Genomic DNA, 138,642 nt, shown 5'->3' on the forward strand with positions numbered 1-138,642 from the left:
AGTAATCTTTGAAGGTTTTGATATTAAATTTTAAAACATTCCTTGTCTGGATTTTATAGATGAACAGACTTCTAAAATGAATTCACCCTAAGTAAACTGTCTTCTTTCAGTAGTTTTTAAAACCTAATAAAGCCAGTCAATGTGATACCCTCATAAATTATCTTACAGGAAGTCATTTTATGCCCCAAATTAAATTATATATTACACATATAATTGCATATGAATAAAAACCTGCTTCATATTTTCCTTCTCAAAATGCACCTTTAGTTTATATGTGAATCTGAGGAATGTAGTGCAGAGTCAGATAAATAAAAGATATGTAACTGGCATTATAGAAAACTAGATTCTTTATTAAAGTAAAATAAATAGGTTATTTTGCATTTTCTATAAAACAAAATTATATTGAATATAAAACATAGTTATTGAATATAATAGCTGAATCACTGCTTAGAGGAAAACATTTTTTTCTTCTTTTGCAATCCTGGGAATGAACTCAGAGCCTTGTGCATGCTAGGCAAGCACTCCACCACTGAGCTATATCCCAGCCCTTTAGATTTTATTTTGAAACAATATCTAGCTAAGTTACCTAGGCTGATCCTGAGCTTATGATCCTCCTGCTTCAGTTTCCCAAGTAGCCCATGTTATAGGCATGTGCCCAACCATGCTCAGCTTTAGAGGAAAATTTGGATTGTGAAATGCTTATGTAAAAAAGAGGGGAAAAGTTTTCAAATTGATCAAGTTTCTATTTTAAGGAACTAGGAAAATATAGCCAAATTAATCTGAAATAAGTAGAGAGAAGCAAGGAATTATAAAAAGAAGAGGAGAAATCAATGAGAAAAATAATAAACAATAGGAAAAAATAATTAAACCAGAAGTTTATTCTTTGAGAATTTTTTAAAAAAGGAATTTATCTGGGAAGATAAATTCCTTGATCAACAACAAAAAAAAAAGAGAAAACAATTATTGATATTAGAAAAAAAAGAGTTATATCACTACAAATCCTATCTATAGAGAGAGGATTAAAATGAAGTATTATGAACAACTTTGTGCCAATAAATTTAACTGAAGTGAAATGGAAATTTCATAAAACACAATCACTAAAACTGACACAAGAAGAATAGAAAATCTGAATAGCTCAATGTTTATAAAATAACCCTAATTTGTTTCTTTCCTAATTTGTAGAAAACTACCAAAAGCAGCTGACAGAATTTTCTCTCTGTGCGTGTGTGTGTGTGTGTGTGTGTGTGTGTGCAGCGCGCACATGTGCATGCTGGGATTTGACGCAGGGCCTCAAGCTTAGCGTCCACTCTACCACTAAGCTACATGCCCAGCCCCTGTCTGATGAAATTTTAAAAGACCTAATTAAGTACACCAAATTCTGGGAGCGAAAGACCTAGTCAGTACTCTAAATTAACCTACAAAGTCAAGGAACTCCCGTCCCAAATCTCAGCAGGGTATTTTTTACAGTAATTGATGAGTCAATTCTAAAAGTGACTTGGAAGTGCAAAGGACCAAGAATAGCCAGTATAATCTTGGAAAAGAATATGAAGTCAGAGCTTATACTATCTGATTTTAAAACTTAATACAAAGCTCCACTAACCAAGGCAACTAGATTAATGGAACAGAAGAGAGTATATGAAACTAATCACCATATATATGGTTAGTTGAATTTTAATAAAGTCACCAAGATAACAAATTGTCAAAAATTCTTTTCGACAAATTATGCTAGAACAACTGAATATCCACAAATCAGAAAAGAAACTTTAATCTCTACAAAGCAAGGAGAAGGAAACATTTTTTTCAACCTTGGAGAAGGCAACATTTTCTCAGAGGTCACAAAAAACATTGACTACGAAAGAAATAATTGATCATTCGGAACTGAGTAAGTAAAAACTGCTACTTATGAAAATAGCCATTAATAATGTTAAGCAGAATGCCATAGACTGGGAAAATGTGTCAATAATAATGTATCTGAATAAGGATCTATATTAAGAATATCTGAAGATCAATTACACCTCAAGAAAATAAGGATCTATATTAAGAATATCTGTAGATCAATTACACCTCAAGAATAAAGACTTAAAAATAAAAATTCCAACAAAAGGCATAAGATGGTTAACATGAACATAAAGAGTTGCTCTACATCATTAATCATGAAACTAAAAGTACACGGAGATGCTACTTCACATTCACTAAAATGGCTAAAGTTAAAAGCACCTACACCCCACCTGCTGGTGAGGATGAAGAACAAATAAAATTACCATAGATTGTTGGTGTAAAATAATCCAACTGTTTGGAAAACTTTAATACTTTCTTGTAAAGTTAAAGATACACTTATCTTATGATCAGCAAATCCACTTCTTGGTATTAATAGAAAATAAAGTACAGTACATGATTGGAAAAGTAAATTCATAGAAGCTTATTTATAATCCAAATTGGGGGGGATCATTCAATAGTAACTATCTACTAATACATGTAACAACATCAGAGAATTTTGAAAATATTATATTAAACAAAAGAATCCAGGCATCAAAGAGTCCTCTGCAAAAATCAAAAACTGGCAATGATAATCTTTGATGATGGAAATCAGAATGGTGATTGTCTCTGGTGTGTGGGAATTTGTGGTAAGCAGTCTTAAAAGAACTTTCTAAAACAATATCAAGGTTTTGTTTCTTGATCACCATATTGGTTATACTCATAATAAATACATATGTATGTATAATCCATTGAATAATACATGTAGGATCTAAGTAGTTCCTGGTAAACAAATTTTATCTGAACAATAAAATGATATAATAAGACGTACAATTCCTTTATGTATACCTCAACCACTGCAAATAAAAATCACAACAGTAGGCATTAGTTAGAGAATTTAGGATCCTTTATATGAGTGTCTTATCATTTTCAAATTTGTGTCTTGGAAAATATTACTCTTATTAAAAGAATAATACTTTACTATTTTCCTATTTCTTATTCAAATTATCTTTACCAGTGTATTAATGTTTTAAAATCCAAATATTATTATGATTTGTCAAATACTTGAGGCTGTTTTCCTTCTCCACACTTCATGGAAAGAGCCTAACCAATATATGATATTTTAGCTACATAATAAAGTTTTCCACAAAGAGCTATTCAAAAAGAGTGTGTAAAAATGGTTGAAAAGGCATGTCCACAGGAATTAGGTAAAATAATAATGTAATTTAAGAGCTGGAAAAAATAGCAGATATTAAATTTGTTTTAAAAATAGTTAGTATCTCTGGAATTTTCTCCAAAGAAAACTAATTACAAAAATATATTGTTAATATCAAGCAATCAGGGTTTTGTTTAGCAAGTAAGAATTCCTTATCTTTATTCTAAGCAACTTAAAAAGTGTTTGTTTTTTTTTTTTTCCCCAACTCATGAACTCTTTCCTCACTACTTACTCTGTTCAATAGAGATCAAATAGTTTCTTACAAAGAGAAAATTCCAGTTGGTTTGATTCATGTCAAATTTAGGACAGGTACAGAAAATAGAGCTATCATAATATATAATGTTTATTGATTCTAATAATTGATATGTTTAAACTTCCACATTGTTATAGAATATTTCTAAAATAATAAAGCCTTAAAAGCTTAAGACCACATTACAGTTCTTTGTTTTGTGGCCAAATAAGTCTCCTGAAGTTTGAGAGAATTACTGGCTTTGCAAATTAGAAAAGAGAGAATTAGCAAGTTGTTGTCTTCCTAAAAGTGCCCAGCTGCCTCTAATTTGGGAAAGATAAATACAGGTTACAAAGACCACTGGAAGCTACCAACAGAGGCATTAGCAGGAAGCCAAGCAGAATGGGAGGAGACAGACTGAATAATCCATTTGCAGATAAAGCTCTTGTGAAGCAGAGAGTTTTTTTCTGAGGAAGTGTCATAGAAAGGTCTCAATATCCTCTTGGATACTTGTAAATTGCATAACTGTGAAGTATTGGCAGAAGCTGTTCACATTTGATATACCTGGAAACTTCATCTCTATAAAGCAGAGGTTTTTCTTTTTCAATAATTTTCATACACAATAAAGGATACAGTAAGGTAAGAGGTGATACTTGAGTGAAATTAGGATAGGAGGGCTACAAATCCCCACAAGGCTATGTCATTATTCTGAAGTTAATAACCACATATGCCACTAAGAAAATGACCAGTCATTGATGGGTAAATCCACATGAGTCTCCCACCAATATACTCCATATAAAATAATAAAAGAAATAAAATTACACTTTCTTAAAAAGCAATTTAAATAGGCAAACATTACTTATGCAAGAGACATCAGGCACTTCCAATGTCCCATGTAGTTTTCATGTATACTCTAATTCCTCACAATCCTGCTGCTGAAATATGACCAATGTGACATTATAGAAGAACAGGCATAGAAAGATTGCAATTATTTGTCATCCAGTCTACCTGGATTTCTGGAGGATATGGGTAGTAATTTGCTTGTAATTGCAGCTCCAAGGCATCATGCTGAGTTCATATTACACTCATGAAATATATTTTGAGTAAATGAGTAAATGAATGCATGAGGCATAATTGAGCTAACTTTGAAAAATGCACAGGATTAGAATAGGTAGAAGCAAGAGAGTGAAGTTAGAAAAGAATACTAGGGAGAAAGTCCAGTATATGAAAATTCATATAACAAAGAGAAATGGGTTTATAAGTACAGATGATAGCAATCATTTGAAGTTTATTAGGAAAGAATAATCCAATCTCCTTCTTTCATTACTTGTGCTTATACCTAATTCAATTCACAAATCCAATACTGACATGAAATATCAAACTCCAGTAAGTTACTTTGTTGGAGAGCCAGAAAAATAGAGAACTTGTAACTTGTGCAAAACTTTTATACTCTATTCAAGACTGATTTGCTTCTGCATCCCGCATCTTTATATTCACACATGTCACTTGAGTCATCAATAATCAAACCTTTCTAAATTCAGTTTTGATATGCTATGCATTTGTTTTGACATGATATAAAATGCAAATTCTCTAGAATATGAGAACAATCACTCTGAGCGTGTATATGTTGGGGCTGTATTTTAATTTGGCTTTGTGTGTGGGAGTGAAGAAATTCAAATTCATTTTTTGTTTCACAAACATCTTGGAACAGCTGTCCACAAGATGCTATGAAAAGATGACATGGATTCTGTCATTATGACAAACTGTTCATATTCGAAAGTTTCATGGTGTAGTATGTATATCCTTTTCTGATAAATGTACAACATTTATGTAATTGTTTCCTTCTGAACAATCAAGATTGAAAAATTGAGTGTCTACTTTTTGAATCAATATTCACTGATAACATTTTAATATTTTATTTGTATTATATAGGTGTAGTACTACAATGTTTTAAATCTGTAGTGAATTATATTTAAGTTGTTAAAAGGAGTATCAGTATTGTTTTCAAGCCAAGATCATCCAATATATTATTTTCCTGACTAATCTCTCTCTTTTTCATGTCTTCTTCTCAAAGTCACATTTAAATATATATGATGTATGATAGTGTAGGTCCCAACTCATGCTTTGTTTATTATGGAATGATGTACTGTCCTATCTATAGGCATCTCTGGGATCCAGTAAAGCATCAAGGTATATTGCATATAATAGGACATCATAGCACACTACCTGGGTGGGATACCATTTGGATTTGCTAGGAATTCTGACTTATGAAATATGATTACTACAAAATAATCTGAAAACAAAAAATGTGAAAATGTTCTATTTTGATCAGATATCGGTAGATGTCAACCTTTGGAACATAGAAATTATAACCTGTTTTAGGAAATCACAGTAATTTAACAATTTAAGTCTCTAAAGAATACTTGGTAAGTCTCAAGGCGCAATTCAGTGGAAACATTACTGTGCTCCTTGGAGGACTTTCTCCTTTGGACATTAAGACTTCCAAGTCGATTGAGCCCATGGTTGAAGGGATGGGAAGTGGTAACTCTGTATATAGGATTTGTGTGCAATAGTGAAAGAGGCCACTCTCAGCTTTACCCTTTTGTTCCCAGCCCTGTTCTGTGAAGACAGGATAGACAATGATGTCCATCAGCCAGCTTTACCCATTATTCTGTGTGTGAGTGACACAGCACCACATATCAGCCAAGGATTTCACGCATGTAGTGCATCTGGTAGGACAGCACTCCAACTGTTGTTATTCCGGTGGTGCCACAACAGATCCTTGAGTAGGCCATTTCATTTCATTTTATCAAGTCAGATATTGATGAGTGAGAGGGGACATTGTAAGATCAGTATGTTTTGTGAAGATGAACTCACTCCCCCACTTCCTTTTCTATGAAGGAAAGTACCACATACTATATCTCATACTATAAGTACCACATACTATATTCTCTGGGAAGGTAATATAGTGTGTGATACCATAGTGATGAGTTAGGTTTTCTGAAGGTTCATGAGTGACTATGTGGACAGAAACACTAAAAGCAGATAAGACAAATCCATATGCTGTTAAGTATCCATCTTCATGAGAACAAATTTCTGTTCACTCTATAATGAAAAGGATTAAATATAATGAAACAGCCACTGGATGAACTGCTGGTTTCTCTGTGGAATGTTATCATCTTGTGGTCTATTATTTCCTTATGCTATTGGTAGATCAGGCATGCAATGGTGATGATAGGCAAGTGAGCCTTGGTGAGGAAAAATCTGAGTTGTTAAGTCTATAGATATGCTCCATCCATATCAGGACTGTCCCTTAGTAAATGGGTCCACTGAGCATGCACCAGCAAAGTCAGCAAAAGAAGCTGACATCCATCACAGGAAGAATCATTTTGTTCACTTAATTAGTGATCATCTCCTCAGTAGTGAGTACTCCTGGAACACACTGGACAGGGTGTGTCTACCCACATGTCTCCCCAGTACTGCTTGTCCCCAATTTTCTAATAGTCTTTCTATATCTCTTGTCAGTTGATCAACTTTTCAGCCACTATCATGGAACTATGTAGATCTATACTACCAACCATCTTCTATTCCCCCCAAAAAAGGTAACCAGCCAGGCATGGTGGTGCATGCCTATAATCCCAGCAGCTCAGGAGGCTGAAGGAGGATGATCATAAGTCCGAAGCCAGCCTCAGCCTCAGTAACTTAGCAAGGCCCTAAGCAACTTGGCAAGACCCTAACTCAAAATAGATTTTAAAAAAAAGGGGCTGGGGCTGGGGCTCAGTGGTTGAGCACCCCTGAATTTAAAAATAAAAAAAGGAAGAAGAAGGTAACCAGATACCAGATATATCACCTGAGATTTATTTACTGAAGGGCATCTAGGTTGCTTCCACAGTTTAGCTATTGTGAATTGTGCTGCTATAAACACTGATGTGGCTGTGATAAATGATGTTCTTACCTTTTCTCCCAAATTTCAAGATTCGTGGTTCCAACAGCTATTGAATCTATCATTAGTTATGTTATTTACTTCTCAAATTCAGTCACAGCCTGCCTGAATTCTATTATCTAAAGAATGAATTTTAAAGTTAATCTGCATGAACTTATATATTAAGTAGTAATGAGAAGAGAAACATAAAATGATTAGTATATACATATAACAAGCAAAGAGAAAACAAACAAAGCTACCAAAGTCCTCATTTCTATAATTGGTTCCAAAGTTTTAGTTGGATTAGTCAACCAAAGCTGGTCAGAATTCTTTACCTCCTGTCAGAACCCAAATCTTCACTTCTGAAAGGTCAAGTCCTCATTCACCTTGCCTTATTTGATTGCTGTAGCTCTCGATTAACCTTTACTTTGGGACAAAGAAGTTTTCAAAGGCCCCCAAAGAATACTGAGTTCCATATATAATTCTCTATATCCACACTGCGTAGTATCCACTTGATTTCTTCCTAGAAATTGAAATTCATCACTCTAGCCAGTGTGGCGGGTTTCTCAATTCTCTCAAAGGACTTGTCTCCCACCCTCTTGCATACACTAAGACTTGAAGACTGCTTGCTACTTCAAGCTTGCTAGGCTCAGTATATAAATAGCACCCAACTGTGCACCAGCATGACAGCAAGACAACCAGGGTTCCTCTGGATTACGACGGAGAACAGGAGAGTCGAGAAACCTGAGGTAAGGCAATGAAGCCTCGCTGCTGACTCTGATTTGTGAAGCTAAATGAATGTGATTTTGTTAATGGAAACAGTATATTGGTAGGTATATGTAAAGAGCTGGGAAGGTATAGCCTTGCTCCAATAAAGATGCCACACCTGTGACCACAACTGCAATTGGTATCATCATCTGATTAACTTTACGCTATGCCATAGCCTTCCTTTAAGACCTGATTAGGATTGACACCAGCCTAAGGCACAGCTAAATGGGAATATGGTGGGAATCATTACCTCTCCAGTATTTGGTGGCATCTGTTCCCTCATGCATGCTGTATTATTTTGGTTTATTCTTTCTGTGAGAGGAAGAGATTGAAGTAGTTTCAAGGGCTTTTTTTTCCCCCCTACTATTATAATAGGAACCCTCACACATGAGTCACAAAATGTATGGCAATATTGTCAGTAAAAAAAAAAAAAAGTATACATTTCCCACTTTATTTTCTTGGATTGGGGAAATAAACATAGAATAAGTCGATGATCATCATGCACCCATTACTGAATGTATTTAGACCAATAACTGATCTATCGACTAGATATCACATACCCCTTTTCTGTCCAGCAGGCCATAGGATGTTTTGAATCTCTGGAGATCAGAGTCATTTCAAAGCCAGTATCTAAGAACACTTATAAGGTCTGGGTATTTACCTTTCCCCAGGGCATTGTCCCCTGGTAAAAAATACTGAAAATGGCCTGTAGGAACATTCACCGTAAACATCTATAAGTGTGCAGAAGCCAACCTTTCCGTCCATTCAGAAGCTCTGGGTCTGTGAAGTGGTTTAAGTCTGAGAATTCTGCAAAGATTATGATTCCCCACTTCAACACCCAGAGGCAGAGACTGGGACAATGAAGCCAAAAAAGCAGGCAACAGTGAGAGCCATCAGAAGCTGTTAGACACAAGGGAAGGTTCTACCCAGGAGGGGGAACGTAACTCTGCAAATTGATTTCAGACTGCTGGCCCCTAAAAACTGTGAGAAAATATATTTCTGTTATTTTAAGCTAAGTTCATCACAACTTGTTATAATGACCCTAGGAAACGAATACATTTCCTTCCTATAAATTTGATCATCAATATTATAAATTATCATTGTGATAAATTCCTAGAGGATCAAGCCACTCTGTCTCTTGGGCCTTTGTTTTTGGTTTTAGGGTGGTAAGAGCACTCAAAATCTACCTTCTTAACATTTTTTTAGTACACAATAAATATAGCATCGTTGTCTGCAGACATGTATCTGCACAGCATATCTCTGGAACTTACTCATATTTCATAAATGAAATTTTATACCCATTGATTAGCACCTTCAGTTTCCCCCTTCCCCACCAGCTGGCAGCACCCACACTTCTGTTTTTTGCCTCTTTAATTATTTCAGATACCTCATATAAATGGACCCTTCAGTCTTTGTCCTGTCTGGTTGACTTATTTCACTTAGCATAATGTCCTCAAGGTTCATCCATACTATCAATTATTGCAAGATTTCTTTTTCTAAGACTGAATAGTATTTCACTGTATATATGTACAACTTTTTAAAATGTGTTCATTCAATGATAAACATTCACATTGTTTCCTTATTTTGGCATGTGAATAATGTTACAGTGAACGTGAGAGTGAGTGCCAAAATTTCTTTAAAATCTGAATTTCAATTTTTTTTATAAATACCCAGAAATTGGACTGTTGGATCATATGGTAGTTCTACTTTCAATTTTTGAAGAAACTTCCCAATGTTTTCCATTGCAACTGTATCATTTTGCATTCCCACAAGGGGGGTGCAAGGGTTCCAATTTCTGTAAAACCGTCACTGATATTTGTTGTATTTTAAATTTTTTGTCCCTAGGACACTTCTTATAACTCAACTTACTTCTTCTCTTACATTTAAGCTTCACCCCCAAACCCCCAACTTCCCTATCACATTATTCCCACTAAATCAGATTATCAAATTCAAATTTCAGCATACCTATTGTCATCTTAAGACTACAGGGACCGGCCATCACAGAGATTTTCAATGATGCTGGTAATCCACTCACCAAGGCATTTCTTGAACTTCATGCCTCAATAAGATATTTCTAGAAAGTGTCTGGGAAGGTTTCACATGAAAGATCCACACTTCAACCATGCATCATCTTCCTGAACTTTTATGTTTTCCAGGGAATTTCTGGCATCTCAAGCTCATTAGATTAGGCCACTTTTGACACTCTAGGCTACTTACTGTAGCCTCAGCTCAGACTGCTCACATATCTGAGGAATATATGGACAACATCCTTGTTGGGGTGTGGTATAATAAAATATGTAGCATGTGGTAGTGCCATGGTTACCTAAATTACCACCAGCAGTAGCACAGTATGGGGTGCAGATGGAGAATAAAGCACAAGGAGATCAAATACTTCAAGCACATAGTCACTTTGATGACAAAGATTATGGCAAGGAGTGAGTCTTTCTTACCTTAAAGGAGACTCAAAAAGAAAAGGATAAGTTGAAAGTTTTGAATGGTCATTTTAAGGCCCTGATTTAAAAAAAAAAATCAGAATGTCTTTGCAACAACTACAAAGAAATTCCTTATTTTCTGTATATGTAGGGCAGATGTGACTGACGATTAAGTCGAGAGACTGACTGTAAGGTTTACAGAGCTGTTCTGTCAATTAAATCTGCACTCCTAACAGATCTCATTCTACATTAAGGATACTGATTCAAAGTGTGGCCTCATATGAATTAGCTGTACACTGAAGAGCTCTAACATCTTGGCATTTCTTATCAAGAGTCCCGAGAGTAAGTGTAAGAGTATATCCCTAAGGATATTAGACTAAAAATAATAAAGTAAGAGATTATGTCAAGCCAAATATATGTTCTTACCTAGAATTCAGAACTTAACATATAGGCTTGAGGCCCAGAAAATTGCTGGATATGTAGACTAGCCCTCAAACACTGGATCTCCTTCTGCACCCCATGCTGTGCCACCACCGATGATAATTTGAGTAACCATGTTGCTGACACATGCTGCGTTATTATCATTATCCCCCACCAGCAAGGAGGATGCCCATATGTTCCTCAAATGTGGAGCAATCCAAGCCGAGGATTCCATTTTAAGGTTGGTCTCCTGGGATCAATTTCTGCTTTAGTCAGGATCTACCAGGAACCAGTTGGTATACTCAGGCTATTTAGTTTGAGAAGCATGTTAATAACAAGACTGTTTACAAAGGAGAAGACATTATTTAAGGAAACCAGCAAGAAAAAGTAAACTAGCTACAAAAAGAAAGACACTCACTTGTGAACTAAAGGAGAAAAGGGAAAGAACGATTTCCAGAATCCAAAGTTGAAGTGAGGGAGGGATGATCACCCAACTGGAGCCATGGGCTTGGGCAGAGAAAAGCAGCCACCAGTGACAGATCAAGAAACAGATGGGAAATAAATACCCACCCTCTGACTTTCTCTCAGGCCTCAAATCACCTTTCCAGCCCTGTCAATTTTACTCCAGACTTCTGTTCCTACATTGCTGTCAGCAGCTTCACCCATGAGTCAATAGGGGAATCCCTAAATTCTTTATTTACCCCTATCTATCTCCCCCTTGCTTCCCAGCCCTTATTTCTCAGAGCTGTCAAATTCTCACTGTCTTGCGGGAAAATCTGGTTACTTGTGTTCCAGTGTAAACTTGCATATGTCTGTGTTAAATTGTTGTCATTTTATCAGTGACCAAAATGTCCCCAATCTATTATGGCATTTGCTGGTAAAGGGACGGAGCAGGAGAATATCATGCTAAGCAAAATAAGCCAATCCCAAAGAACCAAAAGCTGAATGTTTTCTCTGATATGCAGCTGCTAATTCACAATGGGGGCGGGGGTAGGGAAAATAGAGGTATTTGGATTAGACAGAGGGAAATGGAGGGAGGGGAGAGGGATTAGAGTAGGAAGGATAACAGAATGAATCGTACATTATTACCCTATGTGTGCATATGATTATAGGACCAGTGTGATTCTACCTCATATACAACTAGAAGATGAGAAGTTATACTCCATTTATGTATGATGTGTCAAAAATGCATCCATGTATAATTAATTAGAACAATTTTTTTTAAATGTCCCTAATCTAGTCCCCTCTGTAATATGTTGTTTAGAAAGTTCCCAAAATGTCTGGATTGTGTACAAAAATGACAAGTGTTATATCACTTTCCTCTCTGATGTTCAGTTCCTTAACAATGGCAATGCAAGGTGCTTTTGCTAAGAAAAAGTGTAGACATTCTAGAAAATGTTATCAAATATGCATACAGAATGAAATTCTTGATCACTTAACTTAAAAGAACAGCTTCATTAATTGCTGATTAGAATTGGGAGGAAATTTTACATTTTTCTATAATTGTGAGTGAAATGCTGCTGTTTGAATTATAGACCTTCATGTTTAGTTCCCTCTCTGTGTTGATAGTTTCTCTCCATCCTCCAGATCTACTCCAACCCTTTATCCTCCTTGCTCTTTGTCCTGAAGCATATGACTTCTGACCACTCCTCTTCCAGCTTTCCCCTTGGGTTCTGCTTATGGGAAACCCAAGCACACTGGAGGAAGGGAAATTTGAAATGGGGTGGTTTTTTTTTCTTTCTCCATGAGATCACCCAAAGCTGGCAGTGCCATGGATAGTCTGTCACTGATCCTCTCCAAAGCCTTCTGTGCACTCTTTCTTTTCTGAGTTCCCAGGTTTCCCCCGCTGGGGTTCCTTTGAGAGAAGAGGTAGATTCTGCACACCTCAAACTGGACCTGGGTTCTGACACTATTTCCCTATACTCCACCCACATTTTATAATAGGTCCTCTTCTGAAGTGATGGTATTTTAAATGTGCCATCTCTTTCTTGTTAAGACTGATATACAACTGTGCATATACCACTGAGCCCTGACAAACATGTGGTCCAGGTCATTCTTCTGGGCTGTTGTGTCGGACTTGATCATATCTATTCTTGCCAAAGAGTTTCACCATTGCCCCATGGGGAGTTATTTTTCTCATAGAATAGTAGCTCCACTATTTGCCTTGTTTACAAAATTAAATGCAGGTTATTATGTCTGTGTTTACAAATAGTTTTAGTTATTTTACTGGGATTTTAAGAAAGAAGATAAAAGTAGATATTAAAAGACAAAGATAGAATTCCTATATTGAAATAGTCTTTCATCCTACTTATAGAGTTTCAAGAAAGAGAATTCTCTGACTACTCTCCTACAATTATATTTTATCTTAAATAAATTATTTGCATTAAATGTTAGGCCTTGTTTTTGTTTGGATGTTGTATTTTAACTCTAAAGCATTTACTTTTTTTTTAATTTAGCGTGAAAAAATTTAAAACTAAAGGTTCTCTTTAAATTATTCATTTCAGTAACAGTTTAAAACTAATGCCTAACAAAGAAACATTTATAGAGATGTTTTCTCTTCACACAATTTATCATACTATGAAAAACAAAATATAATTAAAATTAATAAAAAGATAAAATTCCATTTCCATATCATGCAACTACTGTATTACTCTCTTAGCAGTGGATGAAAAGGTTTGTCATCAAACAAGTATTTCTGGATCCTCTAAGAATGAGGCCCATTGACTTTTATAATTTTAGGTGATGTATCAGTATAATATTTTTTTCTGATCTCATTAAATTCTCCATGATCAAGTATATAGGAAGCCAATGCTGGAATCTGAGAAAAGTAGTTCTTAGCCAGGATATGTTTGTGTTTGATCTTGTGGATAAATACTTGTCCATATTCCTGAAAAGAAAAGAAAATTAAATTATATTAAAAGTCACCACAGATATATGTCATTAGGTAAAAATGTTGCTGTGTCTCAGTGTCTTTGTTTAAAAGTTCATTATCCACAGAATACAGGTTTGTTGCCTGTTTTCTCTTACTTTGTGTTATTTTTCAGGGCTCACTGTATGATGTTTCAAACTAGAAGCCTTCCCCGAGTCTTCTTCTGGCCTCTCAAGTCCAAACCACTGCAAGTTACCTATCTAATATTCATTCTCTTTTCCATTTTTAGGTACAGGCTTAGTTTTATATAGGGTTAGATGTTCCCAACTTTCTGGTCTTTATTCAAGCTAGGAATTGCCATGTAACAAGTAACAAATTTATATTTACACACACACACACACACACACACACACACAGTTTGGCTACAGAAAAGTTTTTTGAAGAGATTTTTAAGAATGGGAAGACTCACGTATTAAGCATATTTAGTCCTTGACCATACTTGGGGTCAGATATAATGTAATTTATGCCAATTTATGACTTAAGAATCCACAAGCATGAGAATGAAAAACAAAGGTTGAAGCTGGCTGAGGAAAATCAGAAGGCCTGAGTTTCCAAGAGCCTGAGTTTCCTACCACACTGGCCTGGGACTGCCAACCTCTGACCTTGCTACATAAAGGAAACTAGACTCACATTTGACAAGTCATGATAAATGGCTCATTCTCATGTTGGGGTTAAGCCTGAAAGCATCCAAAACAATGATGAATCACATTCATTATAATTCTGCATTTTTCTCTAAGCACCTTGCATAATATTTAATACATTCAAAAGTAAATCCTGGTGGGCTGGCATTGTAGCTCAGTGGTGGAGCTCTTGCCTAGCACGTGTAAGGCATTGGGTTCGATCCTCAGCGCCACATATAAATATAATAAAGATACTGTGTCCATCTACAACTAAAAATGTTTTTTAAAGGTAAATTCTGATTAAATTAATAAACTTCATCTATTCTCTTTATTACTCTTATTTTCTTTTCAACCAATCACCTGTACATTACTTTCTGAGAGTAAGAAATTCTCCCACTAAAAATCTCTTTATACGGTCAAATCTAAGGTAAAGTCAGCCCTGGGGAAAAAGGGCCAATGGATTTGGTATTCATTTTTCTTAATTGGTTCTTTTTAGTTATACATGACAATAGAATATACAATGGCTAGTATTTTTACAGAAAGTTTTATATAGAAATATCCTAGATTTTTTTAAAGTTTCCTCTTTACAGAAAAATTTAGTAGATAAATACTTGTCCTTGGCACTAATCTAATTTTGTTCCAACGTTTGTCCGTATTTCATCCAAGGAAAACTAAAACATTTCTGTGTTGCTAGGTTAATGTATACATGTATAAAATCTTGTAGATTCCAAAGTATCCTTACAAATCTAAAAATTAAAAAAGATGAGCCAAGTATATTAGGGTATATGCATTCAAGGAAATATTAAGTTACTCTTTAAAAATAATATAATATGGAAAGTAACCCACTATCTATTGTTAAGCCAACCCAAAAAATCAAGTTACACAGCAATTTTTACATGAAATGAATGAAATTATATATACATACTTTAAGTTAAAAGTATGTGTAAATATATGTGTATATATACATATATGTAGGCATATATATGTGCACACAAATATACTTGCACATAGACACTTTTAGAAAGATTTCATTAAATTGTATATAAGAAATATAAGTTTTCTATGGAATGTGCATATAGGGATGGGTGGATATCAGGAGACTTTTATTCTTTATATTATTTTAACCTGTTCATATACTTAAACCAATAATGCATTGCTCTTCTTACAATTAAAAATAAAATGCACCAAAAAAATTTTAAAATACTGTCATTTTATATACATAGTTACTACCCAAGTTGATTCATGCACAACACTAAGCTGAGAGCTTAGAGTTTTTTCCTGTGATGAGATAACATTATCTCCTTTTTATAGATGAGAAAACTGGGTCATCAAGACATTAGCAACCTTCCCCAAATCTAACTCATAAAGGAGAATGCCAGAATTCAAAGACAGGGCTGCTTTCGTTCTTTTTACAGATTCCACATTTTTAGATAATCTAAAAATTCATGAAGCAAAGAGGGCAGGTTGTTAGTGAAAAAGCTAGGGAAGAACTGGGTCAGGACTGCTGATTTTTAGTCCACAATTGTTCCTACTCTGGCCAATGTACACACTTTGAGAGATCCATCTGCCTTCCTTAGATTCACAGAACAGAAGTCTTTCTCCATGCCTTTCCTATAACTTGTGAGATTGCAGGGAGTCAAGATTATTTTAAATTTTAAGTTTTTGACTTCCTGAGAAAGCATTTATCTCTGTGCACCAAGGAAATTCTGGAAATTCTTTAACTTGTTATAAAACATACAATATTCTTTAACTAGACCAAATATTACTACTTAAAAGATTATATCAGCCCAAATCATAAAAAAGGCAAACATTTTTAAGTTTGGTTGAAAACCTTCGCTTCGCTTCCAGAAATTCAGAAAGATTGGCACCCTGAAATTAAAAATGCTTGTGAATAGGACATTTAATTTGATACTGCAATAATTTCATTAAATACACAAAGGGAGTTGTGTGGATTAATTGAAGAAGCACTGGAATATCAGCGCTGGGAATGAACTTAAATCTTATTTTGGGTCCTAGATGAAATGATATTGCTAGTATTGGCTATGCTTCCAGTGATTAAATATTTATAAGGCAGCTTAGTTTACTAAATATAACATTTAACACAGCCTCAATTTCTTGCTGCCCTTTCTTTCAATCCCTAGAGTAAAATTTATCTTAGCCTGAATACTTAAGACTCTGAAAATTATTGAAAAAAAAAAAAAGCTAAAACATTTAAGTAGTTTCTCCTTTTATACTAGACAAGTAAACCTACCCCGCTCTAAAAACAAACAGGCAGGGAATAGCACTATTCTAAATGATTATTTGACATCATTTCTTTATTTTCCTTTAGCTGACATCATGCCTGGAATTGAAGGTGCAGCAGTGTAACCAACTGAAGGCAAAGAATCAGTATCAGCCTTGGGATGCTGGGCATGGGTAGTGTAAATGGAGCTCTCTAGGAACTCTTCAGGGGGCCCTCAATTTTGTTCATCAAAATGTTTTACAGATTGCATCTTGTAAGTTATTGAAACTAAATGGTTTTTAATTTTGGCAGTGCTTTCTCCAATCCAAGTTAGAAGCAAAAAAAAAAAAAAAAAAAAAAAAGCCCCATCAGTACTAAAGTACAAAATTATGAACAAAATACATTTGTCAATTGAGTGTACTTTTAGGCAACCTTGTGATAATTATTAATCAACCAAAGGACAGATGCTGAGTTTCATAATACCTTTGTGGTAGTAATATTTACTTAGTTTTTCAATAAGTACTTATTAAAACTCCTAGCCAGTGACAGGCACAATTATGGGTATTAGAGTATAGATGCAAATAAATGAAACAAAATCTTTACCCTCATGGAAATAATTGTGGAATTAATGGGCTTGAACTTGCTGTTAGAAGGTAGTGGCATGATGTTTAGGTATTTTTTCATTCAAATCACTTATCTTTACCTGTTATATGTTATAGCTTCCCTTTGTAATCTAAAAAAATATATTTTTACTGGTACATAATAATTACACAAAATAGTGGAATTCTTTTCTACATATTTGTACATGCACACAATTAAATATAATCTAGTTATTTTAACCTCTGCCTTCCATATCATCCACATGTTTTGTTACTGTTAATCTATAAATTCTGTTTCTTTTTTTTTTAATATTTATTTTTTAGTTTTCGGCGGACACATCTTTGTTTGTATGTGGTGCTGAGGATCGACCCTGGGCCGCACGCACGCCAGGCAAGCGCGCTACCGCTTGAGCCACATCCCCAGCCCCTAGATTCTGTTTCTTAATCCAATGGGGAAGTATTTAAATCAATCATGGAATGCATATAAAGGCAATGAAGTTACCCATGATAATTCCAATGAGTAAATTAACTTCCCAAATAAAGCACAAATTCTTACCTCTTCAATACTTGTTAGCTTAAGATGAGCAACTGCTTCATCTTTGGTGAGAAGAATGCAGTTCCAGGGAGACCACTCCAGGTTTTTATCCCATCTAACCAGGACCAGATCATTGATATCGTCCCAGGCACTGAGAACCGATTGTGAGGCCCAGATGTTTTCCATCAAGTACTGAATATCCTGTAGCTGCAGGTCAAAATAAGTTTGAAAGGCAATTTTGTTTTCTTCTAAATAAAGAATTTTGAAGATCTAATTAAATTATGTTCAGTTTATTTTTTAATGCAAATATCATTCATAAGGTGTCACAGGAATACAGCTCCTTATATTTTGCCTAAACTATATTACTAGTCTTAATTCATGACCCTAACCTAGAGTAAGCTGTATATTTCTTCCAGTATGCTAATTTTGCCTTAATATAATCACTGTAATGCCTTAATATTGCCTTAGTAAGCATATGATGTTCAATTCTTTCAAAAACTTGTTAGAAACTATCATCCTCAGGGCCATGGTAGGACTCTCGTAAGAATTTTTACTGCCATTTTATAAATAAGAAAGCTGATATTTAATAAAGATGAAATAATTTCTTAGTGTTAGTTTAAAATATTTTGTTGTTTTACTGAAAAAAAAAGGGAAAGGTGGTGAAACAAAATAGTGTTTAAAAGTTTTTTAAAATTTTAAATCATATTAGCTAAAATTCTTGGAATAACTTTTTATCATGAGGCTGCATCTAATTGTCAGGGAGATACAAGCTTTACAAAGTACAAGCACTGCAAAAAGAACCATTATTTTTAAATTTATGTGTAAAAGCAGGAATCTTTTCTGTAAGATCAGCGATAAAACCTAAACAAATTTATCAAAGTTAAAAAAAAAAGATTTTTTTCACCATAAACACCTACAGTATTTCTTAAATGGATCATTCAATATATTAAGCTCAACTAATACAATCTCGCTTTTACTTAATTTTAAAAAAGACAATATTATCACAGCTGCTATGAAAAAGAAATCTATGGGGCTTTAAAATTAACACTTTGTACAGTTTTACTTATATTCAAAATTTGTGCCTTGCTCATATTTTTGTTTTTATTTTCCTCAATTGTATTAATAATTTCAAAATTGAACCCAAAAGAATGAAGTATTTACTTGTATGTAAATGTGAACTGTGCACATGATCAATGTGATTGGCAACTTCTAAGAACTGCCTTATATGCAACACTACGGCTGGGGCTATAACTCAGTGCTAGCGCACTTGCCTGGCAAATATGAGGCACTGGGTTCGATTCTCAGCACCACATATAAATAAATAATAAATAAATAAATAAAGGTCTATCAACAACTTAAATATTTAAAATAAAAAAAGAGCAACACTATTGTTTACTATATTAGATGGTCTCTGCATGGATTACAGATGAACTACGTGACCACTAACACACTCAGTTTCTTTCTCTAAATAGAACCTGGACTTTCTACATATCTTAGCTTTCATCTTTTTACATTACTTGGCATTGTGTCCAAATTCAGTCTATGCTGATCTTTACCAATGCCCCTGACTTTCCTATTTACTTGATCAGAAAGTTCAAGCAGTCATATGCCTGCTAATAATATTACTGAACTAAATACTAATCAAAATTATTTCCCTTGCAAGAGGGAAAAGAGCAATTGGGCACCCATATTTGTGTAGTAATCCTGGACATTAGAAAAGTAAGGTAAGATGACCCAAACCCTACAGATGTACAGTATTCAAATTAAATTACAACTCATGGACACTATTCTGAACAGAAAGGCAATAATCTCTTAGGATGTTTTCTGAGATGTCCACTTTTGTGATATTAATTTTACATCAACTTGATGGGACCTCAAGATTTCTAGATATTTGGTTGATCAGCATTCTGAGTGCTTCTATAAGGGATTTGATTAACATTTAAATCAGTAGACTGAGTAAAGCAGATTGCCCTCTGTAATATGGATGGGTCTCATCAAGTCAGCTGAAGTCCTGAAGAAAACGAAAGGTTGACCCTCCCCCCAAGTAAGAACTCTCCCACCTGACAGCCTGTGAACTAGACTCCAGCTCTTCCTAGTTATGCAGCCTGCTGTTCTTCAGATTTGATCTAGGACACTGGCTTGCATATTGTGGAGTGGCCAGCCTCCATAGTCATGTGAACAAATTCTTTATAATAAATCTATCTAATATATAATATGAAATGTTGAGATGGCACTTACAGGTGAGTTATAGTAAAGCCCTAATCTAAGATTTCCAAAATAGTAACATCAACAATTCTTTAAGAAAAGCACATAAAAATTTGAGCCCTGAAGTAAACATCATCTTTATTTTTTAAAAATGTTAACTCTGTTGGAATACACACACACACACACACACACACACACACATTGGAATATGGATATCATATATATAGCATTTATGTATATATAGAGTGTGTATGTGTATATATACATGTGTGTATACACACACACACACACACACACACTCATTTTTCAATTTGTTTTTCAAACTCTGGATTGCTACCTCTGGGTGACACGAAATTCTCTAAACAGAAATCAGAATAAGCAGTTTGAATTAAATAGAAAATATCAGAGGACATCCACAGTGGTAAAGTAAACACTATTTCAGAAAACTGTTATTTCTGAGGCAGTACAGTATACATTTAAATGGAGGGACTCTGGGAACCAGTCTGCCTAGGTTTCTGTTCTCGTGCTGGTACTTACTAGTATAAAATTGGGGCAAGTCAGCTAAACTCTCAGTGCTTCAGTTTCTTCATCTGCAGAATGGAAATAATTCCTATTTTGATAGTATTATTTGTGTTGAGTGAATGAATATATAAAGTGTACAGAGTATGTAAGCACTATTTGAATGATGGTTATTATTACTGTCATTATTATCATGGGTGTCTGTACTAGGTTGTGACAGATTGTGAGCAAGTGCTTGAAAGTTAATGATTTAGCAGTTTTGAACAAAGCACACTACATTTGGAAGATATTTTTTAACTCTAACTTTGCATAGAATATATTGCCTCATTTCCTATTTGGCATTAAATATAATTTAGTTAATTTTAATTAAAGATTTTATAGAAAATTTTACTTGACAGTTTATAAAACAAATATCCTATTGAGATCACCAGTGCTTTTTATGACTCACTTTTATTAATATATTGCTAATGTTGGGTGCTATAGTTTAGATCTGAAATGTCTCCAAAAGGCCCATGTGTTAAAAGATTTGGACCCAACTTAGCACTCTTGGGAGGTGCTAGAAACTTTAGAAGGTGGACCCCATTGGGAGGTGTTAGGTCACTGGGATTATGTCCGCAAAGGGAATTGTGAGTCCTCAGTCTCTTCTTCAAATCTCTCCCCTCTCTCTGCTTCTTAGACACTATTGAAGCCAGATTTAAAGTTAGGTAGTCAGTGTAGTTAGGTAAATCGGGTCTAATATCGAGTGAAATCTAAAATGGAGACCATGCGGAGAATGACTCAGGGAAAACACAGGACAACTCATGGAATGTTAATGAAGTCCCTAAAAGGCCCTAGGCCAAAGTCCACCTCAAAGAAATGTTAATGAACAGCCCCCAGCAAAAAGGTGCTGACTCAGAAGTCCTTCCTGACCAGATTACTTCTTTGGCCCACCTGTGTCCCACCCCTGGGGCCTTCCCACCTACATTCCATCACTGAAAGAACTATAAAAAGGGGAGACAACATCCCTTCCACGGATTCCACCTCTTGGGTCCCCTTCTTCCTCCGGGAGAAGTCTTTTCTGCTGTCCTTTAATAAACTTCTAATTTCTACTCTGACCTTGCCTCGGTGTTATTCTTCAACATCGGGGAAGCAAGGACTCGTCACCGGTCAACAGCGGTAACACTATGAAGTGAGTAATTTCCTCTCATGTGCTCTTGCTATGATGTGCTGCTTTGCCATAGGCCCAAAACCAACAGCACAAACTAACTATGGATTGAAACCTCTAAAGCATTCAATCCAAATAAACCTTTCCTTTTTATAAGCTGACTGTCTCAAGTATCTTGTTACAGTAATGAAAAACTGACTAATACATTGGGCAAAGTCATTTCATCAATAAATCCTTCTCTTTTTTCATTTTACATATCAAATTCAAATAGTGTCAGGAATTTGATTTTGTAGAACTGAAGACTCCTGTGACCTAGACAACACAATGAAAATCATGGGAAACCCAAAGAGACCGCAGTAGTGGTTAAGTTAGGAATTCAGGTCAAAGTCTCTGATTTCACAGGCCTACTCTATTGCAAAGCTGAGAGTTATTCTTATGAGACAAACTACCAATGGGGTCAATGATCCAATGCAATGGTTTATCCAAAAGAAACTTTTTATTTAGGAAGATAAGTATCCACTCAAAGCTCTTCCCTAAGGTTTGTTTTTGTTGTTTGTTTGTTTGTTCATTTGCTTGTTTGTTCATTTGTTTTATTGCCTATAAGGCTTAGCTTTCACTTTCATATTATTACCATCATAATCACTTTCAGTATATACTAATAATTGCCATCATCTGCCAATACCAGTATGTTTATAAGCAACATCAATTTCTGGAAAAGTGAATCATTCATTCATTCAACAATTATTAAGTGATATACAGTCTTGGCAATGTATCAGGTTACAGAGATATATCATAAGAAGGAGAAAAAAAAAGGAACAACCCTGCCCTCTCAGGATTGATTTACAGTTTAGTCATTAAATGATCTCTCTCTCCCTCTCTCACACACATACATGACTGTAACAATGACATACATACAAAGAAAAGTATACATCTTTAATCATAACTATACATTTCAAGAATTATTTTATGTGAGGGCTAGCTCTGTCTCTTCATAGTTATTTCTGTCATTTTATCTGCTCACACAATCTTTAAAAAAGTCCTCCTCCCCCAGTAACTCTCTTTCATTAGATCATTCAAAAAAATTAACTATAGCTGAAAAAAATTTGTTTTATCTATTCTATTTTTTTAAATTTGTTATTTCTAGATATACATGACAGTAGAGTGTGATTTGACATATTAGACATACATAGAATAAGTATAACTTGTTCCAATTAGGATGCCATTATTGTGGTTGTGTATGATGTGGCATTACATTGGTCACATATTCATATATAAAGATAGGAAAGATATGTCGGATTCATTCTACTGTCTTTTTCTATTCCTAGCCCCTCTTCCCTCTCTTCATTCACCTTTGTCTAGTCCAATGAACTTCTAATCTTTCCTTCCCTTGCTGTGGGTTAGCATCCACATACCAGAGAGAACATTCTGCCTTTGGTTTGGGGGGATTGGCTTATTTCATTTAGCATGATATTCTCTATCTCCATCCATTTACCAGCAAATGCCACAATTCCATTTTTCTTTATGGCTGAAAATATTCAATTGTGTACATATACCACATTTTCTTTATCCATTCATCTGTTGAAGGGCATCTGGGTTGGTTCCATAGCTTGGCTATTGTGCATTGAGTGGCTAAAAACATTCAACTGGTTGTGTCACTGTAGTTTGCTGATTTTAAGTCCTGTGGGTGTAAACTGAGGAGTGGGATAACTGGGTCAAAGGTATTCCATTCCAAGTTTTCTAAGGAATCTCCATATTGCTTTCCAGAGTGTGGCACCAGTTTGCATTCCCATCAGCAATGTATTAAGTGAAACTTTGTCCCCACATCCTACTAACATTTATTGTTATTTGTATTCTTGGCAATTGCCATTCTAACTGGGGTGAGATGGAATCTCTTTACTTATTTATTAACTGTTTTCTCATCTTTTCCTTTCCACCTCTGTAGAACATCAGCTCTGGACATATCATTATGTCTTAAAAAGCTACCTGTGTACACAGCAGGAATTAATAATTCTGTTAAGTGGATAAATTAACAAAAATCTATCCTTATAGAAAACAAAGTATAGTACAAAGTCAAAAATAAAAATTGTAAATGTTTATGAAAAGATTTTAATTACATATAATTATTACAGAAGTCATTTTACACTCATACTTTCCTTTGTGTCCTTGGAAGTTAGTTACTTTGCTGTTTAAAATTTAATAAAAATTTTTAAAAATCTAGCAAGAAACTTTTGGATTTTCACGAAAAAATTCTTTTCATGAATCATCTCTCCTCCCTTTCTAGTTAAGGATCACTGTCATATCAACAGAATTAACCTATTTTGACCTGGCATGATATTCCCATATGAATCGAAAATGAAAATAGGAAAGTAAGATTTTTGGAAAGTCCATGTCTACAATGAAAACAGCATTTTTTTTCTTTTTACAATTTTAATTTTCAAGATGTATTTGTTTTAAAACCTCTCTAACACTGACAGTTTTATGAACTAGTCAAGATCTTTGGCTTCAGAAATACCCTGCTTATTTATTTTCCATCAACAATATCCTTTTCTCAATTGATTCACATAATGACCACACCTTTTAACATGAGTAACAGCCCCAAAAGTGTGTTTCTGCCCCTGTGTAAGCAGCCCCCACCCCAGGACTTCCACAGAAGTGCTTTCCAGGTCTCCACTGCCCTACCCATCACACACCACAGTGGTGTGCCCAGCTCCCAGTAGTCTTGCAACCTACTACCAGAATGGGGGGCTCTTGCAATTCTGCCCCAGTCCCCAGCAATGCCTGAAAAGAAGCTACACAAGCCCACTTTTCCGGAACAGCCTCTATTATAGTGTCTGTCAAGGGCTTCTGCATATTGCATAAATGATAATTTTCCCCCTTTGGAACAAAATAGAATAAACTGGGAGACCACAAACACCCATCCCAAGTGCTAACGTATACAATAGCACAATAGAAGAGTGCCTAAAGAGTCTCATAAGGAATATTTATGTGCCTTTTGCTATCTTAATGTTTCTATTAACGAATATTTTAAAAATTAAACTTGCTTTAAATATAGGAATATTTGTAATTGGATATTATAATTGCCCATAGTTTCTGCTCCAGGGAAGGCAGAGAAAAGCATAAGAGCTGGCCTCACAGCTCCCTTCTCCTCTTCATTGCCCATTCCTTACTCTTGGAAAAGTCCAAAGTTATTATATGTTTTAAAACTGAAGAGATATCTTCTCATTTTGGGGTAGACTAAACAGTGAAAATAATACCCAATTATTACTTAGTATCATCTAGAATGCATTTCAAAAGGAACTGTGAAGAGAATCTTGACAGATCCATTGAAATGCATTGCTTAAAGCGTTGTTTTTTAGAGCCAAGAAAGGCCTAGCAAAAGGACACCACCTCTGAGCGAAGCAAGGGCTTCACACCATTTTTGGAAAATGAGGCTTCTTAACCTATGCCTGTCTCAAGTAGGAACAAGTAGGAACAGGACAAGTAGGAACAGGACTCTGATTGGAACAGCTGCCTCACACAGGACTCACCTTGACAGCACTATAAACCACCTGTGTTTGCCACACCTCTATTTCCTGGGACTTCTGAGAGAGCCAGAGGGATCTTCTATTGTTTCCTAATTATTTCACTCTACTACACCAGGTTCCCACTTACCTAGTCACACCCCACCTTCCTTCCTCTTGTGCTCTTTCACTGTCCCTTCTAGAGATATCTTTCATTGGCCAGAATCAGAATACGTTACAGATATTTCCTCCCTTAAATTCAAGAGAGGAGATGATCCTCGTCCTAACAGAGGGAAATCTACAAGCCATGTTGGACATCATAATCATTTTTTTTCCACTCATTCATCTTATTTAAACAATTCACTGCCTTATCCTCTACTAATTCTTTTAATCATTGCAATAGCTCTAGGAGTAGGTACTACGAATATCCCCATTTTGCAGGCAAGTAGGTTGAGGAGCATACAAGTTAAGTAGCATGTCAAGACACAGCTGTTGAAGCAGAGTTCAAATTTGTTTTGCTGCCTCCAACATCCGGCCCTGTGTCTTTCATATCTCTCTCTCTCCATATCTCTCTCTCTCCATATCTCTCTCTCTCCATATCTCTCTCTCTCTCTCTCTCTCTCTCTCTCTCCATATCTCTCTCTCTCTCTCTCTCTCTCTCTCTCTCTCTCTCTCTCTCTCTCTCTCTCTCCTGCATTTCCCCCAACAGCACTAAGTGTATTATATTTCCCTCATCTAAAAATCAGATGCCCATAATGCCTGCCATCTCTGCTGCCACAGCACAGTGCCACCTCTGGCCCTGGGTCTTCCTGAACAATGCTCTTGAGCCTGTGACACTTTGTTTGTCATGGTCACCAGACTCATTCCCACTCATTCTTCTGTCTCATCCTGTAGGTCATATCTTCAAGGAAGCCTTTTCTGGCCCACAAATCAGCTTAAGTTCCCTTTCTAAATCCTGCATGGTCTCCACACTTCTCCTCATCACACTGTCATCTGCTGTTACAAGGACTTGTCCTACTTTTTAATGTCTATCTTTTCTAGGATGGAGGGTCTGGTCACTAGTGCATCTCCAGGGCAAAGCACAGTACTTACATACCAAGAACATGTCTACGCCTACAACTCAGGGCTGGAATCACTGTCCACATTAGGAAAACAGGGGGGTGGTATTTCACACCCAAGCACACGTTCAACTGCAACCACTTCCTGTCAAGACATCATCCTTGACGGACTCATTTCAGCCAGGTATGGTACCCCATATGGACCATACCTGCATCAAGAAAGCAATTTGAGAGTCATCTTCATAATCCGCCTCTGAAGAGTACAGCCGCTGAAGTAAACACTTGTACTTCAAAAATGCTTCTCGTTGTTTAGCCTCATTCTGGAGGTTAGTGCAGTGGCGACATCTGTATATGTGCTTCGAAGTGGATGAGATGGCAAATTCCGTAGAAGGCAAATAGAGCTGGCAATTGCGGCAAAAGTAAATCTTCTTGTAAAATTTCAGTGGGTCTTGAGGGACCTAAAGAGCAGGAAAAGAAAAAGAAAAGGGAAGGTGCGAAAATCAGGCCAAACACTCATCAGAAGCACTGCGCACTAATGTTTAGAGTGAGTTACAAATTGGCTAATTTAAAAAGTCATTTCTCCTGAACTTGCTATCTATACAAAATTTAAATTCCATAATCTATACAAAATTTATTTACCCTGCCAAAATATGAATGATACCCTGTATCATTCATTAACCCCTAGAAACATGTGGCAAATCACTAGAAAATTAATTGACAGGAAAAAAAAATAGTGGGCAGAGTCTTTCAGCACTTATTTGAAAAGAGTTTATATTTTTATTCTATTTTACTTAATTATTTCTATAGGCAAAATAGCCAGTCTCGCATATAAATGAAAGCTCACTATGCCAATTATTCTTCTCATTTCATGAATTTAAAAAATGAATTCAAATTAGTTAATGATTAATTTTCAATATTTGAAACTCCATATCTAAAGCTGTGGGCAGGAAGTAATTCCATCTTAGAAGATTCAACCCAATTGTTCTTTATGGGCCAAAGTACCATGAAGGAAGGAAGGAAGAGGGAGGAAGAAAGGGAATTAGAACACTTTCAACCCAGACTGAACAAAGACTTACTTATGTAAGCCAGTCTTTCCTAATCTATGGTACATCCATATTTTTGGCCTCCGTGAGAAGAAAGATTAAGCAGCAACATAGTTGGCATTTAATATATGAAACTTTCAAAAATATATTTTTGTTGTTTTGTGTTGTCAGTGCTGGGGATAGAACCCAGTGCCTCACACATGCTAGGCAAGTACTCTACCACTGAGTTACATCACCAGCCCTTAAAAATATGTTAATAAAGAAGGAAACAGGCATCAATGTTCACTTGTGTCTTTTTTCTCTTACTCAAGGTAAATTTATAGTATTGACCACATAATCCATTCTTATGATTTACTTTGTTCTGATCATCTGTTTCTGTACCTTCCCTTCTAGTCTGCTTTACTTTTCCCAAATGGTCCATCTTCCTGAAGAGTAATATTCTTTGAGAATGTCATTGTCCGCTGCCTAATAATTTTTTGGAGATAACAATATGTACATTAAAAAGATAGTTAATTGCTCTGGAGGAAAGAAAAGTGATCTCGACATATAATCAAATAACTCAAAGACAATATTTCTGGGTTCTTATTCTGAGATCTACTTACTTAATATTATTTTCCTTCCTCTTAGGAATTAAACTAGACATTATATTAGTCAGCTCATGAAAGCCAGTTAGGAATGATAGACCATTGTGAAACCATGAGAAAATTTTCTCTACCACCCTGAAACTGTATAAGACGACAACTTAACCCTATTAGGCTTATGATGGCAGAAAACTTTTAATTAAACTAAGCTACATAATTTGGGGATGGGGGCAGAGGATTAGTGGTATTTCTACAAATTCTTGTTCCACTAAGCAAACTAAAAATGTACAAGGAGCCACTCTTCTTTAAAGTCAGTAACATTTTTTTAATCCTAGCATGTAGTTTGAGATATAAAAGGATGTATCCCCAAAAAATAGAAGCAGCAAAGATTATCTGAAGATTTTCCCTAGATAGTAGAAAAAAATCTTAAATCCTTTGTTTTAATGAATATTTTCACAAAGGCATGAGCCAAACAGTAATTTTAAATTGGATTAAAAATTAAATGGGTTATAGGTTGAATTTACTTGACAGAAGTTATTTAGAATGATCATTTTGACTTTTTAAAATTTTTTTAATTTATTCTAATTTGTTATACATGATGGCAGAATCCAATTTATTTCATATTACACATATAGAGCACAATTTTTCAAGACACTGATTGTACACAAAGTATTTCTTTTGAAGGTATGAGAACTTCATTTTTGGCATAATTTCTAAGTTTACCTCACTTGGGGAAGAAGTTTGTCTTAATTTTGTTTGATAGAATTCTTTCTAAAATGTTTTAATTTCCTTTGTTTAAAATTAAAGCATACAGAACATAATGTAGTCAGTCAGGTATGTCATTTTTAGGATAAATTAGAATATTTTTATGAGCATATTCTATAGTATTGTGGTAACAGACCATAGAATTATTTGATTATTGCACAGTGTATCTGCTTCCCTTTTCACTCTAAAACAGTTGTCCTTTCCCGCTATTTTAACTGTTCCTACCTATGAGGCACACATATCTTTCCAAATTTTATTTTTACGCTGTTTGAGGATAAAAAACAAATCCCCAATTTTGCTATACTTTCTACTCCAGTGGATTTAAATGTTATCCAAATGATCAATCAGTACTTGCAACTCTAACTCCTTCTCAGAACTTTCCACAGGAACAGAAAACAACAAAAGCAATACTGACTTCCCAAAAACTCAGCTTCTCTTTTCCAAGACATGATCTTTGGAGAATCTCTCCTCAGATTCTATAGCATGTGGTTATAACTTTGCTTCCTGCTCTACAATTGTACCCTCAGATCCCGGTGAACCATCATTATATCTTCTGTGCTTTACATATTACCAGGCATACAGAAAATGTAAAAAAAAAAAAAGTTTGTACTTGAATAAGGTTAAATATAAATAGATAAAACTAGCATGAGTTACTCTTGTGGAATTAAATATATTGGTTTAAATTCAAGATTGAAGCAGCTATTTCAGGTGCTCAAAGATGATCTAAGGTGCTCCTATGTTACTGAATTCAATCACAGCTTCAACTGCTGTTTGCATGAGCATTGAGTAAGGCAGGAAAGATTGCACTCCAGGTTATTAATGCTGATTGTCTCAAGGGATTCAAGAGTAGGAAATCAAACTGAGGAAGGGTCGATGAGGAACAAAATAGTATAATATGAGGAAGAAATCTCCATTAATGCAAGAAAAATATATTTGGTAAATTCAGTATTGATCCCTTACTCAAACAACCAGAGATCAAAAGCAAGACCATTATCAAGAAATCAGGAATTGAAGAGGCACTCTTTAACTAGATAAAAGGCATCTCCAGGGTTCATTATCTGTGCCGTTCTGTCACTTATAGCCCTGTGTCCTACAAATTTCAGTGGTGTTGATCTCAGGGACTAATAAGACTCTTGATCTCTCTCTTCAACCCAGGGAATCCTCTCTCTTTGTATTGTAGCATGGACAGTTTTTCAGGGCAGTAAAATAAGACAACTGTAAGGCTGCTTCATTTGTTTCCTGTCTCCTAAGAACCACACTCTTCCATTGCCTGGTGTCTTAAAAAACATGGATTCTCCTTTTTCCATTTTAGTCATATAACTCCAACTTACTTCATCTTGGCCAGAAGTGAAAGAAAGTGATCAATTATATTTGACAAAGGTGCCAAGACAATTCATTATAGAACTGTCTTTAAAGGGCGGGGAGGGGGGGGGCAATTCACAAAACAAAAGAAGAAAATAGCCTTAAGTAATCCTTCATACCTTATAAATAATATTTGAGAATGGATGAGAGCCCTAATTGTAAAAACTTAAAATGACAAAATTATAAAATAAAAAAGAGAAGAAAATTCCTGTGGACTTTGACATTAGGCAAAGATTTCTTAAATACTAAACCAAAAGCAAGATCCATTTTTTAAATGAATAAATTGAGCCTTATTGTAAAAACTTCTCTATTAAAGACACTACTAGAAGAATGAAGACACACAGAAAGAGATATTTTCAATTCATATTTCTGACAAAGAACTTACATACAGAATAATTTGTAAATTCTCAAAATTTAATAATGAGAAAATAACCATAAAAAAGAAGAAAGATGGCAAAAGATACGTGCGGACATATCACCAAAAAGGTCTATGTATGGCAAAATGGATATGAAAAGATGTTCAATATTATTATCATTACTTTTATACTTATCATTAGCTATTAAGGGAATAAAAATTAAAATATATAAGACACCACTACAAAATCTGTTAGAATTCTCAAAATTAAAAACTGATATACATGTATTGATAAGGATGTGAAGTAACTGGAACTCCCACACATACAGCATTTGAGAATTCAACCTTGAACTACTAGTTTGGAAAAAAAGTTTAGCAGTCTATTATAAATGTAAATGTGCATTTACCAGGTGGCTCAACAATGCTACTCCCAGTAGCATTTAAAAATGAGAAAATGTAATCCCAACCCACTTACCTCAAAACTTTTTTTATGTATATGACAGTGGAATGCATTACAATTCTTATTACACATATAGAGCATAATTTTTCATATCTCCGGCTGTACACAAAGTATATTCACACCAATTCATGTCTTCATGCACGTACTTTGGATAATAATGATCATCACATTCCACTATCATTAATAACCCCATGCCCTTTCCCTTCCCCTCCAACCCTTCTGCCCTATCTACAGTTCATCTATTCCTCCCATGCTCCCCCTTACTATCCCACTATGAATCGGCCTCCTTATATCAAAGAAAACATTCAGCATTTGGTTTGGGGGATTGGCTAACTTCACTTAGCATTATCTTCTCTAACTCCATCCATTTACCTGCAAATGCTATGATTTTATTCTCTTTGGGGTATTACCCTCAAACTTATAATCACATGTTTATAGGTTTTTATTCATAAAAGCCCCAACTCTAAACTCAAAATTTCCTGTAGAGATAAAAGGATAAAAGTGAAGCTTATGTGTATCCAGACAATAAGATAATTGCTCAGTCATAGCAAGGGACTACTATACACTCAATAGCATGGGTGAATCTCAAAAGCAATATGCTAATCCAAAGAGTTAGTCTCAAAAGACTGCATACAATTCCATGATAGCATGATTTCACTTAGATGACATTATGGAATAGATCAAATTATGGAAATAAAGTGCAGGTCAGTCAGTGTTTGCCAAGGGTTGGGGGGTCAGGAAAGACTACAAAGAGCAGCATAAAAGAAATTCTCTCTGGTGACAGAAATATTACCTAGACTGTACTGTTAGTTACATGACTTAACACATTTGTCAGAATTCACCAAAAAGAGTAAACTTTGCCAAAGGTAAATTTAAAACATGAATAAAATAATATGGGAAGTGCAGAATACAAAATTCCCACTAAGGTTTTTATGAATATGTATGAACTGTATTAGTCTATAGAGAAAGACTAGAAGTTAACTTGAACAAATGAACCACTGATTGAAATAATACAATGAGCAACTTTTCTCTTGGACTTCCATTATAATTTAATATGCTTTTAACAATATAATTAAGGTTCTAGAATAAATTATATTCTTCTAAAGGTTTTGTCTAAATATTGGGATTCTGTTTTGTCAAAAAGCTAAAATATTTAGTCTGCTCCTTAAATTATAACTTTAAAAATAATCATTGAAATAAAACACAATGTATAATTCTTTGGCAATCCCCTCCCCTTAATCCCAATTTACTGAAAGTGTTTTAAATGATTTTGCACAGTATGAAAGCAATAAGGCACTTATCTTGGCGTAGGACCACAAAATCCCCCAGAAACCAAAGAATGCCAGAGTTGGAGAACACAATTTAATTCAAACACAATTTACATTTGGATTTTCCTCAGAATATCTATAGGGGTCTGTTCACTAATCAGTATAGCTATGTGTTAAGTATTTTAGGGAAGTTAAATAAGGTGCAACATGCAATCTAAGAAATGAAAAGTTTAACTCTTCCATGAAGGAGAGGACACGAATGAGAGTTGAGTCTCTAAACATAAGTAGGATTTGGTTGATGAAATAAAATAGCAGAGCATTTTGGGTGGAAACAGCAGTGTGTGTAAAGCATGGAGGTGTGAGATATTAGATGAATTCAACATAATGCAATACTCAACTGGAACATTAGTTTAGTCATTTTGAGAAAAATTCAAGGCTATAATCACAGGCATAGAAGTTAAATGAGTAAGTATAGTTTATCAACATACTAATCATTCAAAGGAAATTTCACCAATAAAAAGATCTTCCACTAGATTCCAAATAAAGAGTTAAAGCAGGATTCCACCTCTTGGGTCCCCTTCTTCCTCCGGGAGAAGTCTTTTCTGCTGTCCTTTAATAAACTTCTAATTTCTACTCTGACCTTGCCTCGGCGTGCTTCTTTGGTGTTATTCTTCAACATTGGGGAAGCAAGGACTCGTCACCGGTCAACAGCGGTAACATATTGGAGGTCCCAGACCGAGATTCTACACCGAGGTAAGTGCACGCACCCCATGTCTCTTTGAGGTGCATCTTTCTCTCTCTTTCTTTCTGGAGGGTAAGGTGGGCACCCGACGGCTACTTAAATGCAATTAGTGCAGCCGCCACTCTTCAAGACTCGGGTGAGAGGTTTCCCAGCCTAGGCAGCTCTCAATCACCTGTTCAATACAGAGCAAGCATGTTGGGTTCTGCCAAAGCCGCTTCCAACTTTTCTGTCTGGGCCTGGAGAGCAATTGGCGTGAGTACACAGTGTCCCGAATCCCGATCTGCCTCGGATGCGTGGAGGTGGAGGAAGGAGTTTGGAACAACTGCGGAATTCCGGTCTGGGCTACACTCAGATGTATTCTTAAGGTTCCTTTCTCTTGAGCCCCCTTCCGACAGCCCTCAGGGGTATCTAGGGTGATAGGTAGATGAATGGCACTGGGGGAAAGCCCCAATCACATTTGCCTCCGTATGGGCTATGCAACACTCCCAACCTCGCATCCATTCCTCCTGGATGCTCCCCTTCCTTCGCAGGTCAGAAATGTTAGCAATTCAGGTTGTAGGACTGAGAGAAAGGCATGGGATAATTAGCAAAATCTGCCCAGGTTCCCTAAGATGCATAGGTAACTTTAACTAGTCTGTTTTACCGCCCCAATGTTTAAAATGTGTTGTGTTCCCTAAGCTGCTAGAGAGGCATTTTTAGAATCAACTCCTCTGGTAATCTGCTACCTTACAACCTTAACACTTAGGCGGCTCCTTTTGTCTACAGAGCAAAGGCAACAAAGAGCGCATGTTTCTCTTTTGCAATGGGTTTTTAGTGGCCGGGAGGATAAGCAGTAATGCCCTTAAGTCTGAATCCTCCCAGGGTCTCTGGCACAGGGCAAACTGAGACCCTAGCACTTTGCTAAAGGGGACCAGAAACCCCTTGGCAAAGCAAGGTGAGAGACGGGTTTTCTGGACCATTTAGGAAGCTCAAACTTAAGGAGACATCCCTAATGAGAACAGTTTTCTCTGGCGCGGCGTGGGCGCCTGAGTCCTGTTTTCTTCTCACTCAGACAGGAGCTTCTCTCTCTCCAATATGCCAGGTGCACCACTAGCCTGCGTATTGAAAAATTGGGATAAATTTGAACCTCAGACGCTCAAGAAAAAGCGCCTCATTTTCTTGGCCTGGCCTCAATACAAACTCTCTGATGGAGAAACCTGGCCACCAGAGGAAAATATCAATTTTAATACAATTTTACAGTTTGATAAAATTTACAAAAAAGGAAATGGTGTGAGGTGCTGTATGTTCAGATTTTCTTTGCTCTAAAGGAAAATCCTAAATTATGCCAACAGTGTAAAGTAGACTTAGCTATGATATCTGCCATGAAGAGAAAAAATCTTGGACTCACTGAGGGAAAAGAATCAAGAGAAAAATTTGGGCCGATCAAAGTACATACCCCCTTCCCCCTTCAAGACCTAAGGCAGATAAAAACTGACTCTACTGGAAAGTTAGGAGATATGCCAGATTGCCTGGGATTGGATCTATCCAAAGGAGCTAATCCTGTAAGTAAAAGGGAAACTGAGGATTCCCAGCAGCTGCCAGAGCCATTTTCGCTTTGGGGAATTTCCTCATCCTTCCCTGCACTGTAAGGATTGCTCCATCTCTGTCCACTTAAAAAGAAGGGACACTGAATGCAGTAAAGTCAGTCACACTGAGACCCTTGATTTTACACCTATAGTTGCCCCTCTGTGAAAACATCTGGTCCACTCATGGGGAAATCTATGGTGCCACTGATAGGAGTCATAATTAAATGGAAGTTAAAAACCTGGAGAGATTTTTCTCTTATCTGGTCTCTCTATTTTAAAGGTTATTATAGATTGTTTCTTGGGGATGATCTTGGCTGAATGTGTATCTAAAAGATGATTTTTTTATTGTAACAATCTGGTACCTAAATGAGTTTGAAGCATTGCATAATCTTGCAGTTAAAAGTTGGGGTTAGGTAATTGTTTAGTTTGTGATTTCAGATAATTCATGCCAGAGAACTTAAATACTTAGGATAAAAAAAATTAAAAGAATTCTACTTCCAAGTTGGCAAGTAACTCCCAATCATTTGGTTTTATTTTGAACTGGGTAGCCTGAGAAGATTTCACTAGGTGTACCAGTGCATTAACTTGGGCAAGGATAGTAAATTATGATATGGTATCTGTTCCCCTCAGTGTGTAAGATTTAGGAAAAAAATGTTGAATTGGAACGTTGGTCTGGCTTATTGAAATAACATTGAATAGCAACAGTCTTAAAATTTTAAAGCTTAATTTTGGATATACATGGTAGTGTGTGGTTCTCTTTTAAAATTTTTTTCAAATGACTTAATGTAACTTAATACTACTTTAGGAACTTCAGAACAAAGGAAGTAGCTTAATGATCCTAAAGAAATTTCTTCTGATGGTAGAGATCCTATTTTCAGTTTTGTGTGAGCAAGTTTTTCTAGTGTAGGAAAATGTATCTTAAACTTTTATCATAATTTCCAACATCCAAACCTGAAAATTGTGACTTATGGTTAAAATGCCTTAGGCATGAGGTTTCTGCTCAGAATTCCAGTTTTCCCAGTTCCTTCCAGACCTCAGCCAGGACTTAAGTTGATATGCAAATAGAAGTCTGGAGCACTCAGTAGGAGACAGATCTGAGGCCCAAGAAAAAAAAAGAGTAAAAGTGTCTTTTTATGGGAACTCAAACTAGATTAAACCAAAGAGTAAATTATATGGCATTTACTAATTACTGGCCGGTCAATTTTTTCTAGGACTTTTACCTTTTCTTAGATTCTGTATTTTTTTTTTTTGAGCTCATGATTTTGATCCTACAGACAAGTTAATGTTTTTCTGATAAGTTCTATTTTTGATCAACTGGAGATTTTTTTTAACATTGCAATGAGATTTCACATGAGAAAGCTACAAGGCCTTTACTATTGTGTTATGTGTTACACTTGTGTTACGTGTTGTATGTCGGTATGTCTGAATGTGTGAATGTCCATATATCATGCAATGATATGACAATTGATAGATATATGAGGAGCGCTCATGAAAAATTTAAAAAAATGGATCCAAATATCTTTGATTCATGTGATTCAAATGGCTCAACTTAAATTTGATAAATAGATAAAAAAATATGTCTTTAAAATTAAGCTTATAAGTTTTTCTAGGTGTTCAAAAATAAAACCTAATAAAATGTTGATGTCTATGAAATAATCTGCTTAAATTAAAAAATTCACAAGTATTGTTTCAAAATGTGAACAGAAGGAGGTTAACAGATGAAAAAGAAAAACTAGAAGGTTCTAGGTATGGTTTTAATAGAGGGAAAATGTGTTTCTGAATAAGAGTCTATATGATTAAGTAATTAAGAGGGTTTAAGTAAATGATATAAAGAAGGTGTATGTAAGTTGCTTATAAGTGTAAGTTTTTGAGCAAGTAATCTTAAAGAAATTAAACAGCTGGTTAAACAAGTGCTGTTGTTTTAGACAATTGTGCTATGTTATTTCTTTAAAAGCTAAACTTGGTTAATATAAAAACATCAATGTAATTGGTGCTATTAAAAAGCAAACATCACTTGGAGAATGAACAATAGGTTACTGAATGATCAATGGGTTATAGAAGACATCAAGGAGGAAATTAAAAAATTCTTAGAGATTAATGAAAACACAGACACAACATATCGGAATCTATGGGACACATTGAAAGCAGTTCTAAGAGGAAAATTCATTGCTTGGAGTTCATTCCTTAAAAAAAGAAAAAACCAACAAATAAATGATCTCATACTTCATCTCAAAATCCTAGAAAAAGAAGAGCAAAACAACAGCAAAAGAAGTAGAAGGCAAGAAATAATTAAAATCACAGCTGAAATTAATGAAATCAAAACAAAAGAAACAATTGAAAAAATTGACAAAACTAAAAGTTGGTTCTTTGAAAAAATAAACAAAATTGACAGACCCTTAGCCATGCTAGCGAAGAGAAGAAGAGAGAGAACTCAAATTACTAGCATACGGGATGAAAAAGGCAATATCACAACAGACACTTCAGAAATACAGAAGATAATCAAAAATTATTTTGACTCCTTATACTCCAATAAATTAGAAGATAGTGAAGGCATCGATAAATTTCTTAAGTCATATGATCTGCCCAGATTGAGTCAGGAGGATATAGACAACCTAAACAGACCAATATCAATTGAGGAAATAGAAGAAACCATCAAAAGACTACCAACTAAGAAAAGCCCAGGACCGGATGGGTATACAGCAGAGTTTTACAAAACCTTTAAAGAGGAACTAATACCAATACTTTTCAAGCTACTTCAGGAAATAGAAAAAGAGGGAGAACTTCCAAATTCATTCTACGAGGCCAACATCACCCTGATACCTAAACCAGACAAAGACACCTCAAAGAAAGAAAACTACAGACCAATATCTCTAATGAACCTAGATGCAAAAATCCTCAATAAAATTCTGGCGAATCGGATACAAAAACATATCAAAAAAATTGTGCCCTGCAAGGTAGGCGGGCCTGCGACCCACCAGCAGAAGAGGAGCAGCGGCCTGCTGAGAGGCAGAGCCGCCCCCTCCCCCCGCGCCTGCAAGGTAGACGGAACTGTGACCACCATCAGAACAGGCCAGACCTGCAACCGACAGACAGAACAGGCCCAGTGGCCTGAGGAAGGGTAGAGCCGCCCCCCCCGCGCCTGCAAGGTAGGCGGACCTGCGACCCACAGGCAGATCAGCCCCAGAGGCCTGCAGAGGGGCAGTGCCGCTGCCTGCGCCTGCAAAGTAGGCAGAACTGCGGCCACCGACAGAACAAGCCTAGTGGCCCGCAGAGGGACAGAGCCGCCGCCCGCACCTGCAAGGTAGGCGGACCTGCTACCGACCGGCAGAGCAGGCCCAGCGGCCTGCCGGCGTGGTAGGAACATTGCCCCAATTGGAGGAGGGGCAGAGCTGCCGCCCGCGCCTGTGAGGGAGACTTTGCAACTATACAAGACCAATATAAATATATAGGGGGAAAATTCAATAGCACAACAGTTTCACCAAGTAGAAAGGAACGCGAACAGTATGAAGAGACAAGGAAAGAAAGGACCACAAGCAATGCAGGTCAACTCAACGTTAGAAGAGGTAATAGCTGCAGCAGATGGAATGTCAGATAAAGAATTCAGGATATACATGCTTCAGATGATCTGGAGTCTCAAGGAAGACATCAGACAGCAAAATCAGACAATGAAAGATCACTTCAATAATGAATTACATAAACAAATCCAAGAAGCAAAAGATCAACTATACAGGGAGATAGAGGTTATAAAAAACAAACAGAAATCCTAGAAATGCAGGAAGCAATAAACCAACTTAAAAACTCAATTGAGAATACTACCAGCAGAGCAGAACACTTAGAAGATAGAACATCAGACAATGAAGATAAAGTATTTCAACTTGAAAAGAACATAGACAGCTCAGCAAGACTGTTAAGAAAAGACTGTTAAGAAACCATGAGCAGAACATCCAAGAAATATGGGATAACATCAAGAGACAAAATTTAAGAGTCATTGGGATACGGGAAGGGACAGAGTTTCAAACCAAAGGAATGAGCAATCTATTCAATGAAATAATACGAGAAAACTTCCCAGACTTGAAGAATGAGACAGAATCCCAATTCCTAGAAGCCTACAGGACGCCGAATGTGCAAAATCATAAGAGACCCACACCTAGACACATTATAATGAAGATGCCCAACATACAGAATAAGGAGAGAATTTTAAAAGCTACAAGAGAAAGGAAGCAGATCACATTTAGGGGTAAGCCAATCAGGATAACAGCTGATCTTTCAACACAGACTCTGAAAGCTAGAAGATCCTGGAATAACATATTTCAAACACTGAAAGAAAATGGGTTCCAACCAAGAATTGTGTTTCCAGCGAAATTAAGCTTCAGGATGGAAGATGAAATTAAAACCTTCCACGATAAACAAAAGTTAAAAGAATTTGCAGCTAGAAAACCATCTCTTCAAAACATCCTTGGCAAAACATTACAGGAAGAGGAAATCGAAAATAACAATGAAAACCAACAGTGGGAGGTAGGATAGTAAAGGGGGGAAAAATAATCAAAGAGGAAAACAAACCATGTTTAGTCACATAAATAAACAAATATGGCTGGAAGAACAACCCATATCTCAATAATAACCCTAAATGTTAATGGCTTAAACTCACCAATCAAGAGACACAGGCTGGTAGAATGGATCACAAAACAAGACCCAACAATATGCTGCCTACAGGAGACGCATTTGATAGGAAAAGACATACATAGGCTGAAAGTGAAAGGTTGGGAAAAATCATATCACTCATATGGACTTCGGAAACAAGCAGGAGTGTCCATACTCATATCAAATAAAATAGATTTCAAGCCAAAGTTAATCAAAAGGGATAAAGAGGGACACTACATACTGCTTAAGGGAACCATACACCAACAAGACATAACAATCATAAATATATATGCCCCAAACAATGGTGCAGCTTTGTTCATCAAACAAACTCTTCTCAAGTTCAAGAGTCTAATAGACCACCATACAATAATCATGGGAGACTTCAACACACCTCTCTCGCCACTGGACAGATCTTCCAAACAAAAGTTGAATAAGGAAACTATAGAACTCAATAACACAATTAATAACCTAGACTTAATTGACATATATAGAATATACCACCCAACATCAAGCAGTTACACTTTTTTCTCAGCAGCACATGGATCCTTCTCAAAAATAGATCATATATTATGTCACAGGGCAACTCTTAGACAATATAAAGGAGTAGAGATAATACCATGCATCCTATCTGATCATAATGGAATGGAACTGAAAATCAACGATAAAAGAAGGAAGGAAAAAGAATACATCACTTGGAGAATGAACAATAGGTTACTGAATGATCAATGGGTTATAGAAGACATCAAGGAGGAAATTAAAAAATTCTTAGAGATTAATGAAAACACAGACACAACATATCGGAATCTATGGGACACATTGAAAGCAGTTCTAAGAGGAAAATTCATTGCTTGGAGTTCATTCCTTAAAAAAAGAAAAAACCAACAAATAAATGATCTCATACTTCATCTCAAAATCCTAGAAAAAGAAGAGCAAAACAACAGCAAAAGAAGTAGAAGGCAAGAAATAATTAAAATCACAGCTGAAATTAATGAAATCGAAACAAAAGAAACAATTGAAAAAATTGACAAAACTAAAAGTTGGTTCTTTGAAAAAATAAACAAAATCGACAGACCCTTAGCCATGCTAGCGAAGAGAAGAAGAGAGAGAACTCAAATTACTAGCATATGGGATGAAAAAGGCAATATCACAACAGACACTTCAGATATACAGAAGATAATCAAAAATTATTTTGACTCCTTATACTCCAATAAATTAGAAGATAGTGAAGGCATCGATAAATTTCTTAAGTCATATGATCTGCCCAGATTGAGTCAGGAGGATATAGACAACCTAAACAGACCAATATCAATTGAGGAAATAGAAGAAACCATGAAAAGACTACCAACTAAGAAAAGCCCAGGACCGGATGGGTATACAGCAGAGTTTTACAAAACCTTTAAAGAGGAACTAATACCAATACTTTTCAAGCTACTTCAGGAAATAGAAAAAGAGGGAGAACTTCCAAATTCATTCTACGAGGCCAACATCACTTTGATACCTAAACCAGACAAAGACACTTCAAAGAAAGAAAACTACAGACCAATATCTCTGATGAACCTAGATGCAAAGATCCTCAATAAAATTCTGGCGAATCGGATACAAAAACATATCAAAAAAATTGTGCACCATGATCAAGTAGGATTCATCCCTGGGATGCAAGGCTGGTTCAATATACGGAAATCAATAAATGTTATTCACCACATCAATAGACTTAAAAATAAGAACCATATGATCATCTCGATAGATGCGGCAAAAGCATTCGACAAATTACAGCATCCCTTTATGTTCAAAACTCTAGAAAAACTAGGGATAACAGGAACATACCTCAATATTGTAAAAGCAATTTATGCTAAGCCTCAGGCTAGCATCATTCTGAATGGAGAAAATTTGAAGGCATTCCCTCTAAAATATGGAACAAGACAAAGATGCCCTCTCTCTCCACTTCTGTTCAACATAGTTCTCGAAACACTGGCCAGAGAAATTAGACAGACGAAAGAAATTAAAGGCATCAAAATAGGAAAAGAAGAAATTAAATTATCACTATTTGCAGGTGACATGATTCTATACCTAGCAGACCCAAAAGGGTCTACAAAGAAACTATTAGAGCTAATAAATTAATTCAGCAAAGTGGCAGGATATAAAATCAACACGCATAAATCAAAGGCATTCCTGTATATCAGTGACAAATCCTCTGAAATGGAAATGAGGACAACCACTCCATTCACAATATCTTCAAAAAAAATAAAATACTTGGGAATCAACCTAACAAAAGAGGTGAAAGACTTATACAATGAAAACTACAGAACCCTAAAGAGAGAAATAGAAGAAGATCTTAGAAGATGGAAAAATATACCCTGTTCATGGATAGGCAGAACTAACATCATCAAAATGGCGATATTACCAAAAGTTCTCTATAGGTTTAATGCAATGCCAATCAAAATCCCAACAGCATTTCTTGTAGAAATAGAGAAAGCAATCATGAAATTCATATGGAAAAATAAAAGACCCAGAATAGCAAAAATAATGCTAAGCAGGAAGTGTGAATCAGGCGGTATAGCGATACCAGACTTCAAACTATACTACAGAGGAATAGTAACAAAAACAGCACGGTACTGGTACCAAAACAGGCGGGTGGACCAATGGTACAGAAGAGAGGACACAGAAACCAATCCACAAAACTACAACTACCTTATATTTGATAAAGGGGCTAAAAGCATGCAATGGAGGAAGGATAGCATCTTCAACAAATGGTGCTGGGAAAACTGGAAATCCATATGCAACAAAATGAAACTGAATCCCTTTCTCTCACCATGCACAAAAGTTAATTCAAAATGGATCAAGGAGCTTGATATCAAATCAGAGACACGCGGTCTGATAGAAGAAAAAGTTGGCTACGATCTACATACTGTGGGGTCGGGCTCCAAATTCCTCAATAGGACACCCATAGCACAAAAGTTAATAACTAGAATCAACAAATGGGACTTACTCAAACTAAAAAGTTTTTTCTCAGCAAAAGAAACAATAAGAGAGGTAAATAGGGAGCCTACACCCTGGGAACAAATCTTTACTCCTCACACTTCAGATAGAGCCCTAATATCCAGAGTATACAAAGAACTCAAAAAATTAGACAATAAGAAAACAAACAACCCAATCAACAAATGGGCCAAGGACCTGAACAGACACTTCTCAGAGGAGGACATACATGTAGTCAATCAACAAGTACATGAAAAAATGCTCACCATCTCTAGCTGTCAGAGAAATGCAAATCAAAACCACCCTAAGATACCATCTCACTCCAGTAAGATTGGCAGCCATTATGAAGTCAAACAACAACAAGTGCTGCCAAGGATGTGGGGAAAAGGGTACACTTGTACATTGCTGGTGGGACTGCAAATTGGTGCAGCCAATTTGGAAAGCAGTATGGAGATATCTTGGAAAGCTGGGAATGGAGCCACCATTTGACCCAGCTATTCCCCTTCTCGGTCTATTCCCTAAAGACCTAAAAAGAGCATGCTACAGGGACACTGCTACATCGATGTTCATAGCAGCACAATTCACAATAGCAAGACTGTGGAACCAACCTAGATGCCCTTCAATAGACGAATGTATAAGAAAAATGTGGCATTTATACACAATGGAGTATTACTCTGCATTAAAAAATGACAAAATCATAGAATTTGCAGGGAAATGGATGGCATTAAAGCAGATTATGCTAAGTGAAGCTAGCCAATCCCTAAAAAGCAAATGCCAAATGTCTTCTTTGATATAAGGAGAGTAACTAAGAACAGAGTAGGGACGAAGAGCAGGAGAAGAAGATTAACATTAAACAGGGATGAGAGGTGGGAGGGAAAGGGAGAGAGAAGGGGAAATTGCATGGAAATGGAAGGAGACCCTCAGGGTTATACAAAAGTACATACAAGAGGAAGTAAGGGGAAAGGGAAAAATAATACAAGGGGGAGAAATGAATGACAGTAGAGGGGGTAAGAGAGAGAAGAGGGGAGGGGAGGGGAGGGGAGGGGAGGGGAGGGGAGGGGGGATAGTAGAGGATAGGAAAGGCAGCATAACACAACAGACACTAGTATGGCAATATTTAAATCAATGGATGTGTAACTGATGTGATTCTGCAATCTGTATATGGGGCAAAAATGGGAGTTCATAACCCACTTGAATCAAAGTGTGAAGTATGATATATCAAGAAATTTGTAATGTTTTGAACAACCAACAATAAAAAATTAAAAAAAAAATAAAATAAAATATGTTTAAAAAAAGAGTTAAAGCAAAATTTGAGCATCTTCCAATTTAACATATTGCATGTAGGATTCTGAAAAAGGAATACAGGGGAAAAAATATAGTACCTTCAAGTATCTTGCCACTTCAGGATTAAACAGAGGTGTTTTAATATATTGAAAAAAGAGTGTTGCAATTCTTTTTCTGAGTCCTTCAAGGTTATAAGGTTTGACTCCTCTCATCATAAGGTCAACTTCTCTATCAATCAGTTCTAGGATTTCCTGGGTCAGTTTACATTCATGTTCCTATACAAAACACAAAATATTCAATATAAAATTATAAAAATCACTGTTTGTTTTCAAATTTATTACCCAACCAACCAGAGGCTACATTTTAAGAGAAATGATACAATACTGCTAGAAGTAGAAATTATTATAACCAATTGGGGAAAAAATTAGCATTGTCTAGTAGTAGAGTTGATATGCATAGTCATTGGCCCAGTCATTATGCTCTTGGGCTCTTGTTCACAGGAGTCAAAAAACTAGAAATAAGCAACATCCGTAAACAAAATGATTGCCTAAACAAATTACAGTTTATTTGTATAATGGAATATTATCTAACTTATGGAAATGAATGAACTCTAGCTTTATAAAATAATATGCTTAAATCTTACAAAGTGATTTTTAAGCAAAATAAGCAAGATGAAACAATACAGTATAATTTAAGAAAATTCAAAAATAAGCAACACTAAACCATATTATTTATACAGAGGTGGTAAAACTAAAGAAAAAACAAGGAAATGTCTACCATGCAAGTCAGCATGATAGTAAGTGCTAGCAGTCAAGAGGACTGCAATCAGGTGGGAAAGGGGTTTGTGATTAGAAATTATAAAGTAATAATAATGAATGTAGATAAATAAGAAAGCCCAGGTAAGAGTTCCAGGATAAAAGCAGTACTTATAAGTAGTAAAACAGAAATACTTTCCTCCAACTGCCCAGAGGAGAACAAGATAATACAGTTAGAAGGCAATGAGCAGGAGTAAAATAACGTTCTTTCATGCTTCTTAACGCTTACTTGGTAAAGCTAATTTGAAAGTCTGCATCAGCTGTCCTTTACCCTGCAGGCATTCTAGAAGGAACTGGGGGAGGTTTTGATATTGTCTTCACATTTGAGGGTCTAATTTAACTGCCCTAAGATGAGACCTAGACATCACTCTTATTTATTCTCATACTCCTTCATGATCTCTTTCTCTCTCAAGCTCCCTAGAAGGTTATAAGGTATACTCAGGTTTAAGATTCTGTGTTAGTAATTGTCATCAAAATAAAACCTGTTGTTCACAGAGGGCTCCCCATTAGGAGAGACAATATGTATATATCTATATATATGTGGATAGATATGTACACATATACATATTCTTGAAGTGACTAATTTTACTAATGATGAAACTAATTTTCAGAAATATTAAGGAACTTATTCAAGGTTGTATAATCATAAGTGAATAGAGTCAGAATTTAAGGTATGCTCACCTACCTTAATCCTCCATCAAAATACTGTTAAATATATATATATATATATATATATATATATATATATATATATATATATTTACATATTATCAAATACTGTTCCATACTCCATCAAAATACTGTTAAATATATATATATATATATATATATATATATATATATATATATATATATATATTTACATGTTAAATATATATATAATACATATATATGTGTATATCTGAATATTTTAAGTTGAAACATTAATATGCATGAGTTATCTTTTGAATTCATCATTGGAATTTTTAATTAACTGAGTACTGCTCCTTATTTGGTCAGGTAGGGATTCCTACTGAATTCCCTATCTTTCTTTTGCCCTCTACAAATGTCACGTTTATTTCTTGCCTTTACACCTATTGATTCCCCTCTCTACCTAACTAGCATTACCTATCAAGGCTGATCACTACACTACGTACGATCTTTGAAAAGGCAGTCCAGAACAAAAGCAGTGAAAGCCTGTTCTCTCAACATAGGCAGAAATGCAAGATACTATAGGAACCTGTCTCCCAATAAGAACCATTTACTCAGCTATTTGATGTATTTTAAGAGTGCCATGTGTCTTGGTGCAGTTTCTTCTCAAAAGAATTAGAGTGCTTAGCAGTAAGAATCCATCTGAGGATACCTCAGAGAAACAATGATTGGATTGTGAGAATCTTAACACAATCAGTGAATTGATCCCTGATGGTATTGACTGAGTGGTAACTGGAGGTAGGTGGGGTGTGGCTGGAGGAAGTGGTTCTTGGGGGCATGGCTATATGGTATATTTTCTGTCTAGAGAGTGGACTCACTCTCTCTCTCTCTCTCTCTCTCTACCTCTCCCTCTCCCTCTCCATCTCCCTCTCCCTCTCCCTCTCCCTCTCTCCCCCCCTCTCCTTCCTAATGTGAGCTGCTTCCCTCTGCCACACTCTCCCACCATGATGTTCTGACTCACCTTGACATCTTGAGCCCTGAGGAATGGAGCCAGCCTTCTATGGACTAAGACATCTGAAATTGTGAGCCTTCAAATAAACTTTTCCTCCTCTATTGTTTTGGTCAATCGGTTAGTCACAGCAGCAAAAAAGTTAACTAAAACAGTCATGCTTTCTTCTTGGTGATATCCTGACTCAAATGACCAATTACTAAGGATTCGGGACATAAAGGCCCAGGACCCCCTGAGAATCAGGGGTAAGTGGAAACAAAAGAGAAAAGGGAACTTGGCCCAGGTCCAGCTCTCAATGGATACTAATTGGTCATAGAGACTTTAAGCATTCATTCCCCAGTCCTTGAATTCATATCTGGAATGGAATACTTGGTAGTTGGCACAACCACTCTACTCTTGATCTTTTGACCTGTAGATTAAGAAATATACTGATGGAAAAGATCATATGGAAGCCTCTGAAACTGCTCTATCCTAGAAACAAAGAGAATGGAAATAGAATTGGCCCCACTTACTCCCTAATGGGGACAGTGAAGAATATGTTTGACACTCGGACAGTAGGCATGTCTTGGTATACCCTTGCCTGATTTTGACAACAAATGGAAGTCTAGACTCCTTAGCCTGAGAAAAGCATAGTGACCTATAGTCTAGAGCTCTGAAGGTGTGGTCACCCCAAGTTATTGGCCACCCAGATCAGTCAGGGTGCTAGTCTAGAGTGATGGAAATCTAAAATGGGTAGCAGAGGAAAGAGAAGAAAGAGTATCTGTGTGGCCTTAAAGCCAATGGCTACAACAGGGGCTGCAGTTGTTCTCATTAACCACACTCCTGTAATTTTTTCCAGGAAGAAAGGGCTTATCCAGATCTGAGGAACTATTCCCCAAACTTACACGAAACAAGTGTATCAACAGCAATTTGTGCAGGGTATGCTATAGTCAGAACTGCAGCTCTCACACTCCCCCTCCTGGCCAGTCATGGACCAACAACTCTCAACTGAGTTCCTTTGTGAAAATTCTGTTTTTATTATTATAATTTTTAGTACATATTAATTGTACAGAATACCAGTTTCATTGAGACAATTTGATAAATGCATATAATGTACTTTGATCATATTTATTCTATTTCTTCACTCCCCATGTCCCCTTCCTCTTCGCTGACAGCCTCCTTCCACTTTCATATCTACGCTTTTTCCCCCCTAGATTCCACATATGAGAGAAAACATGGGCTACTTGTCTTTCTGAGTCTTACTGCACACTGAGAAAGAGGTGCCTCATACAAAATCACACTTCTTTTCCAGTGTCAGCTTACATCCAATAGAAGGTCCATGTGGGAGTGAAAAGTCCTGCCCCTTGCTTCAATTCAGCAGGACTCTGGAGGGCCGACCCAGCTTCAGAGTTCGCAGAGAAACTGGCTAAAGTCATTGTGGAGACTTCACTGCAGGTGAACTCCATTTGCCCTATCCTGCTTTCTATACTGCCTCACACCAGTGATCTTGAGTGCACTCTGGTGAACCTCTAAACACAAACCCCATACTAGAGCCGGTTTCTTGAGGAAACTTGACCTGTGCCATCCCTTAACTTTGTTTTCATTAAAAGCAGAATTTAAAACACAGAAGTCAATAATGGATGAGAAAAAGAGATTTGAAAAATACTATATGATACTGCTTTAAAACTGTGAAAAACAGCTTTTCATTGAAAAATGTCCAAAAGTGTAGATAATAATTGCTGTTTTGTGGAAATGAGTTAATTATTAATCTTATGCAATTTATTTGCTTACATTTGCATGCACTGCATAGATACATTTACATTTCAAATATTCATTAAGTTCTGCTTACATTTTATTATGTAGTATAATATATATTTAAGAGCTTTTAGGTAAATATTAATTAACAAGCCATATCCTTCCCAAATGATATCAAAATAACATAATTGTTGATACAATAAAATACATATAAACATTTATTAAAAATATTTATAATTACTTAACAAAAAATACTTTACTTATATTGCTAATGGCTAATTTTATTATTTATATTGAACTCTACACCAAAACTAAGAGAAAGTAAACCTACCTTCACAGTATGTTTAAGTGTTAAGAGTATATCCACTCTCTCATCTTGAGAGAGATTCCTCAGTGTAATGCACTTATAGATGTTCTGCAGTTCTCTGGCTCTGATGGTGAACTGGGTATCCATCTCAACCGTTTTGCCATCAGATCTTCTCCATATCTTTGGAGCTGAACACTTTAAAATAATATTGTGTTTAGAATTCTAGTTAATTAGAGGTTAAAAATAACAATTTTGTTCCTTCCTCTAAAAGTTTACCCTAACGTCATTCATAACTAAAAGTAGCACTAAAACTTAGGAAAATTAATTGAAGAATTTATAGATCAGGCTAACATAAAACATTTTAGGAAAAAAATGAGCTGTTCTGTCAATAGAAAAGTCTTCTACAGATTTCAAAATCTGCAATCAACCTGCACTAATTGGTATGCTGAATGGCTTTATGGGCATGTAGAATTACTCATTAGCCCCAGGTAGGGACAGGGGGCATGCATTAAGAATGTTAAGAATATTTTATCTGCTTGGTTCAACTATGTTGACTGTATATAATAAATGTATCTTGATTATGCCCTGCCAATTGCAGACAACTTTTATGTAGCAGTTGTGACAATCTTCAATGTTTTCAGACCTAAAGATACACCAGAAAGGGATTTTTATGGTTTGGGGCCCTACACAAAAATAAATCTATAACAAGTTCAAAATTCTTCACAAAACAGATGTCCATAGTGAAACAACTATATAGTAAGTCTTCTCTATCTGTGGGTTCCATATACTCAGATTCAACCAACCACAGATCAAAAAATAATTTTAAAAAATTTTGTCTGTACTGAATATATAGGCCTTTTCTTTTTCTTGTCATTATTCCCTAAACAACAAGTGTAATAACTATTTGCATAGTACTTACATTGTATTAGGTATTATAAATAATCCAGAGGCTTAAAGTACACGAGAAGGCATACATAGGTTACATACCAATAGTATGCTATTTTATATAAGGGACTTAAGCAACTGTGGATGTTGGTATCCACTGGGGGTCCTGGAACCAATCTGCCATGGGTTTGAGGGGACATCTGCACTTCACTATCTTAGCAGTGCTATGATCCCTGCTACCTTGATGTTAGTTAAAATTCTCACTTTCTATTTCCAAATCTGGCTTAGTAATTCCCAACCTAGTCTCCCCCTGAGCCAAGGGCCAAAGATGGAGTTCACTTGCCTTGAAATTCATTTAAAGACTCCTAGGAGAGGAGGTCAAAGACCAGAGATAGGACACAGAATTAGTTCTTCCAGACTAGAGGACACCAGGATAATCTGTAATGATGGGGCCTCTCTGTTTGCCACTGCTTCTGTTCTCTCCTACCAAGTTTTTGTAGGTTAACTGATAATTGCTATGGGGTTCATAAGGACCTCAATTTATGCCCAATTATGCCATACCTGCAGCCCTTTAAATCCTAGATTTAATTTGAAACTTAAAGAGAAGATGTATGCATTGGAACAAATCATTAGGAATGTAGAATAACCAAATGGAAACATAATATAAGGCAGTTATTCAAAAGGTCGGTGTTATCAAGAAATTTTAGGTATAACACCAATATACCTTTAATTTTTTACATTTTATATTAGCTAAATTACATTGATCACTACAAAATTACCTCTTGCAAACAACTGCCCTTAATATAGTTTCAAAATAATGGCATCATATTCTGTTCAAAGTGAAAATAAATGTAGTTCACAGGTAGAGAACTTCATTAGAAACTTTAAATTCTCAATTCTAGTTGTAATACAAAAATTGAGAAGCTGTAGCCCTGTAATTAATTTATATTAGGTCATAAAAATAATATTAAATAATGTATTGTTAATTAGCAGACTAATAAAATTATATAAAATTGATTGAAGAATTATAAAAATGAAATAGAGCAATAAAATATTTTATTATTTAATTATTTTCACTTAGAAATAAAATAATTTAAAATGGATACAGCCTCATTTTTGAGTAAGCCTCAGCATGTTACTGAAGTACAACACTGGTTTCAAAATTCCTTTTAAAAATTTGAAGGAATAAGCAAGCTTAGGCTGAGTTTAATACTGCAATATTCTAAAGTCCAGCTAATATATTAATCATTGCATGAAATTTTTCTCAGGGTGTTTATATTAAATGTAATTTCCTTTCTACCAGTGATGTGGACAATACTTTTTTCTCTGCAGGTTGGTTACTTTTTTCATTTGTAATAGTCTTTAAAATGTTTTTATGAAATGCCTACTTTATCTACTTCACTATATTTTTTTTTCAGTTGATGCTTTGATTTAATTCTACATTCTCTCCCTCCAAGTTTCTGGCCCTGTGGAATCTGGTACAACATAATAATATTTTGGGTCTTTCCAAATATGTTCTTTATACAAATACTTCTTACCCTTCAATTTTGAACTCAAACCCTACATTTTTTTATAAAGAGCCATCTAATACTATGGTTTGAGCCAACAATGTATCTAAAATTCTTTTACACCTGTAGAAACACTCACACAAACATGGAGGGCCTCTATCTCACTCAGGCCAATGAGAGCTGGATCCATATTGTTCTATAATTGTTTTATGATTATTACTTCTATTTCTCCCAAAAGATTATAAGAAATAAATTCTTCATAAAATTCTATATATTTCTCAGGCCTAAATTATTTATTCATTCATTCATTCAACAAATATTTACTGTGTTTACTAAATAGTACTATGTGAGTACTGTGAGTACAGTGAGTAAATAAAATACTGTCCTGATGTCAAGAACTCTCAAATCTTATGGGATGGAAAGTTAAGAAAATAAGTAATTAAAAGAAAGAGTGAGGGCCGGGGTTGTGGCTCAGAGGTAGAGCGCTCGCCTAGCATGCACGAGGCACTGGGTTTGATCCTCAGCACCACATAAAAATAAAATAGATGTTAAAAAAATAAAAGAAAGGGTGAATGGAGTAAATGACTACAGGTTAGTAGATAACTATGGGTTGCTATAAAGCACTAGGCTGGTGAAAAGAAAACAGTATCTAAGAGGAAAACTGAAGAATAACTAGGAGTTAATAAAATAAAGAGAACTGAGTGATAAAACCAGAGAGTCCCAGATCTGAAGTTCCAGTTCCCTAGAGCTAATGGAGATAATATTAAAAAATCCATTTGGCAAAGATGTTTTTATTCTTGGGCGTATTTCTGCCAACACTGATAGACTGTCTTTAAGAGTAAGTTTCTTTGATTTTAGGTCTTAAGGTGTTTTTCACTCTGTCGCAGAAAAATGTCAACTTTGCTTATTTCTCTTTCCTACTTCCTTTTTTCTTTGAATGCTTTGGCTATAATAAGAACTGTACAACAATCATGTTCTTAAATTGCTTCAGAAAATGAAGCGTAATAAATTCCATTTAGCTGCCAACAAATGAGACAGCACAGACTCTGGGACAGAGGAACAGAAGAACAGCAGGAAGACGCATTTCAGGGAAGGGAAGGTGGAAAGATAACAAAAACCTTGAGAGCAGCAGGCCTCCACAAAAGAGAAGAAATGGCCACACTGTGAGAGTGGGCTTTTTCTTCCTCCTAAATTAATTCTCAAGTCCCTAAGGGCACAAAGCAAGCACAAGCTTAACCCCTCAAAAGCCACTGGGTGGTGATCAACCTTTCTTTTATACAGCAAAGGGGTTTTATTCATCCACAGAGACACTCCTGTTTCTTGCCATGTTCACAAAGAGCTGGATGCATTTTCCTGTCCCATTAGCTGCTGGGGACCTGAGTATGGAGAAAAAGCAATTAAATGACACAGCTGACGTGAATTGCAGTTTCTTAAGCTTGTGGCTATAAGAAGTGGTGTGAGAATCAAAGAAATAAATGGCCCATACTCTAGGGGAAACCTCTTACAAAATTCAAATGATCTCTTGATGCAGAGTGGGTAAAGAGCATCCAAGATACATTAGAAACCAGCTGATGATTTTTCTTTCAAATTTCTTGACCTGAATTTCTTCACCTCTGTCAACCTATAGGCTTTTAATATCTGACAACCTGTGGAAGTCAATGTTTGATGTGTTAAAATTACAAATTATTTAATGCTTTGAAAAATATTTAGAGTAAGTCACTTAGCAAGAATAAAAACTTATGGGGCTGGTGTTGTGGCTCAGTGGTAGAGCACTTGCCTAGCATGTGTGAGGCACTGGGTTCCATTCTCCGCTCCACATATAAATAAATAAAATAAAGGTCTATTGACAACTAAAAAAAAAAAAAACCTAAAAAAAATTGAAAACCCAGCATAGAAACTCATTATAACTTACTTGGTTGGATCAATTTAAAATCATATCATTCATTATTCAGAGAAATTCTATGTTCAGGATAAAAAGATAAAACATAAAATATTATTTCAATGGACCACAAAGTATTTGGACTCAGTGAACTTAAACTAAAACCAATACATAAAGTTTTATTTTCTGAAGTTATTTCCAAACTATAAGAAAGCAAATATTTCTGTTTCTGTTTAAGTATCTGTATGTTATGATGCTAAAAAATGTAGATCTGAATATTTGTAATATGTCTCTGGTTGTTTGTTAGTTTTGACATCTTGTCTAGCTTCAAGTACTAATTTTAAACTATTTTTTCTTAGCAATAAAAAAAAAAATCCCATAGAATAAGAAGTTACTTCAATGAACATTTTTTAAATCAACACCAACTCCACCTGAATATCAGAGACAACACCAGGCATAGCATGGGGGAGGTGGACAGGAATCTTGTATAAGTATTTACAACAAAGACTTTATAAAATTTATCTTGCTTTTTAGATGTTCAGTATGGCAGCATATACAAAAAGATAAAACTTATTTTGCATTATAGTAGCAACAGATTTTTAATTTACTGCAACAGGCTAAAAGTCACAGTTACTCTGTATTTCCAAAGATTATGAGATTACACTGGGGATTGTTCTCAAGTGTAAGTGTTCCATTATATGGTTTGTTTTTCTTGGCCAAAATAACATTTTGGTCAAAACTAGCTAAAATGTACACTGCCTCTGAACTTAACCTGGGAATTGAGATCAACTGGTTTCTCATCTTGGGTGTCTATAGGATTAGAACTCCAATTCTGAAATCTGTCACCCACAAGAAACCTTCCTTTGATTTCTTGTGGCTAACATTTAAATCTTTCCCTCAATTTTCTGGTCTTTCTTCTCTGTGGTACCCTGCATCAGCCTTACATCAGCCTTACAGCCTTACAAATCCAGCTCACTTATCTGGTTCTTTCTCCTCTTCCAAAACAACAACAAAATAAATCAAAAACTTCCTATTTTCCTAACACACAGCAATTCTTTATAACACACAGGATTCTTTAGGACCTAAAATTCTATGTCAAAAACTTATCAAGTATTAAAAAAAAAAAAAGGTCTTCCTTCCTCACAGGAATCCTTGTAAACAAAATTTCTCCATTTTATCTGCTTTTTAAATGAAATTTACATAAAGAGCTCTTAACATGCTATACTTCGTGAGAAAGGGTCAGGGTAATCAACTGGCTCTGAAGTCACTTTTACATGTTGGGCTTTGACCCACTGATGAGTTCTATATAATTTCAAAAAATGTTTAGAGATGATGCTTTGGACATGGGGACTGGAACGTGAGACAGTCATCACATAAAGAGGAACAGGCATTGTACAAGTATTTAGAACAGCAGAATTTCCAGCAGTTCATAGGAAATTGAAAGCAGCAATGATAGCACATATGGAACATCTTGGAGATGGACCAGCCTCAAGTAAGAAAGGATAGGTGCCACCCATCTTCCTGTCCCCTAGCACTTAGAAGCCTCCAGCTCATGGAAACACCCATGTTTCCTGGAGTCATGCTATTCTCTCTGGTGAGATTAATGATCAGACACATCAGAATAGTTTCCAGAGCTGAAACTTGAATGCAAGTAAAAGCAACCTGCTACAGGAAGAAGCTTTGTTTGAAATATGACAATAAATATGAGTATTACAGCTTTCCCTACGGTAGAGTCTTCTTTCTCAGAATAAAGATATTCAAGAATTTTAAATGACAGAATCTACATAATTTCTTGATGATGTTTGAAATGTAAAATTGCACACCATTATATCTGTTCCTTGGTTCTCCTCCCTGCCATTCTCCACAAACATTTCTTGATACTGTGATAAGGAATATACTAAGACATAAGGATACAGAGATGAAAGACATCTCCTGCCTTAAGAAGTGCAGAATCTAGGAAGAATTCAGACATTCAATACAGACAGCAAAACATGGCCACTGCATACAAAGACAAAGGTGAGACAGAGTCCCAGGACAGCTAGTCCCAGTGCAGGCTAGTAGGAGAATCAGCAGGTCCTCTTTGGAAGAAGGGACATCTGAGCCTGTTTTACAGGGTGAGTAGCTGGCTACTACAGAAGAAGGGAAAGGATGTTTCATGTAGAGGCAGCCTCAGATGCAAAAGCATAATGAGGATATGAGGTCCTTCTGGGGACATGCAAGTAATTGAGCATGGCTGGGGCAGTGTTTGTGGTGACAGGGAAACAGTGGATGAGGGAGATATCACAGATCATGAGAAGAAGCACTGCTCTCTCAGGGCAATGGGGAAGGACAGGATCAGAGGTGTGTTTAGTGAGGTCACTATGGCCCTGGTGTAGATGTTGGAGGAGGGAACTGAGAAGTTTAGACTAGAGGCAATAGTCCAACTTGGAAACATAAAATAATCCAGGTGAGAATAAAATCCAGAGTCCATCAAATAAGTGTCAATTTTATGGACAAGAAAAGGCAAGGCCTATCTTGTGACATTCTCTCAGGGAAAATGGGGAGGCAGGAAACTGGAGCTGCTACCCTTCTCCTTTCCTGTTCCAGGAGGATCCGAAGGCATTCTGACAAGTCTCACAATAGCTGTGCTCCAAGTCTTTGCCTGTGTGGCCTACTTGTTACAGGCGAGGTTATCAGGATGCCACAAAAGAGTCATTTCTCTGTACTCAATGATAGTGAGTCAGAAAGGAAAAAATGCAGAATTAAGGAGATATTAAAGTAATAGAAATAAAAGAGGTTTGTAGCCAGATGGGGAAGAAAGAACACCAACCAGGCAACTGTCTAGAGCAAATGAGTAGATGATGAAACATTCCTAAGAAAGGTTATACCAGTGCTATAGAATAGGATCTATATGGAGGTGAGGAGGGTAAAAAATGGTGAAATGATATGACTTAGGGTTGCTACTTCATTTTGAGGTGCACTCTTGAGGTATCCAAGGGACAATGCTAGTAGGAAGCTGCATAGATGATTTGAAAGCTCTTATAGGTTTGGCCTGGACCTGGAACTGTAGCAAAAGCCAAAATAAACTGGGATGAAATAGTGTATAAGTAAAATAATAGGAGGTCATTTAAAGTATATATATACATACATACATATATACACACACACACGTGTATATATATGTATACATATATATACACACACACATATATATGTACATATATACTCATAAACTATATAGATAAACTATATATAGATAATATATATATATATATATATATATATATATATATATATATAATATATATATATATAGTTTTTAAGAGCAAATGTTCTCAAAATATAAGAACCACAAAACTAGAATCACTACAGGCTAATCTATTGGAGAAATTCATCCTTTTCTTCTGGCTGGATTGGCTTTTAATTGTTTGGAAAGATCAGGTTTATAAAAGGAACTGTGTTACTATGGAAACAAGCTATTCAATATCAAACAGGCAGTTTGACCACAAAAGGGTAATTACTTTAGTTTTCCCCTTAACTGAATTTTTTCATGGTTTTCAATAATCATAAACCCTTTGGGTCAGTTGATGGTATAGTGAGCCCCAAGTAAGACACCAGACTTGAGTTATTTTCCCCAGGCTGCTTACTATCAGAGTACCCCAGACCCTGATGTTCTGTGATTTTCATACCATGCATTTCACCAGAGTGTGCAACTTATCTACTTCACACAGCCAGCCTAAATTTAAATGAACAGAGACACAAGGAAGGTGTCGCCATCTTTTCCTTCATGATCAAATCCCTTTAGTTAAGAACACGTTCCTTTTGTGTTACTTATCATTCTTAATTCTTGGCTGTGACTAACATATACAGCTACACAAGAATTAAATATATGGAACTTAAAGAAATAAGCCATCAAAATGCTAAACAAAATTCATGCAAATTCTTACAATTCTATCCTTTTAGATCATGATTACACATTTTTAAACTCCAGATACATTCATATTGAAATAACAGTTTCTTCACTAACCTTATTCAAAAAAACTTGTTTTTCTGATTCCTCTCTTTCCAAATAAGCAATGGATCTGTGTCTCCCAATGGAAGCAATTATCTGGGTCTCTTTTTCCAAAAGTTCACACAAAGCAGCCTTCCTTTCAGCTCCAGTGAGACACTGGTTAATCCGAGAAAGTTCTTCTTGGTGCCAGACTAGAGGAAGAACATGAAAGACTCTTGAGTTGTTAAAATCCCATATCTTTACAGAGCAGTTTTTAACCATCACATCCTAACAAAGGGTATTTATTTTTGAATCGATATAAACAAAATCATGCATGAATAGAATCATTCACATCATACACCTGATGGGTGGAGGAGGAAAAATGTGTGGGACTAAATGGAATCGGAGAGACTTAAAACAATAAAAGTAGAAGCAAAAAAACAGAAGCCAAAGGAAATCAGCATAGATGATGTCCAATTATGCCTCCAAGTATGCATTCGCACTCGGTCAGCATCAAAAAATATGTGGCAGCCAGGAATGTGCACTGCTCTGCTTCCCTTCAGGAGGTGCCTGTCAGGAGGAGTGGGGGAGCTGGGAGTTCCAGCACTTAGGATGTGCCACAGTGCTGGAGCAGAGGCCACATTCTGTCCACAAAGATGTCCATGACTGTGAACTCTGAGGGAGCCAGGGTCTGGCTGTGTCTGGTCAACAATGGACTTTTTTGTTGTCACATCAGAGTTGACCATTGGACAGGCTTAGATTTGCTCAGGCCTGTATCACGGAACCCCATCCATTTTCCTTCACTCAACTTCTACAAAGTGTCAGATTTCACAGTAATCTAAATATTCCTTATGCCTTCCCCTCCTCCCCTTTATCTCTCACTTCTTACCCCATATCTTGGTATCTGCTTCCCTGAGGATCTAAAATAACAAATTCATGTAGAATTGCTGACTTCAGTTATTGCCCTCATTCATTTACGTACCACTTTCCCTTTCTTCACAACACCCTAAATTACAGCAGCAAATTTTTATAAAGTAATTGCATTTACTCTACTCACATTATAAAAATATTTATAATATTTAAAGCATTGTTTACTGTTAATAAAGATTGTCTATATGACATATATTCCAAGACCAAACCATAAAATGCAAAAGAATGATATTTTAATAAACTTACTTTATCTAAAGAATAACACGGAATCCTCAATCTAAAACATAAAATGTAGACTGCTAGGTCCTACTTCAAAATTAAATCAGAATTTCTGATCTCAGATATATACAGTTTAACAAATGTTCCATTCAATTTTTTTCTTTTTTTTTTTTTTTGGGGGGGGGGGCGGGCAGTGGTAACCAAGGATTGAACCCAGAACAGCCTAACCACCCAAGTCATATCCCCAGACCTTTTTCTTTTTTTATTTATTTTGAGATGGGAACTCATCCAGTTGCTTAGAGTCTTGCTAAATTGCTGAGGTGGCTTTGAACTTGCAATCCTCCTGCCTCAGCCTCCCAAGTCACTGGGATTACAGGTGTGTGCCAACAAACCCAGCTCCATTCAATTCTCATACATACTAGATTTGGGAAAGAAAACTTTTTCATCCCACGTTTCAAAAATATCAACCTTATTTGCATTAACAGAGAATAGGGTTGGAGATAACCTTAGAAATTAAAATGTTCTGTCCTACATTTAAGAAACTAAACCCTGGTTCCATAAGAACAGAATTTCTGCTTTTCTTTCCACTTATCACCACCCAAAATCCCCAAATTTTTACCATTATGTTTAACAACTTCCTTTGTGAAGACCTCTTCTTGACATAAGATTATGTTCCCTTGTCTTGTATTAGATAGGATTCAGTGAAATTTATGTTCCTTCCCACTGTAACTGCATTTACTCTACTCACATTATAAACATATTTATAATATTTTAAAACATTGTTTACTGTCAACAAATATTGTCATATGACATATATTCCAAAACCAAACCATAAAATACAAAATAATGATACTTACTCATCAAGCTTCAGGGATACTTCGGAATATAGAATGTTCATGTAAATTTATATAACTAGAAAACGTATTTGCCTTCTATTAAAATTTCAGATTTACTTTAACACCAGCATCTCTGTGAAGTAGAAGATAAATACCAGAAGCCATAGTGCTGTTCTGGGTCCTTCTTTATAACCACTGCCTTTCATGATACCTAGTTCACTAGTTTTATCAGTATTTCTTTCTCCTCTCAAATTTCAACTTGAAATTATCCTGATCAGGTCAAGGTGTTGTCAGTCATGTTCTTTATAAAAACCCACTCTATCCTTTATCAAGAATACATTATTCAAACATTGAACAGCTTGATCTGTCCAGAAAGAAGATCTATAAATTTAAAAGCTAAATTATACTCAGCAAAAGAACTGTAAATTTAAGAGTCAAGTTATATTATGGAAGTCCAGGAAATATATGATTGATGAGTTTGACATTTTAAAGTAACTTTATAACCAAATGAACTTAAGAAATATGACAAAATCTGTATGGCAAAAGGCAGTATATAAATGAAAAGAAAAACTGCTTGCCGGTGGAAATAATAACCAAGAATATTTACCTTGTAGGATTACATAGATGTTCCCACAAAGCAAATGAAAATTAAATGTTAGTAAGCCTCTTTTATTTCCCAGTGTAACATTAGAAACTTTTAGAACCTATAAAAAATATAGGCCACTAGGTCATTATTTAAGCTATCCTGGAAACCTCAAATAGCAGCATACTACTCTCCCGCATATAGACTTACATCCTGGATAAATATGCAAGTAGACAGACACACTATAACTGTTATTTTCAAATACACCTAAATTATTGCCATTATATTTAATAGTAAACAATCCAACCAAGTTAATAATGGACCTTAATTCCAATAAAATTCTTCATTAGACGAATATAATAAATCTATAGGAAGAAATAGAACATCCCAATAGAAAAATAGCATGTCTCAAGTACCTATAAGGAATAGAAAAACACAGGACAGAAGCAGCTGAACAAAACAGATTTTGTATCTGATCTAACAGTTTCCAAAATTATACAGAGAAGACATATGAACACAAGAAAGTCTTCGCCTTTCATAAAATATATGTTCCCTAGGGATAATAATAAAAAAATTAAGATGTTGTATTAGTTTGCTAGAGCTGCTATAACAAAGTACCACAAACTGCATGGTTTAAAGAATAGAAATTTATTTCCTTATAGTTCTGCAGGCTGTAAATCCAAGATTAAGTTGTTGGCAGAGTTGATTTCTTCAGAAGCCTCTCTTATAAGGGTCATTGTCTTCTAGTTTACCAGATTGATATCTAGTTTACTAGTTTTATCAGGGTATTTCTCTATATACATGTCTGTGCCTAATCTCCTCTTCTTATAAGAACACCAGTCATACTGGATTAAGGCCCACGCTAATGACCTCATATTTGTTTCTTAATTACCTCTTTAAAAGAACTATCTCCAAATATAGCCACACTCTGAGGTAAAAAGGGCTAGGACTTAAATTTATGAATTAAAGTGGGGGGATGCAGTCTCACATTATAGCACATGTCAATACCCATAAATATTTTGAAGCAAAAGATATTAAAGGATTTAGTTCATTTGAAAAACAAACTTATTTTGTCCTAAATATACATTCTTAGACAAATTACCTAATCTCCAGTCTGAAGTTCAACTATAAAATTAACTGCTAATATTAGCATCTAATATATCTATACTCATTCTAAATTTTCTAAAATTTAAATGTATAATTTCTAAGCAAGAAATAACAGAACATACAATATTTTATCCACCACTGGCATTCTATATGCATATGCATTTTAAAATTCTCCTCACTAATTATAAGCCTAAATTATCTGAAAAAAGTCAACATGTGCCTAACAAGATTTTTAAAACTAGAGAATATGGGCAGAAAGTTATGATTAGAGAAAATGGAGTAAAGGTGATATTTATATGACACATTAGCTAAGAATTATCAAGAATTCACAATGATCACAGATTCTTAGATTCATGATGTAAAGAAATTCCAAGCAGGATGCAAATAAATAAGTGTAGGCAAATTAAGTACATAATATAAACAGATGACTATCTAGAAAAAATAAACCTTTAAAAATAATGAGGGAGAAGCATAAAGCAAATAGCAAGATAACATATTTACACCTAATGATATCAATCATCACATTTAATGAAAACTGTCTAAATATCTCAATTAAAAGGCAGAGATCATCAGGTTGGGCTTAAAAAATAAGAACTAAGCATATGTTGCCTACAATAAACACATCTTAAATATAAAGAAGAGGCTAAAATAGCAAAATGTAAAAAGATATACCATGCTAACAGTAATCTAAAGAAAGCTCTAAAATGCATATTAATACTAGGCAAAGTATATTTCATAGCAAAAAAATATGAAAAGCAATAAGGAAAGTTATTTCATAATGTTAAAAGTCTCAATTATTATCAATAGGAGATAGCATTCTAAATGTTTATGCATCTAATAAGAGAGATTAAAAGTAAATGAAGCAAAATCTGATGGAACTACAAAAAAAAATAGAAAAAATCCAATATTGTACCTTGCTATTATAGCCTGAGATGTTAGTATTCCTCTCTCAATAACTTATAAACAAATAAAGGGGAAATTAGTGAATATGTAGAAGAAGATTGTAACACAGCTATCATCCAACCTGACCGACATTTATCAATCACTTTACCCAACTATAGCCAAATGCAAACTCTTCTCAAACACATACAGAACATTTTCTAATATAATCTATATTCTGAATGTGTGATTCTCAATAAATTTAGAAGAACTCTAACCATACAAAATTATATTGTCTCTTCACACAATGAAGTTAGAAATCAATGACAGAAAGATATCTAAAATTAAAATACTCAGTTCTAAATAATTCATGAATCAAAGAAGAATCAAAAGGGTAATCAGAAAGTATTTTGAAATGAGAGAAAATTAAAACTCAACATATTGAAATTTGTGAATGAAACTGGCACAATAGTAGGGGAAATTTCATAATGCCAAATACCTATATTGAAAAAGAAAGGTCTCAGACCCTCAGCTTTCACTAGATGACTAGAAAAATAGGATAAATTTAAACAAAAGAAAATAGAATAAAAGAAATAATAACAAGGTAAATAATAAACAATGATGAAAGGTAACATAAAAGAGAAAATGAGTATAATAGTAGTAAAAAATTATAAATCATTTGATTGATCAGAAAAACAGAGAAAAGACGAAATTACCAATAGTGGGATTTAGATGACATTACTACAGATCCCACAGGTTACAGGTATTAAAAGGATAATACTGAATAATGTTAACATTTTTATGGTAATAAATTCAACAACTTAGATAAAAATTTTAAAATTCCTTGAAAGACAAACTATCAAAGCTCACCAAAGGATATATAGAACACAAATAGCACTGTATCTTCCAAGAAATTAAATGTTCAATTTAAATTGTTTCCACAAAGGAAACTCCAAGCCAACATGACTTCACTGAATATGCACTGTGAGAAAATTGAAGGGTACAGCATTATCCTGATGGGAAAAAAAAAAAAAGCAGGCAATAACATAAAATGAAGGGTGGGGGGGACTACAGACCAATATCCCTTGTAAATCTATAAGCAAAAATTCCAAACAAAACCCTAAGCAAATCAAACTTGACAATATATAAATATAATACTTCATAAGTAAGGGGAGTTTATCCTAGGAATGCAATGTTGTTTTAACATTTGAAAATCAATCACTATGATTCACCATAACCATAGCTGAAAGAGAAAAAGACTATATGAATGTCTCAATAGATAAAGAATAAACACTTGACAAAATCCATCACCCATTCCTCAAAAGCACTCTCAGAAGGGAACTTTCTCAACTTTATCAATCACTGATAAAGGACACCAGTGAATATCTGTTTTAAGTACACTTAGTGGTGAAGGACTGAATGTTTTCACCCTAAAATCAGCTTGGATGATTTAATATTGATAGGAAGCGAATATTTCCTAAATTGAACTCTGGATTCATCTCAATCCCATACAAACTCCCAGAAAGCTTTCTAGTAAAAATTTACAAACTGATTCTAAAATTTACTTGGAATGCAGTAGATGTAGAATACTCAAAACTTCTTTGACAAGAAAAACTCAAGGGATTGAAATTCCTGAATTTTAAGTTTCATAAAGCTATAGTAATCCAGACAGTATGGTGTTGGTGTTTAGACTAATGGAGCAGGATTGAGAAGTTAGAAATAGACTCATAAATAGGTAGACAACCAACTTCCCACAAAGACGAAAAAAGCAATTCAGTGGGGAAATTATGTCTAAAATCAAATGTTATTAAAACAGTTTAATTTCCACATGCAAAAAATAGGTAAACTTGGAAATTCCAGGATTTAAAGTAAAGCAAAGATATGCTCTTGACCATTGCTATTCAACATCATATTGAAAGTCCTTGTTAGCTGAATAAGGGAAGCTAAAAAAAGAAAGTATACATATTTGTCTTTATTCACAGATAACATAATTCCTAAGTGCCTATATGGAAAATATCAAAGATCCAAAAATTAAGTCCTGGAATTAAAAAGTGAATTTATCCAAGTCTGAGGATACAAGATCAACATACAGAGGTCAGTTGTGTTCCTTATACTAGAAATAGACAATTGGAATTTGAAATGTAAAAAAGACCACCATTTAAGACAACACCAAAAAATGAAGCCATTGTGTGTAAATTTAACAAAATATGTGCAAGATCTGTATGCTGAAAATATAAAGTCCTGGTGAAGAAGTCAATGAAGAATGAAGCAATGAAAAGATGTACCATGTTCACAGGGTGGAGACTCAATATTTTTAAGATGTCAGTTCTTCCTAGTTTTATCTATACAGTCAACACAATTCCATTCAAAGTCCCAGCAAGGTTTTTTGAAAATATCAAAAGGTGACTCCAAAATGGAATTGGAAATGGAAAGTCAAAAAACTAGAATAGCCTAAAGAAAACCAAAACATGAAGACTCACATTGTTCAATTTCAAGATAAACTATAAGATACAGAGTTAAGGTACATGTATGTGTGTGAGTGTGCACATGTATACCATGTGCACACGCACACACACAGAGAGAACAAAATAGAGTCAAGAAATAGATCCATACAAATGCAGTCAACTGATTTTTGACTGCTATGGTTTGAATGTTTGTGTCCCTCTGGGGGGGTGGGGAGTCACATTTTGAACTCCTTACCCCCAAGACAATGATATGAGGAGGTGGTGTAGGAAGCCGTTCTTGCAGGTGATTTGAGCTACCTCCCTGGCTGGGTGTGAGGCCCTTAGACAAGCTGTGTCTGAGCCTTCCCCACCCTTCCCCAGGTGTGAGGGCTTGTCCGTGTGGGGGTGTGACTGACCACTGACCTGAAAACCAATCACTGACCCTGACCTTGGAATGCTGCCCCCCCTCGACCTTCATTGGATAGAATTTTCCCCTGAATTTTTTGTTCCCCAATAAAAGCTCATTCCCTGGCGTTTTTCTCTCTCTCTTGCTGGCCTCTTGTGTAAACCTCGCTACCACATCAGATGGCTAGAGGCAGGAGCTGGGAGGAGCCGTCTCTGAGCTGGGCAAGAAAAAGGTAAATTGAGAGTCATGTCTCTTTAATTTGAACTCACTAGTTAATTTCTATGTTTTGAACCTCTATTATGAAGCTGGCGTGCTGGTCGCGTGGCTAAAGGTGGGTCTTTTGAGAGGTGATCAGATCCTAATGCTGACACCCTCATGATTAGGATAGTACCCTTATATATAGAACAGGCCCAAGCACTTTACCCTCTACCACAGTGAGAACACAGCAAGAAGGCACCATATATGAACCAAGAACAGGGCCCTCGCCAGACAGCAAACTCTAAAAAATAGCTTTCTGTTGTTTATAAGCTACCCAACAGATAGTATTTTGTTACCACAGACTGAATGGACTAAGATTTTGATGAAGATACAAAGGTGACTCAAGGGAGAAAAGACACTGTTTTCAACAAATAATATGGGAACCATTGGATATTCAAAAACAAAACATTCAAAAAATTAAGCTCAATATCTCATGTCTCACATAAATTTAGTTTGAACTGGATTGTAAACTTAAAACATTAACCTATACAATTCCAGAATAAAACAAAGGAGAAAAGCTCTGCAGCCTTAGGTTTAGAAAGTTTTTAGACACAAATACTAAATGCATGATCCACACAAGAAGAAATTAACAAATGGAACTGCAAGAAAGACTTTTGCTCTGAGACAGATAACTATTAAAAGAATGAAAAGACAAGCCAAATGAAAGAAATGCAAACCTGCCCTGGAGGTTGTGGAAAGGATATCTCCTTCTGTATGACTCGGCTTGATGCCTGTCCTCATCCCTAGCTGCTATTTCTCCTCTGTACTTGGCTTGGGAGATGGGTAATTGGGAAGGTGCAGGTCTTACTTGGATGGGTAGATTCCCACTCTGAAGACCTGAAAGATGGCTCAAGTTCATTCTTCTGAGGCTCTTCAGCTGAACCCCTCCTCCTGTGACTCCCCTGGACTCAGACATATGCATCCACCCTCCAGGTAGCCACTTATGGAGGATCCTGCTGTTCACTTCAAGCTTCTTCCTGACAAACTGCAAGAAATAGCTTTTCTCCAGTTGATTCTATTGAATGGTGGGCCCAAGAGGACCTCAGATCACCTTGTTACTTACTCACTGTCTCTACTGTGTAGTGCCTTCTGACAAACACATGTCTCTGTTAAAAAAAAAATCTTGAGAGTGCTGTACATATCAATGCAGCAACACTCTCCAGTATCCAATGCAGAGGTGGGCTCTCTCATAGACCTCTAGTTTCCTACTTTAGAGAAAGACTCCAATCTACCCTCCTAGGCATGGTGTAGGCAGCAGTCTTTTGTATTCCTCAAACAAAGGGAATATTCCAAAGCTCCCCTAGAGGACTCTCTTGAAGCTCTTCTCACTTGACATGCAGTGAGAATAGCACAACCCTCTGCCCTCACCCCAAAGCACAGCCCACAGCCTTGGCTCCCTCCAAAGAACCACTTTATTAACCTCTTCAAATCCTCCCCCCTTTCCTTTTCAGGTCTTTGATCCTGCTGAATAATCCCTAGGACAAAGAATAGTTCCCATCTCACTTCTTTTGTAAATTATTCCTGAGGAAGAGGGTTTGTCTCACATGACAAATATCCTGATCTCACCTACTGGATCCTCTGTGAAAAATGAGGCAGAGTAGTAGTACTGCACACCCTCCAGGAAGACACAATGAGAAAGACAGAGTGGTGAATGCTAGAGAGGACAATGGACCAATTAAAATTTTCATAATCTCCTGTAAGGAGTATAAACTAGTACAATCTCTGTAAAATCATCTAGCAGGATCCACTAAAGCTGAATATATGCCTATCCCACGAATGAGAAATTCTACTCCTAGAAATCCACATCCAAGAGAAATGTACACATATCTTTACCTAAGACATTTGTGCACCACTACTTGTATTGGACAAAACTGGGGTGGAGACACAAATCCACAGTACAATTAATATATCAGTTGTGGTGCATTCATGGAATGGCATACTCTATAGAAATGAGAATGAACAAATTCACAAATAACAAGGAAAAATCTCATGATAGAGTACTGAATTTTAAAAGCCAGATAGAAAATATTCCTTATAAATAATTCCACTTATATAAAACTTTAAAAATTTTTAATCAACTCAATTATTTCAGACTTTTGTTGAAATATAGGATACCTAGGTACTTTTGTAGCACCTGTTTTCTTCCTCTATTGTCCCTCATGACAATTCAGAGTAGTGAAGGAAGTCACCCTCAACATATTACTATAAGAAAAAAAGACATAAAAATAAAATGTTGGCTAGAAATGGTTTTGTTTCACTATATCTCAGTCACATTTATTTCCTTAACTTGACTTCATTTTGTTTTTATTATAGGAAGACAGCTTGTCTTGAGGAAAAGTGGTTTCCTATTATGAATTTAAACTGTATAACTGTCTCTATGAGCCACAAGAGGGCAGCAGTTTCAAGGACCAGAGTTAGGAATATGGAATGAAGAAAACTATATTTAATAGAAGAGCTTGTGAAACAAATTTTAACTTATTACTCCAAGTTTTTAATTTATATTTTTAGAATTGGAGGAAAGTAAGATATGTCTTTCATGTTAAAAAATCTTGTTTAATTTTTGTTTTTCTCAATACAAATCGTGTAGATTTATGTGACATATGTGTTCTATTTTGATATACAAGTTTTGAATAAAATTATTTACCATAAAATAACAATTCACATATACATATAGACCCTGGTACTTTTTAAGTACTTTCATACATATAATGTTTTATATTTTTTACTTTATTAAGCCTTCTGAAATAGATGTGCCAGAAACTATGGAGTCCTTTTTATAGATAAAGGAACTAAGGCTTAGAAGTGAGTAACTTGTTCTAGTTAACACTAATAATAATTAGAAGAGGCAGAACTTCATTCAACATGTTTTTCAGTATTTTTCAGAGTTTTTTGTTAGACAAACAAAAATAATCAAGGCAACCTTTAGTTAATTCATGTATGAATTTAGAGTATTATCATTTTCATGGATCTCTGCTCTAACATAAGGTTAGTTTTATAATTATCCTCCAATACTGACACTTATATTAACCATTGTTATCATCTCACAGAGAAAATTAAATAGAAATGAAGTTTAAAATAAAATAAACAGTATTCCTAGAGATTAATGATTAGAAGAAAGAGGGTAGCAGATACACAAGTCTATGAAGGCTTGAAGTTACCTTAAACACTATTACACCAAGTTGTAAACATTCCCACATCACTTGGTTTTTTCTGTTACTGAAGAGATAAGTGTTTGTTAGGCCATGTGTTTATTTATTTCATCTCCAGTAAGTAGGGTATTATCTCATAGCTATTTAAATACACTCAAAATCCAACACTTAAACTTATATACAATTTGAGAGCATGACGTGAGTGATTGAACTCACAACATAAACCAAAACGTCATACAAGGGGGCCAGGTGCAGTGGCACATTCCTGTAATCCCAGTGGTCCCAGGAGACTGATGCAGGAGGATTTCTAGTTCAATGCCAGCCTCAGCAACTTAGTGAAGCCCTGAGCAACTAGTGAGATCCTGTCTAAAAATAAAAATAACTGGGGATGTGAGTCAGTGGCTAAGTGGCCCTGGGTTCAGTTCCTGGTTAAAAAAAAAGTTATGTAAGGAAGTAAAGACAGAAAAAAAATCTCTTAAAATTAATATTATGAATGATCATAGAAAAGTAAAAGACTAATTTCCTTGAATAAAAAGACCTTGTTCAACTGTAAAACAAATGACAGGCTATTTTCCATTGTTGCTCTGGGGTTTTTTGTTGTTGTTTTTTTGTGTGTGCAGGTGTGTGTGTGTGTGTGTGTGTGTGTGTGTGTGTTACTGAGAATCAAGCCCAGAGTGCTTTACCCTTGAGGTAAATAAACCCTCAGCCCCTTTTATTTTTATTTTGAGACATGATCTTGCTCACTTGCCCAGGTTGGCCTGGAACCTGTGATCTCCTGCCTCAGTGTCCTGAGTAGCAGGCATTTGTCATTGCACCCAACCAAGCCTACTTTAAATGTTTAAAACTCTAAACAGAGGTATAGACACACACACACACACACACACACACACACACACACAATGGAATATTACTCAGCTGTAAAGAACAATGAAATTATGGCATTTGCCAATAAATGGATGAAACTGGAGAGTATCATGTGAAATAAGCCAATCCCAAAAACTAAGGTCAAATGTTCTCTCTAATATGCGGAAGCTAATCCAACATAAGGGCAATGGGAGAGAGAAAAGGGAACAAAGGAGAGGGAATTTCATCAAAACAGAGGAAAGATTAGTAGATTAGACCAAGGGGACTGAAGGGATGAAGGAGGGATGGGTAAAGGAAGAAGAGTGCAATGAAATCTGACTGCACTTTCATATGTACATACATGAATACAGCACAGTGCATCCCAACATCAAGTTCAGACGTAAGACACTGACTTAAAAAAAACAACACATAAATTGCAGAAATATCAGTAGAGTAAAGGGAGGAGAATGAATAGAGGGAGGAGGGGGGAAGTGCTGGGGACTGAATAGAAGCAAATTATATTCCCTGCTTTTGTGATTATGTCAAAATGTATCCTCTAGTGTTATAAATAACTAAAAAGAATCAGTCAATAAATAAATGTTAAAAGATGTATTGTTATGAATTGTTATGATATAAATGAAAAGGGTAGGGTGAGGATTACGAGATGACAAATAGTATATCCAAGTTATATTGTCAGTCACAAAACCCTTGAGTAGTTGACATTTGTCCTGAGATTGGAAGATAGGTCATTGGGAAAAGGTTTCAAGAAAGGCAGAGGTGTGTCTGTCACCCTTTTTCAAGTAACTGAAGCTTTTCATTTATCAGTGACTAACACACATACTGTAGAAGAAATAGGATATAAATCATTCACTATTATTATTATTGGGGGGTTTAAAAGGTATCGTTGACACCTTCTCTAAAGAGCACAGTCACAGGATGCTGGATTGAGGGATTTAAACAGCTCACCTCTGAGTTCACAAACTGCCCAAAGCATCAGAAAACCAGGTGAGACAGTGCTTTCTCTCTCTCTCACGTGAATAAGGATCAAATGACCCAATATACCTAAACTATATAGTTCACACAACAATATGCACATTTGTTAGCATGAAAGCATTTTTAATGTTGTTTCAGCCTTAATTTCTGTCCCAAATGTAAGATAGTATTCATCTAACTTCAGATCAGATTCCCAAGACTTCTGCCTAACATGCCTTTCTTTTGTCTTCAGTAAAACTGTTTACCTATTAATGAAAAATTTCTAAGTTAATATTTTATTCAAAACCTATGACAAACTTACAGTTTAGTGCATTATAAAGAAGTTCAAAGTCTTCATTTGTTTTAGGATTATGCCTCCGGTGATAGTCCAATTGCGTCCATTCTTCTTTTTCTTTTATTTTCCGTAGTTCTTCCTGGGCTTCCCACTCCAACCTCAACTTTTTCTGTTCTTTTAGTTCCCTTACAAAGACTTTAGCATGCCATTGCCTGTAGCAAGTCTGTATTACTATCGCCTGTATTTAAATTAAAAGAAAATAAAGTGCCTGCCATCAACTTTTTGATCAGACAATAAAGAAAGGCAACAATGATTATTTCAATACCAATTCAGCAATAAAACAGTGCTGAGTCTGATTTTAGTTCCGTGTTAGATATTCTTACATATACGAACATAGAAGCCACAGATAATACATGTCACTGCTATTTGTCTTGTAATCTAGCAAATACACCTTCATAGAGGCTGTTAGTATAATGCTTAAGAGCACAGACTCTGGAGTTAGACTTAATTGGAAATCCCTCTCTGCTACTTAGTAAGTAGATTTATTTGGGGCAAGTTGCTTGCCATCTCTTTACTTTAGGACTCTCATTTATAAAACAGTGATAACAGTATGCTTAGAAAGTGCTTAGCCTCCCAGGCATGGTAGTGCATGCTTGTAATCCCAGATGCTTGGGAGGCTGAGGCAGGAGGATTGTAAATTCAAAGCCAGGCTCAGCAACTTAGGCCCTGTCTAAAAAAAAAAAAAAAAAAAAAAAAAAAAAATTAAAAGGGCTTGGGATGTAGCAAAAAAATTAAAAGAGCTAGGGATGTAGCTTGGTGGTTAAGAGTGCCCCTGAGTTCAATCCCTGGTGCAAAAAAGAAAGAAACAGCTGGTACATCACATTACAAATCCTCAATTTATACTATAATGTTTATGAATTTTTGTTATTTCTAGCTCATCTTAATTGCCATAAGCTAAGGCACATATTTAAAACAAAACTATATTTCCTAAACACATACAGGTATGTGTGAAAACCAGCAAGGATTAGATAAAAGAGAGACATAAAGAAGAATTAAATTATATGAAATGGAAACATATTTGGCAGTATTCCATATTATTAACCCCTCAAAACTTCATGATATAACAAAGTTTTATAACTTTATTTATAAATTCAAATAAAATGTGGGGAGTTTGCAACAAGATTGAGGACAAAACATATGCTGGCACATTTCTTTCCCGCTTCCTAATGTCTGATAATTACAGCAAAATGTGTAAAACAGAAATCAATAAAGTCTATGGATCATACTGAATGGGTCACCCAAGGGAATAGAAATTTTAAAGAATCCCCTCAAGCAAAGAGACAGATGGAACATACTAAAGAAGGAATCTATAGCCTAGTCGTGCACTGGAGAGGCAAGCTAGAAGACAGACAAGTGGCCCTGGAACTGCTTCATGCCCCAAACTGGCGGATTCTCTGAGCAGAAGGGCAGCCAACCCAGTACCTGCCTGAAAAATGCAAATGGGACATGCTCCTATTAAACAATTTAGGTAAACAGCAACAGAAATATGTATCCCTAGGCAAGAGTGGTTAGTGTGCCCAAAGGCTGGTGAGACTGAGGATGTATAGAAACGCCCTATCCAGAAAAATAGCTCCGTCCCAGAATCAAGCCTTATACTGTAAAACCACTGGGATTAGAAAGTGCTGTTAGCACATTGCATATTAGCAAATTAAGTTCCAAGTTTCCAATTCTGTGAATATTTAAGTGAAATTAACAAAGGTGAATTAAAATAGGTTGGAAATCATAACCTAGAACATTTATTTTATTATATTAATTAATATTATTACATATGAGTACTATAATTATATTATTATCTAGTTATGTATTATATACTATATTTAAGTTTTTATAGGTATTACACATCTGGGATGATAGAACAAAATGAGTTAAAAATTTCAAATCTTCTGAGAGTAGATACCCCAGACTAACCAAGCATTTGAGAAGAGCCAACAAAATAAAAAGCCCCTCATCCAAAAGAACAATTTATTCTTGCTTGAAACAGAATTAGTAGAAGAGTAATTCTCAAAGAGTAGTGGGAAGACCAGCAGTATAGGCATTATCTAGAAAAGTATCAGCAAGCAACCAGCTTCCAGCACCCTCCCCCAGCCCCTTGCCCAGCAGATCACAACAACTCTCCAGGGGACCTGGAAGCTGAAGTTTCAGAACCACTTTATTAAAGTAAAATGAAACAGAAAACAAGACTAAAGGTAGTTAATGTTTTTGGTGTAAAATTCCATCAGTATAAAACAAGATTAAAAACAAAAACCAAAAAAGGACTGTGGAAAAATCTTTACTTTTGAAAATTAAAAAAAAAGAAACAATAAAATATGTGTCAGTTTGGGTGGTTATTAAACTTTTAAAATTTATTAAAGACACCAAAACAAGATTTGTTTAAATAACAGGAATTTTCCCCTCTCGTATGTCCATCTGGTCACTGGCGAGCAGTTTAGGGCCTCGCAGTTTAGGGCTGGTAGGAAAGCTCTGCCGCAGCAGTTAACAAATTGCTTCCTACTTGTATGTCTCACTTGGCTGATCCACTTATCATCATCTTCCAGCCAGTAAATAGTGGGAAAGGAACAAAGAACACTTTAAGAGCAACTCCTGGAAGTGCCTCATATCACTGCCCCACAGACCCTGTTGTCTAGACTTTAGTTACATGCCCCCGCCCCTGATTTACAAAGGAGCTAAGAAATGTCATCTTCTCTGGACAGCCATGTGCCCAGTTAAAGCTTCAGTACATGGGAGAAGGGAAGAAAGAATATTGGCAGAGATTTGTTATAATCTGATCTGCAGAATGTAGAGACTGAGAAGGAATTAATAAGCAGAAACTTAGGTGAGAAAATCTTTTAGAATGCAGAAGGAAAGGTCACAAAAGTTAGAAAGCAATGAAGAGAAAATCAGAAACATGAAAGATAAATCCAGTCATTCCAAAACATGTCGGATACAAGTTACAGACAGAATGAAGAAATTTGATTACAGAAATTACTCAAAATAAAATAGAAGAACATTTCCCAAAGCAAGACATGAGTTCTCAGAAAGGGTCCACTACCAAGTTTCAAAGGCAGCATGATAACATTACAAAATACTAAGGATAAAGTGAAAATCCTAAAAGCTCATAGAAAGAGGAAACAAAGAAATTAGAATCAGATCAATATCTGACTGTCAAATATAGCTTCAAAAGTTACAAAGGAAAATAATTCTGAAAATAAACTTAAATCTAACCTTTCATACCCACTCAAATTAAAACCCATATATGAGGTTCATTCAGTAAGGACTTACATGGTTCATTCCCTATGCATAGTCTCTGAAGGAATTACTCAAGAATGTGTTCCAGCAAGAATAATAAATTCAAGCAGGAAAATTAAAGCAGGGAAAAAAGGCTTCAAAAAGACTTATGAAACTAAATATATTTTATTCAGAAAAACAAATATATGTATCAAAGCAAATATTTAAAATAACAATGTAGAATTATAATTATATTGTAAATTATATTTACTTATAATTCTAAATCCTCACTGTATAGGAGGAATAGGGGAGGAAGGAAAAAGAAAGGAAGAAAATAAATGCATATTAAGATTCTTGTTCACAGAAAGGAAATACAGCAAGATTACCCATGCATTTGGCATAAAAATAAAACAGACATGTTTAACAATTTTTTATTAACTAGTAGAAAATGCATATTAACATATAAATTACCAACTCTAAATTATGAAAAAACAAAAACATGAAAAAGCTGATCAAGCCAACAAAAAGAATAAACAAACAAAAATGATTAGTAAATTAACAAGATGAGATGGCAGACATGAATACAAATATATCAGCCACACATAATATAATCTTGCTTAAAACAAGAACTATTAAGCATTGAACTCTAAAACCTTTTAAAAAAAATAAAATGAACATGACCCAAGTGGAAAGGAAATCAATGAGGATAAAAGGACTTATTAAATGGAAATTGACTCCTCATATAGCCTTTTAACAGTTCACGGCCCACTCCTCACTTTGACCTCCCACAAAATCTCCAACCCACCTTCCAAGACCCTCTGGGGCCAATGTATGTGGGTCTTGATGCCAACCCTCTTGGCAGGCATTTAGATTTTAACTGCTCTAGTAAGCCAAGTTACACACTCCATTTGCTTTACAACTTCAACAAAGTCAACTGATATTTACTCTTCTCTTTTATATTCTTTGCCATATATATATATGAATTTTTTCCCTTTAATATCATTTTATTGGCATTTGGAAAGTAGTACAGAGAGGGCTACTTCTCTACCTGATATCCTATGTCCTCTATTTCCTCCTACTAAGAAGATCTCAGCTTTCTGGAGGAACAATATACTAATTAACAAATGCATTTAGCATTTACTCCTTTGGGAGGGACATCACAGGACATGGCTCAGGCCAATGAATTGAAAGCACATGTCACTGGGTAAAGTTTTCAGGAGGAGGGCACATGGGTCATGCTCCCTTGACTTCCCTCTTGTTCCTTCACAGAATGCAGATGTGATGAGAAGAGTCAACCATTTTGTCACCATACAATAATACTCTATGCATGGTGAGATTGTAAAAGAGTGGGAAGATAATTGGAGTGCAGGTTCCTGAGGATACAGTAAATTACCATCCAAAACCAGAACAATAAGAAAGTAAAAATTAGTTTGGACCGAGAAACGAAAAAACACATCACTGTAATAAGTGACACTAATCAAGACAGCCACAAAGCTAACAGGAAACAATATTTCTCCCAAGGATGCTCTGCAGCTATAAAATGTCATAGCAATCCCTCTTTCTTTGAGTAACTATTTTCTTACTCACTGACAGACTTTCTCCTCTCAAATCATAAACTCAAAGAAACTTTATTGCTTGAAATTAGATCAGTAAGAACAAAGCATCCCAGTGTTGTCGAAAAGGCTCTAAATCACTTTGACAGGGAAAGGCAGCCTTGATTTTCAACCACGGGTGCTGAACTTGGAGAACTTCATAGATAACTTCTATAGCTCTTTTAATTTCATTCCCAAGAGAACAGAATCCTGGTTCACCTTGCAATCCAGACCTTGATGTTGGCCCACTTACATGCTTTAACAGTTTATCAGTTATATTTGATACATACACACCAATTTTAGACATTTGTGTGGATGTTGTATGTACAGCCTTCCTGTATACAGAAGATGAAGAGATTACTTTGCTTAAATTCTACCTGCATTTCAATTTCCCCTGAAATCTCACAACTCTATCTTTTCCCTTGTTGGGTAAATATTAATTTAGATTAAAAACAAAAATTCATCAGGCTGGAGTAACTGGGACTGATAAACCAGGTTCAAAGATTTCCCTGCAGTGAGTGGTCTCCCTCAGGATGATGACTCCACAGACTTGACTTTTTTGTATTCCAGGTCTGTCTCTCAAAATAATGCTAGGAGGTAGATCCAACTATATGCTCTCTATAAGAGATCAAATAGGTTGAAAGTTAAAAGGTGAAAAAAGATGAATTGTATAAGTGATACCAGTTAGAGTGGCTAACTTTCTTGTGCACTCTTGTTCTATTGAGTTTCAAATAGTCTGGCAAGCTCCCTACATGATTCTTCTGTGATAAGGAAGGGTTAAGGCCAAGGGACAGAAGTGTTGAGGAAGCTAATAATGGCCAAAGGTACCTGAGAGTCCCTAAAGACAAGGGAAGGGTTAGGAGCACTTAGGGTCTGGGTTGCTTATACAGAGGGATATTGGAGATAGGTCTGCATTGACTATCCATGAAACATGACCCATACACATATGGGTTCTTACTCAGGCTGGTGTGGCTTAGGAAAACACACACAGAACAACTGGCTTTATATATTTAATTTTTAGTATTTATTCACAATGAAATTATCTTACCGCATTGAATCTTCGAGCATGGTATTTTGCTGCTGAAAAATAATCCCCTGGTTTTAACAGTTTATCAGTTATATTTGATACATACACACCAATTTTAGACATTTGTGTGGATGTTGTATTTGTAGTTTGTTGGAGCTTTTTTCTCTGAGAAACTGTCTAAAGTAAAAACAAAACATTTAGGTAAGTATACATACTTAAACATACTATAAACACTGACTGTGAAAATACACACATACAACAGAGAGAATATTTTTCTACTCAGTCCAGTAAATTTTGCTTTTACTATCTTAATTGCCACATAATAAATGAGGAGAATTTGAGAAAGTCATATAGTATACAACAATTGTTGATTCCATAGTTTCAGAAACCTAAATGGAAAATTAAAAATATTACCTGGGTGTCCCTGGAAAATGCTTGTTTTTTCCCTCGGATATATTTAGGTACAGTTTGGGTTCCAGCATTGTGATATTCTATTCCTGTTATTTTATGCTTAAATCCACCAAGAAATGGCTTATGAAAATCAGACTTTATAATCTCAACAGTTACCACCTGGTACTGATTAATGCCTAAGGAGATAAAAACCAAGACTGAATGGAAGTTCAGTTACAAAGGAAAACTAACATAGTTTATCTGAAAGACATCAAATAACTCACCAATTTGTACAGTGACAGTTAGGATTTGAGAGACATCATTTAATCCCTCTATCCTTTTGATTGGATATTGATCTGGATTTGTAGAAAAGAGTTCCAGTTGTATAATTTCCTGTGGCTTAACTCCATATTGTATTAAAGTCTCATTATTTTTAAAAATTATTCCTGAAAATTTTTAAGAAGTTTTATGACAAAAAATGGCTATTTTTGTTGTTGTTTTAGTTATAAAATAAAATTATATATGAATAGATAGTGTATAACATGAATTTCTGATATATGTATACATTGTGAAATGACTAAATCAATCTAATATAAGTATTACCTCACATAATTTTTTATGTGTATGGTGAGAACACTTAAAGTTTATTCCCTTAGAAATTTTCAAGTATACAGTGTACGGTTATTAACTATGTAGTCACCATGATGTACAACAGTCTCTAGAAATGGCTAATCATATGTACTCATTTTAAGGTGATGGAAAATATCCCAGGTGCTTGTAGGAACACATATCACTTAATCACTAAATATAGTATGAATGTTTTCCATCTCTTGCTGTAATAATAGTACAGAAAATACCATAACAGTGACTATAGTTCATAATAACCTACTATATATTTTATGAAAACTAAAAGAGAAGAGCTTAAAGCCTTTGAATACAAAGTAATGATAAAGAAATGGAAACATCCATTACCCTGATTTGATTAGTACACAATGTGTGCATTTTGAAGCATCACACTGTTATCTCATAAATATGTATAATTTTTACGTATTAATCAAAACAATTTTAATCTTTAAGGAAAAATAAATGTTGCCTGATTTGATCATTATACATTCATTGTATACACATATTAAATTATCACACGGTACCCCATAAATATGTATAATTAAAATAATAATTAATAAAAAATAAAAATCAAATTTTACAATAGGAAGGATTATAGCAGCATTCCTGTTCTGAAATTCAGCATTATAAATAAAACTACAATTCTCATGTCTTCAGATATATAAATATAATAATCATGAAACTCTATAGACATTTAAAAATAAAAGCATTCTATAGCATGAGCAGAACCACATACTATAAACACTGACTGTGAAAATTCACATATATTATATGTAAATATTACACATATCCATTCCAGGGGAAGCATAATTATTTTAGTACCCATTTCACCCTCTGGTGTTTATAAATATAGACTCGGAATTCTAAATAATCCCTTCCTGTCTCTCCTACCATAGTCAGAAACACACATAAATTAATGCCAAGGTGGAGACTAGACTCACTTTTGTACTGAAAAAAGTGAACTTCGCTTTATTTTTGTTGTCGTGGTTGTACTACTTTATCTTCTTCCCTCTCTCTACTCCACCCTGCCATTGGTATATTTAAAAAATTAACTGATCACATTTCTCTGTTTCACAGCACATGAAGATGCAATAATGTTATGTTACTGGCTGCTGTTTTGTCTCATGGAATCTTCATTGATGGAATCTATCAATCTTCAAATGTATGGTCTTCCTCAATTACAATTTTGAATTTGAACATAACAAAAGCTATACCCACAAATATATCAGACAGCACAAAACTACTTTGGCTATATTTGAGAAAACACACTCAAAGATTTGTGAATTTCAATTTCACATCCTACATTCTTAATTTTTAAAATTAACTTGAATGTCATATGGGCTTTGTTGAATAATAGCCCCAAATTTGTCCACATCATATTACCTTTATAGCAAGAGTGACTTTGCAGATTTGATTAAGGATTTTAAGATGCAGCGACTATCCTGGACTATCTTATTGAGCCCTAAATGTACTTATGTGTGCCCTTGTATAAAAAGAAAAAAAAAAAAAAGATTTGGCTACAGAGGAAAAGACAAGACAGTATGACCAAAGCAAAGAGAGAGCTGCATCTGCTATTCTGTGGCTCTGAATATGCAAGGAAGCCAATGAACCAAGGAATCCAAGGGATGCAACTCTAGAAGCTGGAAAGGCAAGGAGGTGGATTTTCCCCTAGGGCTTCCAGAGGGAGAAAGGCCAACTGAAACGTCAATTTTATCCTAATGAGACTGATTTAAGATTTTTGGCCCCCAGAAATGTAAGAGAAATACATGTGCTGCTTTAAGCCACTAAGTTTGTGATTAATTGTTACAACAGACCTAGAAAACTGATACAGGTTCCTAGAGCTCTGGTTTTTCCTCCATTTATTTCTTTAGAGAGTGCAGTCCCATGAAATTTGAGGTCCAGTTCCAGTCCGGGAGAAATCATCTATCTTAGAGGATGGCTGGCATCAAATCAAGCTGTTCTATAATTGCTGCTAACATAAACCTATTACTCAGTGATAATATCTGGTACTTACAAAGAAGAAAGGTGAAGAGGACAGGGATCCCTAAGTACCTCTGGCCATCTACTACAGTCACAAAGTGTTCTCTTCTCTAACTTTCAACTTTACCTTTGAGTTAATGCCCAGCAATTGCTACTTCCCTCTTTGGAGTTATACCTCCAATTTCAGTTCAGACTCTGCTACTTATCTGTCATGTGATTTTATAAAAAAAATGTTCCCTGAGTTTCAGTTTCCTTCTCTCAGAGAAAGAGTTAATAATACTACCTACATCAAAGGGTTGCTGTGTGGATTAAATGATAATGTAGGCAAAACATTTTGCAGACATACTAACACATAGTAAGGGTTCAAAAAAATAAATTAATCATGATGATCATTATTATTATTATTACTAATAATTATTTAAACTTTAGCCTTGTTTCCTTAGTCGGGCTTTAAATGTGCTATTTGCACAAATCTTACTTTTGGAGTATATACATTATAAATTGATTTTTTAAAAATTGATTTTGAAACTTCTTTTTTCTCTGCAAACATTGTGTAGCATCTTTATAAGTCAATACCAAGACTTTTAAAACTAAAATATTAGAATTTGTTCAGACACATTGTATAAAAATACACTTTTCACTAGGTTAGTCTGGTTCTCTATCACAGTTACAAAGACTATGTCCAATCATGATCAATCATGATTCAAGACTAATATAACTTCAATGGGGCTTCTCAATATCATCCACAAAATATAAACAAACCAGACATCACAGGAATGACCTTAACATATACAATATTCAGATACCATTTTCAGTCTTCTTGTTCTATACATTATCCTTCATCTTATTTCTTCAATCTCAACTCCTCCCATCCCACATACAAAATCTACTTCCAGCCACTCAAAATGTCTTATCACTTCCTAAAAGCTCCAGTTTTTCTCATCTCTTTGGGACTTAGCACAAATATCATCACCTTTATGAATTGAAACATTCCATAATCTCCCAGATTTCTTCCTTCCTATTCTCATAGCTCTTTGTGCAGATTTCCAATAAAGCATTTGCACATTATATGGAAACTCTTGCATGCAATTCTCCCCCTTACTAGTCTGCAAGCAATTTGAGAACAGGAATCTTGTTTCATGTTTCTCTGTTATCCTTCACTATCTGCAAAATATCTAGAATCAAATGTCTTTAATAAAAAGGAATTAAATGAATAAATACATAACCACAAGTTAATGCTAAAATAGTAAATATGTAGATATTTAGTTTAAAAAAAATCAAAGGTCTTGACTGTTTACATACTAAAACAGGAGAAATCTTAATAAGTTCATGAACCTTCAAACTTACCTTTGTAACTTATCTGCAGTACAGAAGGTGGGATATGTAATAAGTGTGAAAAGTGATCCTTGAGGTGTTTAAAAATAGTGTCAACTTTAAAAGGCATTATAATTTCCTGGCCCACAGGAATAAGTACAACTCTTACTAAAGATAAAAAGAGAAAATAAATAGGCATCATCAAATATAGCAAGGGTCAGTAACCTACACTCCACAAACAGAATTATGGGCTGACTTTTAACTGTGTGAAACACAGGTTATTTCTTCTATATTTCCCCACCACACCACAATGATATCTAAAGAGAAATGACCAACACTGAGCTACAACCTTAGGCTTTGAAAATTAATCCATAATCTCAAAATTTTTCATCAATGTTCACCACCTATATTATGACTTAAGTACAAAAAGTAGCTCTAAAAATCAAGCATTTTTGTTTAGTGAGTATAAGAAAATGAGACCTTGAAATAGAAAGGTTGTCTCAGAACCTGGAAATGCATTTGAACTCCCCATTGTAACTACTTTTCACAAAAGTTTACATTGTATGGCTCACAATCCACCCTACAAAATAGGAAATCAAGATGCTGTTGAGTAAGGCAAGGTGGCACATGCCTGTAATTCCAGTGATTTGGGAGGCTGAGGTAGGAGGATTGCAATTTCAATGTCAGCCTCAGCAATTTAGTAAGGCCTTAAGCAACTCAATGAGACCCTGTCTCTAAATAAATAAAATATTAAAAAGGGTTGGGTATGTTGCTCAGTGGTTAAGCAACCTTGGATTCAATCTCAAGTGCAAAAAAAAAAAAAAAGAGGGCTGAGGTTGTGGCTCAGTAACACAGCACTTGCCTCTCTTATGTGAGGCATTGGGTTCGATCCTCAGCACCATATAAAAATAAACAAAATAAAGATATTGTGCCCATATATAACTAAAAAGTTTTTTAAAAGATGCTTATGTGTTAAAAATTAAAAACTTATCATAAATGATCATGTATTCACAAATTATGTGGAATAGGTATATTATAAATTATTTTACCTTTATAGACTTTAACTTTTTGTTTCAGTCAGCTATTTTGCCACTGTGACTAAAAAACTAAACTAGAATAATTGTGGAGGAAGAAAAGTTTATTTAGGGGCTCACAGTTTCAGAGGTCTTAGTCCTTAGAAGGCCAGCTCCATTCCTCAGGGCTTGAAGTGAGGTAACATCATGGAGGAAAATTGTGGCAGAGGGAAGCAGCTTACATAATGATCAGGAAGCAGAGAGAGAGAGACTCCACTTTCCAAATACAAATATATACACTCCAAAGCCATGCCCCCAATTCCCATCTCCTCCAGCCACATCCTACCACTTCAGTTACCACTCAGTTAATCCCTATCAGGGGATCAATTCACTAATTGGGTTAAGATTCTCAAAACCCAATCATCTCTCTTCTGAACATTCTTGCATTGTCTCACACATGAGCTTTGGGGTGACATTTCACATCCAAACCATAACATTTTTAATAGAAAGGATGCAATAAGTAATCATATTATAGGTCAAAAAACTTATATATTTCCAAGACAGTTTTCAAAAAGCTGAGACATTTATCAAAACTCCCATGGGAAAAAAATCTAACTAGGCATTAGTCATATTAAGTTTCTTTAAACTTATTAAAAATTGTTCTCACAGTTCTCTATGAACAAAAGAAACACTTTCAGATACCAAACAGAACTTATCAGAAGGCTATTTTGTTTCTTGGTGCAAAAAGCTATGGAATTGCCTTACATAGCTATAAACCAGATTTTTCTAGTTTCCTAATGTGTTTAAAATTTTAATGATTTTGTGTTTAATGTGTTTAAAAATTTTAATTAATTTAAAATTTAAAAAATTTTAATTAATGATTAATGTTTTAATTAATGATTAAGTGGATTCTTAAGTTTTGGAATGGGTGGTATATTGAGGGAAGCTTGATAAGTACAGGGTCAAAACAACTTTTTAATTTTAAAAACTCACCATGTTTTTAAGTTACAATATCAGGGAATTATAGAAACACCAAAAATGGAATCCAAATTTACACTAAATAATGAAATTGAGAGATACTCAGTTCTATTGTGTATTGTATAACATAATTAGTTTTCTGAACATACCACACAGGGTTAAACAACCCACTATAGTCAAAACTTACATTTTACCAGCCAAACTGCTATTGCTATTATCATTATTAAATGACAACCCATGTTCTCCATCCTATGAGTGGAAACTCTCAAAACACATGAACAAGGAAAGAAAAGGCAGTCAGTTAATGGTTTTCTGTGTAACTACCTTATTACTTCTCCCCTTCTCTATTATTAATAATATTATAATGAGGCCAGGCATGGTGGTGCACGCCTGTAATCCCAGTGGCTCAGGAGGCTGAGTTAGGAGGATCACAAGTTCAAAGGCAGCCTCAGCAACAGCGAGGCACTTAGCAACTAAGTAAGACCCTGTCTCTAAATAAAATACAAAATAGGGCTGGGAATGTGGCTCCGTGGTTGAATGTCCCTGAGTTCAATCCCCAGTATACACACACACACACACACACACACACACACACACAGCTCAAATAATGAACACTGCTTTAGGGCTTTAAAATTGACCTAAAATGAGAGACAATGATTTTTCCAAGGCTAAATATATGGTTAACTCTAAGCAGACTATAGAAATATGTAAAAGCAGCATAGTACAAGGAATGATCAATGAATATGAAACTAGGGAATTGGGTTTCTAGCTATGTAAAGCAATTCCAAGTTGTCATGCAAAAGAACTGTAATTGTACTTAATAATTTTTCTACCATTTCTCAAGTTCCCTAAACATTTTAAACTTATTTATTTGAATAAATAAGTAAATGTGAATTTAAAATTTAGTGATGTTCATTTACTGAGGAAGAAGAGTAGATATTGCAGTACAGAAAAAAGTTTTCACATAGCAGGTACTGTGGTGCATTCCTGTAATCCCAACAACTCAGGAGGCTGAGGCAGGAGGAAATAAAAAATAAAATGGGGTGGGGATGTAGCTCAGCGAAAAGCATGCCGGAGTTCCATCCCTAGTACCAAGAAAAAAGAAAAGGGAAGCTTTCATCCTTTTTTAAGTGGTATAACTATGGAAATTTGGTGGACATGGGAAAGGAAAACTAGCAACAAATATAAAATAGGTATTCAAACAAAAATAAACAAAAAATTAACAAGGAAAAGCAACTCTTCGTTGAAATGCAGAAATGAAATATGCTATCTTCTTTTGGAAATACCTGTTGCTGAAGATTCTCTCACTGATGTTTGCAAAGACTCCTTCATAGCCTTTATTTTATTCAGAAATGCCAGAGCCTCCTCATTTGAATCCTGTTGGGTGAACTCCACATTGGGCTGCGGTGAATACCCTGAAACAGGCAAGGATTTTCTGGGAGACACAGCCTCTTCCAGGCGTCTTCTTTCCTCGTTCAATTCAAGGCTTAAAATGCTGATGTCACTTTGCTCACTGAGTTCTAGTTCAGATTCATGCTCTTCACTTATGTCTAACTCTGAACGTTCTTCTGAGGGTGCTGGAATATTGACAGTGTCAATAACCTCCTCATGTTCTTCTGGCTCAACCGTATTTTCAATATTAAACTCTTCCTCTTGATCAGACATTTTCCTATATCAAGAAAAATTAACACATTTACTACATATGTAGGAGTTTCTCCACCAAATATCAAACTCATTGCTAACATAGAGTGATGTTCATACTAACATGGTGTTCACGGCTGGGTGCGGTTGGGCACGCTAGGCTGACACAGGAGGATCAGGAATTCAAAACAGCCTTAGCAAAAGCAAGGCCCTAAACAACCCAAGGAGGCCCTGTCTCTAAATAAAATACAAAAATGAAAAAAATAAAAATTAAAAATTAAAAAAAATAATAAAATACAAAATAGGGCTGGGGATGTAGCTCAGTGGTAGAGCGCTTACCTAGCCTGTGTGAGGCACTGGGTTTCATCCCTGGCACCACAAAAAAAAATTAAAAAATAAATAAAATAAAACATGCCCCATGAAGCCATCTACAACTAAAAAAAAAAAAAATCTTAAAAATAAAATGGTGCTCATTTTTTAAAAAAAGTTGATCATTTTCTTAATGCCTGTCATTGGGCTAAAAACCTTGGTGAATTTTTACTTCAAAAACACCGCAGAAAATTTTTTTTAAATTATCACAAAAATAATCTCAAAACAATTTTAAGTAATATTCTGTAACAAGTATGTCGAAAATATAGTCTAAAATATCTTGCCATCTCTTCTTTTTCCAATAAAGAGTTCCCAGAGGGGGAAAAAAAAGGACTTTTTGCACTACTTCATTTTCCTGAATATAAAACTGATATGAGATTTATGCTTCTGGCTTACAAATGATTAGGTGCTTTGCTGGGAGCCATTAGCCAAGTAGGTATGACAATTTCCTTGCCAGCGTACCCCATGTTGCTTAGTGGAAGGACTCGTGGAAATAGGACATTTTGCAGTGACATTGCAGTTAGGTGACCTTGCTCAAGGACCAGGGCGGATCCGGGATTAGGGTGTTCCCGGTTTAGGATAATCGGGTTTAGGGCGTTCCAGGTTTAAGATTATTCCTGCTAGGAATAGGGCGTATCCTGCTGCCTGAGTTCCCCTTGAGTTCTCACGGGATTCAGACAGTATATTTTGGGAGATAGAAGCCCAGTGGAGGTGGATTTGGGCAGAGAACGTGGATTTCCCCAGAACGTGTTTGTAGACGGCTGGTGTGAGTTCGGGAATAAAGAGTTGCTGTTTGAATCTACAAGCTGTGTGGTGGCTCGTGATTGTGTGCCCAGCCAGACTGCGGCAGTGCTTCAAGGAACCTGGCAGCTCCAGAGCCACTGTATCCCACAGAGAATACACCCTGCATTAGCTCTGCTCTCACAAATCACAGCAGAAACAAACATCTTGACCAATCTAGACTGAGTTTGGAGTTGATTCCATCCAGAGTTACAGTAACTAAGAGCCTGGTTGTAGGAAACAATGTGACAGTATCTAAAAGCTTAGGCCAAATGAGTTGAGAGAATTCCAGAACCTGACTGCCAAAAGGAGAAGTTGGACAAGGAGCCAATATAGCAGGAGCCTACCTATAGAGGCTGGCAGCAAGGAGTGGAGGAGATCACAAGGGCCCTGAGGCTGCATTTCTATGGCAACAGCTGGGGGAAAATTAAACCTAGGAACCTTAGGGAAGTAGGAAAGATCTCTCTGGGGCTTCCATTGAGCACAGATGTTTATGGAGAAAAAAAAAAAAATCACCCTTAGTCATTGGAGATATCTGGCTACTAGAGGACAAATTTTTTGAGCTGGAACATCTGAAAAATAAATAATCATTGAACTCAAAAAGTAAGCTATAAAGTATTAGAGAAAGTTGAAGAGAGAGTTAGCAAACTGGAAGATAAGATTTTATATCAAATACTGCAAAGAGATAAGGATATGAAAATAGGAGTGATTGTTATGGTTTGGATATGAGGTGTCTCTGAAAACCTCATGTGTGAGACAATGCAAGAAGGTTTGGAGGAGAAATGATTAGGTTATGGCCTTAACCTAATCAGTGAATTAATCCCTGATGGGATGAACTGAGTAGTAACTGGAGGCAAGTGAGGTATGGCTGAAGAAAGTGGTTTGTTGGGGTATGGTTATGGGGTATATATTTTGTATCTGGAGAGTGGAGACCTCTCTCTCTCTCTCTGCTTTCTAATCGCCATGTGAGCTGCTTCCCTCTGCCACATTCTTCCTCCATGGTGTCCTGCCTCACCTTAAGCCCTGAGGAATGGAGCCAGCCTTCTAAGGACTAAAACCTCTAAAACTGTGAGCCCTCACATAAACTTTTCCTCCTCTACAATTGTTCTGGCCAGATCATTTAGTCACAGCAGTGAAAAAGCTGACTGAAACTATGATTAAGAGCATGGAGAAGAGAAAAAGAAAGTCAAGCACATATGTTTTTGCTAAGCATACATTTTTCAGAGATCTGAGAGTAGTTTTGTATTGTTATAACAAAACAACCAAACAATAAAGAATATGCAACAGGATTAGGGTTATGGCTCAGAGGTACAGCGCTTGCCTAGCATACTTGAGGCACTGGGTTCGATCCTCAGCACTACATAAAGTAAAATAAAAATAAAAATAAAAAAGTATGCAACAGAGACTTAATATGCCCCATGAAGCCTAAAAATGCCCTGTTGAACCCTTTTCAGAAAAAGTTTGTCAGCCCCTGTTCTGGCACATGTCAAATTAGTTTTCTCATTAGAATGAGAAAACAGAATAATGGAAAAGAAATGTTTTAAAAGAAAATGACTGGGAATTTTTCACAAGTGATAGAAAGTATGAACCCACAGATCCATTTAGTACAACATAAATCTATACCTAATGTACCATGTACATTTTAAGAAATAAAAGAATACCAAAGATGAATATAAGGTCCTGAAAACAAACAGTTGTTTAAAAAAAAAATGTATACACACACACACACACACACACACACACACACATCACTTTAAATCATTTTAATTTGCTGATATTAATACTAAGAAAAGTAAAATGACTGAAAACTTCTCATTGGAAAAACAAAAGCAAAGGCAAAAAGTGTAATAATTTTAAAAACATAATAATCAACATAGAATTATGCACGCGGAATAATTATTTTTCAAGAAAGAAAATGGAAACATTTACAAATAAGTTACCACTAGGAACTTACTGGCTCTAGAGAAATTTTTTCAAGCATATACATGGAAAGAGAAAAAAATTTCCAAGGGAAATTGTTTTCCAAGTGCAAGAAGGAAAGGTGAAGACATAAAACCATAAATATGTAGACAAATACAAATACTGTCAACATAAAATAATAGTAGGGAATTAGAATAGTAGATAATAATATGCAATTGTAAGGGGAAAATCAGACTGTTCTCAATCCCTCTACTGTTTAAAAACTTTCACTGTGTACTTGAGATTTAGCCATGTATACTGGTTAAGTTATATATGTATAGCTAAATCTAAAATATAATAAATAAAAGAACAAAAATAAACTTCTGAAATTTCAAAACAACAAAGGGGTAGGAGGCAGTGGAATGAGAGGGGAAAAAAATGAAAGGAATATCAAGAAAAAATTCAAGAAATTTCTTTAGGTTTTCAGCCACTGAACAATCCTCATATTTGTATACCAAGGAAATATACAAGGATGATTAAGAGACTATCATGAACAATTATACATTAACAAATTGAATAACCTAGAACCAATGGGTAAACTGCTAGAAACATACAACCTAACAAGACTTAATTATGAAGAAATAATGATTAAGGAGAGTGAATCAGTAATCAAAACATCTCTCAACAAAGAAAAGGAGAATTCTTCCACCAAACATTTAAAGAACTAATATTAATCTTTCTCAAACTCTTTCAGCAAAACTCATTTATGGGCCAACATTATACTGACAGCAAAGCCAGACAAGGACATTACAAGAAAAGATCACAGGAGCCGGGCACAGTGGCACACACCTGTAATCCCAGCGGCTCCACAGTTTGAGGCAGTTTGTGGATCTCGAGTTCAAATCCAGCCTCAGCAATTTAGCGAGGTTCTAAGAAACTCAGTGAGGCCCTGCCTCTAAATAAAATACAAAAAAGGGCTCGGGGTGTGGCTCCGTGGTTGAGTGGCCCTGGGTTCAATCCTCAGTATGAAAAAAAAAAAAAATCCCTATGAACATAGATACAAAAATCCTCAACAAACTACATATTGAGCATACTTAAACCAATAATCCAAAATTGAAATCTGAAATATGACTAAACCTAAAACTCAAAACATTTTTTTCTCTGATTTAGGAGAATTTCAGATTTGGAGATTAAGGTAAAGGCTACTTATTGATAAAGCCCATGCAAATACCCACCTATCTAGAAGAACTCTGTAATTTCAAACACTTTCAGTCTCAGGAATTTTGAGAAAGGAATACTCAGTCTGTACCAGCAAACTGAATTTTAACAGCATATTAAAAGGAACATTCACCATGATCAAGAGGGATTTATTTCTGGAAGGCAAGGATGGTTCAACAAATCATTAAATATAACATGCATTTATTAACATATAACAGAATGAAGGACAGAAACCATAGTATCATCTCAACAAATGCCTAAGAGACATTTGACAGAATTTAACATCTTTTTATGATAAAAATTCTCAATAAATTAGGCATAGAATGAATGTATTTCAACAAAATAAAGGCCACATGTATAAAGCCCACAGCTAACATAACTCATGGTGAAGACCTGAAACCTTTCCCTCTGAGATCAGGAACACTATAAGGATACCCATTCCTGCTACCTCTGTCAACATGGTACTAGTTTTAGAGCAGTTAGCCAAGAAATCAAACAAAACAAAAGGCATCCAAATAGGGAAAGAAGTAGTGAAGTATTTTGTGTTTGCTTAGCATATGGGTTCAATCTCCAGCACTGCTAAATAAATAAATAATAGATAGATAGATAGACAGATAGATCTGCCAAACCTTTGTCCCAGGGGAGGATACTGTGGTTATTATACTAGAATACAGAAAAAAGAATGATCTGCACTTTCTCTCTGTCAAAGCTATTCATTATAGAAATAGCTTTGGAAAGCCAGTTCAGAGCAAAGCTGTCAGTGCCTTCCAAGAAGAAATGCAAAAGAATGAAATGAACTAGCTCCTGCTCACCTCTTGACCTCATCTTGTAACCACTCTTCTGCCTTATTATGTGTAAGGTCAATTTCTACCCTGGGACTTTTGCATTATATATTTTCAACAAAAATGTGTTACTACAGATCTGTGCAACTGACTCCTTCTAATTTGTCATGTCTCAGCTCAAATGCAATTTCTCCAGGGAGGCTAGCTAAGCACACCACACTCACTCCCTGTTTTATTTTATTCATAAATCTAATCAATGTTGAAAATCATGGTTTATTCATTCACTTACTTGCTTAATGTCTGTCATCCCCAGTAGAATATTGCTTTCATGAGAGAAAGAATATTTTCTGCCTTAACAATGCTGTTCCTCACATCCAGAAACAGGCCTAACAACTAGTAGTTGCTCAAAAAAAATCTTGACTCTGATATATGAGTAAGTAAATATAGGATGCAAAGATGAGCATTACAAAATCTGAATTGTTCATTAGTTCACTATATTAATCAAACAAAAAGAAAAAAAACTATCTATACTTATGCCAAAAATCAACACATATTCATGATTTTAAAATATGATAAGCAACCTCAAAAAATACAAAATACTTCGAGATCAAACTAAAAAAAGAGGTGAAAGACATCTACAATGAAATCTACAGAACACTAAAGAAGGAAATTGAAGAAGACCTTAAAAGATGGAAAGATCTCCCATTCTCTTGAATAGGCAGAGTTAATATTGCCCAAATGGCCATAATATCAAAACTGTGATACAAATTTAATGCAATTCCTATTAAAATTCCAATGACATTCTTCATAGAACTAGAAAAGCAATCAGGAAATTCCTTGGGAAAATAAGAGACTCAGAATAGCCAAAGCAATCCTTAGCAAAAAAAGAAAAAGTAAAGCAGGAGGCATCACAATACCAGACTTTAAACTATACTACAGAGCAACAGTAACAAAAACAACATGATATTGGCACCAAAATAGACATGTAGACCAATGGTACAGAATAGAGGGCACAGAGACCAACCCACATAAATACATTTATCTCATACTAGACAAAGGGGCCAAAAACATACATTGAAGAAAGGACAGCCTCTTCAACAAATGGTTCTGGGAAAACTGTAAATCCATAAGTAGCAAAATGAAACTAAGCCCTTATCTCTCACCCTGCAAAAAACTCAACTCAAAGTGGATCAAGGACCTAGGAATTACATCAGAGATGCTGCACCTAATTGAAGAAAAAGTAGGCCTAAATCTTCATCATGTCAGATTAGGCCCTGATTTCCTTAATAAGAATCCTAAAATGCAAGAAATAAAATCAAGAATCAATAAATGGGATGGAGTTAAACTAAAAGGCTTCTTCTCAGCAAAAGAAATAATCATTGACATAAAGAGAGAGTCTACAGTATGGGAGCAAATTTTTACCACATGCACATCAGAGAGAGCACTAATCTCCAGGATATATAAAGAACTCAAAAGATTTAATACCACAAAAACAAACAACCCAATGAATAAATGGGCTAAGGAACTGAACAGACACTTCTCAGAAAATAAACAAGAGATCAACAAATATATAAAAAAGTGTTCAACATCTTTAGTAATTAGAGAAACACAAATAAATCTAAGATTTCATCTCACCCCAGTAAGAATGGCATTAATCAAAAATATAAGCAATAATAATTGTTTGGAGAGGATGTGGGGGACTGAAAATTGTTGCAACCACTTTGCAAGGCAGTGTGGACATTCCTCAGAAAACTTGGTGAGATTGAAGATTATTGTGTTATATAATCTTTATTTTTCCTCCAACTTTTACTATTTTAACATTTTTAAATTTTTCTTAATATATGTGTTTGTTTTATGTACTCTACTGTCTTCTCACTTACTTGTCTACCCAAAATCACTTCCTCTCTATTCTCCTGCTACTAACCTTCTTCTTTACATTTCTCTTCTATACTTCCTAAGATATAATAACTCTATATCCTCACCTCCTATGTCCTCATCATATCATTCTACACCTCACCTCAGTTCTTTGTCCACCATTAGAAACTATAAACCCTTTTACAAACCTACTGATTATAGTAGATAATAATTGAATTCACCATTTCTGTACATTGTGACCAAATGCAGGCACCCATGTGGGCTTACTGCTTTGGTCTGGATACCATTTGAGTGTGTTCCAGAAGGGTTCATGTGTTGGGAGTTTGGTCCTCAGTATGGCAATGGTGAAAGGTGGTGACCTTAATGGTAGCGCCTATTGGGAGATCACTGGGGCCACCCTTGGAAGTGATTAAGGTAGTTCTGTAGGATCCTGAGCTAGTTCTCTAGAGAGCCCTATCAACACTGGCTTCTGGGCTGCAGTGCAACTGTTCCCTCCCACAAGTACTCCCACATAAAGATGCCATTCTTCAACACCTTACCAGACTGGCATCATGCTGTTGACTTTCAGTCTTTAAAACTGTGGGTAAGTAAGCATCTTTTCTTTATAAGTTACTCAATAGTGAGTATTTCATTATAGTAACAGAAAACAGACCAACATATTCCCCTGTGTCACCCCTATAGGACTTGGAGGCCATGGGATATTGGTACAGACTTGAAGCACTGGCTACCTCTTTTGCAAAGAGTTCTTTTTCTCTGACCAGAACCCAAGAAACAGTGATAGGCAAATTTATTAGTTTGCAGGTGGGCCAAAATCCAAGCCTTTCACTGTTCTTAATACTATATGACTATGATAAAGAGGTTTCTTAACCTAAGTTTCATTTTCCTCACTTGCAAAATGGGGTATCAATAGATTCAATATCAAAAATGCTTTTAAGGATTAAATAAAATAATGTACATAAATAGTTAGCAAATAGTTCCTGGCATACAATAACAACTTTATAAATGTTAGCTAACTACTAATAAACTATTTCTAATACTTCCAAAAAGCTAATGATAATTATACATTAGTCATGCCTCAGAGGTATTAAAAATTATTCATTTCATTCAGTAGGAAAAAACACTTTCAAAATACAACATAATTACTAGCCAATAGTTATACTAATTACTTAATCCTCATAGATAGGTTGATGTTATGGTGCTTATGTTATAAGAAATCAGAACAAAATGGTTAAACAATATATTCAAGATGACTGAGCAAGAAAGCAGTAGATTTGTGATTCAAATCCAGACAATATGAATCCATGCTTCTACACCACTACATTGTATGTCATTTCAATGCAGGAATCAGTGGAAATCAAAAAAGAAGAGGAAAGGGGTACTTGTAACCAAGAAAAAACCTTGGAACTGTTATCTCCCTCTAATCTGAGACTCAACAATGCCCCAAGGTATGTTAGTAGTGGTCAGATCCAGAAGAAAAATAAAGATGTTATAACCAGAAACTGCCTTTCATTTTTTTAATTGAAAACATAAAACATGATTATGATTTAAACTGAGTAGAATTCAACAGCATTTTTTTTTTTACTTAACCTACTTAGGATAAGTAGCTAATTATAATGGATCTTAATACTCCCTATATGTGTATTAACATGCTCCATTTTTATATATAAATATATATATACATATATATATATAAACTCACTGTAGCAAATATGAAATATAAATGACAAAGCACAGACATTGCAGTTCACAATGTAAAATGTTGTGAAATTTCGACCTAAAGAGGTAGCATCATATAGTTTGAACACATTTTTAATTAATATCTTTCCACTACTGATGTTAATTTTGTTGCTGTGCTATTATTTTTAAGAGAGCAATATGTGCATACAAAAAATAATAAACTTAATAGAATAGAAAGGAATAAAATAGAAAGTGTATCTTCTTATTTGCCAGATACCTTAATTTTATTTCTCAATGTTAGGCAATGTTTAGAGTTTATCTTTTCAGAAACTGTCTATGAAGGTACAATTATATATTTAAATTTGTTTATGATCATATAAACATATCTTTATATATGTAAATTATTATTATATATTTAAAACTGATTCTTTTACAACTTACTTTTATTTAATATTTACGTAACCCATTCTTAACACTTATTTCTATGTAAAACATACTCTTCTACCTCATTCTTTTCAACAACTTCATCACAGGACCAAGTCCACTTTATATTTAGCTGTTGCCCAAACACCTTGTACCTTTACCTTGGTATACAAGTGTAAGTATATATTTCTAGAACTAGAATAAGCAAATCAAATATGCAGATTTAATTCTGTTAAAGCCCATCAAATTGCTTTCCAAAACGGCAGCACCATACTACAGACTCATGAACAGCCCCTTGACTGCTTCCTTGTGTTCTTATATTTTTTATTAGTTTTAATTAAATACTCTTTTGTTAAGTGTGTGGTTATATTTCCCTTACATGTGTTGTTTATGTTGTCTTTTGCTATATCCAAGTTTTAAATTGTTAGGTAGTGAAATGTATCCATATTTTTGCTTATAAGAGTTTCAAATTTCACCATATGCTTAGAAAACCTTCTCACAATGAAATGTAAGTACACACATAAAATGAGGTGAATCCATCAATGATGGAAACTGATTCCAAAATATATAGTATTGAATGTAAAAACAAAGTGCAGAACAGTATGTACAATGTACAGGTGTAACTACAGGTAAAAGGCAGAATGATCATGGCTCATTTTTTTCACTCTTTGAACTTTTAATCATTCATGTATTATCTAAACGTTTTGATTTTACTAAAATAAAAAGCAGTTTCTATTATGAATGCATACCAAATAAAGCTCCCTTGTCACTTGCAATGCACGATTTCATTTACCATTTAAAGCTTGTTGGTGTAAGTATTAGGACAGAGATCCAGTCCTGCTTTCTACCAGATTGGCCTGGTGAATTTTTGTTTGTTAAGAGGCGAAGTCCGAAGTAGAGGAACAGAGTGACTGGTGAGCAAAGTCTGAAAGCCCTCGGCTTACTAAGGAATGAGGGAAGGTGAAATGTTTTCTAACGCCAGACATGGGCTACACTTACGTTTTGCTTCTGTACTATTTCCGCGATAAGCACTTTGGGTGTGAGGGGATGTACACCTCCTAGCTTGACGCTGCTGCAAATCCCAAATCAGAGAGGCGAAGCTAGAAAGGACGCTTCTCAGGCTTTTGAAGTGGAACATCCGGACTGGGCAGGTAGCCGCAGAGCGCGGGGGATCCCAAGGAAAGGGCAGCCACACCTGTCCTACCTGGCTAATAAATACAGCTATCCCGGACCAAGCGGTTTTGGAGGCTCTTCCAAGCAGCACAAGTCTTCAAAAGACTCTGTTGCAGGCCATATCCTAGCAACGGCCTTAGCGTCCCTCCCTCCTGCTGGGCCCCGCCCTCCAGCACTGAGGAGTTCCTTGAGTGCACCAGGCCCAGAGTAGGGGTGTGCCCAGTGGTTACCTAGGTCGGGGAGTAACCATTCCCCAAGAACATTTACATTTTTGAAAGGAAATGAATGTTTCTCTGAAACAAATGCTGATCACAATTTAAGCTTACAGGTTTTTAAAAAATCAGAATCCAAGAAAATAGAAATATCAAGTGGAGAGGTTAAGCAATTGACAAAGGAGAACTTGGTGTGTACAACAGCAAGTGCCTACTATATCAACAAATTTATGCTACTATCTCATAATAGCACGTAAAACGTATTATTACTAAGCACCTTACTTATATTTTTAACTTAATGCTTACAAAGATTTTATTGAGGATCTAGTATGAGCTCCATTTTACTGAGAAAACTAAGGCACAAAGAGGTTTAAAGAGAAACCAAGGATTAAACCCAAGCAGTCTGACTTGAGCCCAGATTTTAAACCACTATTCAACACCCTTCCATATTTAAAACGGATGTAAAATAAACTAAAATTTTTGTTTACATAGTACAGGTCCACTCCCTCATTCATAATGGTGTCATTTCTTTATGCCATTTTGCTAAAATTGCACTCATCTCTTCAATGACTTCCTAACGTCCAATACCATTTTTGAAATGGGATACATTCCAGCTATGCTGTTTCAAAATGCATATTTCTTATTAGAATATGAAGTACTGTATTCTTAAATAAATTGGTTTTGCTATAGGAATGATTTTAAGTAAATGCAAGTCCATTTGAATCACTTCCATACATTCCAGCAAAGGATAAAGGTAGACCAGGTGTGGAGGTACACAGACAAGTTTTTCCAAAAACCCACTCCCAGCTCCAAAATTATAATGCATCTTAAATTTTTACTAGCAATAAGAATTACATTGGTTTTAACACTTTTTTGTCTTTTCTTTAAAATTTGTCACTCATGATCATGTTACAGGCAGTTTGAAAACACTAGCATTAGGGATATGACAGGAATTGGAGGGAAGAAAAAACAGACAGTAGAGAACTCTAAGTATTAGTCTCACAGTGTTAAATGTGACCTATTACCCAGTATATGTTCATATTTTGTTTACAGTGTGCATGGAATTGACTTTACACAACTCAATTTTACAATATCTTACCTAATCTGTAGAATTTCTAGGTAGTTTGTGCAGCCTGAAGAGATTGTTAGCATGTCAAAATCACACACACACACACACACACACACAGTTGCTTCATTATATGTGAATGTAAAATGAATGAAAATGATCATTAGGAAAAAAATTCAATTTCAAAAGTAGAAGAGTAATTTTCAGTATCATTTTCCATTTTGTTTTTAACCATAAATCTATGCATTTTCTCAGGATTTATTGTTCAAAATGACTTTTATTTCTTATGAAACATCTCCTTTCATTTATCTCAACATTTATATAAACAATAAGTCCTTCTTTTGATGTGCTTATATTTTTACAAAGATGCCATCTAGTGGCTTTATGAAATAAATTACTTTGAAGCATCTTCCACTGCTATGCCAAGTTGACATAAAAATATTAGAATAATAATTGAGAAAATTAAGGATCTGAAAATTATGTTTTGGGAATTATCTATATAGATTAAATTTGTATCTTGTTTGTGAAATTGTTAAGAGACAGGAAATACAGATGGAGAGTAACTTTTTTGAAAACTTTCTGGGTGAGTCAGATTTTTTATATTTATAGAATATTTCTGATTTCTGAAAGGTAATATGGGCATATATTTTATATTACATAATGCATTCAGTGAGTCTGGGAAACAGTCGAGAATCAAATACATTAATACTTATATGGCAAAAATATACTCATATTAAGATGGAATAAAGACCACAAATAGCCTTCCATCAGTTGTTTTGTTTTCAAATGAGTTATGAAAAACTGCACTTTAAGAGATTTGTAAAATTTAGATAAGTAATCATGAGCCTGTTTTGCCCTTGAGAAAAGGAGTACACCCTACAGTTAGAGGAAAAGATTAAAATACAATGATTATAAAATAATACTTATCTTTAGGAAAGTTAAAGGATTCAGCTAATAATTTTTGTTTTGAAGATCATGAGAAATCCACAAAAAGAATCTTTGCAATGTTTTCAGTCACTTATAGAAGCTAATCTATAGTAACTTACATATAAACACAGAACAAAAAAAATAGCTACTATAAGATCACTTTGATAGTTTTAAGCAATGCATGGCAAACTCTATGGAACATTCCAAAAAAAAAAACAAAAACCTTCAATTTGTTTTTTGGTTTCTTTGTATGATTTGCTCCTATGTTCCCATACCCTACCACTATGTTCATGGAAGTTTGTGTTGATGGCACCATGATTAGCCTGGCTCCTTTATATGAGCACTCTTTATCAACTCTTCTTAGAAAAGTAGTATGAAAAAGAAACATTAAAATTCTGGCATTTAGGAAAGCCTATGCAAAGTCACTTATTTTCTCACTACTTTTATTAACTACCTAGAGTTTTAGCTTATTACTTCTAAATAAATTTTCAAATAAATTTCTCCAGTCCCCATCAATAACTCAAATCCTTTATCACATTAAATCTAAAATCTAGAATCTCACTGAAAATCAGGTTTTAATGGAAAAAATAGCATTCAGTAAATACAAAAATATACTTATTATATGCTCAACAACTTGGTACTTAACCCTAAACCCCAGAATACACTTGTACAGGGGGATTAACTTCTGTTTATATAACCATGGAGGCTGGGGAGGTGGGGGGGGATTGATATTAGCTTATATATGAGGATATTCCTACAGACATTATTTTTTCTTCCTTTGTAAATAGTCATAGGTATTATCTTTTTTTAAAAAAATACCTAGCCTTATATTTCTGACTGAATATTAGGATGAGAAAAGGAAAAAGCTCATAAGATTAGCATTTTTTCTTTCATCCACCAATTTGAGGGAAAGGCAGGGTGAGAGAATATTGTAAAAGGACACATGGAAACCTGACAGCATCACATTCGCTACAAATGACAGTTTGTTTAGTTGTCCAGCTCCTGCTGTTATAGGAAGAATGGCAACCCTGAGATCTGAGCCTTATTTCAGTAGGGGGCCCTACGTCCTGTTTGTACAGGATACCTATCATCCTTATGAAATTATTAATACCTTCTTTCACTTCAAAATCATTCCAAGTTGATTATCCCAAATAAAAGTCATTTCATCTGAAAAAATGTCCAGAAATTAAAATATTCTGAAGTATGGGTGTGAAAGGGGTATCAATTTTGATATCATTTTCTTGTTTGCAATGCTCAAATTGATTAGTTCTCTTTCTTCTGAAGCAGTCAGAGTAAGGTGATTAACCTGAATGAAATCTATCAGGAGCCTACTGCAAACCAAAATAAACCATTCTGAAAATTATTCAAATTAGTCTAGAAACCACTCAGCAACACTGAAGATCTGTGAATAGAAGAATCATTTGCAAAATGGTCAGAATACTTAATATGGAAGTTTATAGGAAGCAAATGGTAAAAGATTTGAAAGAATAAGAACAATCAGGTGTAAAGTTGTGCACGCAGTTGTAATGCCAGTAAATGCAAAAGAGTGATGGACCAAATCGCACTGCCTTTTTGATATCAGTCCTTTTAACATTTTGTGCAAATCCAAAGATCATTACACAAAGAGAAATCCAGTTTACTACTTCTGTTCATATTATTCTTTACAATTACTTTGACAGAAAATTCAAGGGAGCAAGATCTAGGTTTGTTGGATTCAGCTGATATGGTATAGGCAGAAATGACAGCATCCCAAGCATATTAGTAAAGAACAACATAATATAAAGTTAGGAGCATGAATTCTAGAACCAGACTGTCTAGGTTCAAAATTTAACTCCATGTCTATATGACCTTGAATATATTATTAAATAATTTCTTTGTCTCAGTTCCTCCAGCACCCCACATTACACAGAATAGGGCAGCACTATTCATGATGGATTCCATTTCATTATGAGAACAGAGATAGTTCACAGTATCTTCCTCTTACCAAGTTGTGGTGTAGATTTAATGAATGAAAGTACTTAGCACAGTACCTGACATTCATATTTGTCTCAGAAATCATTAACTATTAGGTTTACATACTAGCTATTATTCCACAAGTACGTTATTCTAAAACTGGCAATTCTATTGCAAACACGAATTTTTACATAAAAAAGCTATATTTTTACATAAACAAAGCTATAGAAGCACTGCTGGTGAAATATAAAAGATACTCAAAAATCATGGGAGAAATGGGACTGAAAGTAAAGACACAGCAAAACAATTTTTTTAATGTCCCCAAAGTATCCTAAAAAATTTGGTTAGAAAATTAGCTTGAAAGCATCCATGCACACATGCTTTAGGGTTACATATTTTGACCTTAGCAAATATACTACATATTTAAGTAAATGTTGAACTGAAAAAGGAAGTTAAATAATCTGAGGGACTAACAACCTTCCTCACCTTAGCCACTGAACTCACAATGGTGCTAGAACCACAGGAATGAGAACCCTGGGCTTGACTCTCCCTTAATACTTCTGCTTGCCCTCCACAAGAAGCTCCCTTGTAATCTGATGGCTAAGAAGTAACCCAACTTTCCTACTTAATATTAATTTAGTATTAGGTTATAGCTTTATAAGGGAGAAATATATTTTTTCTTTTTCCTAAAGAAAAAATACAATTTTTATTCCTCATTTTGAATAATTCAGTTTAGCCGGAAGAGAGAGCACACACATAAATGCCCACACACAGAGAGGGAAGTATTTATGATTTATCTATGAAGAAAAAAAATAAATTTAACTGGGTATTTGGAAATAATGGGGAGCTAGGAAGAAAAAGCTCAGACAGATGCAAAGTAATTTGATTTTTGTCAAACTTGAGCTTGCCAACTTCTTTCCTTGAACAGCATTTGTCTTCTGTTTGATACCTACCTGGCATGCATACTACAAACAGTGAAAACTACTTAGTGATTCCACTTTGAAATTATACCCATATGACTAAGATATTTTGAATATACTCATGTGTGCCAGGTAAACTTCAGGAACTCCTACTACCATTTTTAAAAGAAATTCTACATCCATCCTAGTATAGTTGGGTTGATCAATAAAACTAAAGGCTAAGGGCCAGATAACTTCCTTAAATGAAACAAAAGGAAAAGCTTATCCAACAACCTATGTAAAAATAAGAAATCTTTCAAGTACCAAAAATCAATTCTTCAATTGTACAATGAGTTCTAATCAGATGGTTTTCAAGGCTAATAAAGTAACAACAAAATGTGACAAAATGAAGATAAAATGGAAATAATGAAAATAGAGTAAATAATCCAAACGCAGCCTAAAATAAAATGACATTTATAATGGATTTGATAGTCATTACAGAATCATATATTTAAGTTTTCCTTTATACATAAGATCACAGCCAAGGAGGTCAACAATTTAAAATTTTATCATGAACTATTTTTGCCATTATTCTCACAACTAACCATTTTCATGCTTACTACTTCATCTCAAATGGTGACCAGTAAATTTGTTTAGACAGTAATAATAAAGTGCCTTTTCTTTTTATCAGGATAATGAAATGAAATTAAGTAACATACTAAAGATACTGAAACTTTTGATTTTGACCTCTGAAATAAAGATCTATAGGAATTTTTCTAATTAACTTTCAAATCTTCCCTCAAACTTTCTGTTTAAAGAAATTCCATCTTTGAAATAATCTGCACAAATACTCTGCTTATCAAAAACTGATTCATACGACCCTATTACCATAAACACTAGTCTCTTCAATGTGTTCTGTGTCAGTTTTCTTGATTATGTCAATACATGGAAACATTTTAAAAATAACAGAACACTTAATTAAATCAGTTTCCCATCAGCCCACAGAATACATGTAATGATTATATTGGCCATTTCCACTGGTTGGCAGGAGGTTCTTCTATTAATGGCTCCCATGGTTTCCACTGCAGCATTTTTCTTGCCAGACTTAGTTCATTTTCAGCCTGTCATAAAAATTTTTAAAAAACATAATTTGATTGACTGTTCAACAGGTACTTAAAATAGTTAGCAACTAAAATGTAACTATAAGAGCTACTACTTTCATATTAATATCTCATGATTTATTTCACCATAAAATGCATGACACTTATTCTATTTAGTGGTTCTACTACGTAACTAATGGTCAGGTAGTACATACAGCATAGATACAATGAACAACAGGATGACTCATATCCCTGGCATTACAGAATGGGATAGTGTGAGATTTCATTAAGCTACTCTGAACATCATGCAATTTTAAACTTATGAATTATTTCTACACACTAGATTTTGAAAACTTAATATTAAAAAATATATAAAATATCTCTTTTACAATGGTTACACTTAAATAATATTTTCAACATATCAGGTTAAAGAAACATTAAATTAATTTATATTTTAATATTGCCATAAAATGTGAAGAAGTGCAAAGATGACTCAAAAATACTGAAAATTCCTTAAGACTACTGAAAATTCCTTAAGACTATAAATGTATGATCAAATAACGTATCAACTAAACTCAATCTGATGAAAGTGAAACAGAACATAGAAGCAGGAAGAGGACAATAGTCAAGAGGTTTGCAGAGTTCCCTTAGCACTTTATCTACTATCACAATCAACCTGACAAGTGAATAAAAGGGCCAAGAAAACAGGCCTTGAAATAACTAAAAGATGTGCAGACAATATGGCAAAAGTTTAGGTTAATGTCTTTTATTATTAAAATAAAAAAAAAAAAAAACCTCAAATCTTAATATTTAAAAAAATTAAGATCAAATAGCATGGTAAAAATATTAATGAATATAATTTATAATAAATGAAAGATAAGAACATATTCCAAAAATTTAACCTTACTAGTAAATGGGGGGAAATGGACTATTTAAAACAAAAAGTCAAATAAAAATGAGGCATCATTTTCTCTAATTAAATTAAATTGCATTCTTATCAGCATAGATGTATTAAAGCCAGTATTTTGAAATACTGTTGTGGCACTAGAGATTATTCCTATCAGAAAATAATTTGGTATTATGGTCCAAAAATTTAACTAATTATTATGTAAGAGATTTTCACTAGTAATTTTACCTAAAGGTACTGATCCTAATAACAAAAAATAGAAAAAGCTGTTTGTACAACCATCATAGTCACAGTGTTATTCATAATAGGAAAAGATTTTCCTCTATTTTTAAAAAATTTCTGTAATGATACTAAAATACTTTTATAAAAAACAAATTCTACCAAAAAAGTTGTTAAGCACAATTATCTTCTAGGCAGTCAGCCATATTTCACTGAAGAAAAGGTCATACTGCCATATATTCAGCTCTCTAAATTATTAAAAGATACAAGAAGAAATTGTTCTAATGAAAAGAAGTTACTTGTGACAACTAATTTTAGAATGTAGCTTGGGCCAATTTAAGTCCATTTTAACATAATCCATTTAAATTTAAGCCATAGTATTATCATGACTTCTTTAAGCCATTTTTAAGACGATACGTTAAATTCACTATGCTCTAATGCAAAAAATATTACATTTTTACCAACAAAAATATTATAGATGATTTTAAAAAATATCAAATGCTCAGAGCAGTATTTTTCTAGTGTTTTCTTCTCTTGCCCATTTCTGTTACCCATCTATGAATAAGGGGAAAGAATGCAAATTCTAGTTAAACAAAATTAAACTGAGTATTTTTTTTCTTGTATAAGTAATGGCCACAATGAGGATAGGATAAAATATTTCCAAATAGAATAATTTAAAATTTACATATTCTAGATGTAATGCTGTTAATGATAATTTTTCATAATCATGCTTGTATTTTATTATTCAGTATCATTATTTGTCAGGATTAGTATGCAGATAACAATGTAAAATCAAACTTTCAATATACTGTGCAATTAAAAGCTGCTTTTAACTTGGTCAAATGCTCCAATAACCAAAAAACAAGTATATTTTAATTTTATGATTCCAGACATTTTTTTTCTCCATGTTAAAAGTATACCAAGCTCTTTAAATATAAAACTGTATTCACACTGTTACTAACCTTTCAGTTAACTAAACTGAAAGAATATCAAACTCCAATCTTCCAAATGAAGCCTCAAAAATTCAAGTTAGAAATAATAATAAAAGACTTAAGTGACATTCACATGTCAGAAGTAGCACATTTTCTAAATATAGTCTTATATTTGATAAATTAATATATAAAGCAAAGAAATTTAGCTTTCTTTTATCAGTTTTGTGTGTCTATATAAAATGAACATTTGAAATCAAACATTTAAATGTTCAACTTTTTCTTTACCTGAAGAATCACCTCTTCTATTTGGCCATGCTGAAGTTGCTCTTCTAATTTTTTAACATCTGATTCCTGTCATTTCAGGGAAAAAAAAAAAAAATATATTAGCTACTGAAACACAATATCTGAATGTTTTAAGACCCTATATTTTAAAACCCATATATAAAAAGCACTTACAACAAACATAATTTTCCTATCAACATGCCCTCACTAAACTTTTACCAAATAATTGGTAAAAATCATTTACTCTCTCCGCTGCTACATTGTTTTTTTGTCTTAATGTTAAAAAGTATTATTTGTTGATATGCTTATTAAAGGTAAGGCATATGATGCCTAATTCATTCTTTCTAAAATAGATTTTAAAATATCACTTTGCTTTTCTTAATGTTTTCTGTATTTCATCTGAGAATATTAACATTGAAAATAAGCCAGGCACAGTGGCCCATGCCTGTAATCAAGTGACTCAGGAGGCTGAAGCAAGAGGATCTCAAGCTCAAAGCCAGCCCCAGCAAATTAGAGAGGCCCTAAGCAACTTAGTGAGACCCTATCTCAAAATTAAAATTGGCTGGAGATGTCAATGGTTAAGTGCCCCTGGCTTTAATCCCAGGTACCAAAAAATAAATAAACAAATATTTAAAAATGCTGGAGCTAGGGTTGTGGCTCAGTGGTAGAGCAATCGATCCTTAGCACCACATAAAAATAAATAAATTAAATAAAGGTATTAAAAAAAAAATGCTATTGTATGACCCCAGAAATTCCTCTGCTGGGTATATATAAAACAAATAACATATTCCAGAACACAGCAGTACAATTTGTAGCTCCCAAACTAGAAATAAATTAAATCTATGATAAAAAAGATCAAAAAATTATGATATTTGAATATAATAGAATACTATTTGCTGATGAAAATGAAAAAACAAACTATACACAAAAATAGATGATTCTCTCACACATAATATTACATGGAAAGAAATCAGACACAAAAGAGTACATAATAATTATTCCATTTATACAAAGTTCAAAAAAAGGTAAATGAATCTATCATGTTAAAGATAAGAATAATAGTTACTGTTAGCAGGATGGTAACTTTAAAGAAACAAGGGGTTTAGAGTTCTAGAAATATCCTTTAGTCTGGTATTCACTTGAGTATGATCACTTCGTGAAAATTCACTATAATTTCTGTATATTTTTATATACATTATACTTTAATAAAATGATTTTTAAAAAGAACTGTTGGGCTGGGGATGCAGCTCAGTGGTAGAATGCTTGCCTGGCATGGGTGAAGCCCTGGGTCTGATCCTCAGTACTGGAAAGAAAAAATTCTAATAAATATAGTATCTAGAACATTTAATGTCAATTATTTATTTTCTAGTATACTAAACTTTTTGAGAGTCAGTCAGGAACCATGCCATATACCACATATGTAAGAAAGCCTTCATCATTATCAGGTGGTTTTATGTTCTATAATAGTATTTTTAAAAAGAGAAAAACAAGGATTCTATTTATTTATTTATTTATTTAAATTATAGGAATTCCTATATGTTCCTGCTTCAGAGAATCTGAATGGCCTAGAATTCTGCATGGATTATTCCTTCACCCTCTCCAAATCTTTGCTCAAATATCACCTTCTTAATAAGGACTACTGATAACTCACATTGTAGTAGGCTGAATAATGCCCCACAAAATGTTTAAGTATTTATTAATCCCTAGAGCTTGTGAATATTATCTTATGATCTTCTGTGGCAAAGGCTTTGTGGGTTTCATTAAAACCTTAAGATGGGGGGACTTTCCTGGACTGTCCTGATAAAAAAAAAAAAGTAAAGGAAAATTACACTGAGACAGAGAGAAAGAAAGAGATGGTAATCTACTATGTTGTCAGAAATCAGAGTGATGCAGCCACAGCCAAGCAATCTGAACTCACCAGAAGCTGGCAGAGACAAGAAACAAAGTCTACCCCAGAGACACAAGAGAGAACATAGCCCTAACAATTTGATGTGGGCTCCTGATACCAATTTCAGATTATTAAGCCTGTAGAAATAAAATAGTAAATTTCTATTATCTTAGAGCCATAAAATCTGTGTTAATTTGTTACACAGCAGCCACAAGATACTAATACAGTTTACAGATAAGATCTCCCATCCCTAACATGGCACAAATCATTATTCCTTGCTTTATTTTCTTCACTATACTTTCTACCTTCTAATATACTCTATACTTCATTTATTTACATTTTTACTAATTTATTTTGGGGCTTCCCATCATTAATGTGTAATTTCTAAGGGCAAGGATTTTTATCTGTTGTTTTTACTGTCGTCTAGGAACTAGTGTCCATGCCTAGAACTATTCATGTCATAAACAGTCATTCAATAAATATTTCTTGGTTAAATAGATAATAACTTTAAAAATAGTTGAAAAGGGAGGAAAAAGAAATAACATGAGCATGTTTCAGAAAGACAATTTAATACCAAGTTAACTCAGTAATGAGGCCAAAACTCAAAAGCAAAACAAGAAAGCAGATCACAGTTATAAAAGAACCAGAAGGGGGTAAAAGGTAAAGAAGCCAAGGAATGTTCAACAAAATTTTCTACTCGGGAAAGACCTGTTATAAACTGTTTTGAAAAACAGTTTATAAATTTGTTTCACTGATGGTAAATCAATAATGTGATTTTTATTTACCAATGCATTAAGCTTAATAAGATATATATTGAGTACTCACTCTGTCCTTGAGACCAGATTAAGCTTTTTACATATATTACCTATTTCATCCTAACAACAAGTGTTTAAGGTAGGTTATTATACCCAAGTTATAGATGAAGAAGTTGAGACAGAAAAAATAAAAAGTAGACCATGTTACTCAGCAAATCAGAGCTGATGAAAATCTTGGACAAGATACAAACCAATGTTTTTCACCAATATGCTATTACTATCTTTCCCAAGTAATAATATAAAAAAAATTTTCATTTCCATCTTAGGCTTGGAAAATAGAGATTTGATCATCATAACAATATTCATGGATGACTATGTGAATGGTTAAAAAATGTGATAATTCTACCAAAAACTGGTAAAATTTTCTGTAAAATCAAAGATATAACTATTATGAAATGCTTGGGATTATCAAAATCTATTTGTATTTAGTCATTTGAATAAACAAATACTTCTAAGGGCTCATGTGTCAGGTACTATGCTAGATCTTAGGGTATAAAGATTAATTCAATATCATTCATAAGTAGCTTATGACTAGTAGATGAGACAGGCATAAATATAATGTGATAGGTACAATAAGAGATGTAAGGAAGTTGTCAAACTCAGGGAGGTAAGAAAAAGTGTCACAAAGGAAGTGAATACTTGAAAACAGTTTCAAGAACTATCTTAATCTATTTGTGCTGGTACAACAAAACACCTGAGACTATATAGATTATAAACTAAATTTTCTCACAGTTCTGGAAAGCGGAAAGTCCAAGATTAAGACATTGGTAAGTTTAGGTGTCCAGTGAGGGCTATAGCCTCAGAAAGGGAAGAAACACTATGTTCTTAAGTGGTGGATGCAAAGGGCAAGAGAAAGCCTAAATTGTACAAAGTCTCTTTATTTATAAAAGCCTTAATCTCATTCATAAGGGAGAAGTACTCACGGACCAATCACTGCTTAATAGTACCATGCTGGCCATTAAGTTTCAACACCAAAATTTTAGAGAGGAATATTCAAACCATAGCAAACTGCCAGCTAGACAAGGTTAGGGGCCTTCCAGGAAGAGAGAAAATACAAATAATATAAAAATAAAATTGCATGGAATTCACAAAATTGCCAGCAGCTTGATGTTGCTGAAGTATAGGGTGTAAGAGGAAATGACAGAATAGGATTGAGAAGAAAACTAAGAGCCAGATCTCAGAGGACTGTATATACCATGCTAAAAACTTTATTCTGTTAAGATCTTGATTCCCAAACATGGGTCTGTGTAAAAATTATGCAGATAAAGGTTAGCTTCACATAACCACCTTAGCATAAGTCCTTAAACTCAGTCTCTGAGAAACACTGAACAGTAAAATACTAAGATTTTAAGCAGGAAGTTAACGTAAGATTTACATATTGAAAAACAACACTACTATTATCTTGAGGTTATTAAATATGATAATAAAATGGGAGAGTCTAAAAAAGGGAACATACAGAATAAACAAAGGAGAACAAGATTATTGAGAAGAAAGACACAGAAAAAAGAAATCAAAGATGGAATTGAGTAGGTTCACCTCATGAAAAGAAAAAGGGAAATTTCTTATTCCATGATAGGGAAAAAAATTTCCTCACTCAAGGAAAACATGAAAACAAAATGAAAAAAAAAAATGAACTTCCATATTAGAGACTTCAATCTATAAAATTACTCCCACAATTGCCAAGGTAAGAACAAAAATTCCAAATTAAGTTGCATTATCCTGCTGTATATCAAAGGAAAAGACAGGAGTTCTTTTCAAATATAAAGATTGGTGATCTAATAAGAATAATAAATATAAATTAAGATCACTTTTGAATGTATATAAAATACTTCCGGAATTTATGACCACTACTTTTGAAAATAACATAAAGCTCATGAAATAATTGATGAAATTATTTGTATGAAAATTTAACAAGGCAATACAGTTTGGTATGAAAAAAAAAACAGCAGTAGTTTACTGTGTTCTTGTCTAGTGCCTTTGATTTTTTTTTTTAATTTTTTTTTTTCAGAAAGAGAGAGAGAGAGAGAGAGATTTAATATTTATTTATTTAGTTAGTTAGTTTTCAGCGTACACAACATCTTTGTTTGTAAGTGGTGCTGGGGATCGAACCCGGGCTGCACGCATGCCAGGCAAGTGTGCTACCGCTTAAGCCACATCCCCAGCCCCGTGCCTTTGATATTTAAGTTGTAAAATGCTTGTATTAGTTTGCTTGGCTGCCATAACAAAATACATAGACTAGATGGCTTAAAGAACAGAAATTTATTCTCTTAGAGTTCTGGAGACCAGAAGCCCAATATCAAAGTGACAACAAAGTTCCTGCCCAGTATCTACCAATTAAATGCAAAATATCAATAAAGAATTAAACTATACAGAGAAGAAAAGTAAAAGGTACAGCTACAATGTTACCTCAGAGAAGGACTTGATCTGATTCTTGCATTCTAGTAATTAACAGTGTTTTGCATTTAGAAAGCACTTATTAAACAAGAGTTTGCTAAATGAAAAGGAGAAAAGATGGAAAAAAAGCACTGAAGGAAGGAGAATACAAATAAGAGAGCAATTGTACAGGAAGTGCAAAAGAAGCAAATGAATTTTTTGGTTAAATGTAACATAGGCTACATAAATCCAAAAGAACAAAAATGAGTTAGTTACTTACCGCTTTAACCATTCCCAGTTTCTCATTTGTAATCTGCTCTGTATATTTTCTATACGCTGCATTTTTAGGGATTTGCTCAAGAACATCAAGAATCTTTGTGTACAATATTCTGAGCCTCTGAAAAGACAAGCCATACAAATTTCTATAGGTTAAAATATCACCAAAGATTAGAAAGAACATTGAAACAAGAATTTCACAGAAAATTTTAAAAGGATTCACATCTTATGTTTTTAAAGAAAATTTAATTTTTCTTCACTGTAATTTTTTCTGTCTGTACCCTATCTCTACCCTTTACAACTCTGGAAAACTGAATATAAATGTGGAAACTCTTTCTATGTCTTGTATGCGCAATAAAAGTTGTACATGAGTCCAGGTACAATAATGAGCAGAAATAAAACTAACTTAAAGCTGATGACCTTTCTTGGAAATCAAATCATTTAGCAGATCAATATTTCTCTAACTGAGGTCCTAGGCACTATAAATTTTTTTTCTGTTTTTCTTAGTTGAACTTGTATAGAAATTATATATATATATATATATATATATATATATATATATATATATATATATATATATACACACGCATTAGATCTTTAGTATAATAAAATTTAACTGAATAATTATAACATTCAGTGTTTCTTTGTGATTACAATTGTGTTAGCACCAAGTGAATTCAATTTTCACCAAAAGTTCAACAGAAAAAGAATAGAAGGGATTCACTACCCAGCATATACTGAAGCACACTGAGTACAGTCAGCCAATAATGGTAAGTTGTTGTCTTGATCCTAACCCACAGCAGTTCATGTAATAAATATAATTATAAATGTACTGTGTACTTAAGAAGTCTGTACTTTTCTTTGTATTTAATTGAAATTAAACTCTTTTTGTTTTTTGTGTGTGCTACTAGGGACTGAAACCAGGTCTTCGTGGATGCTGGGCAAGCCCTTTACCACTGAGCCACTGAGCTATATCCCTGTCCTTGAAATTTATTTCAGTTTAATTGTATGAAATCCAGAGAAACTAATATCTAGTTTCATTCAAATATAAATTCAATAGATATATACATAATGAAGTATCTTACAGATGGAACCCAAGTTAAGACACAAAATTCATTTATATTTCATATATACCTTAAACACATAGCCTGAAAGTAATTTTATACAATATTTCAAGTGCGAATTTTTCATCTGTGGCATCACATCAGCACACAAAAAGTTTCATATTTGAGCATTCTAGACTTTAGATTTTCAGATTAAGGATGCTCTTGTCAGATAACATATAGTCACAATTGTGCGGGGTTTTTTTAGCCTCATTTCTTCTTAATTTTAAGCAAAGAAGAAGATAATAGAAAGTCCTGGCCAATAGACTTAGGTTCCAATTAATTATTCCCTGTCTATGTCTACAAACCATTAATTTAAGCTTTCAGTTTCAACTTACAAATATTTCTAATTCTTATCCTCTCCAATTTACATGTACGTAAGGCACATATTAGTTTTCAAGATAGCACTTTAATAAAATTATAATCTGATTTAAATATTTGGTTTTTAGAATATCTTAATTTTTCCTGATAGAAATATATCTATTCCTAGAAAAACACATTAGCACCATGAATGATTAATATAGAAAAAAAGAATACTATAGGACCCTTATGAGTGAAAGATACCACTAATCATTATTCCAAAACATAGGTGTAAAACAGAATAGTCCATTCAAACAAGAAACACAGTCACTTTAAGTGTATCTCAATGACTGCAGGTATATAAATACTTCTCCTAAAGATTATTATTTTTTCAATAAGAATGTATTCCACTATACTGCCATGTATGATATTATACTGTGTGCTATTTGGATATAAAGATAGATTGGTCATGGATCCCATTTCCAGTATGTTTAAGATATTATAAGGTAATCAACGCCATAAAATTTAAAAAGATGTTCATGGTAGGGGTGGGAAGAATGTAGAACAGAAAGACCAGCAATAAGCAATGGTTAAGTGTGTGCTAACTAGAACCTGACTGCCTGGCTTCACTGCCTGCCAGTGCTTAGTTGCAAAGGACAAGTTATTTCCATTTGAGTGCCTTCATTCCTCATCTGTAAAAGGTGGACTATAATATCTGCCTCATTGGGTATTGTATCACTTAAAATAATAGGAGGCACAAATAAATGTTAGCATTATTATTCCACAAGGAAAGAAGGAATCACTTCAGCAGAGACCAGAAAAGGTAACTTCTGAGATAAACCTAAAGGAATGGTAGGACTTGGAAAAATGAAGACTTTGGCAAAAGCAATTTTCACATCAAATACATAGGACTGAATGGCAGAAAACACAGGGAACAAAAAGGAAACAGGATAGTTTTATTTTTCTGAACTGTGCTATCCAATACCATAGCTGCACACCAACTATGGTTATTGAGCACCTGAAATGGGGCTAATCCAAACTACGATGTGTTCTCTAAATAAAAATACAATGTGTTTTATAATTCCGTATTAAAAAAACTATAAAATATTTTCATATTGATTATATATTGAAATGGTTATGTCAGATCTGTCAGCTAGAAGTCTTTTTTTCTATATTAAGAAAGTGATTTTTAGAAAATTTAAAATTACATTAAAACAGCTTATATGTTTTGTGGCTCATATTTTCATTGCACAGCACTTGGACAGAATACAGGACATATGAGGAAATTCTGAGGAGATAAGACAGAAGGATAAGACAAATTGTAAGTAATTTTGCATTCTAAGTTAAAGCATTTGGGCTTCATTGTGTGGGTAATTAAAAGATTTAGAAAAATCATATGATTAGATCTAGGTTTCAGGAGGCAGCAAGTTAAAAAGAATGAAGGAGAAATGTGGAAAAAAGTCAATAATGAAGTTGTTGCAATTCTCTAAATGAGAACAAGGGCCTACATTGTGGTAGTAATAGTAGGTATAAGAAAGTCACGCTGAAAAGCTGTTAGAAAAAAAAATCAACAGAATTCATCACTGAAATAAACAGGAAGATATAGGGAAGAGAAGTATCACTACGATATCCAAATTCACAGCTTGGGAGTAGAAAGTTTCTGATACCATTAAGAGAAATACAATCTGATGAAGAAGAAGCATACTTAGAAGGGGAAAACTATAAGCTCAGTTCTACACAATACTAAGTATAAAGTCATCATGAACTCATAATTCATAAGTGCAAGGCATTCATCCAATAAACATTATTTACTGACCATATAACATACAGTGAACAATAAAAAAAAAAAAATCCCTGCCTTCATGAAACCTATCTCTAGTAGAAAAATCAGTAAAATGCTGTGTTAGTGATCTAGAGTCATTACAAGGACCCTAACTTTTATTCAGTGTGAAATGAAAAGCTATTAAAGGGTTTTAAGTAAAGAAATGGCAGGACCTCACATTTCTTGGCTGAAAAAGAATAGTGGCAAACAGGGAGAGGCAAACAGGAAGTTAATGAAATTGTTCCCAGCAGCAATGATGGTCGCAGAAAAGATAATGGCAGAGGAGGTGGTGAGATGTGATCAAAATCTAGGTATATTTTGAAGGTAGAAGTGGCAAATGTAGGGTGTGAAATAAAGAAAGGAATCAAAGATCATTTCAAGGTTTTTGACTTGAGTTCAAAAAAATGGAACTGCCATTCACTGACAAGAGCAAGCCTGAGGAAAGAACAGGTTTTAGGAAGATCAGGAACTTCATTTTGGACATGTTAAGTTTGGGTTACCTGTCTGACATACAGTGGAGATGTTCATTAAGCAATAAAATACGTGACTCTCATAAAGGGAGAGGTCAATAGTTGATACGGAAATTTAAGAATGTATGGTAGTATTTAGAACCATTAAAACTGGGTCCACTCACCAAGAGAGATCAAATCTAAACAAAGATCCAAACACTTAAATCTTGAAGAACTACAAAAATTTTAAAAAATGGGATGATGAAGAACAATCAGAAAAGGAGAAGGCAAAAGACAAGGGGGGGAGGAGGAAGCAGATTTAGGAAGTGACACCCACTAAACAAAGTGTTTGATGCAGAGTATCAAATTTGTCAAAATGTTACTGTTGGATCAATTAAATTGAGAAACATGGGCTAATCACGGGGTTTGGGACCACGGGCATCTTTCATGACTTTGAAAACAACAGTTCTGGCCAACCCTGACTGAAGTACATTCAAAGGGGAATAAGAAATTAGAGGCTGTAAATACTTTTTTTGAGTTATTCATAAAGGGAAGGACAGTGATTATTGAAGGTAGGGAGGGATTAAATGAAGCTTAGTTTGTTTTGTTTTGTTTTATGAAAGCATTTCAGAATATTAAGGGAAAAGGAGGTAACTGCTAGTGCTACCATAAGCAAAGTCAAGAGTGTAGAATCTATGGCACCTAAGCAGAACTGGTGTGGTGGGGAAAAGGATGAAAAATGGAGATACAGATTTGGGAGGAAGCTGACAGAAGTGTGTATACAACTGCAGCAACGAGAATACCAAGGAAAAAGTCAACAAGAAAAGTGGCTTAATAAAGAGGGCATGGCCCAAAAAAGAAAGAAAAAAGAAAGTGACAGTGGATCAAGAGGTAGCTACTGCCCTTCTCAAGAGCTCTCGGCGTTGTGATTGAGGGTTTGAAATATCCACATCCCCTATCTTTGCCACCAACAAGGTCGCAGGGTTCCAGGCTTTCTCAGGGACCCAGGAATGAAGAAAGGAAAGAGGCACCTACCTCGTGTGGACTCTCACACACAGCCAATCCCACGAGGCCAGTGGTCTGTTCAAAAACAAAACACGATTCGAGTTTACTACGGTTTCCGCGCATGCTCTTCCTTTACTAAGCAAACCGGCACTCCCTTGGCTAATCTGGTCTAAAGTCAGGTAACAATCTCTCAATTCCGCTCATTCGGAACTTATTTTCTGCTTCTACGAGCAGAGTCACTAACCTGGGCACCCCCTGAAAGAAGGGCAGAACAAATCCCCAAAAAGCACCGCCGCGCGCGCACCAGTTATAGTCACCCCCCCGTGGGAAGAAAGGCTATCGGGCTGACTCTTCGTCCATGATCTAAATTCCAACAGTGACCTCCATTCGTCTCACCTTCTTCAGCACACCCGCCATGACAGCGCCGAAGAACCGACCCCGCGCAGCCCTCTGGGAACCTCGCGCAGACCTGCTCAATCGACCATCGAGGCTTTCGCTCCGTCACCATGGAAACAGCTTGATTCCTCTCCCTCAAGTTCTACGGAAGGAGCAAAGGCTCTATCCCGCCAGTCCAAGGCAGAGCGGGGGCGCTGACGCATGCGCAATGAATACAGACAGGTCTAAGGCTTGGAATAGTTGGGCACAAATACCGTCGTTCGCGATTCCATTCTGGACCCCTGCTGCTAGTACCTTTGACTGCTTGCCCAAAGGCTGAGCAAGACACTACGGACTAAAAATACTTGTCCGTCTTAGTCGCTGTAGGAACTTGCACTATGTTTAACCTTAGGTGAATTCCCTAATCTCCCTTCCTCAGTTTATTAACATCATGGTAGTAGGGCTTGAGCATTATCTAAAGTGGTCTCCTCTGCAAAGGTTAATTCATAGTACAGGGATGTCAGTGTTCTCGATCTTATGAACCAAAGCAGTACGCAGCTTGAGGCCTTCTTTTCTCTTCCATTTCATTGCCGAAGTACATCATCCCATTTCCCAGTGAAAGTGAGACCAGACCACACCGCTTTTCCCCACTTAACTCCATAAACATGTATTGAACACTCACTCCGTGCTCTTGGGACCTAATTTGTAAGATAGGATCTCTTATTATGGAATTCACAGAACAATGATGAACGCATGTGTCAGTAGATAGTGTTTAGTAAGTGTATCAACCTATTTCCAATAGCTAACAGTGTTTAGTAAGTGTTCTTCTGAAAGAGGTTTGTGCTAAGTGCAGTGGTAACAGGGAAGAGGAAATAACTATTCAACAATCGTGGGCGATTGGAATTAAGGAATTTTTTTTTTAACAAGTCAGGGAGCATAATAAATTGAAAGTACATGTATATACACACAAACATATATGTACACATTCATTGTTGTGTATTTATATATGAGTATATGTGTATGTAGAAGTGTTTATGTATATTTGTGAATATGTGTGTGTGTTTGTGTGTGTCTATACATTTATTTCTAGATGATTAGTAAGGTAAACTGATTAAAATGAAAAATGAGCTTCTATGCCATTCCACAGAATTTGAATTTTATGCTGTAAGAAATGGAAACAATTAGAAGATTTTAAGTATCTGAATGACGTCATCATATTTGTGATTTGGATACACAAATTTGTTAACAGTTGAAGAAGATGAATTGGAAAAGGTGGGACAAGACTAGAGGCATGAAACTAACAAAGGGAGAGAAAACTAAACAAAAAGCAAGCAGAATAAAAGAAATAATAAAGATCAGAAAAAAATTAACAGAATATCAATAGAGAAAAATTAGTGAAACTAGAAGTTGTTTTTACCTAAGGGGAAAACAGAGACAAAACTCAAATTATTAACATAAAAGAAGAAACATAACTAACAACCCTACAGAGATAACAGGAGTAAGTAGGAAAACAACAAACAACTGTATGCTAACAAATTAGATAACATAGATAAGAACAAATTCCTAGAAAGACACAAACCACCTAAACTGACCTAGGAAAAAAATTAAAACTCTGAATATGTCTACAATAAGTAAAGAAACTGAATAAGAATGAAAAAATACTATTCACAAAGTCAAACCTAGGATCAGATGGCTCCACTAGTAAATTCCACCAAACATTTAAAGAATACTCCTTCAGAAACTATTTCAAAATATACAAGAGGAGGGAACACTTTGCAATTCATTCCATAAGGCAAGGATTACTTTGAACTCAAGAAGGTAAATAAATTACAAGAAAAGAAAATTTCAGAGAAATATTCCTTATGAATAGATATGTAACATGTAACAAGCATTCCGTTGAATCATTGACTATATCTCTTGTGGCTATGAAACTTACTTTTTCCCCCCAACCTTCTTCTCCCTGATCTTCTTGTCACTGATCTTCATTTCCCTAACCTTCTCCTCCCTGATCTTCTTTTCCCTGATCTCTCCTCTCAAATCTCATTTTCTCTGAATCACCTCTATAAAAGCCACCTTGTTCTGCCGATGGGCAGAATCACAGCCTTTGGGACAGGAATCCCCTGTGTTTTGCCTTTGCTAGCAAAGCAATAAAACTTTTTCCCTTTTCTCAAAACCATGTCCTCTTTATTGGATTGGCATCAGGGACAAGGACTGAGCTTTCGGCAATAGACATAGAAATTCTCAAAAAACACTTGCAAACTAAATTCAGCAACATATAAAAAATATATATACCATAACAAAGTGGGATTTATTGCAAGAATATGAGGTTGATTTAGTATCCCAAAATTGATTAATGTAATGTCCCATTTAATAAAATAAAGGACAAAAATATATATGATTTTGATAGAAAAAAATTTTTGATTGCTGAAATCTAGTGCCCATTCATGATTAAAAAAATAGGAAGAGAAAAGAAATTCTTTAACCTGATAAAAGGCATTTCAGAAAACCACACAACTAAAAAAAGTAGAAACGCCATAGCTAACGTCATACTTAAAAAATAAAAACTGAATTATCATACTTAAAAAAGAAACACTAATTTTTTCCCTTATAAGATCAGTGATAAGACAAAGCCATCTGCTCTCACCAATTCTAGTTAATATTTTATTGGAATATTTAGCCTGGGTAATTAGGCAAGAAGAAAGAATAGGGGGGAAAAAAAGAGCCATCCAAAACAGAAGTCTCTTTACAGTTCTGTGACCTTATATACAGAAATATTAAGGAACACACACACAAGGAAACATTGCAAGATTTAAGAGCCATTAATAATGAGATGGTTATTATGGGACCTGCTCAATTGGGGATTCCTCAATTGTCTGCTTTGCCAAAAACCTGGTATGTTTTAGTTATAGATATTAAAGATTGTTTTTTTCAATTCCAATTCATCCTGAGGATAGTCCACGTTTTGCATTTACTATCCCTGCACTGAATCATGAAGGTCCTGATCAGAGATATGAATGGAAAGTACTCCCTCAAGGGATGGCTAACAGCCCAACTATGTGTCAAATTTATGTTAACAAAGTAATCCAGCCACTTAGAAATCAAAATCCTGAACTACAAATATTTCACTATATGGATGATGTATTATTAGCACACAAAGATAAAAACACATTGCTAGAATGTTATGCCACACTGACAAACTTATTTAAAAATTATAATCTAGATATAGCAATAGATAAAGTACAATTAAATTTTCCAGTTAATTATTTAGGAGTTCTATTATCCTCAACCATGGTCCGTCCACCAAAAATTCAAATACGAATAGTTCAACTCAAATCAATTAATGACTTTCAAAAGTTATTAGGAGACATAAATTGGATAAGGCCTTATCTAGGTATACCAACAGGAGAGTTGGGACCTTTATTTGATATCCTAAAAGGTCCATCAGATCCAAATTCACCCCGAATGTTAAAGCCTGAAGCAAGAAAGGCATTAAAAATTATTGAAACATATATGGAAAATATGCATTTGGATAGAATTGATATAAGTTTGCCTTTATTATTTATTGTACTACCAACAAAAAATATTCCTACAGGAGTATTTTGTCAAGAAGGTCCATTATTATGGATTTTACATTTATCTTATTCTCCTAACACTATTCTTACTAGGTATCCTGAGGCTGTAGGACAATTAATACTCAAAGGAATAAAAGCAGCAAAGGGAGTGTTTGGAATTTCTCCCAATAAAATTATTAATCCATTTACTATGGATCAAATTGATGAGTTAGCTAATGAGTTAAATACTTGGGCAATAATCATGTGCAAATCTAATGTTTCATTTGATAACCACTTACCATCTATCTAATCCTTTGTTGTCTTTTTGGTCATCACATCCTGTAATTTTTCTAAAAATGACAAGAAAAACACCTATCATGAATGTTCCAAATATATTCACTGATGGGTCAAATAATGGTACAGCAGCAGTAGTTACCCCTGATCAAACTTTTACATTTTTAGTACCCAAACAATCAGCTCAAAAGGTAGAGCTTAATGCAGTATTACAAACTTTTGTGAGGTTCAAAGATTCTGTATTTAATTTATTTTCCGATAGTCAGTATATAGTTAATGCTATAGTATCCCTTGAAGATGCTGGTAGGATTTCCCCTTCCTCTACTGTTTTCTCTTTGTTTTCCACTATACAAAGTCTAATCTGGGACAGAAAAGATCCATTCTTTATAGGACATATCAGGGCACATACAGGATTGCCTGGAGCCTTTAGTTTGGGCAATGATTTAGCAGATAAAACTACTCATGACATACATATTTTCTCTACACTAGAAGAAGCTACAAATTTTCATAAAAAGTTTCATGTCAATGCTAATACTTTACAAAAGCGTTTTAAAATAACTAAGGAACAAGCTAGACAAATAATAAAACAATGTCAAAATTGTGCAACCTTTTTACCACAAGTTAATCTTGGAGTCAATCATAGAGGACTGATACCTAATCATATTTGGCAGATGGACATCACACATTTGCCAGAATTGGAAAATTAAAATATTTGCATGTTACAGTTGATACTTCTTCCGGATTTTTGATGGGTTCCCTTCATACCAGAGAAAAAATTAAAGATATTATAGCTCATTGCTTACAAAATGTTGCCACTGTAGGTGTTCCAAAACAGTTAAAAGCAGATAATGGTCCTGGCTATACCTCTACCTCTTTTAAACAATTTTGCTTATCATTTGGCATTACTCATATAACAGGAATCCCATACAATCCACAGGGACAAGGCATAGTTGAAAGAGCTCATCAAACTATTAAAATGTACTTATTAAAGCAAAAAGAGGGAATTGGGAAGGGGTATATATCCCCCAAAGATAAACTTAAAATAACCCTTTTTACTCTAAACTTTTTAAATTTGGATTCATCAGAGCTTGGTGTTGATAACGCTAAGGTCGCGGGTTCGTTCCCCATGAGGGCCACCAAATGCCGCAGTCTGGCTGGGCACAATTCATGAGCCACTTGTCAAGCAGAAACGAACTTTATTTTTAGAACACACGCAACACCACAGGAGCTCTTCAGGAATTCCCTCAGAGCCCAACTGCCACCACCTGCTTCTGGTGAGCCTCTCAACCCCCACTCCTCCAGCTCTTGAGGCCGATTGGCTGGTTCGCGTGGGCAGAGCCAAAAGAGTCCCCCAATGAGCAGCTCCATGGTCTGAAAGGGCCGGGAAACAGCCCAATGAGCATCACCGGAGAAGAGCCAATCAGCTGGAAGTTTGCTGGGGCCGTTTCAGCTGTGGCTCTCAACAATAGATCACTCTTTTTTAGGAGATCACATGAGGATTGGGAGGAAGCATCCTTATTTTTATAACTAGACAATACAGATGCAGCCCCTGGGACTGAGATGAATGGAAGTTTATGAGGTTATAGCCTTTATTCCCCATCCCTCCAGATTCTAAGAATTTTTGTCATTGTGAAAGGTGTTCTAGAATACAGAACCATGTGATTATATAAGATGCATATGTTTTATTTGTTGTAACTTTGGGTTCAGGCTTTTGCTGCATCACATTTGCTAAAGACACCTGGTTAAACAGACCTGGCTGATCTTAGCTGAGGTACTACTTAGATGACCAGTTCTAGGTAATGGGACAATGTGTGGGTTTTATCAGTCAATCCCTTAGCAAAGGGACAGTCACTTGATAGTGGTATTCTATGGCTAGTGACAGTAGAAGTAAGTACAAAGGGGCATCATTCTTGGCATCTTTCATATTGAGTGGGGATTTGGAATGTCTTAATGTGCATAGCATGGGGATCAAATGCATGACCTTCTCAGATGAGAGAGGTAAATTGTATTTCCCTGATTGGTAGATGTTCCAAATGCCTCAGAAATGAGATGGATGTTGGGAAGTTCTTAAGTAAATAATGTTAATGGGCCAGGCGATTTAGAGTCAAAATATATTTTATATAATTTGCTCCTACACAACCAGAGAATTCTTTCTGCAAAAGTAAGTGACTTGAAGAATGAGGATCTCCTACACCACTTCTCAGAGATGCAGAGCTTCTGTGAGGGAAGGCATCTTAACAAAATTAGGCAGTTAAAATATCTCCCTGAAAACTAGGGCTCTGCACATAGCCAATCACAGAGGGAGAAACCAGGACAAATGACTCAAAGGAAGAAAGCACCCCAGTTATGAAGGCCTGAGGGCTCCGTATTTCTGGATACCTACATACCGAGGACAAGTACTGCCTTTGCTTGTTTCCTCTTGAATTTCATAATCAGGAAGCAAAGAAGAAAATCCGAGTCAGAGAGCATACTTTCCTCTCCCATGCTGAGAAATAAAATATATATATATATATATATATATATATATATATATATATATATATATATTTAAGTTAAATATTAACATAGACTAACATTCAAATTCCAAGAATTTGTATATTATCCATCTCTTGTCCCTTTATATCAGGTATGTTCAAAATTATTTGGACTTTTTCCTGTCTTATTATCTAATAATGCTATGGACACTCCTAAAAAGTAATAACTAGGGTAATAACTAGGTAATTGTGTTTTTCAGATAGGTTGGCTTGCAGAACTTCAATGGAAAATGAGCTGAAATGCAATTAAAGCCATTATCTTGTTTTACTTTAGTGGCTATCTGCTTCCATATATTCCAACCAATGTTGTAAAAATGGGGATATCCAATACTCCAACCCAAACTTGGATTAGGTATAATATTGACTTTAAACATATTTTTTCTACTGAAAGAAAAAATACCTGTGGGAGCATTGAGTAATATTTATGACCACTTCACCACTGCCCCTGGGGCTCTGCCTAGTTCCACTTCTGCCGACCAAATGCTATTGCCCTGTCCTTAGAAGCAATAAAGAAAAGAAGTGATGAAAGGCAAGGAAACTGTTGAAGGAGAAGAAATCTATTTTTTTAAGTAAACAAACATTATTCGCTAAAATGATAATCAGAATATTCTAATAAATAAAATCATAATAAATCAATTTAAATATTTTTAAATGAATAACAGCTTTTAGAAGCAGATAAAAATTAGAGATAAGAAAAACAGCGAAATATGATAAAAGAGATCCTAAATATTGATGCTATATGTTAGACTAATCTCATCCAGTATAAAATGGCAAATTAAATGAAATAAGTAAGATAAAATGGAGGAAAATAGCTAAAATTAGACCAGGGACTTCAGAAGTATGAAAAGAATAATATGATTTTTTTAAACTAGATATATAGCAGAACAACTGAAAAGATCATTTACTGAGCAAATGCATATTGATAATTTATTCTGTGTCAGGAACTGCCATAGGTACAGGGGAACATGTCAGTAAACTAGATTGGCAGCTTCACAGAGCTTTGTTCTAGTGGCAAATAAGTCAATAAGTTAATTAATAAAATTGTCAAATGTGAGTATTTTCAAAAGGGCATAATCAGTACACTATGACAGGAAGAGACCTCATTAGAAGGGCACCAAATCCTTTCTGAGGAGGTGACATTTATGCTGACACACGAAGGGAGAGAAGAACCTCATCATTCAACAACACTAGCTGAAGAATGTTCCAGGCAGAGGGCACAGTGAGGAAAAGTACTGAGGCCAGAAAGTGTCATTACCTTAGGCAACTTCAGGATAAAAAATATTTGACCAGAGGGAAACTTTTTCATAAATACAAAGGCAATGACTGCTATGTCGCTTCAGTTGACTTTCCCTCCCACCTTCAAATCCAGCAAAGCCTCCTTACTCAGAAGACTCTCCCAAAGGAAAGAAACCCCAGAAAAGTCATGCTTTACTGGGAACATTGGGCAGGACTCTCAGAGAGTAATAGAAGAGGGCAATGAAAGAATATATTTAAAGTGAGATGCTTGCATTTGGGACTGACAAAAGAGAGATGGAGAGAAACAATTGGAGAAATGAATGAAGAGAAAGGAAACTTGTCCAAGGATCCCCAAAAGTCCAGCTCAAAAATAGAGAAGCTGTCTTAAATATTTCATGTTTTAAAGATAACATGTCTTGTAATGTATAAACTTCAAAACTTCTACTAAATATTTTGTCAGTATCCTTCATATAAATCCATGTGCTGTGAAAAGCTAAATCAATGCTTCAATGATGGATTTTTTTTTCTAAATTTCATAGTCACTATATCTTTCACAAGAGCTGCTTTATTTGTTGTATATAACATGTAACATAATTTGCAACATGTACGGTGGTCTTATAATACATTTAGGCAACTCGTCCTTTCTCTGTTAAAACCTGCAATGTAGAACTACTATGAAATATCCCAAAGTACCTTTTCCTTCCAACAAGTTCAGTCATGTGTGAGCTATGCAGTCATTTCACCAGGAGGTGGTGATAGAGAGACAGGTGTTAACTGCAGTCTTGACAACCTTACACCAGTGAGAGGACCAAGATTTTTTTTTTTTTTTTTCTTTTAGGTGTTCTGGCAAATTCATTTGGGAAAAAATATATATAATTAGTAAAAGGAATTGGGCTAGAAGATCTCAGGTACAAGCTGATAGAAAGAAAAAAAATCTGGTCCAAGAAAGGGCTAGCACCCCCAAAAAAGTCAAACTGCAGTTTAAAAAAGTTTTACTAATAATAGTAAAGACCTAGATAAGGAAGTCTTCGTTACTTGGCGCTACTTGATATTAAAATGCAATTGCATTTTATGTACTTTAGTAGTTGAATATGAAACTGACTTAAGCAGCCATAGAAGAAGGAAGGAAGCAGGGAGTTAGTAGGTTGTTGTCAGAACCTAGAGGAAGGGGAGTAGGCAAGGAAAAGGAACAGGCTGAAGAAGGGTGGATAACTCATGATTAAATCCCGCTGAGCAAGAAGTGGAACCCACACACCCACAGTGGCTCAAAGCCAGTGAGCGAGGTGGAGAAGGGAAGCTAAATGGAATTTTCATAGTATCTTAAAAGCAAAGTGATGATTGCAGGAGACCTCTTGAAGAGACTCTTGAGGAAACTAAGTGGCAAGTGCATTGAGAATAACTGATTTCCTGGTAAGTTACAAGAAAAGGGACACAGAAGGGAACTAGCCTGTGATGGAAATGCCTTCATATGGGTAACCGACAATTAAAAAGTGCAAGCAAATAATGATGGTAATGATAGTGGTTTTGTCTAAGAAAATTATGTTATGGTGGGATGTGATTTAATCCTTGTCAACCATATTTGAAGCTTACAACTATTACCAGCTCTTAAGTATGGAAAGTAGCATTTTCTTTCAGACTGTGTCACCCACCCTCATAGTTCCCAGGCTAGCCCTTCAACAGCAGCTGCATGGGCTGCTTGCTAGTAGAGAACCCATGTGAGCTGTCATGTGCTGGTCTTTGTTTCTGGGATGATCAAAACATGCACAAGGAAAGCCGAATATAGTTGAAAGCTGGTTCCCAGTGTCCTCACTCACCCCAGCCTGCGTGTCCTCTCACCTCTACACAGGTTTCATCAGGCTTGCCTTGACAAACTATGGGCCTGACCAGAATGGCCCTAAAGACTCCTTTGGTAAATCATTATTCCCCAAGGGCGATATCAGGAAATTTCTACTTCTCTATTCTTAATTTGAAAATCAAGCAGGATTATACATCTTTACTTTTGAAGCTCTACCCATTTCCCTTCCCCACTGAAATTTATGTGCTCCTCCTTCTAACAAGTTTTTCCACCCACATGGCCTTTTCTTAAAAATCATTAAATCTTAAAAGAACTCTGACAGGAATATAGCTCTACAAACCTAATAGCTTTATGGCTCAGGCAATTCCTTTAACACCTTTGGATGTTGGCCAATATTTCCATCTGTAAAGCACACAATGCTTGGACTAGGTCCTTATTTCCTGATGCCCTAGCTCTTCAAGTCTGTGCTCTAGATAATTCAGGTCAATAAAAGTTGTAATATTTATTTCCATTTATATTTTAAGTAATAAGTAAAACAATATTTTAAATTTCCCATTAAAACAAAAATATTTGAGAGCTTTCAATTGAACAGCAGCTTTGTATGTACTGTGGTTTGTGGAGGGCAAATGAGGTTGGGAGTACTTTCTCAAGTCTGTACATAGAGCACCTCAAAAATTTGGACTGTTATTCTACTTGTTTTTTAATTTTGCCTCTCTCTGTGACTTTAATTGCATCAAGTCATTATTTAAGATAGTCAAGGTGAGGGCACTAGTGTCAATCTCGAATTAAGGAAGAATGCAAAAAATGTGAATTATGTAAAATTAACTTCAAAATATTTGGGTTTTCATTTACCTGATGAAAGTAATTAAATATCACAGTAATGTCATAACAATATTTTTAAGAGAAAATATAATAATTTTTTACTCCAATTTGTCTTTTCATTTATAGATAAATCATGGACCCAAATCCACCCCCATACACAAAATATTAAGGCAAAAAATATGAACAGTTAAGGCCCTTGATACTCCTTGCCAAACTGCTTTTCAAAGCTGTACTAATTTGCAGTACGAACATCAATGGTGCAGGTGATGCTGCTTTACCATGCCTTTACCAGAATTCTGTTTCAAATTTGAAAAACCTAGAAGGTGCAAAGAAATATACGATCTAGTCCTACTTGTTTTTTTTTGCCTTTGTTGCCTGAGCCTTTGGTGCCATGTTCAAGAAATCATTGCCAAAACCAATGTCAAGAAGGTTTCCTCCCATGTTTTCTTCTAGTAACGTTACAGTTTCCAGATTTTGCATTTAAGTCTTTAATCCAAAAATCAATATTTTTGTTCATGGTACAAAATAAAATTCCAATTTAATTCTTTTGTTTGAGAGTATTGAGTTTTCTCAGTATCATTTATTAAAGAGATGATCCTCTCTGCGTGTATTCTTGGCAATCTTGTTGAAGATTAATTGACTGTAAATAAATGAACTTATTTCTGTGCTCTCCATTATGTTCCATTTGTCCACATATCAGTTTTTAGATCATTACCATATGTTTTTAATTCTATAGCTCTGTAATACACCTTGAATCAGGAAATATGATGTATTCAACGTTGTTCTTCTTAAGATTCCTTTGGTTATTTGTTTAGTTTGTGTTTTTTTGTAATTCCATGTGAGTTTTATGATCCATGAATCCCACTTCTAGGTAAAACTTCAAAATGATTGAAATCAACATCTTGAAGAAATATCTGAATTTCCATGTTCATTTTCACTATTATGTTTATGCTTTAGTCAATTTTTTTCTGCTGCAAACGAAAGACCTGAGAAGAATAATGTAAAGGAGAAAATATTTGATGCTCACAGTTTCCGATGTCTCAGTCTGTAGATGGTCAACTCCTTTGAGTTGGGCTTTTTCTTTGTGATCTTAATAGACAAAAATTTTAGCTTGAAGTCTTCTCTTAAGTAGAATTTCCCACCCTCTCCTTTTTATCTGACCATGAATCCTTCTTTATCTGAATATTTTGACTGTAGTTCACAACCTAGAACTAAGTCACTTTTTGACTCCCAGACTTGGTAACTTTGTAATACATGGAGATACCATAATTTTTACACTTGAGCAAAGACACAGCTTGGACCACATCCTGACCTCTGAGGGACAAGGTGAGGTTGGGGACATTGTCTCTGACCTTTCTTCCTTCCATCATCCTTTCTAACATTCCAGACACTTAGGTTTGTAAAATCTTTGGCCCTAGTGTTGGCATAACCTCTCTTTTAAGACAGCGAATCTGCCCCAGCCTTAAATTTCATGTGGTAAGCCTGGCTTCTGAATCTTTCCACAAGTGGAGCACTTTTTGTTCCAATTACCCAGAGAGTCTCAAATTTCTAGAATGTTTTACATTTAAGACTAAAGACAAACAAGTCTGTAGATTCGATCATCACCTGAGTGTAAACATCAGTTTTGTTTTTGCTTTACAGAAATGCTCGTATTATTTTTAGCATATTTTTTTAGAAAACTACCATTACTTTATGTTTAGGTCAAAAAAAGGAGGCAAAAATTACAAACTTACAAGGCTATTTTGACTGCATTTTATTTAAACACTTTTATAAATATTTGATAATATTGAAACTGGAGTTTGAGATAAAACTGGATTCTCTGTTTCTACTGGCAGGTATAGTCTACGTAAGTTGCAGGTATTTTCAGCCAAGAAAGCCCATTGTAGTCTAAGCAGTTAATAACAGCAGGGGACACCTGCCTTGGTAAACAAAGTCATATTTTTCATTATTGCTGAGCAGTGTGTTGCAACTCTCAATGGTGGGCCATTCCCACCTGCATCCCCTTATTACGACAGACCTCAGCTTCTCACCATCAATTGCTTTCTGGGCTCTTAGCTCACTAATTCTTCTCACTTGAATAAATCTTACTCTCTTAAACTCACAGATGAGGAAATGTGAGTTTAAGAGAGTAAGATTTATTCAAGTGAGAAGAAAAGAGACAGAACTTCCACAGAGTGAGAGGGGTCCCAATAGGGGTTGCCACTTAAATGTACTAGGGGCTTATGTATCTTCTGGGTAGGGACATTAATCAAAATCTATGATAAAGAGGTATTGCAAAAGTGTTAAGGCTATTGGTCAAAATCTATGTTAAACAGGTACTGAAAAATCGATCGAGCTATTAATTAGCCCTTGAACCTGTAGTCTTCACTCAGGTCTTTCCCACCTCTCTATTCCCATCACCCTAGCATAGAGGAATTGGCAGGAATGTTTGGAGTGTTTCTACAGGTTAACTTCATGGAGTGGACTTTACATTAAAAAAAAAAAACTTAATTGGGAATCATTACTTATTCTAATTCTATATGACAACCCAAAGTATTCATGTCACTTATTGTTTTTGCATTGCTTCTGTTAAAAGTAAAACTAATCTCTTTTCACATGATTGTTAATCAGTTAAATATTCCTTTTTGGGCAACAATTATTCATATTTTTCCAAAATATTTCTTGGAATCATTTTGGACATTTCTCTTTCTTTTTCTGTAAAACTGATCAGCAGATTCCATCTTCCATTTTTGATTCACTGTCTCAAAACTCTCACCCCTTTCCATTATAGTTTCTGAATACTTCACAGATATACTAGTGCAACAGTCTTCTAAACAAAGGCCTAGACCCGGACACATTTCAAAACAATGGTTCTCAAACTGTAGTTTCCATCAGAATCATCCAAGGACTTATCAAAACACAGAATGTTGGGCCACAATCATGTCTTCTCCAACCTGTCCTCACCTCTGAGTTGAATTTTGTAGGGTCTAGAAGAATAGAGCAGGACCTGAATCTGAATTTCTAGCAAATTCCCAGGTGATGATGATGATGGTCTGAGGACCACACATTAGAACCACAGTTAAAAGCATTGTTCACATTAAAGGACTCTTCTCACTATATTCCAGCAGTTTCCAATTGCCAATAGCATCACATCCACACGACCAAGTTCCAGGTCCTCCCACACTGAACCCCATTCTATCAATAGCCTTGTCTCTGTAGCCACAGAGACAAGACATGCAGATATTTACTTAACCCACTATACCTTGTATAAAAGGTCTTCTATATTTTTCTTAATGAACGAGTTATTTCTTATCCAGTAACAAGCAGTTCCTGTTTAAGTAGTTCCTGTCTTATTATCCTCCACAGTATTATCCTCCATTTTGTCTATTTCAGTCTTGAAGACTATTGGATCTACATTCCGTTCTGTTAACTCCCATCTTCCTTGGGATCTATTTAAGACATGCAAGAGAGAAAATATGAAGACAGAGGTAAGAATCCACCAAGAATGTGTTAAATTGCCCCCCCTTAATCAATGAGTTAGACTCATTTATACTTAATGGAATGCCAAATATATCTGCTTGGTTTATTGTAGTTTTTAAAAAATCTTTTCCTATGGAATCTGTTTTCACTTTTATTTGTAGTTGATCAGATATTTAGGAATGCTCACATTTTGTAAATTTAAAACTTTAGATTTATAACATAGAACTCTTTGGTTTTCAATTTTTCTGTACAGTACCTATTCCTTACCTGGAAAAAAATGAGAAAACTGTCATGTTTCTTCCTCTTCCATCTTTGCATCTCCTCTACTACTGATTTTAGTAAAACCTTGTCTTCCTTAGGGTTTGCATTCATATGTTAAATATGCTTATATTTCCATTATGTTGTGTCAGACTTAATGTGTTTTCTTCTACTCTTAGCTACTCTAGATGATACAATCAATTCCACTTGACTTCTTTTTCCTTTTCTGTTCCAAGTTATATTAGTATTGTTATTTTTATATTGTCAGGACATATAACATCAACATTCTGCTTGGTAATAATAAAATTAACACCTGTTCTACATTGAACTTGTATTTGTTTCTTCATCTTATCCCCAGGTTTGCTGAGAGTTTCTGTCAAAGGAAACATAGAGATCCTGATCTTTGTTTGCTAGTCCAGTGTTCCTTTTGGGAACACTGGAAAAAAAGTGGAGTTTTTGCATATAGAAATTACTTGTAAAATGTTGAAGGAATAAGATAGTTGAATATTAATATAGGGCTCAAATGATAAACGTCATTCAAAACCCATTTTGGATTATCTATTTCTCTTTTAAGTGTTCACAAATTACCTGCTTATATTCTGTGTCATCTGGAAAAAAATATGACACATGTCCACCCAAGCCTCCTGTGTATCTTTCATTCTCAATGTTGCTCAAAAATTACATCATTATTTCTGTTATCAGAACTGCATATTTCTGCATATTTTTAGGCTGTTGGGAGTCACTTGTTTTGGCCCAGGTACCTATTATTTTAAGGTTTGCCATTTGCCTGATCTGTAAACGTACTCCTCTCCTACTACTACTTCTTTTCCTGAACCATTAAAAGTTCTGTTTATACTTTCAGAACTCATTTATTACTTAACCCACTCATTTGTATAGATTCAGTTCATTTAAAGCTTTAGGTGTCCTAGCACTATCACAAATCTTTATAGTTATGCTTATTATAAACACCTTTAACAACTTTTTTATCGACTCTGTTAATATCTGACTTCATTGGAGAGAATGCAGCCCACCAGTGATTTCATTCAATGCCTCTCCCTTTATTGTTTTCTATGGGACCTTGTATGTATGGTTAAAATTTTATATGCTATAGTCCATTCTCTTGTAGAGATTCATTGCTACCTTTAAACTTAACAAAGTCTTATAAAAGTCTTGTATTTCAGCAACCTGTCTGAAATAGCCAGTTTTGTTTTCCTTCATCAATATAAATCAATTATAATGCAGTTTCTGTTCAAAAATATTTTATATATTAAGATATGAATCAAGAAATGACATTCATAGTAAATGTTATAGTATGTAAAAATGTGGATCATATTTATCTTATCAATTACATTTGAATATATTGATTCCAAACTAACAATGTCAAGGTTTAACTGTGAAAAATTTAGATAAAAATATCTTCTAAGTTATAAAGTTAAGAATAAGGATCTTAAGTTTATTTTTAAATAAATAAATTTCTGTTTTGCTACATACTCACAATAGTTTGTTTTCTGAATTCTCTTTTATGGATAATTTGCTTCTATGCAAAATAAACTCTTTATAAATATTCTCAGAAGTGCCCTGAGTAGTTTTTATATTTTTTCTTGTACTTAATTTCTTCCAGACTCCAGCCTGAGGGCTTAATAGATAATTGTAGTCAAAATGAAAGTGAAAAAAAATAATTCAGAACAAGTTTTCAACCTGCCTGGTACCATGGGATTTACAACTCTGTAACTCCTTTGGCTTCTGGGAGCTGAGTTAATTATGGCAAATCACACTAATTAAATTATTCACTAGGTCTTTATTAAAAACAAATCTATTCTGCTATAGAATGCATTGTGGATTCAGCTTAAAGCTCCCACTTGTCTTTCCCTGTATTAATTTTTTTTCCTTGAGAGTATGAAGCATATGTCAGAGCTGCAGCTCTCTCCTGCCAGTGTTTAGGTCCCAGGGCTTCAATTCCACTCACAGTTTTCAAATGTCCACATTATGCAAAGCCAAAAGGTTATTCCTCTTGTCCTCAAAGAGATTACAATAAAACCCAAAGTAATGAATGGACACAGATAATTACTATTGGAGGCAAACTAAACATGATAGGGAAATAACTGAGGAAAAGAAATGGGGTCTGGCATAATATCAAAACTTCACTGAGATAGGGAAGAGAGGTTGAAGTTGCGTCCTAAAGGCAAAAATAGGGGAGTGGTAAGAAAGGGCATTTGAGATGGATGACAAGGTGAACAAGAACTTGGAGGGAAGAATGTGCTTCTTTTATTCAGAGGGCAAAGCTTAACTTTTGTTGAGAAGTTAAGCTAAGGGAGCAGGTGACCCCCTAATGAGCCTGGCAAGCCTGGGTCCTCTAGCACAGTGTCTGATAAGCTTTTGGTTTGGTTACTTGTTCGGTTGCCCACAGTCAAATTTGCTAGGCAGAGGCAGCTCTGAGCTTGCTTCTGTTTTGAACCACTTGAGCTAGGACTACTCAGGTTGGGAAGACACTGCACAGCATCTCTGGCTCCCGCTGGGAGTGGGGAGGACTGTGATTTTACCATGTAAGCACCTGTGCACATGAACAATCACATTTTGGACCTTCTACAATAATGGTTAATTCTGTTTGGGTTAAAGCTATGCCCCCTCCTTACCTACGTGACATTGGGTATTTTATTACCCTAAGCCTTAATTCCTCCTCAAAAAATGAGTCAATACTACTTTGCAAGAAGGTTGTGAGGATTCAATAAGATCAAGCATATAACACACCAGAATTGCTTCAGACGGTAAATTTGTGCAGGTTAGAAAGGCCCCACTCTCTCTCCAGGTGGATGCAGTCCTTCATCAGAGAACACAGAGGGGTGAGTGAAGATGAAAGTGCATCTCAGTCTCCTGGTCCCTTCACCCAAGCATCTTTTGCAAGGCACAACCTGTACAACTGCACACTGAAGCCCTGAGGAAAGGGTGTCGTATGCTTGGTTATAACAAAAACTCAATAAATATTAGCACAATTATGAAGGGGCAACCCCCCCCCAAAAAAAAAAAACACAGAATTGAAGCCAGAAGGGGACCTCCCAGTTAAGTCTGTTATAAAAACAGACCCATATTCACAATATACACTTAAAAAAGAATTCCAAGTACAAAGATGGAAAGCAAACCAAATAGGCATCATTCTTGGGTACGCTGCTCCCATTAGATGGTGCTGGCTTTCGTGTGTGCTCAGCTTTTGCTTGTTACAGTGGAACTGACTTCCTTTTAGAAATGGTGACATCTGTCTCCAACAGGCTCCCTTATGCTCTGTGGGCGAGGAGCAGTTACATCTCTCTGAAATTGTGTATTACATGATACACATAAACATACCTCAGAAGAGATGATTCTCACTAGATAGTACAAGGCAATAAGTCCGTAAGCCACTGTGGAGAGTTCCACTAACCTAACACTTTCCGTTTGAAACCCGACTAGCATCAATGATTAATTTGCCAAGTAACAGCTTCACTTGACTATTTGGTCTCATTGTTAGTGTTGGAGTGAAAGTCAGGACATGATCATCCAACCATATAGTTTAAAAAATAGTTGTTCTCCAAATACGTAGGCTCCATGCCCCAGGAAGATTGTCCAGCCCAACTTAAGTCTATTTTTGCAATTTCTGCCTTCATCTTTCTTGATATGTGGGGTTCTAAAGAACTTGTGAGCTTTACAACATAATAGATGGGTTTCTGAAAGATCTTTTGGCTGAACTATATATATATATATATATATATATATATATATATATATACTGAACTATATATATATATATATATGTATATGTATATATATATATGTATATGTATATATATATATATACACACACACACACATATATATATATATCAGAGAACTTGTTATTAAGAAATAATTCAACAAATTCCTTTGTAATATGAAAAATTTCTCCTATTGCTCTTTGTACTCAATTATGATACACCACATGTTTACATATTTTCTACCTTTTTGTCACTACTAAGCCTGACAAGTTTTGAGGAGAAACTACGAGACTTCAGGGTACTTTTTACAAGATTTCTTCAAACCATTTAAAACCATACATATGAATTTTTTAGGTAAAGCAAGTGGATTGATATGCAATCTTTAGAGAGCCTGTTTACTGCTCCAGCCATGCCTTCTGGGCAGAAAAACTGTGTTTCTGCGGGTCTATGGGAACAGAGGGTGGTTCCTCCTATTAATGTGGAACACAAACTACATCTAAATTTTAATGTAAAATATCTGCAAAAGAGGAGACATTGTTTAATCTAAACGTAATATTTCCCCACCTAACTTGCTTGTCAAACTTCCTCGTGTCTCCCTCAGTGGTTCTCAGATCCAGAACGCTTGAGACAGAGACTCGTTCAGTGTTTGAAGGTAATGTTCCTGTAGGAGGCAGGATGTATGAAGACAGTGAGTGGGAGAGGGTACAGGAGGATATCCAAAGGGAGTATGTGTTTCAAAATGTTCAGACTGCACACACGACCTTTAGAGATTCTGATAAAAATACACTCATTGTGGGTTACCCTAAAGATAAAAGATTTTTCTTGTCTCCTTTGTCCTAAGGGAGAAATAAAGCCATGCATTCTTTAGTTCAGAACATAATGCTCCACATATTGTAACACCTATCTAAACCTGCTCATTTTCTGCAGGCTCCTTAATACATTCTGTGACCAGCTATATAACAAGTGTTTATAATTCGTCCAATGTATGCCATTTTCTCTCAGATTCGTGTGTTGGTTCTATGTCTGGAATGTCTGTCCATTTTTAGATTACCCAGAAAACATTCTTTTCCATCCTTTAATTCTCAGCTCAAGACATCATCTTCTCTATGTCACTTTCTTTGTTTCCTCCTGGAAACTAAGCTTTCTTTACCCAGCTCTTTCTTTCTCCCTCCATCCCCTGCCTTGTTTAGTATTACCATTGTGTGTGGTACATAATAGCTAATAAATACATGCCCAGTGAATAAATGAATTTGGTATTACTCAAAGAGGAATACCTCATTTAGGTTGCTCAGAGATGATAAATTAGGATCAGTATAATTCTTACTCAAAAATTAATCTGTTAGCCTCTGATTTAAAAAGACAATCCATACAGAAGACAAAAAAAGGTGGTAAGCTTTGCAAACACATTTTAGCAGAATCTGAAACTGTCAAAGTAAGGAATATTCAGACCGTAGAATACAGAGTAACAATGTTGTAGATTCTAAAAATGAACAAGAAATCAGAGCTTATCTAATTCCAGGCCCAGTTGCAATATTTCAGCTGAGAAAGGAAGGATCTAGAGAGGCAGGAGATGGCCGCATCTCCGAGTGCCTTGGCAATTCTCTTGCGGAGGGCCTCACATTGTGTGAGGAGACATCATGGGGAAGTGAGACCTAAAGTAAAGTAGAACGGAAGAAAATTCTAAATGGACACAAAGGGCTGCTCTGACAATGGTTATTATGCCTTTCACCACAATCACTTATTCATTTGGCATTCCATCATTCTCTAAGAAGTTGTTATGAAAGAACTTTAAATTCTACTTAAGAGTGTTACACAAGAGTCTTCTTTTAGTAGAAGAAATATTTGAACCAGTGATTTTTGCAAATCAATGGTTCTTAGTCATAAAATAAGTCAAAGAAAATGAGCTGAGATTTTTTCAGAAAGAGAAAAAGCATAGGAAAAGGAAGCAACATTCCTAGATTTAGGAAATTATACCTGGGTCTCAGCACCCTCTAAACATAACCACACTATCTCTCTTTTCCCCATACCATCTTTGTGACATACTGAGAAGCTCAGGAGAGGGAGAGAAAGATAGAAATCACTGAAAGGAGATGATTCTAGAAAATAAGACGAAAGGTTGCTGAATACAATGGTTAGTCCTTAGTGCTCATCTGACTTGGCCCAGCAGAAGAATTTGATTTAGTTGGTTACCCTCTTTAGCCACAGATCTTTCCTCCTTGGTTTGCATTCTCTCTCTGGGCCTTGACTAGCCCCCGTTCATCCCTTCAGCATCATTATTTCTGTACCTCCATGTACTTATTTAGGGGGCTAGAAGGCACACTGGTGTTTGTGTGCTAACTTCTTATTCTAAGTATTTCAAAATAGAAATGTCTTTTTTCCCTAACAAGCTCACCTAATATTTCTTTTTAAGTTTTCTTGCCTCTCAGTACAATGGCACTGTGTATAGAGTGCAAGAAAATCAATCTGAAATCATTAGAAAAAAAGTTCTGAAAAGGAGCTGAATCTAAATAAATATACGAAAAGCATTACTTTCCAACAACCAATTCAAATATAACCATAGTCCATTCAAATATTAGGCAAAAACAATTCTATTCACAAAGAAATAAAATTACAAAATACTGAGGAATAAATAAAAAATATTCAAAAAGGTTTCAGTAGGAAACTATGAAACTCTATTAGTTCAAAATAAATGTTTTGAACAAATTGAGACCAATAATTTTTCTGGGTAGAGAGAGACAATATTTTAAGCATGTCAAATCTTCCCACAGGGATTTACTTTTAGTCACAAGTTCATGTTGACTACTATAGAGATTCTAAAAATCATCCATAAGAAACAACACAAAATTTTAAAAAATTTAAAAGAAGAATTATAAAGGAAGGATTGCTCTGCCAATCTCATTTTATGAAGCAATAATCAAATACTGTGGAGCCAGTAAGGAAACAGACAGATAAATTAATGTGCTAGTATTTTCCTAAGTCTGTTATTCAATTGTAGAATATAATTATTTGAACAAAGAACTCAATAATCTTGTATTTGAATTGTATAACACCCCCTTTTAGAGAATTAGTGCATTCACTTTTACAAGTTAATGATTCTGAAAAATAAACTGTCTAACCTTGTTAAATGATTAAATTGTTAAACAAATTTATTCAAATCAGAAACAAAACTCCTTCCCCCTTTCCCCCAAACCCTAATTTAGGAATCATTAGAATTGAGTCCCCAAATTGACTTACTATAGGAGAGAATTCATATAAAATATAGCTCAATTAACATTTATAGTGTCTGACATGAATTTCAACCTTATTATTTTTATTCAAATTTCTTTCTAGCTTTGTTGATGTCTGATTGATAAATAAAAAGTGTATATATTTAAGGTATATAGTGTGATAATTTGATTTACATTGTGAAATGATTACCACAACCAAACTAATTAATATAGCCACTGCTTTGCATAATTATCATTGTGTATGTGAATACACACACTAAACACAAGCTAAAGACAAGCTCATCATAATCACATACAAAAACTATATTTTTACTCCCCTTTAACATTTTAAGTTTTTGATGGCACAATTTGCTTCTCTTTTATTATGTGTCCATTAACAAATTAACATAGATATACTTATTTTTAGTATTTCTCTCTTAATATTTATACTAGAATTAAAATTGATCTGTAGACCAATATTGAAGTCTTAAACTATTCCAAATTTGACTACACTTTTACTTCCACTAGTGAGTTTTATACTTTCTTATGTTTTCATGTTACTAATCAGTATCCTTTGTTATGAACTTGCAGAACTCCTTTTAATATTTCTTTTTAAGGCAGATCTAGTAGTGATGAACTGTTTCTTTTGTTGTTTTATTGCATGTGTATGTATGAAAATCTTTCTCTCTCTCTCATTTCTGAAAACACAGCATCACTGGTGAAGTATTCATGGTTGAAGTCCTTTCCTTCTCCCTCCCTCCCTCCCTCCCTCCTTTCCTCCCTCCCTTCCTTTCTTCCTTCTTTCCTTTGTTTTAAATGTGTCATCTCACTCTCTTTTAGCCTGCAAAGTTTTTGCTGAGAAATCTACCATTAGTCTAATTAGAGGTTCCTTATGTGTAATGAGTCTCTTCTCCTGCTGCTTTCAAAATTCTCCTTTTGTTGTTGATTTTGGACAATATGCTGTGAATTCCTCTTTGGGTTTGGATATTTTCAGGCACTGTTTCTTTAAATACGCTTTCTCCCCCTTTCAACTTTCCTTTTTTCCTTCTTGGAATTCCACAATGCATGTGTTATTTCTCTTCATAATGTTCCATAAATTTTCCTAGTTTTCTTCATTCTTTTCACTCTGTTTTTTTTCTCCTCTGACTACATAATTTCAAATGAACTGTTTTCAGTTTCACAGATTCCTTCTTCTGCTGATGTCTGTGGTTGAAGCTATCTTCTTCATTTTTCATGTTATTTATTGTATTCTTTGGCTCCAGCATTTCTGGGTTTTTAGAATTATTTCTATCTCTTTATTAGGTTCTCATTTTATTGAATTGTCTGTGTTCTCTTGTAATTCACAGAGCCTCCTTAAAATAATTATTTTGAATTGTTTGTCAGGAGATGTGTAAATCTCCATTACTTTTGGTCTACATACTGGAATATTATTATTTTCCTTTGGTGATGTCATTTTTTTCAACTTTCATGTACTTTTAAATCTTGTGTGGCTGTCTTCACAATTGAGGAATTGATTTCTTTGCGTCTTTACTTACTGGCTTCTGGAGAGAAATTCACCAGTCTGCTTGGCTAGGGATTCTGAGGCTTTCTCAGGCCTTTTCTATAGATGTGGCCCATTTCACCTTTCTAATTCTTTCTCAAGAGGAATTTTGAACATGGTATGCCTTCTTTTGATCCTGCCAAGCCAAGACATGTTCCTAGAGCCTCCCATTTACTTTTCCTAGGGCTGTGCCCTGAAATACACACGTTTGTGTTCCTTCTCCCAATCCTACAGAGTTGAACCTGTCTACTGAGTGGGCTCAGAAGCCATCTGCAAAGGTTCACATTTCCCATACTGGAGAAGGGGACACTCATAGGGAGCTGGCCATGGGGGGGGGGGGGGCGGGGTAGGGAGTGAATCAGGTGGGATACTGGAAGAATCTATGGGCCAGTCGTCTAGTCCCCACAGGCCAGATATCCTAAGTTCCTGCTCACAACCTGCGTGGGGAGGGAGTAGGTAATCCTTGAGGTGTGATCCAGCAGAAATAAAGGCTAGGAAAGTAATATTAAGAAAAAAAACACTACTGTGGCTAGGGCTCAGTGGTAGAGCACTTGCCTGACAGGTTTGAGGCACTGGGTTTGATTCTCAGCACCGCATATAAATAAATAAAGGTCTATCAACAACTAAATATATATATATATATATATATATATATATATATATATATATATGTGTGTGTGTGTGTGTGTGTGTGTGTGTGTGTGTATGGAAATAAACCCAAAAAACGTCAACTATATATATTCAAAGTGTTCAAAGTGGGGGCATTGGCAGGTGGAAGAGACCTGATGGGTCTCATCCTAACAAAGGGAAAAGCCCTTGAATGCTTTACTTATAGTGAAACATAACAAAGGGATTTAGTAAGGAGCTTCTTCAGGAAAACAGGATAAGAATGGGGGAAGAAAGTTGTTTGGGGCTTGGCAGGTTATGCCCATCTCCGAGCGGCTGCATTTGAACCTAGGGTTGTGAGCTAAGGCAGGGTGGCAGCATGATCTGGGCTTTCTTGAACTGAGGAATTTCACCCAGGAGTTCCCAGAAAAGTAGCCTCCCTGCCTTATGATGGCTCAAACAAACCCATAATTTATACATGCTTCCAATACTAAGTGGCTTGGGATGGGGTTCCTGTAAGAGTCCACAAACTGATTAGTGAGATATGCAGCCTTTTGTTGAGTTCCAGCCCCTGATGGCTTCAAGTCCCTACTGCACCCATCCTCTCCCTTTTACACAGCCATGCTCATCCCCTCATTATTTGGGGTTGGGAGAGAAGGAAATGGGCCTCTTGGGAAGCATCCTTTAGAGCTTGGGGAGCTGGCCATTTATTCACTATGCTCTCACTTTCTTCCATGGGAGGCTTCATGGGCTGAAGGGGGTTCATTATCACTGAGCTATGCCACCCTGGGTAAGGGGAAACTTTCTTCTTACCCTCTTTACAACATCTATTTTTGGATTTTCTTATCCGATGATGTACAAAAACTTCACTGAAGTCCTATTTTCCATGGGTGGTTGTAAAAATTGGCACACTGTGGGAACATGACAGAATAAAACTCTTATTCTTTCATCTTGCTGATGTTACTTGTCAATTCCAGCTCTCTTACACTTCATCTTGGTTTGGCAAGATACATATTATGGACAGAACCACTAAGCAATCAAATATAATCCCTTGGCCCTAAGACTGGAAATCCAACTTGGAAAGCAATATATTATATATCAACAAAACATCTCAGAGGTTTGCTTTCCTGAGCTTAATTTTAAGCCAAAGTTGAAAAGGTCATTGGCCCCAAGTGGTACTTTCTATTTTTTTAGTAATAAACCAGATTATCCATCTCCTGCTTAAAGTCATTTAATTCACCCCCCATTTCATTTTAAATAAAATTTAAGCTTCTATCCATAGTCCACCTCCCATCCTTACCCTTCTTCACTAAACTTCAGATTGACTTGTTCTTTTGTCAATTCTTCCTCAAACATGGTACATTCTTTTTGCCTCAAGGTAACAAGTAAAAACTAAACTTGCAGTTTCACCTGCCTGAGACTGTCCTTTATAACTTTCTGTTGCTGGTTATTCCGATCTGTGAAAAGTCTTAGCACAAATGTGTTACCTCTCAGACTGTCCTTTCTAAAAGACGTCTTCTCACATCAATTATTAACTATTGCCATACCTATTTTCTTCACAGAGTTTGCCATGATTCATTTTCTTACTCATTTAGCATTCACTTCATAGATATAAATGAAAAATTCTCATGCATAGCAACTAGCTAGTTTTTTGGTACCAGTATTTAAGTACCTAGTATTATAGAAACTCAATATATATATTTGTCAAATATTGCATTGATGAGAATCCCACATTCATCTTCTTCTTTGGGTCCTACCTTTCTGGATTTTGTCAGGGTCTCTACAGCCAATGAGCCAGTTTACTATTATTTCTTTCCTAAAACCTCCTTGAAAATATTCATCTAGAGTGAATGGACTAGATATTTAGAATTAGAAAATTACTTAGACATTCCAAACTCAACAAAACCTCAAACCTCAATTTGATTTTAAGACTTTTTCAATTACAGCATACATCAAGGAAATATGAAAAATATGCTTTATTTGTATAACAATTATATATTAAATCCTCACGTGAAGCCACAAAAGCCAAATATTTAGTAGAAATACCTTCTGAAAATCCAAAGTATTTTGTCCCAGTACTAACGTTATTCTACTAAAGAGAAACCTAATCTTAGCAGAAATAATCACATTTTTTCTAGTTTCCTGAATCATTAAGCTTATATTTTATACTAAAATTATCTTAACATATACAAAATTGAAATATAAACAATAAAATCTGAAAGCAAAGGGGAAAGAGTGGAATTTTTAATGGTGAAAAGGATGGATTTACATTGAAATTTTTAATTTTAGCATGGTGAGTTTTCTTCATCAAATTTATATAATTTCTTCCATAAGAGGTAATTTTAAATGATAATTTTCATAATCAAATACTAATTAATAAAATGTCATCATGCAATTACAACTACAGTTAAAAATTGAAACATAACCAGAGCACAGGAATACTACAGTTTTTTTCAGAATGAACAGAATATAATAATTTCAATAATTCAAAATTTCCTTTGGCTGCTAATACCTTTATTGTATAATGTTGATTATAATTACGTTTGGTTTGTGTTAAACATGATATTAAGAATAGCAAAAGTCTCCTTGCCTTAGCACTACCAATTGGGGTTATGTAAGAGGTCAGAATTAGGGGCTGGGATTGTAGCTCTTGCCTTATATGTATGAGGAACTGGGTTTGATGCTCAGCACCAAATACAAATAAATAAATAAAGGTATTGCATCCATCTACAACTGAAATTTTTTTTTTTTAAAAAATAGGTCAGAATTAAAAGATACGAGAAGAAAAAGAAAGTTCTTAAATTTCTTTGGTAATCCATTAATATAAAATTATTTTTTTAAGTTGAAATATGTGTGTGTGTTTGTATGTGTATGTGTGTCTTTGTTCTCAGATTCTCTCCTTCACAGTTAGGTCTGAACTCTCTTACCAAATTCTGGCTTTTGTTGTGGTTTTGTTCTCTACACAAAGGTAAACTTCTAGAGCTAGAACCATGTATCCCACCCATCTTAGCATACCCTGAAATGTCTAGTTCCACATTCTATGCTTGCTAAAATGTATGCCTACATATATGGAAGAGAGATCCAAATGGCATACTTTCTTTAATGTCTATTTTATGTCTCAGAAGTATGATATTATAATAGTAAATCCTGTATCTGCATAGGGATTGTCAATTTTCTTAATTATGCTCTTATTTTATTCTCAACAACAATAGTGTGAAATAATAAGAGCAGTATTATTTAGGAGGAAACAGGCATGGACACTTAAATGTTTGCCTTAAGTCACAAAAATATTGGTAAATCTTATGCCTAAAATCATCCAAGCAGGTGGTACAACTCGGGTGGCCAAGGGAGAAGGATGGAGGCTAACCTCAACAACTTAGTGAGACCCTGTCCCAAAATAAAAATATAAAAGGGCTAGGGGTATAGCTCAGTGACAGAGTACCCCTGAGTTAAATCCCCAGTACCTCTCTCTCTCTCTCTCTCTCTCTCTCACACACACACACACACACACACACACACACATGACTAAAATATACATCCCTTGCCTTCATTAAACTCATTTGTTTCTTCTAAATACACTCAAAATGTCTTTCACAGAACTAAAAATTAAGAACTTTGTTATAAACAAAAAATAATAATATCAATCAGCTTTTGAAGAACTTATCATGACTCAGTTTGAATCAAAATAATCTTCAGTTAAATTATACAG

At 35.1% G+C, this 138,642-nt stretch overlaps 2 protein-coding genes across 7 annotated transcripts; both read right to left on the reverse strand.

Moving 5' to 3' along the window:
• Positions 1-13,521: 13,521 nt before the first annotated feature.
• Positions 13,522-93,009, reverse strand: Iqub (IQ motif and ubiquitin domain containing). 6 transcript variants are annotated; one of them, XM_071612818.1, is made up of 14 exons: positions 84,477-85,631; positions 82,936-83,048; positions 82,457-82,839; positions 79,213-79,347; positions 75,546-75,707; positions 75,286-75,458; positions 74,893-75,048; positions 69,016-69,226; positions 56,104-56,279; positions 47,850-48,020; positions 43,429-43,605; positions 26,501-26,749; positions 17,887-18,072; positions 13,522-13,848 (listed from the first exon to the last, which is right to left on the reverse strand). In XM_071612818.1, coding segments are annotated over exons 2-14 (2,364 nt in total). In that variant the 5' UTR covers positions 82,938-83,048; positions 84,477-85,631; the 3' UTR covers positions 13,522-13,665. The 6 variants fall into 6 exon arrangements, with proteins under 6 accessions (XP_071468919.1, XP_071468925.1, XP_071468922.1 ...); XM_071612824.1 differs by lacking the exons at positions 82,936-83,048; positions 84,477-85,631 and adding an exon at positions 86,709-93,009; XM_071612821.1 differs by lacking the exon at positions 82,936-83,048.
• A 3,818-nt stretch (positions 93,010-96,827) lies between these two features.
• Ndufa5 (NADH:ubiquinone oxidoreductase subunit A5) lies at positions 96,828-112,050 on the reverse strand. Its single transcript, XM_027926515.2, has 5 exons — positions 111,932-112,050; positions 111,566-111,610; positions 106,861-106,977; positions 101,508-101,573; positions 96,828-99,185 (listed from the first exon to the last, which is right to left on the reverse strand). Exons 1-5 carry the CDS (start codon positions 111,950-111,952, stop codon positions 99,084-99,086), a joined length of 351 nt encoding a protein of 116 aa, XP_027782316.1. The 5' UTR covers positions 111,953-112,050; the 3' UTR covers positions 96,828-99,083.
• Positions 112,051-138,642: the final 26,592 nt, after the last annotated feature.

The sequence above is a fragment of the Marmota flaviventris genome, chromosome 1, assembly GCF_047511675.1.
Source record: "Marmota flaviventris isolate mMarFla1 chromosome 1, mMarFla1.hap1, whole genome shotgun sequence".
NCBI lineage: Eukaryota > Metazoa > Chordata > Mammalia > Rodentia > Sciuridae > Marmota > Marmota flaviventris.

What these genes read in the sequence shown, in the direction of transcription:
- Iqub (XM_071612818.1), bottom strand. An exon ending in AACTGTCACTGTACAAATTG is followed by an intron (nt 75,459 to 75,545) that starts GTGAGTTATTTG and finishes TTATCTCCTTAG; the next exon opens with GCATTAATCAGTACCAGGTG. An exon ending in ATGCTCGAAGATTCAATGCG is followed by an intron (nt 69,227 to 74,892) that starts GTAAGATAATTT and finishes ATTTAAATACAG; the next exon opens with GCGATAGTAATACAGACTTG.
- Ndufa5 (XM_027926515.2), bottom strand. Translation starts at nt 111,952, where the DNA reads ATGGCGGGTGTGCTGAAGAAG. An exon ending in TGGCGGGTGTGCTGAAGAAG is followed by an intron (nt 111,611 to 111,931) that starts GTGAGACGAATG and finishes GTTTTTGAACAG; the next exon opens with ACCACTGGCCTCGTGGGATT. An exon ending in TAGAAGAGGTGATTCTTCAG is followed by an intron (nt 99,186 to 101,507) that starts GTAAAGAAAAAG and finishes TTTTTATGACAG; the next exon opens with GCTGAAAATGAACTAAGTCT.